This window comes from Corylus avellana, chromosome 8 (assembly GCF_965113065.1).
Source record: "Corylus avellana chromosome 8, dhCorAvel1.hap1.2, whole genome shotgun sequence".
NCBI lineage: Eukaryota > Viridiplantae > Streptophyta > Magnoliopsida > Fagales > Betulaceae > Corylus > Corylus avellana.
In genome coordinates, this window is record NC_142497.1 from 8,035,315 (window position 1) to 8,144,459 (window position 109,145).

Below are 109,145 nucleotides of genomic sequence, written 5' to 3' on the forward strand. Positions count from 1 at the left end.
CAGATTTACTTGGGTTCATCTGTTACAAAATAAGTCCCAAACTAGAACTGTTCTTCAATCTTTCTTCCAATTGGTCCAAACTCAATATAATTCCAAAATCAAATGTGTAAGATCTGACAATAGTTCTGAATTCAAACTGAATAATTCTTTTTCTAAACAAGGAACCATACATCAGTTGTGTTGAGACGTCTCAACAAAATTCTATTGTTGAAAGAAAACATCAACACCTCTTAAATGTACCTAGGTCTCTAAGGTTTAAAGCTCACCTTCCATTATCTTTTTGGGGAGACTGTATTCTTACTACCACACACCTTATAAACCGAATTCCTACTCCTCATTTAGCAAATAAGTCTCCTTATGAACTTCTTTTTTCACAACCCCCATCATATTCTCATCTTAGAGTTTTTGGTTGCTTAGCATATGCTTCTACCTTAACCAGAAACAAAACTAAGTTTGACCCTACAGTTACTCCATCCATCTTCATTGGTTATCCATATACAATGAAAGGTTATAAACTTTATAGCTTTTCTACACATACTGTTTTTGTCTCTAGAAATGTAGTTTTTCATGAAACCATTTTTCCATATGCTTCCAATCTTACTAATCCAAATGCAGATGGTTGTTTTAGTCATAGGTCCATTCCAACCATTAATACTGATTTGGTTAACTTTGATCATTCTGTTTTAACCAATGACATCCAATCTCCAAATTCAAGTTTTCTTGATAATATACAATCTCCAAATTCAAGTTCTTCTGATTCAGTAAATGTTTCTGCATTTTGATTCCAATACTTCCCATTCCAATCCTACCATTAATGACAACCAATCTCCTCAAACTACACTTCAACCTAGAAGATCTTCCAGGATGAAACAAAGTCCTTGTTATCTGCAAGATTATCATTGTCACTTGGCTTCTTCTCCATCCCTCTCTAATTCAATGGCTCATGATTCTTCTACCATTTCAGGTATTCCTCATTCATTGTCATCTTTTATTCCTTATGATTGTTTATCCTTGAATCATAAACATTTTTGCTTGTCTATTTCATCACATGTTGAACCACAATTTTATCACCAAGCTGTTTCTAGTCCAGAATGGAGAGACGCCATGAAAAAGGAGATCGAAGCTTTTGAGGAGAACGAGACATGGATTGTTACTGATTTGCCTCCCAATAAACATCCCATTGGTTGTAAATGGGTATACAAAATCAAACATAATGCTGATAGCAGTATTGAAAGGTATAAGGCAAGGTTGGTTGCCAAGGGTTATACTCAAAGTGAGGAATTGGATTATCATAAGCGTTTTCTTCTATGGCAAAGATGACCACTGTCAGAACCCTATTAGCCATTGCAACTGCAAAAGGTTGGGTTCTCCATCAGTTGGATGTGAACAATGCCTTTCTTCATGGGGATCTTGATGAAGAGGTCTACATGACCATGCCACCTGGTTTCAACATTAAGGGGGAGTCTAAGGTGTGTAAATTAACCAAGTCTTTATATGGCCTTAAACAAGCCTCAAGACAGTAGTTTGCCAAACTTTCTACCATAATCCTTAGTCTTGGTTTCACTCAAGCAAAGTCAGATTACTCCCTTTTTACTAGGGTTCAAGGGTCTTCTTATATTGCTCTATTGGTGTATGTTGATGACATTTTAATTGCAAGCAATGATGCTGCAGTAGTCAAGGTTCTGACTAATCTTCTCAATGAAAAATTTCGTCTCAAAGATTTGGGCACTTTAAATTTTTTCTTAGGTCTAGAAATTGCTAGATCAAATAAGGGAATTTCTGTTTCTCAAAGGAAATATGCCCTAGAAGTGTTACAAGATTCTTGTTTATTAGCTTCTAAACCAACTAAATTTCAAACGGAGCAAAATGTGAAGTTGTTTAAAGATAGTGGTCCTTTATTAGATGATCCCAGAAGCTATAGGCGCCTTATTGAAGATTGCTTTACTTGACAGTGACTAGACCACACTTGTCTTACTCAGTTCAAAGATTGAGTCAATTTATGGATAAACCCTGCCAACCTCATTTAGATGCAGCACATAGGGTTTTAAGATACATCAAGTCTGCTCTAGCTGGTTGCCCTGACACTAGAAGGTCCATCACCGGTTTCTGTGTATTCATTGGTGACTCTATGATATCCTGGAGATCCAAAAAGCAACAAACTGTTTCCAGATCATCAGTTGAAGCTGAGTATAGATCTATGGCTGCTGTATCTTTTGAGCTAACATGGTTGTTTTCCCTTTTGGATGATTTGCAAGCTCCTTATCAGAAACCAGCATTGCTTTTCTGTGATAGCCAGGCAACTCTCCATATTGCAGCAAACCCTGTTTTCCATGAACGAACCAAACACATAGAGATTGGCTATCATTTGGTTCGTGAGAAAATTCAGTTGGGGCTACTCAAGACTTTGCATGTTCCCTCTAATCATCAATTGGCAGATATCTTCACCAACCCTCTTGGTTTTGCTTTGTTTACTAATTTATTGTCCAAGATGTCTATACTAGATCTTCACCATCCATCTTGAGGGGGAGTATCAGGAACTCAAAGTATTTTGAGTTTCTGTAATTGCGATTGAGCGCAATCGAGCACTATTAATAAGTGCGATCGATTGTAGTAACAGAGAAGAAACAATAACTCTCTGGTAGTGTGATCGATCATACTCGCGAGAGTTTGAAAACACTGAACTGCGATGAGCTGCTACTAATAGGGTGGTTAAAGCTGTTATACTTTTTGTTAAGATTAGTTTGTAAATAACAACTTATTGTTATGTAGTTAACCGTTAGTATTTGCTATATATACTATAAATGTACAAGAATCATTTCATTGAATGAAGTTCATAAGAGAATTTTTCTCTTAATTCTTTGTGAGTTCTATTTTTTGATAATTTCGTACCCTTCCCTTTCTCTTCTTCAATGAATGAGAGAGATTGAGAAAAAATGAGTGAGATCCAGAGGAATCAGTGGGTCCGGGCAGATGAACTGATTAGGTTTTTCAAACATAAAATTCATACCCTTTGCAGTTGATTCTTGAATTAAGTTGGGTATTTGATTTTGGGTGTTCTTAATTGAATGGGTAATGCTATGTTCTTTGTGAATTTGGTGTTGATGTCAGTTCAGCTGTGTGTGTATGTGAGTTTGGTTTGTAGTGCTTTCGGGAATGGTTTGGCCGAATGGGTTTGCGATGGATTTTAATGGGTTGATTGTTGATATTTTCTCTGGGTATTGCGATTTAGGTTCTTTGGGAGGGTTGAATTTTGAGTAAACTATGTTGTAAAGTCGGTCTCTTTCTTCAATATCAGAAGTCTTCGTCGATTTTCCAAACTCAGCAAACATAATTGGCATATGAATGACATTCTGCGCATCTTCTATATGATCCATATTTGCAGATAGAGACCAAGAGTTTTGCCTGTAAAAAACGAAAATGGGTTTTGCATGCCATATTCTACCCTATAAAAACTGAAAGAAATAGAGGGTTTTGCATGCTTGAGAAAAGATAGAAAGAGAGAGATTAAAAGAAAGAGAGAGACTGGATGGAAGAAAGAAGATGGGTTCAGCGTGGCTATGGAGTTTCCGGCAATGAAGAAGAAAGTGCTGCAAAATAATCTTGTGTTTTCAATCCAATTCTATAAAATAAGCTTAGCTGAGTTTAGCTTACATGTCATAAATGTATTGGGTGCTACAAAATGGGCTTTTTATGCCTGGTCCAGATGATAAGGGCTCTCCGTAAGTATTCATTAAATAAAATAAGGGTTAAATACTCTTTTATCCTTAAGGTTTAAATACCTTTTTTTTTTTTTTTTTTAGAGTTTCATTTTTATACCATGAGGTCTAATCGTACCTCCATTAAAATTATGTCTAAATCTTAACGGAACGTCACATTAGCACCAATAAAAAATCATCACTAGGCATATAATTAAGTTTTTTTAAAAATTAAAAAAAAAAAAAAAAAAAAAGATTAAAAGGAATATATTTAAAAAAAAATAAAAAAAAATTGAGGGCGACTGTAGCCACCCTTGGCCAGTTGGGGATGGCCATCTGGCCAGTTTGGGAGTGGCAAGCAAAAACCGTGGATTTTGGGGGTGGCCCTGCTTTTAGGCTGCTCTGAAGGGTTGGAGGAGATAAGGAAGAATAGAGTTCTGGTGCCGCTTCTTATATTGATCTTCTCAGATTTGGGCCTCCAAAAGGTAAGGAGAATTCTATCGCTCTTCTACTGGGGTTGTGCAAAGATGGAGGAGAGGACGTGGCAAGACGTCTGCTGTTAAACCCAGGAAGCATTCCTTCTCTTCAGAGTTTGGCTGTTGATGGGTCTCTTAGAGCTGGAAGGAAGGCCCGAGGAGCCCAACCTTGGGCTCCTTGGGGGTGGCTGGCCATCCTCATGACCAAAGGATGGCCAAGGATTTTATATATATATAATATTTTCATCTTTTTAATTTTTTTTTAATTTTTAAAAAAATTAATTATATGACACGTAGGAATTTTTTTATTGGTGCTGATATTGCGTTCCATTAAATTTTGGACGGAATTTTAACGGAAGTACCATCTTCTATCATTATGAAAACCACGATAAAAATAAAATTCTAAGAAGAAAAAAATAAAGTGTTTGAGGCAAAAGAGTATTTAAACAATGAAATAAATACATGCATGTGGAAGAAAATCTATCATTTTACTTGTTCATATTTCAGTGCTTAATTTTTTAGATGAAGAAAATCCTAATTTTCCTCCACTTTTTCTATTTCTTTAGAGCATTCTCAATGGAAGAGTCAAATGCTACTTTTATCTAAAATTGCTCTTCAAATATTTAAAAAAATCTCATACATTGGATTAGCTAAAAGAAAATATAAAATAGATATTTGGTTGGAAGAGAGCAGCACTTTTTAAGGGAGCTATTTTATTTTTCATTATTTCTTTCACATGTTTTCTCTTTTTTCTCAAATATTTTCATACTTTTTTTCTGCATGTTCTCTTTTTCCCAAAATTTTTCCCATTTTTTCTCACATGTTCTCTTTTTTTCAAAACTTTTCTTACTTTTAATAATATTTTAATAGAATAGATAGAAATATAGCTAATCTAATGTAGAGACATTTAAAAATGATTTAACTAAATTAAATAAAAATAAATTTTTAGAAGCTATTTTACATAAAAATATGATTTCTCTATTGAAAATGCTATTACCCTCTTAAAGTATGTCTGCTGTACAAGCAAGCAAGAAAGCAACCCATTGATGTGGATGTTAATGGGTTGATGCTTCTTAGAGAAGATCGATGTGGACGAAGATGAAGGCTGAATAACTTTTTGGTCTAGTCTCTACACATTTGGCTTGTTGGAGAAGCCACAAGTACTCAACACATTGACGTGTTGCTGCCATAATGGGGTCCAGTATAAGGCAAAACCTAGAGAAAGGAATATTTTCTTTTTAGGTGTACAATTTTTTTTTTTTTTTTGGTATTATTTTTAACTATTTCTTACTGTATTTAAGATTGTAAATATTGAGAGAAAAAAAAAAATTTTAAATTATGTTTGGATAGTTTGAAAGTATATGAAACAAAATTAGAAAAAGATGTTTGGGAAGGTAAATTAAATTAAATATATTTGATAAAAAAACTAAAAAATAAATAAATACAAATTATCTAAATTTAAAAAATCAAAAACTTAAAAATAAAAATAAGGGTTAAATATCTTATTCACCCCTTTGGTTTAACTTTGTTATTTTTTTATCCTTAGGGTTTACTTTTTATCACAGGAGGTCCCGTTTATTTGCCTAAAGATGAAGATAGTCATTCCATCAAAATTTCATTCAAAATTTGATGGAACGTCATGTCATAGCCAAAGGCCATCCCCAAATGGCCAAAGGGGGTGGCACCCAATTTTTAATTTAAAAAAAATGTTGTCGATGTCTAGTTATGGTCGAAGAAGGTTCGTTTAAAGATAAGTAGTTCACCTATAAAAAATTGAGAAATGATAGGAGTTAATAAGTTCATCATATTTGGCTCATATTCTCTTACAATTAATCATTGGATTTGTGAGGTCCACCATTGACTTATGTAAGATCTACATAAGTCTACAAATCCAATGGTTAATTGTAAAAAAATATGGATCAAATATGGTAAACTTATTAACCCCTAACATTTCTCTAAAAGATTCCACCTGGTCATTTAATTCTCTCTTGCTACTTCTTTATGCTACAAATAAGGAAAGGGGAGATACATTTTTAATTAAAAAAAATGTTGTCAATGTCTAGTTATGGTCAAAAAAGGTTGTGTTTTCGTTTGAAGATAAGTAGTTATAGTTGAACAATGTTGCTATCCTCTTGCAGGATCCCTAAAATGAGTACTAAAGTGAAAAAATTGAGATTTTATTGAAGATAGACATGATGATGATGAAATGGTTGAAGATCAAAATGATTTGAAGCAACCAATTGTCAATTTTTCTTCATATAATGGTCCCAAAGAACCATGTCTTAGTATGTAATTTAATGAATTAGAAAATTCTCAGATGCTTATGCAAGGCGAAATGGTTTTAATATTCGAAAAGGTCATTGTCGACTATTGAAGGGCAAGTCAATAATTGGGATAGAATATGTTTGTGTTCAATAGAAGGATTCTATCATAAACGTTATCAAAAGAAAACATATAAAAAATTCAGAGCCTGCAGAAATACGAATAGAATGTAAAGCAATTATGAGTTTAAAGAAATCGAGGTTAAGATGAATTGTATATAAGTTTAAGACTGAACATAACCATGAGCTCCTTAGTCCTAGAAGTACAAGTTTGCTTCGTAGACATAGAGTGGTAACACGTGCCCAAAAGAATCTTATAGATACACTCAATGAGTCCGGTGTACTTCCAAAAAGATAATGTCGATGTTGAGTAAAGAATCTGGTGTTGACCATAATGTTAATTGTATTGATAAAGATGTTCAAAATTATTTGGGCAATAGAAGAAGATTTCTTTGGGAGAAGGAGATGCACAAAACTTGTACAATTATTCACTCGATAGACAAAACAAAAGTTCATGTTTTGTTTATGCAATCTAAGCAGATGAAAACATTACTCAATACTAAACTCATAATCTCAATTATTAAATACAATCCTTTATATAGGCTACAAATCCATTAATTCTAAAGTTACTAAAAATCTTTCAAAGAAAAAGAAATAAAATAAAATTCCATAAATTCAAAGAAAACCCCAAAACACAGAAGTCCTAAAGTTATTTAAAAAATAAAAAAAAATCTTAACATTATTAAGAAATCCTAAAAAAGAAAAACAAAAGAAAATAAAACCCAACCCTCTATTGAAATTAATGGACAACTATTTCTCCCTTAGATTGACAGCTACAAATTTAATGTGTATATGTAAGCTGTGCAACCTATATATATAAAATTATATATAAATTTTTTTACTATCAGTGATGGTTCATTAGTCTCAAATAATTCCACACTAACCTAGTATTAACCGTCTTAAGTTTTATTAATGTTTTGGTGATGTTCAGTCAGACTATGACTCAACGGGATTAGAGTGAGAGCCTACAATTTTTTACCGTTTAGGCTCTCCTGTCATTACTTTCTAGCGGGTGCTTGACTAAAATAGCCACAATTGATCGGGCCTCCGCTCCTTTTTAATAATAAAAAATAAAAAAAAAATCACAAGGGAAGTCTCTTTCACAATTGGGATGGTGAGAATGTTGCTTTGTCTGCTTGCGTGTCAATTTTCTGGCGCATATCCATGAAGACAGACTCCTCACAGTGACACCTAATCCTCCAGACGCCATTGCATTCCCCCTTGATCGTTAAAAACTACAGAGAGTCTCCATCTTCCACTTCGTCTTCTGCCCAAACATTCGTTGCAAAAGGGAAGAAAAGAGAAATCCCAGAAAGCAATCCATGGAGGCAGTGGCTCAGTTGAAGCTAACCCTTGTGCTTTTCTTTGCTGCTGTGTGTTTGGTTCTTGTGCCTTCCACTCATGCCAAGGATGTCAAATACTGCGGTCAGTTTTCTCACTTTCTTGGCTACCATCTTATCGATCATGAGGATCGGAAATTACTTTTTGGTTTTTTGATGAATGAATTTACTTTCTTTTGCAATCATGCATTAGCCCAGCAACCAAAATTGAAATCTTTGATTCTTATTTCGTAAAGGGTTTGGTGCTGTGTGACTGTGCCCCTAAATTTGTTAGCTTTATTTTATTTATTTATTTTTTTTTGTAAGGGATTTTGTGAAATGATGCAGATAAGAAAGGTGACTATGTTGTGAAGGTGCGGGGTGTTGAGATATCACCCAGCCCGGTGGTGTCAGGCAAGCCAGCCACCTTTAAAATCTCGGCTTCAGCCGGTAATTTCTTTGATTCTTGGTGTTTTTCTGCCTTATTTTGTTCAATATGTGTTTAAGCTTAATCTGCACCAAGCAGTGAGAGTTGTGTGCCCACTTGATATAGAATGTCTACTTAATTGATTATGTCAAACTTAAACATTGTTTATACACCCAAAACAGTGGGGCAAATGGTGCCTTATGTGTATTTTTTGAAAAAATGCCAGGCCGGCAAACAAATTTTACAAAAAAAGGCACAATATTGGGTTTCTCAAAAGTTGAATTTATCTCCTTTCCATGTTGTGCCACATCATATTGTAAAAGTTTTTTTTGTAAAATATGTTTGTAAACTTAACATTCTTCATATTTTTTAGCAAATCCTGTGTTCATGTAATTTAATTTGTTCATTTATCTTTCCATTGTTTATGTTTTGTTAGTATAGGGAAGTCTTTTACTTACGTCAACATCGATATAAGTGAGCTTGGACAGTGTTACTTTATGATGCCTCTTCTTATAGGGCTTGGGTTGAGTATCCATAGACTTACAATTGTACGTGGAGATGACTGGTTCGAATCTACCTCTCCCCTTCCTATTGGGACAATCACTCATAAAAAAAAAAAAAATTGTCTAATTTTTCTCATTCTGAATTGGCCAACTAGTTCATCAAGTAGTTTTTCTACAATCAATGTCCCACGGGCTCGTGTTGTACAATGAGTTGTTGGAGGCTTTACTTGGCGAGTAAACCTTAGTCATATGTGAATTGTTTGCAACATACCTTAGTTGCATGTGGATCATTTGCAACATTCGTCAGGAGGTGATTGGTCCTAGTAACTATAGTGAAAGTGATGCTTCCAGTGCATGTCCCAGCAAGTATTGTTGGCAAAATTTCTGCAGCCTTTAATAATTATGGTAATCTGTTATGCCAATAGAAGCCCAGCGTTATTTATTTTGTTTTTTGGAGCTCTGAAAAGGAATATATGACTAATTTAGTCATAATGTGATTGAATGAATTGCTATTTGCAAATATCATGGGATTTAACTTGAGTGAGTGCAATGAAGGGATGATGTGGTAAGGTGGATACTCTCACTTATATTGCGTCAAATAAGGGTATCGACCAATTTTTTAGATGGATCTAAAGTACAGTACATCATTACTAGTTCCAATTGCATTCTTAGGTCCAACTGAGCTTTTAAAATATTTTGATAAATCAAAGAAGATTGGATATCTGTGTTCCAAATCCAGATTATAACATCTGATGCCAGAAATTTCTGTTTGATCACTTTTGGGATATTCCAAATATATGTCCACAGGATTCCTTTGTACCTTTTTGTCCATTACATGTTTACTCTTCCTATACGTTAGCTAATATATGTTGCACTTTAGCTAATATATGTGCCCCTGGAGGTTATTTTTTTCTTGGCATTTTCGGTGAGCTTACCCTGTATCTTTCATATGCAGATCAAGACATTGATGGTGGGAAAGTGATCATTGATGTTTCTTACTTTGGGTTGCACGTCCATACAGAAAAGATTGAGCTTTCAGAGGAGACGCCCTGCCCTATTGAAGCAGGCAACTTTGTCCTCTCTCACACCCAAACTTTACCTGGATACACCCCACCTGTACGTCTCACTTTGCTAGATTTAGACTTTTTTCCTTATGCATTGACGTTTAAGTTGAACATAAAAAATTCTTACTGTGTGCACCAAAATGTACAGTAACTTAAACATGGTGGTGTTCTTTGCTGATTCTCATAGGAACAACGAATTGTGAATGTAGGTCTACCAGCTCACTGTGTAGGCATTTAGCTATTATGCTGAAAGTGGTTAATGAGAATAATGAACATAATCATTTTTTCCTGAAAGAAATTGGAAAGTGTGATAAACATAATTAGCATTTATTTCTTGGGGCTTTGTCAAATTGGATATATTTAAAACCTTACATTTGCCTTGTTTTGACTATGGTGTTTTTTCTGTTCTGTCATTATGTGGACTTAAAGTTCTTGGTATTTCTTTTCACATCATCCCTTACCTTCAGGATATATTTCCATGGATGATGCATCAATGGATAACAACTTCCATGGATTGTCCATTGCTATTCATGCATCATGTTTTTCTGTGCTGCTCTTAATTTTTCGTTTATTGAGGTGGGAATAGGCAACATTCAGGAGTCAACTTGTTGCCTGTTTTAGATAATGGTGTACAGGCACGTCTTTGTCTAACTACGGTCACTTTTCGTTACTGATGGAATTTATTTTGTTAACTATTCATGCATCATGTTTTTCTGTGCTGCTCTTAATTTTTCGTTTATTGAGGTGGGAATAGGCAACATTGAGGAGTCAACTTGTTGCCTGTTTTAGATAATGGTGTACAGGCACGTCTTTGTCTAACTACGGTCTCTTTTCGTTACTTATGGAATTTATTTTGTTAACCATCATGGTCAATGTTACTTTGCAGATCTTTCTGCAATGAGATAAGATATAACTGCTATTCTATTGCTGTCATGATTAGTTAGAAGCATCATTGCAGCTGTAGTAACGAAATGTACATAATATTAAAAACAAAATAGCTCTCTCTCTCTCTCTCTCTCCCTCTCTTATTGGATTGGCAGGCAAAAGCATGGTCTTCCAAGCTTCTATAGCTTGTTGTATTCATTTCACAGCTTCTACGGTGAGGAGCTCAGTGTGGCCAACCTTCTTCCTCAGACTTTTCACCAACTTTGGAGCATCAACTCCATCCCCAATCACCTCCACTCTATCTTTCTGCGCCCCTAACCCCACAAAGCTCACCCCTGCATTGCAAATTAATCCAAGATATTATATATACCCACAAAAGTATTAAACCAAAAACATGCTACAATCAATTCCATGTAATTTAATGGGATCTGGGATATTTATATATAAAATACTAACCATTTGCTTCAGCTACAACCTGGAGTGCCTTGCTCTGACATTTTAGGCAATTCATCTGTACCTTCATCACAATCTTTTGCTGCAATATTTAAAATAGACCACAGAAGAGGTTATGGCATGCATTATATATAAATGGTATGCATATGTTATGAACCCAAAAGAACAAACATTCTCGGATTGCAAATGATCATCATACCTTCATATTGGCCAAGAAAATAGAGATCCCACGAGTCTTCTCGGGGAACAAGCAAGACCAAGACCTCACTTATATAGAGCCCCAAACTTCTCCAGTAAGGAAACTATTGATTTCCCATGGCATGCAGAAAAGTCATGCCACAAAACCACTATTTCTTGAAGAATAAGTCATGCTAATTTTGAATTGACTAAACTGATTAATTTGTTTTGTTTACTAAGGTTGTTTGTTCTAAAACTTTTGTGGTCATTACTCCTTAGTCTTTTGCCAATTGCGAAGCCTGTCCCACAGCATGTGATTCATGAGAACCATCAGAAGGACAATTCAAACCTACTTTTTTTGCTCCTTAATTTGATTTGATGGACTTATCAACTTTTCCCATGGCTGTCTATCCACATTGCACATGAATAATTAAACCATTTCAGTTTGTTTAGCAATTGCTCTGTTTGGTGAATATCTTATTCACCTTTGCTGTCTTCTCTTTTCTTTCTTTCTTGTTCGTTCTAACAGTTCGAGGTGTCCCACTTTACTCGTCCCCTCGTAGTGTTATAGAAATAGAAAACTTCTGCAACACGTTCCTCCGTTGCTTGTTCTAACGCACAACGGCTTTCTAAATTGTATTGTTTAGCTTATTAGAACAATCAAATTCAACCGATTTTTCAGTGTACATAGCTGATAGTTTGCGGCATTCGCAGGGCTCTTACACTCTTAAGATGACAATGGAGGATGATGACAATCAAGTGTTGGCTTGCATTAGCTTCGGTTTCAAAATCAGCTTTGGATCTCTGCTGTCTGCCGTACTTGAATGAATAGCACATGGGTGCTTTGATGTTTCCTTGGTGTGTTCCATTTAGAATTGGATACCCAGTCTTGTGAGTATTTTATGTTTATTCTCAGACAAAAAGAAATTAGAAATGTAATTGCTACTTCCAAACATCCTAGTGTCTGCCTAATTGTGTATCTCAATCATCAAATACTGCCTTCTATTTACTTGAGCTAAAAAGTCAATGGTCAACATCAGGAATTTTGCTGACCAAGATTAACTACCATCATATTTATGCCGACTTTTCCTTAATATCCATCCACTTTGTAAAGGAAAATAAGAATTAAGGATTGAGAGAAAGGAGAGAAGAAAAGAGTTAAGCATTGGTAATCAATCAAAAGGGATCTAGGGTAAGAAATAATTATTTATTGGTAATGAATCCTAAGCGGAAAATAATTATTTAACGGTATATCAGTAGGCAGTTTACAGCTACCATTTTTTTTTTTGGGTAATAAATGATCCAAACTCTTCGAAAAGGAAGAGTAAATGAAAAAAAATCCAAAGTTTATCTCCTGCTTCCACAGTAGCTTAAGGAACTTAATAAAACTATGATCCAACGTACTAGTTCAATGGCATTAATATCTACGGTCCTGATCGTCTGCTTGTGCCAAGGTTTTCTTGTTCCCAAGGCTCTGGGAAATTCAGTTCCTTTAACTGGGTACTCACACATCGCCAGTGCTAATTTCTGATCCAATAATAATCACAAACCCTGAGGATTGAGTAATGGAAGACTACTCATCTTTTATTCAACATTAGCAAGTTTATCAGTACAAAGGGGTGAGACGAAAACTACTATTAAGTAGAGTACAGAATGTCCTGAGTTGGAAAAATACGTATAACAAAAGATCTAATGCAATCGACCGCAATGACGATGCTGCAGAAACAGCAAATCGACACCACTGGGATTGCTGTATGGGTCCCTAATGTTAATTGCAGCAGAAATATCATTAGTAAAATACACTAACTGATAAAACAAAGACATGATTGATAGAGTACAATTAAGCCCAGCAGGCAGACTTTCAACAGTTAACTTGAGACGCCTTGGGCCCGTGCGATGTCTTCTCGCAACTCACAGAATGGTTAACGTCGTCGTTATTAGTTTTGGTTTCTGTCGTACTGATCAAATTCTTAGTAGATGCCTCTTTCCCCTCTTTGACGGCCTCAGATTCATTTTCAACCTTCCCATCTGCTTCAGAAGGCACTGGTTGCAAGGTTTGTGCTTCAGGCTCTAAGGGCAGCTTACTGGCTTCCTCTTTATTCTCCTTGGTAGCTGGTGTCAGCAGCAAGTCACTCTTAATCTCTTCTTCCTTTGCATCATCAGTAGTCTTGTTAGCAGCTTCCTGATTATTATCCGATTTACCGGAAATTTCAGGCTCTTTCTGCTGTTTCACAGCTTCCTCCTTATTTTCCTCTAACCCTGGAGTTGGCAGTGAGTTATTCAAGACTTCTTCCTTTGCATCAGAAGTTGTCTTAACAGCAGCCTCCTGATTCTCTATTTTATCAAAATCCATTTCATCAACCTTTTCCTTGGTTGTAGGTTCGGTGTCCTTTTCCCCTACATCCTCTTTATCTTTTACCTCCACTTGCTCACTTGCTTTGGTTTCTTCGCCAACTGCAGCATCTTCTTTTTCTTCAGCACGCTCACCTTCTCCATCAATATCATCATCCTCCTCTTTTTCTCCCTTCTTTGAGCTTGTTTGATTTTGCTTTTTCTTAGGAGGTTCACTTTCTGGCACTTCTGTTGCTTTTGATTTCTGACTTATTCTTGTAGAACGCCTTGGAGTTTCACCTGCTTGTACAGAAATTGCAGAGGTTTGTACTTTGTTAGAAGAAGCCTTTGTTCAACAGAACACACGTGCACCCATGCATGCCACACATAAAAACACACACACACACACAAACAGAGGAACCTGTGCTCCAGTCAAATTCAGAAGTAGAAGGGCCTCCAGGGTGAGACTTGAGATACTGCTCTAGTTGTCTTTTGGTCTTTATCTCTTCACCAGTAGGCGAAACAAAAACTATCTCATTCCTCCTTGGTGTCCCGCTTTTCCTTGGATTGAACTGCAAGTGCAAGAAAAGGTAGATAGAATCAAAAGAATGCCTAAATGATCCACAGTATCAAAGTCAATTTTGCATTCAAGCAAATAATTTATCAGAATCAGACTAGTCAAATGCTACATCCATCTAATACTCCGACGGATTTTTCCACCCTTATTGAGAGGAAACATAAAAGCCATGTCATTCATCACCCTCCCAAAATAAGTAGGGCCAACAAAGCCATATAGGCAACAAACACTGCCGTAAGTTAAAAGAGTGACCCACCGACAATATGCATAAAAATGACAACTGAACTAAAACTAATTTTGTCCAAATTTCAAGGAAGCTTGGGACTGCGATTGCAACTTCCAAATTGACCTAAACATTTGCAAGAGGAGCAATCACCAAAACTTTTAACAAAATTTACCTAAGGTGCCATGGAGGAGTGCATAAATAATATTAAATAACCTCCCAACATGAAAAAAGCAATTATACAAAAATGCACCAATAGCAAAAGAATAATTTGCACATCAAGCATCTTCCTATGATTATACTTCCAACCAAGGAGATGTGATAGGTCCCAAAGACTAATGAAGCCCAGAAATCTGGAGGTCAATGGGAGAATGTGGCCTCTGTTATGCACTGTTTAAAGAGAAATAAAGTATACGAACCATCACGGGAGGGAGTTTTAGCAATGAAGACGTGCCATTGCATGGGATGGGGGTGTCAGCGTGTATGGTTAATGAAAGGTAATTTTGTAGTGGGTGTCTTTAATGTCTATGTGTCAATGTTAGTGGTGTTAGTGTTATTCCGTAACTGCTCAATGACATGCATAAAATAAGAAGTTTTCACTAAGCACGAGAGGTTTTGACTCCCACCGAAAGTGGAGTTTGTGTTAATCATTATGTCTTTCAATTAGTTTAGATAATTTTTTTTTTATACGTAATCGAAATATCATTAAAAGCGAATGGCTACATTCAAGGTACACAAAGAGTATATAAAAGAAACATATAGGTAGAAGGAGAAAAAAGAGCAAGAAAATCAAGAAAACTAAGGACCAAAGAAGCTACAAATGCAATTGTCGAAGATAAAAAAGACTCGAGCTCTGCCAACGTTCTCCCGTGGTCCTCGAAACTTCTTTCGTTTTGTTTCCTTTTCTTTCCTCCAAAGACACCAAAAGAGGCAAGAAGACACCATCTTTCACACAATAGAACTCCTAGTGCTACCACCAGTCCACCAACAAGCAAATAAGTCATTTACTCTACTAGGCATCACCCAAGACAGCCCAAACCGATTGAAAAAGATATTCCATAAGGCGCTAGCAACCTCACAATGGAGGAGAAGATGGTCCACGAACTCCCCACTGTTCTTGCACATACAACATCTATGGACCACAATGATATATTGCATCCTAAGTTTATCCATAGTAAGGATCTTCCCATGGACCGCCAACCAAGTAAAGAAGACCACTTTCAAAGGAACCTTAGTCTGCCAAATACTCTTCCAAGGGAAAGGAGTGCCATCATTACAAACAAGGACACTATAGAAGAAGCTAACAATGAACAACCCTTTTCTGGTGGGGGACCACCAAAGCTTGTCTTCACCATCCCGCCTCACTCCAACTGAATACAAAATTTTGAAGAACAAGGCAAAGACATTCACCTCCCAATCATGAGTTGCTCTAGCAAAGCTTACATTCCACTGATTGAAGCCACTAGAAAACTTCAATGAGCCGCTACTGAAGCACCCTTTGCACAAGCAATACCATAGTTTAAATAGTATAATAAGAAAAGAGAGAAATGTGAGAAAGAGAAAAGAAGAGAAAGGCAGTTTGTATGAAAAGAGAACACAAAAAATTAGGGTTCTCTAGTTCATATATTATTTATAATAAACTCACATAATACAAGTACCTAAATGCCCACCAATAGTATTAATAATGTAACCATAAAATAATACATGAACACTCCCCCTCAAGCCAAGGCAAAGATATCCTGCATGCCCAACTTGCTTAAGATTGTATGAAAAGCTCCACTTGACACTCCTTTTCTCAGGATATTTGCGAGCTGTTCGCCTGTCTTCACAACTGGCGTGCTGGTCGGCGTACAGATCAGACCAGCACGTAGTTTTTCTTTAATCAAATGCTTGTCAATCTTAATCTCATGGAATCTTTAGAATCATACCCAAGTTCTTTCAGCAATATCTTCAACCATAACATTTCACACACTCCATTGGTTATGCCTTAGAATTCTGCCTATGTATTGGATCCAGCAACCACTGACTATTTTTTACTACACAAAGTAACCAAATTACCTCCCACAAATGTGCAATATCCTTAAGTGGATCATCTATCCATAATCAACCCAGCCCAATCTACATCGATGTAAGCTTCTATATTCAAGTGATCATGTCACGAAAACAACAAACCTTTACTAGGGGAGGATTTTTAGTAGCAAAGAATCTGGTAGACGGCTCCATGTGAGACTCACATAGAAAATGCATAAACCGGCTTACCACACTAACAACATAAACAATGCTTGGATGGGTGTGAGACAAATAAATCAATCTGCCAACCAATTGTTGATATCTACATTTTTCCACTAAAGGATTCGCTACTTTCACCCAACTTAAAATTCATTTTCACTAAATTATCAATGGCTTTACATGTTTCCTTGAGAAGATCAAGGACATATTTTTGCCGGGAAATATATATACCATGTCTCAACTTCGGGACCCCAATGCCTAGAAAATACTTCAAACTGCCCAAGTCATTTATTTCAAACTCATTAGCAAAAAAAGTCGTTTACCTTCATATCTCCTCATCATTGTTTCCTGTCAATAAAATATCATCTACATACACAATCAGAGTCGTCTTTCCATGAGAAGAATGCTTGATAAAAAGTGTAAGATCAATTCAACTTTGCTTATAATCAAATCTCTGCATAACTCAGGAAAACCTTTCAAACCAAGGTCTAGGAGATTGTTTCAGACCATACAATGCCTTTGTGCAATTTACTATTAGAAGAGGGAAATTCAAGTCCAGGAGGTAGTTCCATTTATACTTCTTCCAAGTCTCCATGAAGGAACGCATTGTTCAAATCAAATTGGTGAAGTAGCCAATCCAAATATGCTGCCAACGAGAATAGGACTTGGATTGAGTTCTTTGCTATCAGAGCAAATGTCCCCTCATAGTCTATTCCATAGATTTTTGTAAAACCTTTTGGAAGCAATATGGTCTTGTATCTTTCTATAGAAACATCAGTCTTAAGCTTTACAGTAAACACTCACTTTCTTCCAACCGCCTTTTTCCATTAGGCAAATTAAAAAGATCCCAAGTATATGGACATTAAATCTTATTGGAGTAAAGGGCAACTCATCTCAATCTGTGGGTGGAGTATTCACCCCTTCAAAAGGCAGCAGGGTGAACTCCAAATCCTCGACACCCCCTATGGGGATGTACACCAGAGGTGAGGAGGGAAGACCCACTTCTTGTGAATGGGTGGCCTCCAACCGATGGTGGACCTCCACATCTGAATAGGTATGTATTTTCCAAACATTCTTAAATGAAGGTAACAAATCCTCCCATCTTTCTAGTAATATAGACTGTAGATGAAGGTAACAAATCCTCCCATCTTTCTAGTAATATAGACTGTAGAGAACCCTCTAGACTACTAGTTCTCTATCATCAATTTGTTCACAGAAGTTACAGAGAGCGCCTTCTTTCTCAACAAAGTCCCAAGATAAAACAATTATCTTCTATGCTTTTCATAGAAGGTAGTAACTTAAATAAAAAGAAAATTTCTTGGTAACCTCCTCCCTACTTTCAGCACTCTCCCCCGATACAACATACTCTCTCCTTCCTATTAAGTGATTGTGTAAGTGCTTGATATAGGGTCTCTAAGATGACGACTTGACAAAACTTATCAACGTACTAACACGAATCACTAGTTTTGATTTCTATTATGACAACGTGCCTCTGGCCCATGTGGTATGATACCTAAGCTATGCACAACACCAATAGAAAAGCCAAACAGATGCATTGCTGATATAGTCAAAAAAGATTTGAAAACATATAACTCAGTGAAAGATGCAACCCAAATCTAGTGCGCATGTGCACCTGCACACACACAAAAAAACATTTAAAAGCAAAGGAATTTACTTTAGAGTTTCATCAAAGACATATGAACCAAGGTATCGCCTTCAAAACATTCCAACTACACGGTATAACCACATGTTGCAAACTTCCAACATTTCCTTAACATGGCCCATGTCATGTCAAAAGGGAACTCACAAAGTACTCCACAGATGCTTAGTTTGTTCTTCCAACTCCTCTGTCATGGGATCCAGTACAATATACAAACCAACAAGGTATACATGGGCAATGCCAGCATGCACACAATTTCTGTTTTGGTCATCATACACTACCTCCCTCCATAACGAATGTGGCGGAAGGTGAGGTAATGGGTCTAAGACACATTGAATGTGTCTGTCAAGGCACCAAAAAAAAAAAAAAAAAAACAGAACCTCAAAATCTGGGCGAAAAAACCTGCGGAAAAATCTCCAGTTTCTCAACTAGCGAAATAATTAAGCACAAGAGAAGAAGACAGAAATATGAATTGATAGTCCATGTGCAAGTAGGGTTTTGCTGAAAGGAAAAAAACAAATATAAAGAACCATACAAAAGAAATAGAAAGGACCAACCAAAAAAAGAGAATTATGTCCATGCAACACATTTCTTCCAACTCCAACCCACACTAAATCCCTTCCAAAACTCATCGAATGCACCAGAATTATGTCCATGCAACAGATTCAAAAACACTTCGTCATCCAACTTTGCAAAGATTGTCATACAGAATGCATTATGTACGTTGCATCAACATTGAACAAGTAGACCAAAAAAGAATAGAAGACACAACTTCCATGATAAAACAGGAATAGACTAGGAATTGAGCTTCTGAATAGAAAAGGAAATTAAAGGCAAAGGACAAATTCGAAAAGAATTATGACAAGACAGAGTAGTGGTAGAAGTTAGGTAATTTATACCTCACCAGAATCAAGATTCATTTCTTATGTTGTGCAAGGTTTTAAATTGGTGATGATAAGACTTGGAATTATGTAAATGAAAGGAAAGGAATGCAGTGGAATGATTGAATCATTAAAATTCAGAATATTGAACACAACACAATAATCTACCCAAAAAAGTAAAAAATAAACATACTCGCAAATCAAAATCGTTGCTATATCATGGTACATCAAATTTTTTTTCCACCAAATGCCACAACAAGAGCACATCATAAGATCCAATACACAATTAATTATCACTTGACAAAGAAAATGCAATAGGTCAAAGTCACCCAATCAAGGGAGAGCTACATATATTCATGGCACCCCCTTAATCTAATAACTAATATGGTTCCTGCATCCAGATTCTGGATGCACCGCTGCACCCAATAGTGATTAAATATACACAATGGTATCATAGGTTTAACCAAATTTTTACTAGGTCCTAAATACCAAACAACAGCCCCATGTGTCTGCTCATGGTACTTCAAATGGAAGAACATGATTGCAGCTCCAACTGCAAGCACTCCCAATAATACATGAGTTTCCTTGTATTTTCAAGTTATCAAACACACTTTGATAGCAATTAAAAATTAATATCTGAGGCAAATTGTATTCAGTCTAAAGCAAAACCTTAACTTTGCAATATGCATCACCTACATGAATATACATCAGCTGATAGAAACTAATTCTTAAAGTGATAAATAACTCATAGCAAGGTACACATTCTACAATAATATCCAATAGTACGAGCTCTTCTTATCCAGTAGTACAATTCTAATAATTGAAACCATGATCTCTCAAGTTGGAGCAAATTCTGGTTGGGCCCAACACCACTGAACATAAAAGCAGTGTGATTAAAGGGAAAAAATACAAAACTGGTGCTTGTCGTTGCACCCATTTGCAATAGGCTCCTTAAGGTCTAAAAAATGGTTTAATACTCCCCGTGGTAAGCATAAGTGGCAAATAACTCCTCACCCCCAATGGAAACCATCAATGTGTCACATTAGCACTAATAATAATATGACAAGTAAACTGTATGGCAAAAAATATAAAAAGAAAAAGAAAAAATATACAAATATAAGTTAAAAAAAAAAAAAATTAAAAGCTTGAACTTTTATGAGGGAGGACATATCACCCTCAAGCCGGCCAGAGGGAACGATCGAACAACCCTCAAAGCCATGGGGGTGGTTTGGCCACCCTAGATTTGGCCAAAGGGGGTGGCTGAACCACTCCCAAAAGCTTGAGGTGGTTCAACCACCCCTAGATTCGGCCAGTGGGGGTGCCCAAGCCACCCCCATAAAATTTGAAGTTTTTTTTTTTTCTTTTTTTTTTTAATATATTTTTTTATCAAAACACGTGTCAATATTTTATTAATGATGCTGATATAGCACATTGACAGTTTTCGTCAAAATTACAAACAAAAGTTAGGGGTGAGAAGTTATTTGCCACTTATGCTAACTACAGGGAGTTTTAAGCCATTTCTTAGACCCTAGGGAGTTTATTGCAAATGGGTGCAATTATAGTGACCGGTTTTGTAATTTTCCCATGATTAAAATTCTTTGGTGTTAGATCCTAACGGTGCATGTCAACATTACAACTACACCTGGTTGTATGGTTTGTTCTTCACCCTAACTTAAACCATTAAATGAAGTTACAGATAACCCTTGTATAACTGCTAATCATGGTGGACAGAAAATTATTAATTATCAGAGTTAATGACTAACTAGATTTCTCTACAACTTTCATACAAGAAAAAAAAATCCAAATCTAGAAGACTTTCAGTAAAAAACTAAGTAAACATTTTTCTAGCTCTGCATGTAAAACTTCGTACCATTGAATGAATCTGTTCAGTTTTGCTATGGTTACATCTCCAAATAGAATAATTCAAACAGTAATCAATTATAGAGGGCTACATCTAACTTTGAAGAGTAGAATGTAAAAGGAAGGGAGAGCGAAAACCCAAGGGAGGGTTAGAGAAAGGGGCCCCCATAGCAGGGGGCCAGGGGAGAGAGGTTTAAATGTATTGAAAGAGGAAGCTTAGCTGAAACTTTTAATCATTTGAACTGAGGTCTTTCTTAAGGAATAAAATGTTCTTGGAAAAAAAATCTTTTGTTCTAAGTTTTAGAAATAAAGTTGATTAAATTTAGGGTTAATTACACTTTGCCCCCCAAACTACCAACCCATTTGCATTTACACCCGTAAACTACAACTCCTTGCAACTCGCTTGCCTGAACTACTAATTTTTTACGAGTTTGCCCTACAGTCAGCTCGAGGCGTTAAATGTAACAGAAACTGTCAAATGTGCCTGTCACATGATGCCTCAGTTTTCTTGTGATGGTTTTACCCCTGCTTTGAAATTAAACGCAGTTTTGGAGATTGATATGAGGCAAACTCATAACAAACTGGTAGTTTGGGGAGCGAGTTTTAGTAAGTCGTAGTTTAGGAGTACAAGCACAAATGGGGTAGTAGCTCAGGGGGCAAAGTGTAATTAACCCTTAAATTTATTAGTTCGCAATTTATCAAAAACAAGTATAATTTTTGATTCTTATAATTAATAGTCTTAAGAAAATTTTACGAAACACTATTAATTACGAAGTGTTAGAACTATCAATTATACGGCGTAAAAGCAAGTTTATTTCTTTAAAAGTCATTAATTACAAGAATTATCAGATAACAAGTATTAACTACAAGAGAGTCAACTCTAATTCAATAGTCCAGGGGACCAAATTCTTCTGCCTAACCAGAAGTTCTCATAGAACAAAGTTCAAGTTACACATGGAAAAGTTACCAAAGACCCAGTTCCAGGCCTCAGTTTTAAATAAGTAACAGAAAATTTAACAGCGTATCATTTCATGAATACTTCCATTTAAAAGGAAAAATTAATCAATTTAAGAGGTATTAAAGCAGCACTGCATGAAGACAATGAGGGTGCTCTACCCACATCAAAATTTCTACAACCTATTGCTCAAGTACAGTCATAAAAGCACAAAGGTTATTCAAGGAAACAACTAGGAAAAACATAATGATGACCCGCAGAGAGACTCATCTTTCTAAAACAATTACGGCACATAAGTGAGACATATACTAAATAGTATCAATACACACTATTCCCTATAAAATTCCACAACTTTCAAACAAGACAAATCCACATTAATCTGTCCCCAAATCGAAACGGAATCCGAACTACCATCTCTTTCTTTCACTTAAATAATTGAGAAGAGAAGAAAAAAAATAAATAAATCATGTGACTAACCCTTCTCTTGGCAAGCTATGAGCTAATGCAGCTCAAAATAAGCTCAGCCAGCCCAGATCGAGAATGCGGCTCAAGCACACAATTTGGACCGGATTGATCAAGTCCTAACAACGAACCCCAATCTGATCACAAAAGCTAATGTGCCAGTGCAACAATTGCTAAAAGAACGCTAGGAGTGACGCACAGACAATAGCTACCCCGGTTTCGTCCTAACTGCTAGTGAGCATAGAATCCAACGCAACATCGAATTACAGCCATAACTTACCAATGAGCCGCAATTCAACATCACACCTAGTTAGGGCCATAATTTGGCATTTCGCCTGGTCAGGGCCATACCCCATCAGCGAACGACAACCTTTGCCAAATCGTACCCCGTTAGTGGACGCCCCACATAATGAGAGGACATGTTATCATTTTAGGTACGTTCACATTTCCATTTTTTCTACGAACACTCTACCTCTCATCCTCAAAGCAATCCATCTTTTACCTTTGTCAACTTAAGCATCAGAGATTTCTTCCACCGGTAACTCCTAACAAGTCTCCGACTACTTTTACTCCTTGCAGACGTATGTTGGCTGAATTTGGCAGTGCGTTCGACCGCATCATCAATCGGTGCCATATGTGGGAACGTTCTTTTAACTTTCTTAAACAAAAGATCGCATAGTGCAAACTAAATCAATGGATGCCAGGAGTCACCTCGGACATCATGGCATGTGAACCCACCACCACGGCCTAGGAAACTCATAAGAATCTGGCTCAAAATTTCCAGGGCCAACAGATTTCTACATTGGAGACCTAAGTGCAAATCTTGCTTAGAACAAGAACCAACTCCTGCACCAAAACCAATTACTGATGCAAAAAATCTTTGCCCAAAGACCCTCCCATCGGCATAGACTAGAGCCCCCACAACATCAAGATGGCAAGGAAGTTGGTCATGAGGCAGAAAGCTAGATGGGGGACCGCACGGTGAGAAACCAGCATAGTCCCTAGAGAGAAGCTCAAGAGTGAGGCACATGGAGGAGTCAAAAGTGACTAGCCACGTAGATGAATAGCTTAAGAAAATGTGGCCAAGCTAGACGAACTGATGGAGCCCCTGAAAGGAAAAACCTTGACAGTGGTGGGCAAGCTTGTCCAGATGACAAACCTACCTTTCTCCCTTAGGATAATGGGATTTCCCCTTACCCAAAAGTTCAAGATGCCACACTAGGCGATATTTTATGGCAACAAAGACCCCTTGGACCATCTCAAAACCTACAAGGCCCTCGTGCACTTGTAAGTCGTGCCTAATGAGATTACATGTAGGGCATTCCGATCACACCAAAGGGATCATCCCAAAGGTGGTCCAGCAAGCTGAAACCAAGGTCGATTAGCTCTTTCACTGAGCTAAGCAAGCAATTTGTGGTGTACTTTACAAGGGGACAGAGATACAGGAGCGGTTGTTGGTAGACAACACAGATGAGAAAGTGGTCTTGACGGCCTTTATGGGAGGTTTGCATTCATCCATATTCATGTTCTCCCTTGCCAAAAATCCACTGACCAACATAACAGAGTTCATGTCCAAAGCTCAAAAGCACATGAATGCAGAAGACACCATGAGCACCGGAAGGGGCCAAGACCTAGGGGAGAGTAGCCAACTAAGCACAAAGAAGAAAGAGTTTGAATTCGCGAGGCTCACCCCAACTCAGGATGTAAGTCCAGGAGAGCCGATGAGGGGCCCAAACCTTGGCAGAGGAGGCCAACAACACTTGGTGGCAAGTTCACTCATTACACGCCTCTCAACACTCCTATCAAGCATGTGCTTATCTAGATCAAGACCGAACCTGTGCTAAAATGGGGAAGCTAAAAAACCAGCGAAGAGGTCATGAACCCAGTATTGCCAGTTCCCCCACGAGCACGATATGAATGTGTATTTTGATCTCAAGCGGCAGATCGAGACATTGATAAAGCACGATAGACTATTGAGGCTTGTGGCCGACTAGGAACAGGCATGACCCAAAAGGTACTGGAGGAACCCCCAACCCCAATTCAGGCACGAATAGGAGCCACTAGGAGAAATTAGGACAATAGTTGGAGGCTTCGCAGGGGGTAGTGAGTCCAGCTCTTCATGGAGGGCTTATGCAAGGAGAGCCCGAATAGGGTAGGTTTGCTTGGTAGAACCACCTTTAGAAACCCCAGAGTCGAAGCGCAACCCATCATGTTTACTAAAGAGAATGCTAAGGGAGTATAGCATCCCCATGACAATGCGCTAGCATGAGGGTGGTCGACAACTACCAAACCTAGAGGATCTTGGTGGCCAACAGGCGCTAAGCCAACATACTCTATATGCCGACTTTCAAGCAAATGAAGATTGAAGGGGAAAGGCTGCAACAGTCAACTCGCCACTGGTCAAGTTATGAATGGTAAAGTTTATCTCGTAGGCTTGATCACCCTGCCAATCACTGCAAGAACCAACCCCAAGTAAGTCACCACAATTGTCAACTTCCTTGTGGTAGGCTGCCCCTCGACTACAATGCAATCATAGGTCGAGCAACTTGAAAATGAAGTTCACAACCAAACAAGGCGCAAGAGAAACAAGAGGAGATCAGGTACGCGCTTTAAAATGCCGCATGGCCTCTTTGAAAGGTCGTGAGTCAAAAGAAACCCTCACGGTGGAAGGGATCGAGGTGAGAGACAAAATAGCACTCTAGTAGGGAGAACCATCTTAAAGCTTGATCAAGGATGCCATAGAAGAAGGCAAGTCAAACAAAACAATTTGGGTAGATTCCCCCCTCCCAGAGAACCCAAAGGAACAATTGCTGAACTTTTTACGAAAGAACAGGGATGTGTTCGCCTAGACACATGAACACGTGCCCAGCATACCTAAGAGGAATGGAAAGATGGTACAGGAGGTCGAAAAGCTATTGCAAACACAATTTATAAGGGAAGTGCACTATCCCAACTAGCTGACAATGTAGTCATGATCAAGGCAAACGACAAATGGAGGATGTGTGTGGACTAGACCAACATTAACAAAGTCTGCCAAAGGGCAGCTTTCCCCTACTAAGAGCATCTCTAGCAGCGATGGCTATTTTAGCCACTCAAAATACAACTTTTTCTATTTTATCTACTACATTTTCACAATAAACTCCAGCAAACTATCTATTTTACTCTCTACTTTATTTAAATATTGTTTTTCAATCTGTTTTTTATTATTTTTTCCCACTTCTCTCTCTCTCTCTCTCTCACCACCACGCACAACAACTCCCTCCCCCTGATTCATTTTCCAGCCCAAATCCCCTTTCCCCTCTCTCTCTCGCTCACCACCATAGAACCAGGATTGCAAATATTATCCATTAACAACAAATCCATTTATGCTCCACAAACATCTCTCACTGGGGGACGATTTGGTTTGATAAGTGTCAATTTTGGGTGTGATTTTCTGATGGGTGTCGATTTGGTTGGATGGGTATCGATTTGGTTTGATGGGTAAGGATTTTGGGGTGTGCTTTTCAGATGTTTGGATGGGTGTCGATTTGGTTTGATGGGTAAGGATTTTGGGGTGCGATTTTTAGATGGGTGTCGATTTGGTTGGATGGGTGTCAAATTGGTTTGATGGGTAAGGATTTTGGGGTGTGATTTTCTGATTTAATTGAAGGAGAGTGAACCAATGATTTCATGTGTGGTGGAGGAAGATGAGTGAACCGGTGATGGAGAAGCAGAGAACCAGAGAAGAAGAGAGAGGCGGCAAAGAAGGGAGAGAGAAAGGAGAAAGAAAACAATAAAAATAAAAAATAAAAAAATCATACAAGTTGCTACAGTAGACTTTCATATATGAAAGTTTACTGTAGCAAATTGTTGAAAAAAATTATTTTGAAAGGTCTACCGGAGCACGAAAATGGCACATATTAACTAAATTTAACTTAAAAGTCAATTTAAAAGTCCTATTGGAGATGTTCTAAGAATCAACCTACTTGTAGATACGACAGTCAGACATGAATTACTAAACTTCATGGAATTACTGAGCTTCATGGAAGCTTTCTCAGGCTACAATCAAATTAGAATGAATGAGCCCAAAAGAAGACATCCTTCATCGCTAATGCGTCTATACTATTATAAGGTTATGCCCTTCGAATTGAAGAATGCGGGGGCCACATAGCAAAGGTTGTTGCGCGCCATTTCTAAACAACAGATAAGGAGAAACATGAAAGTGTACGTGAATAACATACTAGTCAAAAGCATGAAGGGGAAAGAACACTTTTCCGACCTCAAGGAGGCATTATGGGTCCTAAGGAGGTAGCGATTGAAGTTGAACCTCGCCAAGTGTTCCTTCAGGGTGTCATTCGAAAAGTTTATGGGCTTCAGGGTTTCTCAAAGAGGAATCAAGGCCAACCCCGAGAAGATACCGGCTACCATGGAGAAGCAATCCCCATACAACACCAAGGAATTACAACAGCTAATGGGCAGAGTGGCCACCCTTAACCACTTTGTCTCTCAATCCACAAATAAATGCTTGCCATTCTTCAAAGTACTGAGGAAGGTGTTTGAGTGGTCCACCGATTGTGAAGGGGGCCTTCCAAGAATTGAGGGATTATCTCAGCAACCCTCCCCTACTCAGACACATGGAAATATGGGAGTGCTTATCGTTTCACCCACAACGGTCAGCTTGGCCAAATTTGTAGCCAGTGGAACGGAGGCAAGCAAGAAGTTAATTATGTGTTGAGAGAAATTCATGAAGGATATGTGAAAACCACTAAAAAATCAGAGAATGGCTTACAAGGTCCTCTGGGTGGGATTTTTTTTGGCTAAGTATGCAAAAGGATGCACAAGACTTGGTCAAAAGATGCGACAAATGCCAAAGGTTCTTGAATATCCTAAGGCACCCACTCGAGGAGATGACTTTGATTGTGGGATAATGGCCATTCACACAATGGGGGACCAACATCGTGGGGCCTCTTCCTCATTGTAAAGGTCAAGTAAAATTTGAGGTGGTAACCATCGACTACTTTTCCAAATGGGTAAAGGCCAAAGTATTGGCAAACATTATACAGAAGAACATCTAGAATTTTTTATGGAAGTTCATAGTCTACCAATTCGGCATTAACCAAGCATTAGTCACTGACAATGAGAAGCAGTTCAACAATCAAGTGTTCAAAGACTTTTGCTCGCAGCTCACATCCTGAACCATTTCTCCTCCCTGGGTCATCCACAAGCCAACAGGCAAGTCAAGGTAATGAATCAAACTCTGCTCAAGACGATCAATACTTGACTGAAGAGGTCAAAAGGCCCATGGGAAAAAGAGCTCCCCAGCATCCTCTATAGGTGTATAGGACAACTACTCAAACCCCAAAGAGAGAGACTCCCTTTTCTCGGGACTTTCGCAACAAAGCAGTCATGCCGATGGAGTTTGGGCTTGTAAGTATTCACACAAGCCATCGCGACCTAGACAAGAACCCCGAAGAACTGAGGATGAGTCTGAATCTAGTTGAGGAAAGAATGGAGCAGACAAGCATGAGGATGGCAGTGTACCAACATAGAGTGAACAAATACCACAACACCAAAGTGAAATCGAGGAGATTCAATATGGGAGACTTAATCTTGCGGGATGTCACTTTTACTACTCGAGACCCAACATAGGGCAAGTTGGGATCAAATTGGAAAATATCCTACAAGGTAATCGGCTCCAACTGCCCAAGGACAAACTGCCTTGAGACCTTAGATGGAAAGTCGTTGCCTCATCCATGGAATGCCGACCACCTCAAGAAGTACAATTAGTAAATGCCATGTATTATATCTTTAAAGAGTTAATAAAAGTGTATTCAATTCACCATTTGTTTGTCTACTTTAAAGTTCCTACAGGGAATGACCAACACCTCTACTCGACTACCAAACTGAAGCGACGATCAGGATGCTAGAAGACATGACCCCCATAAAGGGAGGAGGCTACGGCTAAAGTGATAGACAAGTTGTTGGACGACCCAAGCCCTAGAGGTTCCCATGGAGGTAAGCATCCCCTCCTGCCACAAGCAAACCAATTATCAATGATTGAAGTAGTGTCAGCAGGTAAAGCCTCTCCTCGCCCGACTTGACTCGCTTCAAACAATAACTTCTACTCATACGAACGTCCAAGTAAGATACAACACTTGGAGACATCCCACTCTTAGGAATAGCAGAATAGGGTGTGAAGGCTCAGGTAAACCTACTCGAACCCCCGATCTGGCCCCAAAGGTACGCATCATGACTACTTGTGCATGTCACCCTACTCGGGAAATACCCAACTAGGGCACACTTTATAATGTTGCTTGCACTCACATGCCACCCTACTCGGGTAGTACCCGGCCAAGGCACACCTGAACCTTAGAAAATTTTGCGAACAGTACTAACAATAGACCACTCAAACAACCAAACGAGAATACTTAAGAAATTACTCCAAAGGGAGGCACATAATTACAATTGGGGGGCCCACCCTAAGCTTCAATAGCCTTTCAAGAGACAAGGTCCGCATTGGCTTCAACCTTTGCATGATACTCCACAGTATCCTCAACGCACCAATGTGAGACATTGATCTCAAGAAAATCCCCCTAAATCCTCTCCTTGAAGGCATCGAACCCAGCCATGTAGCACTTAGCAATTTCCTCTTGACTAATTGCCTTGACCCTTTGGAGTTGGCCCTCCAAAGTTGATGTCCTATCCCTCTCCACCTCGAGCTCACCCCAAAGAGCCTCTAGACTGGCAAACTTGGCCCTCTCTGCATCCAGCTCAGTTTGAACCGCCCTGACCCCTACAAACTGGTTCTTCTCGACCTCTAGCTTCACATGAACAACCCTGAGCTCAGCCTTCTCAACCTCAAATTCCTCAACTGTTTTCTACTCCTGATAGAGAGCTACAATACCCGACACCATCTGCACAATTGTAGAACTAAGTCAGAGAAGCACTGTAGGAGAGAGAAAATTATAGGGCAAAGGGGCTTTACCTGAGCGAGATCATGAAAGATCTTACAGAGGTCTCAAAGGGCATCTTGCATAGCTCCTCAAAAGAATTTCTAGGGAAGAGATTCCCAAATAGCGCCAGGGCCACCAATGGGTCCCTGAATGCCTGCACCCTCTTGCCCAATGAGGGATTAGACAGCGCATGCGAGAGGCAAGATATCAAATTGGTCGATGGTCAACTAGTTTGGTAGGGGGGGAGGGGGGTACCACTTGAAACACTAAACAAAAATGCAGGCACGAGAACTAATAAGGCGGTGGGGCCGCCTTAGTGGACTTCGCTTGTAGAGGACCCATTCTTCCTCAGTCGCCCTTGGATTTGGAAGAGACAAGAAGCCTTCATTCTTTGGCTCGCCGGTAGCCTTGCTAATCCCAAACTCAAGTTCTCCTTTTTGGGGCCATCTCTACTAGAGCAAAGAAAAGAAGTTAAAAAAAAAAAAAAAAAAGAACATGTTGACCAACACATACAAGCAAGTTCATAATATCAATCATACCTCTTCCAATAGCGGGAATCTTCCGATCAGACTCCCAAGACAAAGAGCTACTCAGTCAGGTTATCAAAGTTCATTGCGTAAGCAAATTTCTTCATGGGATGTTTGCACACCCTAAGTACCTATTGGATCTTGTGCTCTTCCAATGGAGCTCGGACAAAGCTATAAAAATAAAAATAACAGGACGAGTTGACAGAAAATCACAAGCAGTAATCATTATACAAAGAAGCAATGATGGACTCACCCTCCTGAGATGGCTCCCCCCAAACCCTGCTAACCCCAACTGAGTCTTGAACATCTTTGTACCAAGGGCAGAACTTTCATTCATCCCAAAAGATGAAGAAGAATCAGTTTATCCATCCCTTGTTGGACGTAAGGTCAGTACCAAGGGTCTGATCGGGATTAGGGCTACAAAAGAACTAGGCCCCAAGATGTTATGTTGCTTGATAGCAATAGATGGACTCCAGAGCAGCCAAGTGATGTTGACTCCTAAGACAAGAAGGCTAGAGGATCATACATGCGACTAGGATCCTATAGCCGTTTGGCATAAGTTGTGAAGGGGAGAGGTTCAAATGGGCTAAAATTTCCCAGACTTGACTAGGGAAGGGAAGCCGCGGGCCAGCCTATAAGGAAGCCTCGAACAAGCATATCTTGCTCTCACTCATAAAAGAGCAAGCTCACTCGTGAGGCTTGGGAGCCCTAAGCCTTACCATCACCAGGATTTGGTACAATGTCCAAAATCATCCAGGTGGTGGGATTTTGGGAAGGCTCCCACCTCTAGACTCGGTAAGGCCTTGGCTCGACAACCTCAAGCATTGGAATCATGACAAGGGCAAATTGTTCCTCCACGGAGTCCAAATACTCTAAGCGGGCATGGTCATTCTCACTGGCCATCCAAGGGTAAGTGAAGATAACAGACGCCTAATTGTGGGGATAACGACTTTTACTAGAGGAAGGAGCTCGAACGACACTATCAACAAAGGGGAACTGACGCCAACAACAAACTCGAGGTCTAGGAGGCAACCCAAGCATGTAACACAAAAGAAAGAAAAGGGATCTAAAAGCTCCAGTGGGAATGAAGGTGGGAGAAAAACAAGTATCGGAGGAGAAGAGGACAAGCAGGAAGATGGAAGGCATATCAATTGAAAGAGTGAGAAATAGCATAAGAGCAATCCCCTTATTGTTCGTGTTTGGAAACCTTAGAGCTCAACCATCAAGATTTGAATCAAGGGACAATTCAAATCTGCCCAAGTGGCTAGACAAACAAGCGACAAAGACACTGCAAGACTCAAAAAAATTGCCAACCATCACTCACAATAAATTTGCCTCTACAACTTTGAACCAAAAACCGCCATAATTCAAAAAGGCCAAGTGGTCAAGAAAACTCCCAACACCCGACCAAGTGGACAGGTCAAACATGAAAATGGAGGGGCAACTGATATACCAAATATTCACAAGCCAACCCTAGTTGAGAATGCGGGCTCAGGAGCCCACAATTTGGGCCGAATTGATCAAGTCCAAACCAAGAGCCCCAATCAAACCACAGAAGTTAACGTGTCGGCGCCACAAATGCTTAATAAGCTAGGAGCGAGGTATAAAAAATAGCTACCCCTGGTTTCATCCTAATTGCTAGCAAGCATAGAATCCTATGCAACATCGTATTACAGCCATAACCGACCTAGTGAGCTATAATTCATGACCATACCTGGTCATGGCTGTAATTCGGCACCATACTTGATCAAGGCTATACGCCATTAGCGAACAACACCTGGCCAAGGTTGCAACTCATTAGTGGATGCCCCACATAAAGAGAGGACATGCGATCGTTTTAGGTACGATCACATAACCATTCTTTCTACAAACACTCAAGCTCTCATCATTTTTTTTTTTTTTTTATGTCAGGGAACCTCTCCAAGGCAGGGCCCTTCGGACCCACCCCTACAGAGTAAACCCCAATCCCGTGCACCGCACCCTCGAAAGTTTTCCTACATGGAACTGGTTAAATCGCTGGCTATTCACCAATGAGTGTGGCCCCAAGAGATTGTTTGCACCCATGAGGTGTTGAACCTTGGACCTTGAAATGAGCAAACCTTAAAACCAAGGTCTCTACCACTTGGGCCAACCCCTTGGGGGGGGGAAATAAAAAATTAGTCACTATAGTTGGCTCTCATCATCAAAACAACATCTTTTACATTTGCTAACTTAAGCATTGGAAACAATTTCCAGCAAGTCCTGAGTGTTTTTACTCCTAGCAAGCGCCTGCTGGCTGAGTATGGCCGTGCAATCAATTGCATTATCAAAGTGAAAAGCACCAAAATACCAACAAATCCTAAAATAGAATTTTTGGGGAAACCCATTATAAGGACGCCGTATAAGAAATGGTTCTTAACCGTTACTCAAAAGGCAAATGCAGAGCATATGACAACAGAACAGAGAACAATAGAAAAGTAAATAAGTAAACTAGAAAACAGGAAAAAAAAGATTGTGGAGCACAAAAAAGAAATAATTAGCTAACATTGCATACATCAAGCTAGTACAAAGCCACTTAATTTCAAAATACTTATGCTAACCACAAAATCTTATTAAAAACAAAAACAATTCCAAACAAAATTCAATGAGCCCCGAGAATCAAAAGGATAACACGCAAACTACAATTCCGAACGAACAGCAGGAAGCATAAAAACCTACTGTATAACGCACAATTTCGCTTCGAAACTTCAAAAAAACAACTCCAGCAAAACAAATCCTAAACGCAACAGAGAAAGCAGCGCAAGCACAAGGACACAAAAAACACACGCAAATTCGAGTATAAGAGCCAGAGAAAGCGAATTAGGTCACGGAAACGAGCCAAGAACAAGAATTCAAAACGAAAACCAAAGAGAAAGAGAGATAGCACAGGGACCGAACCATCTTCTTCCAGCCCTGAGGTGCCGGTAGCTCGACCGCAACGGCGTCGTCGTGATTCTCCACCACGTTCGCTTCGCCACTCGCCATTGTCTCTCTGACTCTGTCACTCTCTCGCTTCGAGCTCTCTTTCCCTCCTCTGCTTCCCGCTCTCTGCCACAAAATCAATCTCTCACTCACTCTCTTTCTCTCTCTCTCTCTCTCCGACCCAAAACTAAAAAAGGCACGCGAAAATGGTAAAATTTCGTGGCGAGATGGGATTATATAGTGGAGGGTGCTACCGCTCGCTTTCTCGTTCAACTTTCACTTTCTGTCTCCCTCCAGATTTGGTGCGTGACCACGCGCTTATGGTCGGTACCCGGACGTGACGAAATCTATCAACTAGATTGGGATTTTAGGTTGCGTCCAGTTTATTACCGGTTTGGATAAACGAGCGTGTTCGGGTCCCCCCAACCCCCACTAATCTAGGATGTTGCTTGTTTGGTAATCTTTTATTTAATGTTTTTTTTTTGTTGGTCTGTGCGTTTTTATTTTTAACCCTTGGATTCATATGAGGGTGCCATGTCGGCTGTTGATGGACATGTCAAAGACTATGGGACCAAGGATTGTGTTTGTTTCATTTTATGAAGAAAAAATAATTCCTGGAAAACATTTAATAGTAAAGTATTTTGTATCTAATTTGTTTGAAATTAACTTGAGTTTAAACTTCTTTGCTTTCAAGGAATTGGGAAAAACTATATTTATCCCTCAAACTAGCATCTATATTGTAATGTCTCACAATTTTTTCAAAGTTATAATTGATCCCCTCAAAGTATCTAACCATTTTATTAAACTTAATCTTTTAGTTAAGATTTTTTGTTAAATCCAATGAAAAAATTGATAAATAATTTGGTTAAGAATGTTATAATTATAACTTATGATGTTTGGAGTACGGAGAAGTGTCTTCTTTTTTATTTTTGTGGAATTGTGTCTTACTGAATGTTTGGTGAGGACACCAAATTTAATACCCCGAATGCTTATTAAGGTTGTTTCGGCTTTAGAATGACTAATGGATTTTCTTAATTCATTAGGGTACATATTGGTAGCAAACGCTCAACTATAGACCACCGAATGTTCAACCTGAAACCTTAGAACCCTTGATTAATAGTACACCGATAGTTCGAGCATAGTACATCGAACGTTCAACTATACATAAACGTGCTTTTCTCTTTCTTATCCTCAGCTTTTCCTTACCTATGATGCCCAAAACTTTAAAACTCAATCATAGCCATTAAGGAAAAACAAATATTTTTATAAAACAACCATTCCTTGCAATTGTTTTAAAGATCATTTTATTTTTTTAAAAAAACAACCAAAAAAACCTATTTTTGACTCTGGCCGAACGTTCAGTGGGGGACCGCCGATCGTTCAGTGGGGGACCACCGAACTGAGGTTAACCTTAGTGCGCACATTCAACTAGGAACCACACCGAACGTTCAACAACCAAATCTAAAACTACTAGGTATTGACCAAACGTTTGATCTAAAATCCTAAAATCACTGTGCAATAATACATCGAACGTTCGATAACAGTCTGAAAAAAATAATTTTAACCCATTATCAACATTGTCTAGCTTGCAGGCCACCCCCACCCTTATAAATATCCCCTGTTTCCGCCCTTCAGCCCTGGCATACGGATTTTCTTCTCTCACTTTATGCCCTCGCACATTCCTCCACGCACCGGCATGTTCTCTTGCGGATAATTTCACATGCTTCCCTTTAGCCGCCATCTGTTGCCTTCAACCGATTTTGCTCATATTTCCTTCCAACTTCATTTTTTCATCATGAATTTGAGGGAATATGTTAAACTAATAAATTTATATTTTCCTTATTAGGTTGTCTCGTTTAACCCAACTCATCTTACCATATCTAGCACATCTTACCTTGTTTTAAACACCTAGTTTGCCACATCTTAGCTTCATTGTGAATACAACATGATGTTATACAATAGTAGGTAATTCAATATAAACACAACGTTATCCTATTGGGCATTAACAACAGTAGACGTAAGCCTCTAAGGCTAAATCACCTCAAATATTTAACTTTCCCTTTGCTTCTTATCATTTTCTTATTTCATATTTTAAATTTTTATTTGAACACTACACAGTCCAATTATTATCTTACTCGACCAGGTCTTTGGAAAGTGGTACCAAGTTATCCTGCAAAATACATTTATAAACCATATTCTAGGGTACAAATACCATCAATATTGTGATTTTGTTACATACCGTTTATATTCTTCCATCATAAATAAGTATTATAAATTTTTGAGTTCATAATAAATTAATATAAGGGAAAAATACATTTTATCCTCTTGAAGTATCCACGCATTTGCGTTTTGACACGCAATGTTTAAAAATCGACAAAAGACTCCTACAATATATCTGACGTTGGCAAAAAATACTATATGTCCATCAAATCCATCTATTTGGGCGAAACCAAGTCACATGCGTGACACGTGAACTTTTTAACCAAAACTTTCGAAAATGCTCTCAGGAGGTAAAGTATAAACATAAATGACTTCGGGGGTAAAGTGTAAACATAAACATTAAAAAATATATATATTAAAAGAAAAAACCAAAATTTTTTTTAAAAAAATGGCCTATCAAATTAACAGTCGTTTTTTATAGAACCTCATAATGTTCAAAAGGTACTAAAATAGCCCATCAAACTACTAAAGTGTGTCAAAAATGCTACGTCATTTTTTATATTCTTATAATACCCCTAGTCTTTTAAAAACTAAATAAAAAAATAAACTAAACTATTTTTTAAACAGAAAAAGAAAGAAAAAAAAAGGGGGCGAATAAAAAATTAGTCACTATAATTGACTTAAATTACAAATCGCTCATGCGGTATAAAAAATATGAATAAATGTGTAAAATCAAACTTTGTGGTTGGCTCACGTCCTTTTTTTTCTTTTTTCTTTTTTTCTTGAAAAATTAATTTTTTAGTTTTTTTATTTTATTAATTTATTAATTTTTATTTTAGTTTTTAAAAGAATACTAGTATTATCGGAAAATAAAAAAAGATGTTGCAATTTTGACACACTTTGGTAGTTTAATGGACTATTTTAGCACATTTTGAACATCGTAGGGCTTTCTAAAAAATGACTATTAGTTTAGGGGATTTGTTTCTATATCTTTCCCAAATATTTAAAAAATAATAATAATAATAAATAAATAAATAAATAAAATAAAAATAAAAACTAAACTAAACTAAACTAAACTTAAAACTTACACACACAAAAGTGGGGGTTGGCTAAGCCATTTGGGGGTGGCTTGGCCCCCGGATTTGGCCAGGGGTGGCTTGGCAACTCCCATTCGGTCGATATAGGGTACCGAACCACCTATGTGTCCCATGAGGATAGTCTGACAACCCCTATATGTCCAAATGTGGTTGAGCGAAATCACCCCAAGTGGGTTTGGGAGTGGTCGAGCCACCCTCATTCGGCCGGTCTCGGGGTGGTTTGGCCAAAGGGGATGGCTCGGCCACCCCCCACTTTTCTTTTCTTTTCTTTTTTTTTTTTAAGTTTTCGGTTGAGTTTTTGTTTTTTTAATAGTTTTTGGTTTTTTCTTTTTTATTTTGTACATAAAATTTTTGTTTTAAGTTTAGGCTTAGGTTTTTTTTTTTTAGTTTTTAGTTTTTTTTTTTTAGTTTTTAGTTTTTTGTTTACACTTTACCCCCCAAAGTCGTTTATGTATACTCTTTACCCCCCCAATGGCATTTTTGAAATTTTTGGTTGAAAAATGTCATGTGGCACGCACGTGACCTAGTTTCCATCCAAATAGACGGATTTGATGGACGGATGGTATTTTTTGCCAACGTCAGATACATTATGGGGGTCTTCTATCAATTTTTAAACATTGAGCGTCAAAACGCAAATGCGTGGATACTTCAAGGGGTAAAGTGTATTTTCTCCTTAATATAATTATGAATGGATGTCAAGAAAAAAAAAAAAAACACAGAGGAGGGAAGAACGGCTTTGCCGGTTTTCCCTCCCCCCCTTCCCTGGCCCTCTCCCTCTTCCTCCCCCTTGTAGCAATGCTCGGTATCTTCTTTGTAGTCTCTTCTGGTCTTCGTTTTGGTGGTTTTGTTTTAGATCTAGATCTAGTTCTTCATACTCAAATATACTTGTCCTGGCCAGCTTCTCCGCTTTGCATTACTTTTGCACCAATCAACCAACGGAGTCTCGCATGCCAGAGCGTGTTTCTCAGGCACCAAGTCAAGTCTTCCCAGGAATGTCTACGATGCCGTGCTCCTCCGTTGCTGATTTTGGTGGGGTTTTGTTGTTTTGTTGTTTTTTGCTTTTATTTATTTTTTATTCTTCTTTTCCTTGCTTTTGGATCGAGGAAGTGAAATCATGACTCCTGACCTTTGGGCCGAGGAGGATTAAATCGGTGTGGAGGATTATCTCTCACAGCCAAAAAATAAGTTTTGGAAATTTTGGCTACCCATATCTTAGATCTAGTCTAGCCAGAGCATATCTGTTTCATAATTGAAGTTGCACATGGGTTAGTGGAAGTTGATGTCATAGATAAGATTTGATGTAATAATTTTCTGATTGTATTTATGAAATTTCATAGCATTTGGCCATGTCTTATCAGAGTTTTTATGCTCTATAATGTAAAAGTTGTTATACTCTTGATCTTTTATCAATAAATTTTGAAAGATTTTCGTTTAAAAACAAATATATATATATATGTGTGTGTGTGTGTGTGCGCGCGTGTGGAACCTATGGAGTACAAAATCTTACAAAACTCACATTAAATAAGTATCTTGTGCTAATTGATCGGATAATTGGAGCTTGAGTATAGCAGGTTTTATTGCATTCTCATTTTAGAAGATGATATTATACTAAGTTCTATTTACATTTGTATGCACCTCCAAAAGATTAACCAAGTTACTACACTCTAGCCAAAAAAAAAAAAAAAAAAGAACAAGTAGTCAATAGAAAAACAAACAAAAAGTTTAAGGAGAAATGGTGATAATGTAACAATAGATATAAAAGTTTTTTGGTATAGTATAAGAAAAAGTTCATGGAGAATTCCATGTAACAAATTTGAATGATTAAACACTTTAAAAAAAAAAAAAAAAAAATTATATCAAGGATAAATTTTGCATGAAGTTTAGATTTTTGGTGTTTGATATTAAGAAGTGGCAATTAGGTTCTTAAATTACTTTAAATATTGCAATCAAGTCTTTCTTTTTGTCTTACTATTATTATTATTTTTTTTTTAATGACTTCTATTTGTCTTACTAATGATAATGTTTATCAAATGTCATCTTAAATAGTTTTACCATTTAGTTGACATGTGATATTATTTACAGGAGTTAATGGGACAAATAAAAATGATTTAATTCCATAGAGAATCTAAAGGCGTGATTGTAACTTTTTAAATATTGAAAACAAAAAAGTAAAACCTCTAATGAACTTCAGGGACAGTTTACAAGGATCAAACTAGATGTACATCCTATTTTTTCTATAAAAATATTTATTAGAAACAAAACATGTATAATTCATTAATGCAAATAAAATATTATCTTAATATCAAGTTATGTTTTCACGTATATTGATAACATGAATGTGTCGCAATCATATGTGAAGTGAAAACAATTGTAAGAAGTTTACTCTAGGATAATATTCATTACAATAAATATAATATCAATAGTATCAGTTTTGAAATTCAATCTCACTTGTCCTTTTTTTCTTGTACAATAACCAGTGGGTGATACTTGGTGATTTTAGAGAAACGTTGGTAATATATGTTGAAAATTTAATATTAAATGTGGCCTTCATAACCATGCAAACTATCACATATTAAATAAACTTACCATGTGATTGAAAATGCTAATGTATGTATTGGAGGGAAAAGATGACCAAAACCATCTCTGTTAAGGCATTTATGATACAATTCATCAATTCTAGAAAATAGATTGCTACAACTTTGAAAATGTAAACCTAGTACACATATCGATGAAACTAAGGTCAAATCTACATGGATTAGGGAATTCAAGAACCTGTGTTAAAATTACTAAATAAAGTAAAGCATAAAATCAAAATTGTTTGTTTCTAGTGGAATGTGGAGTAAACAATTTTTTATTATTTTTTTTTAACAATGAATAAAGCAAATGCACTAGTTTGCATCTTGTGATTAGGATGAGCTAGCTCTTGTTGAGGGCAATTTTTTTTTTTCTTCTCTCAGATTGTGTAGCACGATCTAAGAGACCAACTCGAACTTAACCATAAGTATAGACCAAAGTTTCATTAAAAATAACCCACAAAATGTCCATATGCAATCCTCGTTTTTTAGGGTTATTCATCTTATCATATGTTATTGGGCTTATGGCCTACAAAAAGAATGTGACTCAAAGTAACTCCAACCCATGAATCATCTTTTCTACACGGGTTAGTTTAACAACCTCTAGAGGCGTAAGCTTGTACAACTATCTAGTAGTGGGCTAACACTTATGATAAATGACCCATTAAGACCCAGATACAAAGAGGAGCTTACATGACTAACATATATGGGTTTGATGTCCAGCAAGTCCACATCAACATATTTTAAAGCTTTTTATTCCATTTGGCATAAATGAAGCTCCATACAAAAAGGTCCAACCAAAATGCAAGATTACAGCCCAATCTAGCTAAGGGAGACCAAGTCATGCTCTTCCTTGAAGAAGTCAAAGCAAATGTGCCACGCACAGGTTTACATAGGTTGCATCAAAACAAAGATTTCTAGCAAGAGAATTCACCTACCCGTGGCTTATTTTAGCTTTTAACTAACATTTCTTCAGCCATGAACCAAACCCATGAGGTGTTTGATGAGAAAGGAAGCAAAATTGTGGTTCATTCATCAGCTTTGTCGTTAGACCATGACCATGTATTATGTGGCTTGGCTTGGCTTGGCACAATCAATAGGTCATAGGAAATTTGGAGACAAAGGTGGTCTTAAACCTTAATTAGTTTCTTGAGCCTTGACTTATCTCTCTTAGGTATTTTCAACTATTAATGCACCTTGGGAGTCTAAGTCTTTTTCTCCCGAACTTGCATATTTGGAGAATTAAGACCAAAAGTGAGAATCACAAACAAGCTTTCATTTTTTTTAATAAAATGTCTTATTTCTTACATAACCACATGAGTGTGCACTATCCAAGATAAACAAATGGTATCACATTACTTTTTTCTCTAGATGGAAAAGAGGTTCACTCTCCTATATAAAGGGAATCAATCCAAGCCTTAAGAGGAGACCACACATTGATACCATAATGCAAAATAATGAAATAATCACAAACAAAGAGCATCATTCTTCTTCATATTATTCCCAATAACTTTATTTCATTATTATTATTTTTTAGTGTTGACTTATTTCGGTGATCAAAACATAGATTGTAAGTTTTGGAAAATTTAGTTGTTTTGGTGGTTGAGTTTAAAAGTTGAAATTATAAGTTATTAAAATGGTGTCAACACCTGCCTTAACGAGGTTGATCTAGCAAAACCACTGAGAGATTCATCAACAATGATGTCAACATCAAGTTTTGATGTGATGCATTCTAGAAACATTCCCGAGAGTGTCGTTAACAAGGCATCCTGAAGCCTTTGTTATTTGGTTGAAGATACTACTAAAACCCTAGAGACAGAACCATTTATATGTGTTGAAGCCACTCGAGGACCTCCATGCGTTGGAAGGGCTTTCACATGCATAAATTAGAGTTTTCATCATTTTTTTCTATGTAAGGATATCTTTGGTCAATTGAAGATGAAACATGAGCATTCAAAGTAGTCTATATTCATAACCTAGCTTCATTCCATTGTGTGCCAAGAGTTTATATTGGTTTTTGCTTCTGTGTTCTTAAACCTTTTAGAGTGTTTCATCAAACCACAACCTTTCATTCAACAAACCATTTAAAGATTACCATGAGTCGGTAAGAAAACCAAGGAGGAAGATTTCAGACTAAGGAGATGGAGTTGTTGCAGTAGGATGCAAGAGAAGACGTTTGTATGCGTACATAAGTCTTAAGTATTTACAAAGGGTTTTAAGTTTACTTTGTTTGTACTTGAATCTTCCTTAGTGAATTGGTTTTATGGATTTGGCTGCATAATATCGAGTGGTTGGAGTTGATGGCACCTAATTTGAAATATTGGCTACTCTTGAACTTGAACTTTGGCGACTACGGCAAGGATTTGAACATCTGCAACTTTTTTGCTGGCATCGATTACTTTAACCGTAATTTTGACATCAGCAACTTTTGGCCACAATTTTGACATCGGCTACTGTGGTTGGAATGAGTCAACTATGGGCTTGAAATGGGCCACAAAGGACAAAACATCTGCTCAGAGAGAAAACAATTAGAGGAGAAAAATGAAGTAAAGAATTGGCGTTAGCCTGTTTGCATTGATACCATATAGAATCATATAATGAGATAAAGATAAAACAGAATAATATGAAATAAAGGAAAGAGAGAATGACACAAAGATTAAGGTGGTTCGGTCAGTGGCTTACATCCACACATTAAAGCCATTATAGGTTACATCTTTCTTTCATGTATGATCTAAGTACACAACTCTATTTATAGAGCTTTAAATGTGATTTGAAATATTTCAAATACAAACATATCTCTTAAATCAGGGTTAACAAGTATTATCTACATCTTTTAATTTAGAGAATACAAAAATAACATTTATTCCAAAGGATTTATATCCTTAACAATAGTGGTTTTATCTTTTATTTGCTATTCAAAATATTTCAATTTCGTCAATAAATTGGCTATGTTGATTGTGTGACGAGTTTTCTTTTTGGTTTGGATTTATTTAACTATTGCAAAATTTTGTTTTGAAATTACTTAATAATTGTGTTTTGTGCATTGGGGTCAGAACCCGCGACTTTCAATTAGTATCAGAGCAAGGTTCAGTCTATTTGGATTAATTTACTGAGTGAGATCCTTGACCCATTCATAAATTTCTTAATATCAATCTCAATCTCTTAACATCATTCCGTACTTTTATGAAAACAGTTATGCTTATTAGAAGGTTCACACGAGAACCTTTTTGAAATCTTTAGATGAATGTGTCTATAACACTATTAAAAAAGGTTGGAAACAACCAACTATTTTGGTTGGAACATGGCCTAAAGATGAAATCGATGAATGTAATTGGAATAACAAGGGATTGAATGCCAACTTCATGCCAATTACTCACAAATTTGTTGTTAAATGATATTAACATGTTTATCTTTTATTAGCATTGTTTTGTGGTTTAGATGTCCTTAGCTTGTAGATTTAGGTTTTGGTGTTTGATATTATAAAGTTGTATTAAGGTTTGAGATGCGATTAATGTTGGATTAGCCCCTTAACGAACATGGATGTACCTTGTTGTGCATGGAAGTGTTATTGGTTTATAATCATATTAAGTATCTTAAAAGAGCCTTAGGTTGTGTTAAATTAGGAAAAACTAGGACTTTTATTATAAATGGAGGTTCTGCCAGACTACTTAACATTCGTTAGGGTTATTGAATGATTGAGGTTGAACATTCTACTTGATAAACGAATATTCGGTGGTTAGACAAAATGACCATTTTGCCCACAGTTTAGATTTAAGGATATTTTTGTATAGATCAAAGACTAACATTAGATCCTTTCACATATTTGAAAGTTGGAGACTATCCAAGTGATTATTCAGTGGAAAAAATACCAATGTGAGTAAAACTCACACGGATACTTGTTATTTAAATCTATTCATAACATGATTATTTTATGTATTAAACATGCATGCTTACAACACACATGAAATGTATTTTAAAATAGTGTGAACTCTATTTTGAGGAAAGATTGATGAATAATGAAACGATGAAGTATGAGTTTTCTAAATACATGCATGTAAAAGGATTATAAACAATTGTATCATATGACATAGTACACTGTATTGTGTGAGATAATGGCTATAGAATTACTACTATAGGAGTTAACCATATGGTCAAATATATTTATTTTTATTGCTTGGCCTTGGATTCAATGGTTTTATAGGTGATCAGCACATCAAGAACAAATGGAGTCACAACTATGATTTCATTAGTGGTGTAAATCATTCGCGGTTTAAATTGTTTGAGCTACTAAAGAAAATGGTATACAGCAATATCCGGAGCACTAGTATTGCATTACAATTTACAGGCATCTCGAGACAGCGTCAACCCTACCATGAAATAGTTGATGGCTTTGGATAGACTATATGGAGTTGAACTATGACATGATTCTCTTAATTATAGGGGAAATGTACTTTACCTCCCTAAAGTTCCACCCCCATTTACAATTTGATCTCTAATGTTTAAAACTTTGCAATGTACCCCAACAAATTAAGTATTAAAAATTCGCAATATGAACAATCCGTCAATAATTTATGTTTTTTCTAACGGAAATGATTCAAAATACCTAATTGCCCTTATATTAAATTTTTCTTTTAAAAAAAAGGCAAAAACAATTGGGGGTGGCTGGCCACCCCTTTTAGCCATGGTCATCTTGCCGGATCTCACCACCCCCAATCTGGCCATTTGGGGTGGCTCGGCCACCCCCATTTTGCTCCTTAGGGGTGGCCTAACCACCCCCATGGGCTATTTTTTCCTTTTTAATTTTTTTTTTATTGGGGGTATTTTTGGAATTTTGCCAAAAAATATAGGGCAATTTTGGAAAGTAAAGACAAAAAAATGCACGTGCGACGCATGTGTGAAATTTTCAGTCAAATTAGATGGAAATGGATAATGGATGTGTCACATTGCAAATTTTTGATACTTTGTTGAGGTACATTGCTAATTTTTAAATATTGGAGGCTAAATTGCAAATAGGGTGAAACTTCATTTTTTTGAACTTCCATTACTTTCGCATGTCCTCCCTAAATTTAAAAAAACCTCAATTTAATGTATCAAACTTTCAATTTTTTTACAATCTCACCCCTCTCGACAGGATTTGGAGTCAAACATTGTGCCTGGATCAATGTGCGTTAGGAGACATAGCTGTTTAAAGAGCTCAAGAATTTATCAATTCTTAATCTTCGTGAATTTAATATTTCAAAATTGTCAAAAGAAATAGGGTTGTTGTGTCGTTTGCGGCTGTTGGATTTGAGCCATTGTTTCAAACTTAAAGTAGTTTCACCTAATGTCCTATCAAGCTTTGTCACGTTAAAAGAGTTGTATATGGAGTTACATTGAATGGGAGGCTGAATGACTCCATAATGAAAGAGATAATGCTATTCTTGGTAAGGTAAAGCATTTGTCACATTTGATTATTTTAGAGATACATATTCGAGATGCTTGCAATTTGCCAAAAGATTTGACATTTGAGAAGTTAGAAAGATACGTAATATTTGTAGGAGATGCATGAGACTGGTATAATGGGCAAGGAGAAGCCTCAAGAACATTAAAACTCAAGCTAAATACAAGCTTTCAATCATAGGTTGGGTTTAAAATACTATTAAAGGGAACAAAAAGTCTTTATTTAGATGAGTTAAAAGGTATTGAAAGTGTTCTAAATGAATCAGACAGAGAAGGTTTTCAAGAACTGAAGCATCTTCATATCTAAAATATGCTGAGATTAAGTATATTATGAACTCAAGGATGCATTGCATTTCCTAACTTAGAGACTTTTATTCTCAAAAATATGACGGGCTTGGAAGAAATATGTCATGGCCAACTTCTCTTGATACCCTTTGATAACTTGAGACTTCTAAAAGAGGTAGAGTGTGATAAATTAAAATTTGTCTTCTCATCTGCCATGGCTAGGGGCCTTTCTCAACTGGAAGGATTGGTGATAATAAAATCTAGAATCATGGGTACAATAGTCATGAAAGACGAAGGTGAAATAGAAGAATAACATACATTCTTATTCCCTCAACTGCGTTACTTAACACTAGAGCATCTTCCAAAGCTCATGAGCATTTAAAATTCACTCGTAACTGATGCTAGAAAAATTATCTCGTAGGCCAAGCCTGATTTTCACATGCCAATTCTAGGTGAATAGGTATATAAAACTTTATTTGATCAAATAATTTGATTCCACACACGTCACAGGCCAACATAAATGTATGGAGCACACCATTTCAATAATAACTATTTTAGTAGTGTATTGAACAACAGGTTTTCACATCCATGAAAATCAACCAAAATTAATTTTTAGAATCATTACAACATCAACTCTTGTTCAAATAAAATTTGGAATAATACGAATGCTATAGCTTTCAAACTTATGAGCAAAATACTACAGGGGAGCCAACATGAGAACTCTATTAGACAACCCCTTAAGTTAGCATTTTATAAGATGTCCACATTGAGGTCAAAGTGATAGAACGTTTATGGCCTCTAAATGGAATGAATGTAATTTTCATTGCGATATCTAGAATTTTACGTCAAAGAGAAAAAAAAAAAAACATACTAATAATAACAAAGGAAAAAGAAATTTGTCTCTGTCTCTCAAATTTTTGATTGTGATTCTAATTTTTTTCTAGAGCAAAGGGTTTCAATTTTGAATTAGTATTGAAATGACCATGATCATCAATTTTTAAGAATTTTTGTAATTTCACAAGAAGTTTCTGGAATTGCTGTCTTTACGAAGAATGCGAACTTCTAACAAAGAATACATTTGTAGGATTATTAAGAAATTCTGATTCACAAATATTGAGTAATTTAATTCTTTATTCTTCATTTTGAGTATCAAGTAAAAGTTTGACTGCTGTAATCAAATAAGAGTAGTGGAGATCATGGTTGTGAAATATTTGAATAGTCTTTGAAAATATTGTTAGTTACTAACCAGTTTATGATTAATTTTTAGCCATTACTCGTCTTTAAACCACATAAAATTAGCTACCAAGTACTACTATCACATCATTTGTGTAGACTAATTATGTCATTTGAAAATGTCGTGTAATAGATCATGATCACAATAAAATAGCACAAAACAATCAAGAGTAGAAGAGTTTATGTGGTTTCCTCCTATGAGGTATATCCACGAACAAAGACAATTAGAAATTGAAATAAAAAAAAAAAAAATCAATAATGAAGAACAAAATGGTGATGAAGGAAAACAATTCAAACTCAAAATCCAATATACCCAAAAGTCTTATAGTTTTTTATTTTTATTTTTAAAACGAACTTTTTACTACATATATATTTTTTTTATCTGTGAATATGAGCCCATACTCTATGAAATTTAAGTATGACAATGTATATTTGCAATGTGATTACATGACTATTTTAAGAAAGGTTTTCAAAGAAGTTTTAGAGGATAAATAATTAACCATTGTTGCAGGTTATGTTCCCCAACTTAAAAAGCTTGTGTCTCACCTCAATAGGCTTGGAAGACGTACATTACAACCAATGTTGGCAACAAGGCCCTCTTGCAGTTTAGGAAACATGCAAGGTTTCAAAATTTGTCAACCTTGGTGGTGGAGTGCTCCGGCAATATAAAAAATCTTTTGTCATTCTCTACAAGCAGACATTTGGTGCAACTTAAAGAACTTAGCACATTGGATTGCAATGTTATGAAAAAAAATACTAGTCACTGAAGATTTAGAAGTAGTTGAAGAAATAATTCCTAAGGAGTTGTTCCCTCGACTAGATTCCCTAATCCTAAAAGAACTTCCAGTGCTAAAAAGATTATTTGAAGGAAATAATATCAAGTTTTCATCATTGATGTGATTAGCGATAGACCATTGCCCTCAATTGAAGACATTCATATCTAAACCTATTAGTTTGGGCATGGTGACCTGCAAATAACTCAAGGCAATGAATGCAGAGAAGAACCCTCATACTGCTGTGCAACCTCTCTTTAATAAAGAAGTACATCTTTTTTACTTGTTCCCCTATTTTAGCCTCATTTTTTTGTTCTAAACTTCTTTTTTTTCTTCAAAAAACCGTTTCGTAAATTATTACGAATAGGTATGTAATTAGCACATGGTATGCACCTTGCAGATTGCCTTCCTTAATATATTTGGGAATCTTCCATATGGATGACTTGAAAATCATTTGGGGAAACCAATTTGCCGTGGATTCCTTTTAAAGCCCCAGTGTATAGATGTTGATTCTTGTGAAAGTCTTGTGAACATCTTTCAATTTAATATGCTGACAAGATTTCAGAGTCTAGAGATACTTTGGGTTAGGGATTGTGGCTCACTGCAAACAGTATATGAACTAGGGCCAAATGTTATAGAAACAGATGTTGTAACAACCATTCAATTGAAATATTGTATTTGAGTTGGCTACCCAATATGAGGCATGTAAGGAGTAAAGACCCCAAGCCAATTTTTAGGTTTCACAATCTACAAAGAGTACTTGTTGTAGGATGTATGAGTTTGAAAAGTTTATTTTCGATATCTATGGCTAGATACCTCACGCAATTAGAGCAACTTGTGATAGTTGATAGTAAGGTATTGGAGGAAATTGTTGAAGTGGAAGAAGCGGTGCAAAAAATAGCTAGGTTCACCTTCCCGTAAGTAATTGTCCTGCATCTTGTAGTGATACCAAGACTCAAGTGGATTTCATAGTGTCCACCACGAAATTCACTAGACATTTGGGGTGGGCACCACATGGATGTTGAATGTTCATGTTGTTCCCCTGTTTTAACCTCCTTTTTTGGTTCTAAACTTTTTCTTCTTCCAAAAACCGTTATGTAAGTTATTACGAATAGGTGTATAATTAGCACTTGGTATAAACCTTGCAGGTTGCCTTCCCTAATTTGAAATATTTGAAAATCTTCCACATGGATGACTTGAAAATCATTTGAAGAAACCAATTTGCTGTGAATTCCTTTTACAAGCTCTAGTGTATAGATGTTGATTCTTGTGAAAGTTTTGTGAACATCTTTCAATTTGATATGTTGACAAGATTTCAGAGTCTAGAGATGCTTTGGGTTAGTGATCGTGGCTCATTGCAAGAAGTATATGAACTGCAAGGGCCAAATATTACAGAAACAAATGTTGTAACAACCATTCAGTTGATAATATTGTATTTGAGTTGGTTGCCTAATGTGAGGCATATATGGAGTAAAGACCCCAAACCAATTTTCAGCTTTCACAATCTACAAAGAGTACGTGTTGCAAGATGTACGAGTTTGAAAAGTTTATTTTCGACCTTTGTGGCTAGATGTCTCACGCAGTTGGAGCAACTTGTAATAGTTGATTGTAAGGTATGGGAGGAAATTGTTGAAGTGGAAGAAGCGGTGCAACAAATAGCTAGGTCCGCTTTCTTGCAAGTAATTGTCCTAGATCTTGCAGTGCTACTAAGACTCGAGTGGTTTTGCCCAGGAGTTCATACTTTAAAATGGCCAATGCTAAAAGATATGTTGGTGGCTTGGTATCCAAAAGTTGTAATATTTGCTTCTGAACTTTTAAGCTTTCAAGAGAGCCAACTTGAGATTAAATAAACCCTTTTCTTGGTTGATAAGGTACGTAAGAGCCTTAAATAATCTCATTAAATGTTCACACATTTAGGTATCGTAGAGGAGGTGAGTTGGAGGTAGAAATTAAGGGTGTTGTGGTTAAAAGAGGTGATAAATGCACAATTCTTTCATTGAGTTGCCAATTTGAGTAAAAAAAATTCTTCATTAAAATTTTGTCGAGTTAATGGTATAGTGATGTCAGATCATTTCGAGATCATAGCACATATAGTGCAATTATATAATAGTTTGTTTACCAAATAGTTCAATCAACGACCTAAATTGGGTGATTTTTCTTTTGACTCCAAGTAGATGCCATTTGGTTGGAGAGAGCATTTGGAAAAGAGGTCTTGCAAGTGGTAAAAGTTATGAATAGTGATAAGGTCTTGATGGTTTAACAATTCTCATGGCCTGAGACATAGAGACCCTTCGTCTCCTTTGTGTTTGTCATTGTTATGAAGGTTTTAAGTAAAAAGATTATTACTACAGAGAACAAGGGCCTTTTATCAAGATTTTCTATGGGGACTAGGATGTTGATGCTCTTAGCATCTCACATCTATTGTTTGCAAACGACACTTTGATATTTTGTAGGGCACACCCTAATCATCTTTGCTAATTGTGTCGGAATTATGTTCATACTTTATCTTGTTAAGAGTAGGCTTTGATTATATTTTCATATAGTTAGATTTAATTTGTAATCACGTAACTTAGTTTGTTGATTGGTCTTTAACCGTAACATTTGAAGACTAATCTATATTATGATGGTTTAGATTTACTCTGGTTATTTGATGATTGTGAATTTAAATTATAGCTATCTCTGTTTTTAAGTAAAAAGTTTTCCACTGCAGATTTTCTTTGGAGATGATGAGATTTCTAAGTTTTGTTCCTTATAGAATAAGACTGGGAGGCGAATCATGAGGTCAATTACTAGTTAATTAATTTCACTGGAGCTTTGCAATGTTGAATGTTTGGTGCTGGGTAGAAAACCCATTTCGAACAAAAAATCAACCAAACCACTTCTAGGCAAGTCCTAAAATCTTAACAAGATCTCTAACAAAGTCCTAAGTCAAAATAACACATCCATTTAAAAAAGAATTACAATCAACATCATTAACATGCTAACTCATCATTAAACTAGTATTAACACTAATAACACAACCACAAGCTTAAAACCTTCAAGTTAAGCTATGAAAAACACCTAGATAGCACAACAACTTAAATAACAAATAAACATAAGAAAGTTATCTCATTGAAAACAAAAAAGCTTTCTCACACACTTACACAAGGGTAACATTGAGCAAAATGGGTAAAAATAGGCTAAAGAGGCGTAAGAAAGGGGTATTTATACGTGAGAAAAAGCATTGGATAAGAATGAGTTGATTTACATAGTATTGCCACATGTCGAACGTTTGAATGTACCATTGAACCTTCAATGTACTGTTGGGCCAACGGTCTTGGGGTTTCAGATTGAGCGTTTTGTATCGTAGAGTCGAAGTTTCAGGACTAGGATTAAGGTTGAATGTTTGAGAATTCAACATAGAACGTTCTTCACTAGGATTTTGGCTCAAATGTTTGGTCATCCTACATCAAATGTTACTTTAAAAGCAAAATTAAAATTATCACTTCCAATGAATTTTAATGATCTTTGCAAACCCATTAGCCCTTGCAAAGCTGTATACAACCTTAATAAACATTCGAGGGGTACTACATATACAATCTTCTTTTCAACAAATCTTACCCCACCATGTATTGTGGAAGAATGTTTGAAAAGATAGTATAATGATACAAATAAAAGGGCTTACTTACAAGAGTTTCTAACCTTTCATCCAGTGAGCTTACATGTATCAATTTATATGATTACTAAATCTTACTAAAAGAGGAAAAACTTGAAGGAGAAATTTCTATCATTAAGAATTTTATTAGGGATGAATGCATTTTTAGTCCCTCTGGTTTGGGGTTTTGACAAATAGCTCAATGAGTTTTAAAAAGTAATTAATTACTCTTTTGGGTTAGAAAAAAGAACAAATTAGTCCATGTCTTTAGAAAATTTGACAGCATCCGAACCACCCCAAATGGTAGAAAAAGGAAAAAAAAAAAATTAAGGTCATGGGGTGGTTTGACCACCCTCTCACTAGCCTAATTCGTGATAATGTGGCACATTAACATATCTTGTCAACTTTTTTAATGATATGGACTAATTTGTTTTTTTTTTTGCTTACCCCATAGGATGATTATTAACTTTATAAAAGTCATAGAGCTATTTGTCAAAATCGAAAATTACATAGACCGAAAATGCATTTATCACATTTTATTATTCTTATTATTATTGTTACTGTAGTCTTATTGTTATAATAGGTTTAATGAAAAAACCCTAGCCGTCTCTTTTCTCTCTAGCCACTAGAGAGAAAAGAGAAACCCTTTAGCCATATAGGGGAGGAGGGTTGGCCATTTGGTTGCCTCCCTCCTCCCCTCATCCTCCTCGCTCCGGTGCTAGTTATTTACCTGATGCGCTAGCCCCGGTGCCTCCTCTCTTCCCTTTCCTTGCCGCTCCTTTCCCCCTCTTTTTTCTCCGTTTTTTCCCCTTTCTTGTCGCTTTTCTTTAGGGCCGGCAATTTTGACACGACCCGCGATCCCGACACGAACACGACACGAAAAAACAAGTATTGGGTTTGGGCTAATCGGGTTCGGGTCTTAATCGGGTAGACCCGATTAAGACCCGAAAATTTCGTGTCTTAATCGGGTAGACCCGATTAAGACCCGAAAATTTCGTGTCTGGTGGGTCGACCCGCCAGACCCGGATTTTTTATTTTATTTTATTTTTCTCTTTTTTATTTTTTTTTATTTTTTTTTTCTGCCTTGCGACCCGCCGGACCCAGATTTTTTTTTTTTTTTTTCTCTTTCTCTTTTTTTTTTCTACCTTGCGGTCCTGCGGACTCCTCACCTCACGTTTACACTAACTTACAGACTTTAAGACTTTTCTTTTTTTTTTTTTGCCTTGCAGACTCCTCATGTTTACTAACTTAGTAACTTACAGACTCTAAGACTTTTTTTTTTTTTTTGCCTTGCGGACTCCTCACGTTTACTAACTTACAGACTTACAGACTTTTTTTTTTTTTTTTTTTTTTTTTTTTTTTTTTTTTTTTAAGTACAAACTTTAAGAAATTAAGACTTACTTTACCATTTTCAGCCTTTGGGGACAAGGAAGCCTGCTTCAAGAAATAAGTTAATACATAATTACCAACAAAAGAGAAAGCCAACAACCAAACTGTGATTTTCATTGTTTAAATTAATTTTTTTAACACTTTTGTTACATGTGGGACTAAATAATAAGTGGACCATTTTAATAAATGAACTTATAATAAATGAGCTTACTTGTTTTAACTTTTAACTTTTAAGTTTATGTGAAATTATGAGTTTAGTATTTTCTTTTGGAATACAATTTGTCAATTACAGTCACTTTCCGATATATATATATTTTTCTTATCCTTTATTAAAGCCTTTAATCTCTTGGAACTCAATTTTTTGCATTGACTATATTGATGTATTATTGTATTAGTATTATTATTACAATTTTGATTTTGATTTTGATTTTGATTTTTTTTTTTTTTTAAATTTTATAGTTTAGGGTAATCGGGTCGTGTCGGGTAGTATCTACCCGATTAGACCCGATTATTTTAAACGGGTAAAACGGGTCGTGTCGGGTTACCCGGCTATTTTCGTGTCATAATCGTGTCATACCCGATTACCCGTTTAGCTAAACGGGTCGTGTCTGGGTATAGGCTAATCGTGTAACAGGTACTCGCTCGTCGTAATCGGGTCGTGTCAGGTACCCATTTTGCCACCCCTACTTTTCTTCCCCCCGCCTTCATTTTCTGCAGCGGGCTCCTTGGCCTTGTTTTGGCTCTTTGTGGATTCGGATTTTGTCTGTGGTCGCCGCCGACCTGTGTTGCCGCTTTGTTGCCCGCTAGTAGGGTTTTCTTTCATGCGTACCCCACTACGCGGCGGTTTCCGGCCTGCACGGATCCGGCTCCCTTCCGACTATCGTCTTCCCACTTTGTGCTAATTTTCCTTGTTTTTTTTTTCTTCATGTTTTGGTGGTTCCTTGTTGTTTTTTTTCTTGTTTGTGGTTGTTTCCATGTCCTGCTTTGCCGATCTTCTCTGCGCTTGTTTGCCGCCCATCGTCCACTGTTGGGCCTTTCGACGAGTCCCCGTCGCAATGAGCTTCCAACGCCCCTTCGATTTTCAGTTCCCGGAGTGTGCTTGATCGGAGTGTGCTGTTTTTTTTTCTAGTTTTATTTTCCTGTTCTGTTGCTTCTTTAAGATGTATTTGTGTTTTGGCGTATGTTTTTTCCCTGTATGGTTTAATTTCCCTATTTTGTTAGGCTTGTAATAAGGATCTTTCCTCTCTCACTCGATCTATGTCACCTTCGGGTTAATTAGTTTTGGTCCAGACCTTTGGGTTGTGGATGTGATCATTATCCTGTCCTTCGGGTCGAGGAGGAAGAGTTTCGGCATGAGAGTCTTTCTGCTTTCAGGGTCGAGGAATAATTGCTATCTGTGCATTTAGTTGAGTCTGTTTGTCACAGATCTAGTACTAAATCTGATTTTAGTCATGGGTTAGCGGATTGGTCTCGAATCTTGTACTAAACCTGGTAATCTTGTAGCTTTATGCTATGGTTGCTTCAGAGCTTTACTCTGTGATGTAAGAGTGTTATGCTCGTGGTATTATTGAATGAAATGTTATGTTTTTCTCAAAAAAAAAAAAAAAAAAGTCTTATTGTTACAAGTTTTAAGGAAAGTACACATATCTCCTTAAAACTATCATCTCATTGTTAATGTCTCCAAAATTATTAATTTTGTCAATGTTTTCTCTAAATTACCAAAAAATGTCATTGTCCCCCTAATGACAAAAATACCCTTATTAAAAATAAAATCTCTTAAAAAAAATGAAATTAAATTAAAAAAAGAAAAAGAAAAACACAGTGAACATGAAAAAAGAAACACCTAAGGGTGGTTGAGTGTGGAGGTGAACGGCCACCCCCGAAACTAATGGGTGGCTCGGCCTCCCCTTATAAGTTTCAGGGGTGGTTTTGAACCTCCCCTTTATTTTATTTTTCAGTTTTTGGTTTTTACTTATTTATTTTTTTTGAATTATAGGGGTATTTTTGTCTTAATAAAAAAATTAGGGTCATTTTTATCTTTTTGTTAGCCTTTAGAGAATATTGACAATTTTTTAGTAATTAAAAAAAAAAAAAGAATATAAATAACAATTTTGAGAAGACATTAACAATGAAATATTGATTTTAGGGAATATACTAATATACTTCCTTATATATTGTTATTCCATTCTTTTGTACATGTCTTTAGCATGAAGCAAAACTCACGGTGACGGCCCAATCAGAAAAAGAAAAAAAAGAAAACAGTTTAGACCTCTATTTAAGACAGGGAAACAGGTTTTTTAAAACCGTTTTTTTTTTTTTTCGCATATGTTTCTCTCAGGCTGCCTTAAAAATTTTCAAACTTTCACACAAATTGAAACACACACACACACACATTTTAATGTTATTTATAATTTATATATACATTTTTTTTTTTTTTTCCCTCCTTGAATCCTCTTCACAGAAAAGCTCCACCAGTTTCTCTCTGCAAATCTGCCATTCTGTCTCTCTCTGAAATGATCTGCATTTTCCAAATCCATTTCTGAACCTCTATTTCTCTCTCTACAATGGACGGTCTCCCCGAAGATCTCTCCGATTCCACTCAGCGACCCGACTCGGACAATGACCAGCGACTCTACTTCGTCCCGTACAGGTCTCGACGCTTCCTCCCCAGATTCGCTTTCGGCCCCTTTCAATTCTGTACTTTCTTCACTACCATTCACGAATCTAAACCGAAACTCCAAATGGGTCATTTTGATTCCTCAATACGGTGGGTTTGGTTGCCGGGAAACGCAGTAAGAGAAAAGAAAACGAACGGAATTGTGACTCTGAATGTTGGGAACTAGTTGGTTCTGAATTCGGCTGTGTTTTATTCCAGTTCTGTGTTCTCTTTCCTCCTAAGTTTCTCGGCAACCAAACAGTGTTTTTTATTTTTATGCATTGTTTTCAAATTCTTGTGATCTGGGTTCGCTTGCATTGGTAGAAAGTAATTGAATCTTAGAAGAGTGCGTGTTCGAGTGTCTGAATTGGGTTTTTGATACGTGAATTGGGGTTTTTCAGGTGGTGGAAGGATGCGCAAGATTCAATGTCGGGGGATTCGGGTTCGAAGAAAGCGGTCGTGTACTCGGCTTCGCCGGGTTCCTCATATGCGGGTCCTATGAAACTCATCAACAACATATTCAGCTTGGATCTTGTTTTCAATCTGAGAAGAGAGGAGGATTCAGAGCAGAGGGAAAATGGTGAAGTAGGTGTCTCTGGACGGGACTATGCCTTGGTCCCTGGCGAAATGTGGGTGCAGGCACTCAGATGGTGAGTGGTCTAGATTGGTTTTAACAATTTTTGTGATATAAATTTTTTTATAATTGATAATTGAAAGATATGTCTAAAGTGAAATGAGGTTATGATAAGAATGCGTTGGAATGCTAGTGTGTTTGATGCTACTTGTGGTGTAGATGCACTGAATTTGAATAATTTAATTATTCTGAATAATTCTCCTTGGAGAGCTAATTGAACAAGAGTTATATCTTGAGGAAATCTAGCACCTCACAGGCTACAAAAGCTTCAAAAAAAGAGGGACCAGGACTGATTAAAGTGTGAATAGGTTAATCTCTCTGTCCTTCTGCAACAGCTGACATCTCGAAGTTTTGCAAGTCCTGATAATACTGCCATGTTATTTAATCTTACACCAGTCATGCTCCAATGATTGCATGTTTTTTCTGATACCTGTTTCAGAATGGAAAAAATTCTTGAGTAGGATTCACCCATCTCATCTATCTGTATCTATATCTAATTACATATGACCTCACCCTATGCTTTCAAAAGGTCATGGGGTTTTACTTGACAAAGAGACCCCCACCTTGCTGCTCCTGATTTTTTTAACCAATCAGAAACATTCAGCATTTGACTAACATGTGATTTCAGCTGCCAAGGATGTAATATTTCGGCTTTCCTTGCAAATTCTTAGTTGGAAACACTTATCAAAAAAAAAAATTTCTTAGTTGGAAACTCATTTTTACAGGTCTTTTTCATTTTTGTCTTGAAAGTTGCTACTTTTTTCCATCCTTTATTTGTGGTACTTGATCATAATGATAGTGGAAGGTACAGTTCAAATTTTCATTTGATTGATTAAACAAATTGTTTGTGGAGCCTCAGATTTTGCGGTTTTGGTTAATGATTCAATAGGATTCTAAAGTTCTCCTACAATTATGTGATATGTATCCCTTCTGATGCGACTCAAGGAACATCATTGTATCTCTGGTAACTAAAGTTGCTTAGCATCTTAATGCTGGTTTGTTGTGCTTACTCTGTAGGCATAGTGATTCTAAAGTTGCAACAAAAAATGGTAACAGCTTTTCAGCGGCAGAAGATATTTCGGATGTCTATCCTCTAAAACTACGACTTTCAGTTCTGCGGGAAATGAATTCATTAGGAGTAAGAATATGTAAAAAGGTTAGTTTGCTCAATTAGCCCACTCTTTCCATGTTTGATTTCTAAGGTATGGAACATCAATACCTATTGCATTGTAGTGTCTTGACTAAGCAGTCAATTCCATGTAACTCTTTATGGATTCTTGAGCTTGCTTACTATAACTGTCTTTTTTAGTGTGTGCATAAATCTGTTGCAATAAACATTTAAGATTGGAGCATTCAAGCCTATTAATAGTTTTGCAGCAAGAAGTTTTGAGGGAGAAGAGGAGGCTGATTGTATTATTCAGCTTGTCCTTAACCTAATACAAACATCCTAATATATAGGATTAGGGAAATATCTCAATGACCAAACTACCCTCAAACCCTAATGACTGACTAACCCTAATAACTCTTCTAACACTCTCCCTCAAGTTGGATCATATAAATCATATAATTCTAGCTTAAAAGAAACAAGCAAATGAAAAACACATATAAAAACATAGCAAACGAAAAGCACATATAAAAACATACTCTAACACTCCCCCTCAAGCTGGAACACCTTGGAGCACACAAATCAAAGACCCATAAAAATAACAAAAAAATTTGCTAAAACTTCAACATTGGTCGAAAACTCGTCGGAAACTGCAAAGGTGGTCGGATCTCGCCGAAAAACAACAAGGATCGGTCGGAACCCATCGCAAAACACCAAGGCCGGTCGGATCTCGCCGCAAAACACCAAAGGTAGATTGGATCTCACCGCAAAACGCTAAGGCCGGTTGGATCTCACCGCAAAACGCTAAGGCCGGTTGGATCTCACCGCAAAACACCAAAGCCGGTAGAATCTCGTCGGACAACAACAATCAGTTGGAAACCACCGCAAAACACCAAGGCCGGTCGGATCTCGACAACTAACAACGATCACATTTCACGTGATCAACCAACGAGTTTCGCCGGAACTTGCAGGATACAAGCAGAACACACTGGAGACATCAAAACCAAGTCGAAATACTGCTGAAAAATCAAACAGGAGCCTTCGTTGGAGCTCGCCGGAGACAGACAGAACACGTCGATGACTCCAAACACAGCAGCCATAGAATCAATCGACGACTGCAGAGCAACTGTTCAACAACATAGACCACGCCGACTATAACAATTTTTTTTTTCTTTTCAAACTCAACAACGGACAACATCTTTCAAGGCACTGCCTGTGTGAGCTCTAAGCCCACATGGGCGGTGCTGCCACCAGAAGAACACTCACCAAAACAAAACAAAAAACAGTGGAAAACTAAGACTACAAACAAAGAAACAAGGATCTAAACCCTAAGACTCTGATACCATGTTAATAGTTTTGCAGCAAGAAGTTTAGAAGGAGAAGAGGAGGCTGATTGTATTATTCAGCTTGTCCTTAACCTAATACAAACATCCTAATATATAGGATTAGGGAAATATCACAATGACCAAACTACCCTCAGACCCTAATGACTTACTAACCCTAATAACTCTTCTAACAAAGTCAATGGATTTATTAGGCTTAAAAAGCATTAAATGATACATGGGATATGTTATTATTTTCTGAAGAAATGTATTATTCAAGTGAGGTTCATATTATTAGTTATAATATCACAAAGATTCTTGAATTTGCATTTTCTTATAAAAAAAATATCACTAAGATTCTTTTATGAACAAAGACCTGTAGCTTTGCATTTTGCTCAATAATGCTTTTGAAATATTTCCTTTGGTGGTGGACCTTGATATCTCTGGAGATCTCTTCAAACTTTTTCATCGCCCTTCATTTTATAATTCTCTTTCTCTCTCTGTCTCAAACAAGTTCAGTCATTTCCTGGAACCAAAACATATATTAGTTTTGATTTGAGAATGAAAAACTATGTTTGAGTGCATCAGACATTATTGATTCATTATCATCTTTGGAGTGTTACAGCTCTATGCGTTCCAGTGCTTGGCGCAGATTGTAAATGGTGGGTGGCCTTGGGGTTGGTTATATGTATTTATCTACCTGGGGAAGAATTGGAGATCCAGCTCTATGCAGCCTGAAATTTGTGATAAGTTAAGACTTAAGAGTGGGCTTCTGTTGTAACGTTTTAGACATTCAAATAGTTTTGGAAATATTTTTAGGATGTTATAATTCGGGCCAGCACTGGGTAATGACCCTTTATAATTTTCTGTAATCCATCTTTTTTGGTACCATGGCCGATGTCTATATTCTAATTTCGAAGTATGATGCTGCCATGTTTCTGAATCATTAGGCTATCTTGCCTGTTGAGGGCTTTCAATATTTTTCATATCTTAATATGCTGTTCTTTTGTCTTAGGAGAATGCAGGTGAGCTCTTCAAAAGAGCCTGCAAAATCTTCAGCATAGAGTCTGAACTGGTAATCAATTATTTTATTTGGAGCTATACTGTTTAAAGAAGAAGTGAATAGCTTTCTCACTTCTTTTATTGTACAGTTACGCATCTGGGACTTCTCTGGGCAGACAACCCTGTTTTTTACGAATGAAAAAAATAAGTTTCTCAAAGATTGTCAACGGCATTCAGATCATGATGTAAGTTGTACTTCTGTTTGATAACATTTTTGTTTAGTTTATTATGCACAGAAAAGTTTTTGTATCTTTGACACTATGTATTTATACAGCACTCTGTTGTATCTTTGAAAGTGCACATTAGCTGTGTTATATTCTCTGCATTTTGGTCATTTCTTTTATATGTAGAATGTTCATAATTAAGTTTTGTTTTTTTTTTTTTCAATTATTTTTATTGTGATTTCTGAATAAATAGAACATGTTCTTTAAGTACTTTGTTTGTCATTATTATCTCTGATGCTTTGGATCCCCATCCAATTGTGTCATCCTTTGGCTGTAAGTTAAATAATACATTATCTTTACTTACCAACAAAAAAATGTACATTATCTTCTCTCTCTCTCTCTCTTCAATTTTATAGTTTAAGAGTTTTTCTGAAAAGGGTGATTGACAAATCTAATGTCAGAGAGTAAGATTTCTAGACTCGCTATTATTGGTAGATTTCTAGACTACCTCTCCATTGTAATCTCCCATCTGAACTTTAAATTTGGACAATTGACCTCCCAATTTGAAGAGTAGAGTTTGTTGCAATGACCCCCCATCTGTCAAATCAAGGGGGTTGATTTAGACACAAAATACAAAACTTGAGCTGCATGTTCTTACTAGCCATGTGAAATTACCAAAATTATCCCTAAAGAGGTCTTAGTTCTGAATGACCAAAACACTCTAAGAACTAACCAAATAGAAAACGGTAATATCTTGTGGAGCCTTTGTAAAACCTCCACTCTTTTGTGGCCTATGGAACTAACTTCGATCAACGGAGTTCAACTACCTCTCAGAATCTAGTTGTTCTCTTCCTTTTCTGAATAGAATCTTGTTGTTCTCTTTGATTGCTAAGATTTTGTCCTTGAATAGATTCGCTAAGTGGGCAATATAACTCACTTGGATTTTTTGATTATGACTAGGGTCGTGATTTTTGCTTTCTTGTTTGCACTGTGCATTAGTGATCAAGTTCAGGCCAAGTGTTTCTGAGCCCCCTCTAATGCCAGTGCTTATTGGTCCATACTTCATTCCCAATAGGGAGCTCTTAGGAAATAGTCCTTCAGTAAGGCACCATTTTCCTTCAAAACACTTCTGTTTGTACCCTTTTTGGTCCTCGTCATTATCTTTTGAAGCATCATCACAAAATAATGAAGTTTGGAGGATTACTAGCGTATCACCATTGATGAATCAATGTTATTGCAAAGGGTTTTGCACAAAACCTAACAGCTTTTTCATTCCCTAGTTGCCTTGTCATGGACCAATTAGCTTCACCAGTAGACATTCTTGGTTAGCTCATCATGTCACAATGTGGAAATCCAATGTCAATTGGCTTGAGCAACCGTATGATCCTCTCAATGTCACGTTGATCTACGACTCAAAAAATGCAAGCTTAGGCACAATGAGACAATTATCAGGGGCGCGCTCTATCACTGAGCTAATAGCCCATCGCAGGGGCCTCTTGCCAGGGCCCGTTATGCCAAAAGCAAGAGAAACCCCATCCCTCTCTTTGTTTTTTTACATTGGCGGAAAAAGGGGATCCTATCAACTTGTTCCGACCTAGGAAAATAAGCTCATGAGCTTAGTCTTATTTCATGTTTAGCTGTAAGAACCTGATCTGAAGCACCCTGAGTAATATAAGATCGACACCAGCTCCCAACCTAGTAAAGGGAAGCAAGTTGAGTCCCCTTGGATCTCACATCAGCAACTGCTCTCTCAATGTAAATCTCCCCTCCCATGAACACCTCCTGAAGCTTGATTTCATTAAACTAGAAAAAGTGGAGGGCAGGGTGAGGGTCACACCCACTAGAGAGGTGACAGCTAAGGGTTGTTGGGAATGGAATAGCACCTTGGTTGGATATTTTTTGGGGTCGAAATTACATTATGCTGCTGTGAATACTATTGCCCATGAGATATGGGGGAAAATTGGGTTGTCTGATGTTTTATCTTTGGATCTTATCAAGGCAAAAAACCTTTGGGAAATGAAAATTTCAGGGGACTGCTCCTGGGCATGGAGATGATGAAATTGAGGAATCTCGCTATAGATAATAATTCCTTCTAGCTGATGCTTGGGCGCGAACATGTAGTCCCTCTGATCGACTCTAGAGTCCTTGTGGCATCTAATTGGAAGAAGGTTTGAACGTACTTGGTGGTGAACTTGAAATCCACAATCTCGAGGGCCTTCTTGAAGTCGTTGATGTAGTTTTGAGTGCGCATGATGATGTCAATTCAGAGGAGGGTGGAGTTGATGTGGGACTGAGCAAGGTCGAGCTCGAGAACCTTGTGGCTTACCAAGCAAGTGAGGTCACAAGTGACACATTGGATAACATGTGGGAGTTGGTGGCCATGATATCGAGGATTACAGACTTTTGCAGGTGGAGAAGTTGCTTGTCAAGGTTGGAGCACTATGAGAGGTTGTCAGGGTCTAGGTCCAAGGCTTTCTAGTATACTGTGCCCTCATGGAGGAGCATGGTCACTCACCCCTTAGGGTTTGCGTGTGCTTCATTGCCTTTGCAGTGGCAAACTTGATGGATGCCATTGGATTCTATTGTTCTGATCGATCTGTTTGGTGTGGACCCCATTTCATTGAGATCTTTGATCTCTTTAGAATTCAGCTTTGGAATGAGGAAAGAAAAATTTCTGGCTAGTCTTTTCTTTATATTCGACCCGTTTGGATTTTTGAGCCAGGACTCAATTAATTTGGTCATTTTATTTTGCAGGAAGCACTATGCAACACTGTATTTTTTGTCCATATTAATCCCTGATTTTGACAGAGGGAGGACATTACAACAAATTCTTTGAATTGAAGGTTTGATTTCTGAAAGTTAAAAGTTCCGATTACAAATAGGGTGATATTCTGGAGGAGTGAGCAGTATAATTTGACCAAAAATTAGACAACTGAATGACATATAGATTGTCATCTTTTAGAAGTTGCTAGAGCCTTTTTACCTTGCATGCATGCATGTATAGAGTGATTATTAGGATAACTTCTTACTCAAATTCATCTAGTTTTATGTAATATAGTAGGCTCACTTGAATGGGTCCATTCTACTCTCACGGAAAAGCTAATTATTGTTGCATCCACAAGACTGGGAGCGTGATTCTAGCATGTTGAAAGCTGTCCCTTTCACTAGGCCATATATATACCTTAGTAACTAAAACTTCCTAGGAAGTAACAATATAATACGTTTATGTGTATGTGTGTTTTCATGTGACTGGCCCTGTGCAAGTATCTTGCCCCCTGTTCATACATTGCCACCTAAAATTTTAATCAGTGACTTGTCCCCTTTATTAGGTTGGTGTTTGGTTTGGTATTGGGTAAAATTTGTTCAAATTTCTTTGTGGCTAAAGTCCAGAAATTTTTTTTGGTCTTTGCGAACTTCTTTTGGTTTCTTAATCTGTCATACAAAACTTGTCATGAATGAGGGAGATACATTTGCGCTATCACTTTAAAATGATTAGTCAAGTTACAATTGGAGCTTTTTAGAATCGTCTACAAAACCCAGTCTCATCGAGTAAGAAACTAATATGAAACTTAACACTCATAAGCACCTTTATGATCCACTCACTCATTGTGGGCAATTTACCCACCCAATGTGAGACTAATTTTCTAGGGTGTCACAATCTCCCCTACTTAAATCCCTGATGTCCTTGTTACTACCCACATCATGCTGCATTGTCCAAGTGTCATATGGAGTAAGGAATTAATATGAGACTTAACACTCATAAGCACCTTTATGATCCACTCACTCATTGTGGGCAATTTACCCACCCAATGTGAGACTAACTTTCTAGGGTGTCACAATCTCCCCCACTTAAATTCCTGATGTCCTTGTTAGTGCCCACATCATGCTGCATTGTCCAAGTGTCATATGGTGTTATTACGTTGCTCTAATACTATATGTCACAATTTAGGAAAAATGCCAGCCACATCTACTCTATTACTCTAAAAGAATTAGTCAAGTTACAATTGAAATTCTCTAGAATTAGTTATAAGTTTAGTTTCACTTTGTAAAGAACTAATTTGAGACTTAACACTTTTGAGTACCTTTATAATCTATCCACTTAATGTGAGCAATTTACCCACCTAATGTGAGACTAACTTTCAAGAGTGTCACATAACTTGTTTTGGTTAATCAATTGGCAATGCTTAGTTTGTCTTGTTTCTCAATAGGAACGTTCAGTTGGCGGGTGGTTATACTTAGTCCAGAATACTAAATCAATTCTTGCTTTTAGGTTGTTAATGCAATATTCCTGGGCATCTTCATATTGGTCCAGTGTGGATAATTTGATTGCAACAACAGATCCTTTGAGTTATTGGCCTTTATTGTATGTTATTTGTCTTATAGATCAATGGGCTCTAATGTTTTGCTTCTATACAGATTGTACTGGAATTGCAAGTTTATGGGTTGTCAGATTCTGTGAAGTACAAGGATGTGAAAAAAGATGAGAGTTCACAGAATCCTGGTCTGGCAAATTCATCTTCCAGCCCTTCAGTGAATGGTAGCATGGGCAATATGAACTGTAATTTCAGTCGTACAAATTCTGCCGAAGCTGGTTCTTTGGGATTGACTGGATTGCAAAATCTTGGAAATACTTGTTTCATGAATAGTGCTCTCCAGTGCTTAGCCCACACGCCAAAGCTTGTTGATTATTTTCTTGGAGATTATGGTAGAGAAATAAATCACAAAAACCCATTGGGCATGGATGTATGTTATCCTTTGCTACAGTAAAATATTCATATTTTTCTGATATTAACATGATTTATGTAAGCATGTTTCTATGAGAAGTTCCTCACTTTTCTTAACAGTGTCTGCTGTAATGTTTGAATCTATTAATAAGTATGCACTTCTTCACTAGGGGGAGATTGCTTTAGCTTTTGGAGATCTGCTAAGGAAGTTGTGGGCTCCTGGAGCATCTCCAGTGGCACCAAGATTGTTTAAGTCAAAGCTAGCTCGATTTGCTCCTCAATTTAGCGGCTATAATCAGCACGATTCCCAAGTTAGTGAAGTTAATATGTCAGAAATAGCTTTTCGTTTTCCCTTTTTATCTTCTGGTAGAGGTTTTACTATGTTGTAATGTTCAGCTTATCTTCTAATGAAATAATTGTTCCTGTTTTGGTCATAGGAACTCCTTGCTTTTTTGTTGGATGGGCTCCATGAAGATCTCAATCGTGTAAAATGCAAGCCTTATGTAGAAGCCAAGGATGGGGATGGTCGACCCGATGGTGAAGTTGCTGATGAATATTGGCAGAATCATTTGGCTCGCAATGACTCTATAATTGTTGATGTGTGCCAAGTAGTCTCTTCCTCTCTTTCGTTTATAAATTTCTCGTCCCTCTCTCTACTGTCACTTTTTGTTGGCCTGTAATCTTCATTTAATATGCATGATACACATAATGATGAACCTTAGGTTCTTGGGTGGTAATCAAGCTATTTTTTAGTAACTTTGAAACCTATGCTTGGAGTTTTTTTATAGTTTAGAAGTTTTATTGGTAGGGAATTATGAAAGTCACTCGCCCAGTGGTTTGAGTAGTATTCTACTAGCATCGCAGGTCCTGGTATTAAATCCTGGGGTATGAATGATTTTGGGCGAACTGAGATGTGGTGAGACTAGCAAATGAAAAATGAAAAGAAAATAAGGAGTATAAGAAATTTATTTATCTCATAGAAAAAGTTTAAAATATTGCACAGAATGTGGCATTAAATTTGTTGGTACTGTATACTGAAAACTTGAATTCAAAAAACATTTGGTTAGTGGATTTCTTTGGCATTTTGTGTATGGACAATTATCCAATTACACAAATCTGGTGACCCTGATCCTCATAGGACTTGAATTAATGGAAGGCATTGAAGTCAGACCATGGTTATGTACCCATTATCTAGTGATTCGACCCAAGTAGGTTTTCTGTGTAATTAAATCAATAATTTCACAAAGTGATTCTGGTTTGTTATTTGTTTTATTTATTTATTTTATTTTATTATTATTATTTTTTAAATCAACTATCAGAATATGGGGTTGGATTTGTTTTGAAATATTTGTTGTAAGAACAGATCTTTATATCTCCTTAAATTGATCTCATTTCAATCCTTTGGAAGACCAGAATCAATGGTAGTCTTATGTTTTCTCATTTGAGGGTTGAAATTATGTGGCTTGCACATTTTATAGGTAATAATATTGTTGGTATTGTTAGCCTCATTTTTTTTTTTTCCTTTTGGTTTCAGGGTCAATATAAATCAACATTAGTTTGTCCCGTTTGCAAAAAGGTCTCTAAAACATTTGATCCATTCATGTACCTATCCTTACCTTTACCTTCAACAACAATGCGGACGATGACGTTAACAGTTTTGAATACCAGTGGGAATACTGAGCCATCTCCTTATACCATTACTGTGCCAAAATATGGGAAATGTGATGATCTTCTCCAGGCTCTAGGAATTGCATGCTCTTTAGGGGCTGATGAGACTTTATTGGTGGCTGAGGTATGTTTTAGTGTCTTAATATTCCGGAAGGAAACTCTTGCTTGTGTTGATGTCAGATTGGTTACTACTGTATATGTTGGTGACTACATACTTTATTGATTTATTTTTATCTCTAACGTCTATAGTTCTGTACAGATATACAACAGCCGGATTATCCGTTATCTTGAGGAACGAGCTGATTCATTATCCTTAATTAGAGATGATGACCGACTAGTAGCCTACCGGTTAGCAAAAGATACAGAGAAAGTCCCTTTGGTTGAATTCATGCATCAGCGGATGGAGGAGTAAGTCCGATTTGTTTCTAGCTTTTGATGTTGCATTATGCAATTTCCTTTCTAATTTGGTATTCTTTTTTTTTTTTTTTTTGATAAGTCTTTCTAATTTGATATTCTTATGCGTGCTACATAAGTGATCACTTTTAGTTGGGCGTGATTTGTAAGTAATAGGCATGAAAAATAGTGTGTAGGAGATTTTTGCTTATAGGATTCTATTGCTTTAGGAAAGGTGATATAATTAGGCTTAAAAATGTTACTTTCAGAAATTTTGGTAATTAGTGTATCTCTTTAAATAGAAAGTTATGTTTTATTGTGTTACGACATCCCACCCCCCACAAAAAAAAAAAAAACTGTAGCACGTGTATATGCACATGTATGATTGCATATTGATGAAGAAGACGCGATATACAGGTTCACGATGCAATCAGTGCTGAAACTCATATTTTCACTGTATTTCTTCACATGATAGTCACCTTTTGTTGTCCAATTATAATATTTATTGATAGAATTACAACCTTCATACAATATTGTAAGATTTAAGATGCTGGACCAGCTCTGTGACTTTTGTCAATGGTGTGTTCTTTCTTCCATTATGTGTTAGAAAGAAAGGTACAAGTGTCCCTATTCTAGAAGGTGATGAAGTGTCTGTATGAGTTGTCCTATGCTGAGGTGTCCATATTCCAGATTATTGTATTTGTTTCTATATATATCAATGGATTGTGAGGGCTAGAAATATAGATCTTGAGCCTCTCTTTTGTGAAATATACTAATCTTAAAATGGTATCAAAGCATTGGAATTAAAACAAGAGAGAGAGATCTTGTGTCCCTTGTTTGCCATTTTCTTTTGTTTTCTTTCTCCCTTTTGCTACAGTGTGGAGGTCAATGGTGGCATCATTCTGCTGCCATTGACCTCATCAGTATGCCGGAAATCTGGCTGGCGTTTGTGGTGCTAGCCTGTGGTTTCTTGTGGTTGTGGTGCAGTGCGGATTTTTTTTGGTCGTTTCTGTTGTCTGTGGTAGTCGGCTACATCTCAAGAAGTGGCCGGTGGTTGGTTATGGTTGTTGTCTTTGTTGTGGAGGTCTATTAAAGTAGTCGTGATTACCGATTGTCTCTAATCTCTTTTTTGTGGTGGTTGATGACAAATCTCTGGTGTGTTTCAAAGAAGAAAAGGAGTGTTTGGATGTGTATGTAATTCCTATTCAGGATAAAAATACTTCTTTCTTTGGGTAATCTCTTCTCCTATAAAGAATTAGTCAAGTTCATTCTTGGGCTAAGATCAGCCCAACACGAATAATGCTCAAAAACAAGCCCAATCCACTACTTATATTGAAGCCCAAGTCTTATTGAGCCCATGTTTAAACCCATGACTAGTCCAAGCTCACACCAAAGCTCAAGCCAAAGACCAAGCCCTATTATTATCAAATTGACTTGAATCTGAGTCAACTTGGCTCATACCCAAATCTTCTTCACCAAGATCAAGCCTAGACCCAATCAGCAAAAAAAAAAAAAAAAAGAAAAGAAAAAAAATCTAGACACATAGGACTATAATCAAGCCTATTGTTGAATGTTCAAGCTTATTTCGTTTAATTTTGTTTCGAATACGAGCCGACTTCGAGCTTATCCCCAAGCAAGATAATCTGCTCAAACTTGGTTTATTCATTTTTCAAACAAATTCGAGCTTATTTATTTATTTATTTTGATAAATAAGTGATTCATTAAAAAGCGCAGAGGAGCGTAACCCTAGTACACAGAAAGTATGCATAGACACACACCCCTTTAAAGATAAAAATGAAGAACACAAGTCCACAAATTGATGCATGGTAGAAACTTGAGGAATGTTCAAGGCTCCCGCCCAAAGGAAGGTATCATCTTCCATGGTATTGGTATGAAGGCACTTGTGTTTATTTAAGCTAACAAATTAATTTAGTAAAAATAAAACTTTTACTATGGTGCTAGCTCACAAGTGTCTTCAAACCGTGAGTAGCTTATTTACGAGCTACTCAATTAACTTATTCGTTTTTTTGTTTATATATATATATACCGTGAGTAGCTTATTTACGAGCTACTCAATTAACTTATTCGTTTTTTTGTTTATATATATATATAAATATATAGCTACTCAATTAACTTATTCGTTTTTTTGTTTATATATATATATATATATATAAATATATATATATATATATATAAACAAAAAAACGAATAAGTTAATTGAGTAGCTCGTAAATAAGCTACTCACGGTTATATATATATATATATATATATTGTAAATCCATACTAATCACTATTATTTAATTAATTTTAGGTTTTTATCATTCAATTTAGTTAGATAAATTAATTTTTATTTTTAAACTTTTTTTTTTTTATAAGTAACCATAGATTTATTAAAAAGTGTAAAGAAGTAACCTAAGTACACAAGAAACATACAAGAGATAGATACACCTAACTAGAAGGGGAAAAAAATCAAGAAAAACATGAAAACTAGAAATATTAATATCAAAGGCAACAACCCAATGGTAAAGAGTCTTAAATAAAAACACCTTTAGTTTCACTACCGTCTGCTCACGGTTTTCAAAACAATGATTTTTCTTTCCCTCCCAATACACCACATAAGGCAGGTACCATCTTCCATACTGCAACAAATTGAAGCCTACTAAATTTCCCTCTCTAGCAAGCGTAAAGGTCTACTGCTCTTCTAGGCATGACCCAAGCTAGATCTACACTACTGAATATAGTATTCCAAAGAGCAGTAGTAATCTCACAATGGAATAGAAGGTGATATACTGACTCCCTACTCTTTGGTGACTTTTTTTTTTTTTTGATAAGTAATAATGCATAAAAGAGCGCAGAGGGGCGCAACCCAAGTACACAGGGAGTATACAAGAGAGCGACTAAGCAGGGGAGAGAGAAGAAGAGAACATAGAGAGGAAATCAGGAAAATTAATCACAATAGGAGCAAGCCAGCCTGCAGTCCAAGAGAAAAGAGTGTACAAAAAGAAATGAACAAGGTCCTCAAGAGTCCTCGACAAATCCTCGAAGCATCTCGCATTTCTCTCCATCCACAGGCACCATAAAAGACAAAGGGGAGCCATCTTCCACACCACGGCACAACTAGATCTCCCACCCGACCACCAACTGGCAAACAAATCCTTGACACTTCTAGGCATAACCCAACACAAATTGAAGCGGGAGAAAATAACCTCCCACAGCTTGCGCGCTACCCCACAATGAAGAAAAAGATGATCCACAGACTCCCCATCCGTTTTACACATACAGCAACGATTAATCACCACAATACCTCTCTTCCGAACATTATCCAAGGTGAGAGATTTTCCAAGGGCGGCCGATCAAGCAAAAAAGGCCACTCTCGAAGGAGCCTTTGTGCGCCAAATACTTTTCCAAGGAAAATGATTGGACTCTTTTGAGACAAGCATCCTATAAAAAGAGCGAACCTCAAACTTTCCTTTTCTAGAAGGGGTCCACCACATCCGATCCTCCCCTTCCCCACGAATCGAGGTCGAATACAAGAGCGAGAAGAGGGAAGCTAAGACCGTCTCCTCCCAATCATGAATTCTACGGGTAAAAGTGACATTCCAGTGAACCCTACCATTTGAGCACTCCCGAATATCCGCTATGGAAGCATCCTTATTGCTAGCAATATTGAAAAGACCGGGAAAAGCTTCCTTGAGGGACATCTCACCACACCAAGTATCCTCCCAAAACTTGACTTTCACCCCCAATCCAGGATCCAATCTAAAGAGGCTCTGAAACAGCCCCCAACCCTTGCAAATGTATTTCCATAACCCCACCCCATGCGTTCCTCGAGGAACTTTAGAACACCATCCACCCCAATCCACCCCATACTTAGCCACCAAAATACTTCTCCACCAAGCTTCTTCCTCATTTGCAAATCTCCATAACCATTTCCCCAAAAGAGCTTGATTAAAAAGACGCAAACTCCGAATCCCTAGACCACCCTCATCAAGCGGAGAACAAATCTCTTTCCAACTGACCAAGTGAAACTTATGCTCGTCATTGAAGCCCCCCCATAAAAAATCTCGTTGGATCTTCTCAATGCGATTCGCCACAGAAGCCGGAATGGGGAAAAGAGACATAAAATAGGTGGGGAGATTGGATAAGGTGCTCTTAATGAGAGTGAGTCTCGCCCCCTTGGACAGATACGAGCGCTTCCAAGGGGCCAACCTTCTAGCAATCTTCTCCAACAAATCATCCCAAATAGCCAAAAGCTTAAACGAAGCCCCTAGAGGAAGACCCAGATACCTCAAGGGCAAAGAACCAGTGCCACAACCCAGGATACCAGCCAGCTCCCCTGTCACCACCGAGCCTCCAACTGGGACCAAGACAGATTTGGCCCGGTTAACTTTTAACCCTGAGACCGCCTCGAAGCCTATAAGGAGGGCTTTAATAAATCTAACTTGGTCAGGAGTAGCCCCACAAAAAACCAGCGTATCATCAGCAAAGAGAAGGTGAGAAACAATTACCTGCTCAGGCTCTCTAGCACCCACATAAAAGCCATTGATGAAACCCCTACTGATGGAAGCGTTTATCAACCTACTGAACGCCTCCATGACCAAGATGAACAAAAAAGGCGAAAGAGGATCACCTTGTCTCACCCCACGCGAACTCCCAAAGAACCCAGAGGAAGAGCCATTAATCAACACCGAAAACCGCACCGACGAGATACAATGCTTGATCCATGAACACCATTTCTCACCAAAACCACACCTCCTCAACAAATAGATTAAGAACTTCCAATTTATGTGATCATAAGCCTTCTCCATATCCAACTTACACAAGAGGCCGGGATCCCCAGATCTGATACGGCTGTCCAGGCATTCATTGGCTATAAGCACCGAATCCAAAATATGTCTTCCTTTGACGAAAGCGTTCTGAGGGTTGGAGATCACCTGATTCATGACTCTCCTCATTCTATTGGCTAGGACCTTCGCAATCAGTATTGGTATTGTGTTCTCTGCCAAATCTCAATCAGTATTGGTGTTTTCCGGTGAGTTTTCAACTAGTGTTAGTGTTTTTTGGTGAGTTTTCAACTGGAGTTGGTGCTTTCTGGCGATTTTCGATTGGTATTGGTATTTTCCTATGAGTTTTCAACTAGTGATTGTGTTTTCCGACAAGTTTTTGACCGGTGTTGGTATTTTTATGCAACTTTCGACCGACATTGGTATTTTCAGGCATGCTTTAGCCGGATGTGTTGTTTGTCAACGAGTTTCCAGCCGGTTTTGATGTTTAGTGACGAGTTCTAATCACTTTCGGCTGGTTCATCTTTGTTTTTGGCTGGTTTGGTGATGTTTTGGCCGGTTCATCGTTGTTTTTCGCCCAATTTGGTGATATTTTGGCCTGTCCTCCATTGTTGTTGCAACTAGTTCCGATAGTTTTTTGGCTGGTTCAACTTGTGTTTGACCGATTCAGTGGTTTTATGGCTGGTTTTTGTTTTTCAACCAATTTGATGTTATTTTAGTCTGCAGACAAGTGTTTACAAAATCTTTGTGCGAATAAAATTTCATTTGTTCCAAGTTGAGCTTATATAATATGCAAGTTCGAAGGCGAGTGTTAGAAAGAAAAGAACTAGTGTCCCTATTCGAGGAGGTGATGGAGTGTCCCTATGAGTTGTCTTGTGGTTTCTGCCCCTAGCTATGTGTTTTCTTTTGTATACTTCTGTGTACTTGGGGCGCTTTATGCTTTTAAAGATATTTTGATTACTTCTAAAAAAAAAAATAGCTGTCCTATGGTGCGGTCCATATTCCAGAGTATTGTGTTTGTTCCTATATATATCAATGGATTATGAAAGCCAAAAGTATAGATCCTGAGCCTCTCATTTGGGAAATACACTAATCTTAACAATATGATTAATGGATTATATGTTGGAAGATACCTATCAAAAAAAAAAAAAAAAAATGATTATATGTTGTAAGTCAAATTTAAGAGTTGGTGTTCTTCACCATTCTTGGCCAGCAAAATGTGGCTTTTGTGTCTTCTTCATAATGTTTGATTTGTGTTCTAGAACTGGAAACATAGTGACTCTCAACTCTGTGAAGCAGTGTGTACTTATACTTGAAATGGTGCTCGTGGCAGTTTAATTTCATTATTTATAATTTACTTAAGATATAGATTTTTTTAAGAATTGGATATAAATCAACTCAAATAAGCTTTAATCCCAACTAAATTGGTGTTGGCTCTATGGATCCTTGTCAACTGATTATGGTCAATCACATGTATTCTTAAATTAGAATGGGATGAATTATTGAAATCTCTGTTTCACTTTTTGAAGACAACTGAGACTTTTCATGCACTCTGAAATTATGTCATTTGAGGTTCTAGAACAATCGATGGCCTCTTTGCCTTTGATGTTTTGTACTGGCATGCTTTTCATCTTGGGAAAAAAAGAAAAAATAGAAAAATAAATTAAAAATACAAATAAAGGAAAGAAAAAGTGCTCCCTGGGAAATTTCGGGAGACTTGAATCTAGGGTTTAGTACACACCACCTCTGAGCCCTGTCCTAGCTTCATTCTTTCATGTCTTATCATATATACAGAGACACGCACAATATTAGTCATGTTGTGCTTCTGTACTCGGTTAATCTTTTTTAAGGAGGAGCAATACAGTTGTTGACTGTTGAATTTATTTATTTTTTTTCAGAAAAAAAAAAATCAGCATGGGAGGGGAGTAAAGTAACAAGATTCCACATTTCTAATTTACTTATTTATTTATTAGTTATTTGTTCTTTTGGTCCGCAAGTTAAGTTAATAGAAGAAATACATTCCTTAGAAAATATCAAGTCTCTTTAGAGAACAAATTTTAGACTTGCATCTGCCCTTTGGTCAACTTGAATATGTGGCATATTGGAATATGTCCTGTCCACTATATGTAATGCTTGTAGATTTTTTAAAGTGTGCTAAGTGTACGTAGTGGGTGAATTTAACTGCTGAAGTGGAGCATCACCACCCTTCTTTAAATTTGGGATTAGAATGTCCAATGTTCTCATTTCACATCGGTCTCTGAGGAAAGTGGGTAGATTCATCTGATACACCTAGCATTTCCTTTATAAACTATAAAACTACTTAAGGTTGAAAATTCAAGGCAAACAAACATGTTGTCTCCTTGCATCCTCAGTATCACCTTTTCAAGTCATTCTTTGATAAGGATAATGATATATTTGAATGGTTCCCCATTAATCCAAACTCCTGTTTAATTTCATATTGTCAGGCAGAACATCCATGGGAAACTGATTTCAAGTTGGAAGGCGTTTGGAGTTCCACTTGTAGCAAGGCTTTGTGAATCTGTTAATGGATCTGATATCTACAATCTGTATCTAAAATTGCTTAATCCATTTCGAATACCTGCTGAAGATGCCACAGAAGATTATCATATCTCGGAGGGCACTACAACTGAAGAAGTTACAGGAATAGAGGGTGCAAAAAGTCCTTTTGTAGTTGGAGATGTGGACCCCTCTAAAGCGATTGGGATTGTCTCAGCCTCAGATGCCGAACTGCAGTTTTATTTAACAGATGAGAAGGGAATCATCAAGCACTCCAAGCTAGTAATGAATGAGCCGGTGGCAGTGATGGGAGTGTCCAGGCGGTTGCATGTGCTTGTATGTTGGCCAGAAACACAGATTGAACATTACAATACACACCTTCTTAGCTCATTACCTGAGGTTTTCAAGTCTGGGTTCTATGCAAAAAGACCCCAAGAGTCTGTTTCTCTTTACAAGTGCCTAGAAGCATTCTTGCAGGAGGAGCCTCTTGGACCAGAAGACATGTGGTCAGTGTGTACATCATTAATCTTTGGAAATACTTTTACGTTTTATATAGCTTGTCTGACACTTGTGGGAGGGTGGACATATTCTGGGTTGTTGCTAGTTTACTTGTAATATTCCATGGTATGTTGACTTGCTTTCTGGTAGAGTATCAAGGGCATTCAGGCATGTCCTGTCTAAAAATCTGGACCTAGTGGTTATTAATTTTAATCTGTTCATTGTCATACTGACATCACTTTTGACAGTAGGGATCTCATCATTGTCATCATTATCAAGAGCTTCGCGTTGAGATTGTGTATGACTCTTCTAATTGAATGAAACATTCTCTACCAGCTGCCTGTGCTTGGCCGTTATTAATTTTAATCTGTTCATTGTCATACTGACATCACTTTTGACAGTAGGGATCTCATCATCGTCATCATTATCAAGAGCTTTGCGTTGAGATTGTGTATGACTCTTCTAATTGAATGAAACATTCTCTACCAGCTGCCTGTGCTTGGCCATTTCTAGTTGCTACTTTGTTAAAACTGTGTGTCATTGGTCTCCTTACTTTTGATACTTTGACTTGTACTCTTGCTACCTTTGTTTGCAAATGAACAAATTAGATAATATAAGGTTTTCAATATACATTTAAGAAACCCGTTGTTTCTTCATGCAATTGCATTTCAAGTTGTGACACTAATTGTTGCCAAAATATTGTCCAGCAATTTTTACTTGTCTTATTTCGTAATCGTTGAAATAGATGGGACTAAAATACTCCAGAGTTGATCTCTTCCCGCGTATACTTTATGTTTTCCTGCTAGGTTGCATATATGAATTTTCCTATCCAACTTTAAGCATTTCTTACCTTGTGTGAACTGCAGCTTGTTATTGCACTCTTTTTTATGTCAATTTCTCTTCTATGTAATGTTAGGTACTGTCCTGGCTGCAAAAAGCATTGTCAAGCCGTTAAAAAGTTAGATCTCTGGAGACTGCCAGAGATTTTGGTTATTCATTTGAAGAGGTTCTCATATAGCCGGTTCTTGAAGAACAAGCTAGAGACATATGTCGACTTTCCCATAGATAATTTTGAGCTGTCACCTTATATTGCCCTGAGAAATGGTCAGTCATGCAATAGTTACATGCTTTATGCAGTTAGTAATCACTATGGAAGCATGGGAGGTGGTCATTATACTGCATTTGTCCATGTAAGTAGTTTTTTTCTTGTCAATAGTAGATCTTTTGCATAAGAAACTTGCCATTATACCATACAGAGATCATAACTTGTAGAAAAGGGTTTACATCCTATCTGGACTAACATTATTGGTGTTCTATATATATGGGCCCTTGGTTTATGTTCTATATATACTGGGCTTGTCATGATCTCTTGAGATATTTAGAATCCTTCTTCTATAAAAACTTAATGATGGGATGATGTGACTGCTGGGGATAAATTACCTCACTCAGTACTCAGTTCACTCCTTTTTGATGAGCACCTGTTCTTTTAGGATGAGATAGGCTACTTGTATATTTAATATGTCACTGTTTAACTTATCGAATAATTTTTAAATCTAGTATTACTGTGTCTATTCACACTAGGAATGACTTTTTAGTTTAATTACTATGGATATTGAGGATGCCTATAAATGCTTTTCCCTTTTTAGAATGTTACTTAGGGTATGCCTTGAAATGCTTTTTATTTTTCTAACATTTTTGATCTTTGGACAGCTGCTTATAGTTCTCCTTTGGTGATTAGTTATCATGATTTTCTTGTTCTTTTTGCCCTTACTAGCTAGGTGGCTACTTTTGTATTCTTCCTTTGTACATGGAGGCACCTTACGCTTTTAATGATACCTCAATTACTTTTTTTTTTTGATAAATAAGTGATTCATTGAAAAACGCAGATGGACGCAACCCTAATACACAAGAAGTATACAAAAAAGGCCCCACTAAATGCAAAAAGATGAACATAAAGATAAATTGAGACATGGTGGAAATCTTAGGCACACTACAAGTTTTGGTCCAATGGAACAATGTTTGAATAAGCAACTTTTTGAGCTCTTCCATTGACCTTTCTTGATCTTCAAAACATTTTGCATTCCGCTCTTGCCAAATGATCCACATAAGACACAATAGTGCTATTTGCCACACCTCCTAGCTGAAATATTACCACGCTGACCACGCCAACACATTAATAAATAAAAAATAAATGTTATTTAGGGTATTAAACTCATTTTTAGAGCATCCAATAGTTGGGTGGCTTAGATACTTTAAATTTTCTTTAATTTGAAAAGAGAAATATCTTATGTCGTTAGTATTAGAGTTAGAGGCTTAAGTCCTTGCAGATCTGCTGCATAATCTGATAATTTGGAAGAAGGATGATCAGCATCACTCTTTAACTGTATGATTGATAACTCTATCTATTTAGTCACTGTTGACTATATTACTTCTATGACTAGCTTACTCAATAGGATATATACTACATAGGCAAAAGGGCTTTCTGGGGCTGGATTTAGCCATATTCCATTGCTGGCACTAGTTGGACTCACTGGCCTTGAGCTGCTGACTTAACTATATAATAGCAGATTCTTTGTCAAATAAAATTGCAAGGCTGACTTTTTATTTCATATAATTTGTTGCAAAATGATTTCATCTATGCTTAAGCTTCTTCACTTTAGTGAGTATTTTAACTGTTTTTGTTCTGATGTAGCAAGGGGGTGACCAGTGGTACGAATTAGATGATAGCCATGTTTATCCCATCAGCCAGGAGAAGATAAAGTCTTCTGCGGCTTATGTTCTTTTCTACAGAAGAGTTGTAGAAGTATAACATGAGAGTTATAAATCATTGAAACCCTATTGGAGCAAGATTTCTTTCAACATTTTTGCCATCATATCTTACAAGTATCACTAGAGTAGCATTCTTTTGTCTTTGCATTGATTAGTTTCATTGATAGAGTTTCCAGCATGCATGGAACAAAATTGAGATATTAGCTTAGGGGAGGTGCTGAGGATAAGTGTAACATAGCCAACTGCAGAAATGGGAGACATGCTCAGGAGGATATTATTAACCTCTGCAACATCTCTTTAGCTTCAAGTGTAGAAAGTTTTTCCAAAGGGGATTTACATCCAACCCCTGTGAAAGTGTATTTGTTGATATATTTTTATATAGTTGATGATAGAGGATATGGAATTTTTGGTTCTTGATTTTTCTCTTACAAAGTGAAGTCCTAAGTTCAAAACCCACTAAATTTGTGTACCTTATGGAGAGAAAAAACACATCTTTTATTTTTTATTTTTTATTATTTATTTATTTATTATTATTATTATTATTATTATTTTTGCAGAAGACAAAAAATAAAAATAAAAATATGGTTGCACTTTAACATTAAATCTTTAGGCAAGGCCTGAAAGATGGATTCCTTCCTGTATTCACGTTTAAGTGAGGGGCACCATAGTATTTGCAATTTACTTTAAAGAATTTGACATTAAATTGTCATGAGAAACACAAATTAAGCAGCTTAAATTTTTTGCATTTTAGGAGATATAGCAAAAAGAAATTGTTGAGGTTCTCCTTTTAGTGAGGCACATTCCTTCTTACTGGTTTCTGATTGGCCTGGAAAAGAGAGAGGACCTATAATGATAAGGAGTAATGTTATTTTTCACGATCATTTTAGGCTGGTTTGACGTATTTTAAGTGGCTTTTTATGTCAGTCACTTAAAAAAAGGAAGTCACTTAAAAAATGTCATATCACTGGTGTGAAATGGGCGTGATGAGTAGCATTACTCAACTATCAATGACACTCATCACCACTCAACTATCAATGACACTAGTGCCTTCACAAATAATAGTAATCATTTGGAAAAATTACTAAATTAGTTGATGGGGTACCAAATTGATTTATGGAGGTATTAAAAGTATCTTAAAGATTCTAGGGTAAACTATTTGTTCAAAAGAGTCCATTATCTTAGCCGATTAATCACATAACCCATTATATATATACACGTGGATTCACGTCACAACCAATCGTCGATTGACACGTGACATAATTGATGACTTGACTCGTTAAAAAAATTAAAAGTTTACCCCAAATAAAAAACCATAAAAATAAAATAATTCCTCTTTGGAAAAATGATTGGCTGCCCCTCGGTTGAGTATACAAGGGAGAACTTACATAAAACGAAAGTCATTTGGTTTAGAAGAATGCTACATGCACTATCAAATTTACATTTCTAAGTTCACTTTTTTCACATGATAATAAAATCATAATTTAATTTAAAATTTTCATGATAATCCATTCAAACGTAATGATGATTTTTAGTGTCGTGTCAGAAAATATGTACTTTCAGTGCACCTAATATTTCTCTTTTCTTTAATCTCTCTCTTTCCCTCCCATTGGGACTTATTGGAGAGAGAGTGTTGTCAGCTTAAATCGTCCAGTTTCCCATGGATGCTGGTTTTTATTAGGTTGGACCACATATCTTCACTTACCTTTATTGTGTGAGATGTGACGATACCCTCTTGATTGCTTGCTGTACTGCCATGGTACTCACCCCCTGGACCACTACCACTTCCCTTCAACTCTTATCTTCATCTCAATTTAACAAATATCACTCAAACTATACAATGGATTCTTCTAATAATTGAACCCGACAAAGAAATATCCTCTCCATTTTAAATTGAACGAATAATACGTATTCTATGATAGTCGATATATCTAAAAGACGTGCTAATATTAACTACACATATATATAGATACACCAACTTTAAATTCTGATCATGACAGGAAAATGAAACGGAGAGAATCCCATTCCTTGTTATATGAGTATGGTGCACACATTAGGTGAAACCAATTTATCTAATATATATACACCAACTTTAAATTCTGATCGTGACATGAAAATGAAACGGAGAGAATCCCGTTTCTTGTTATGAGTATGGTGGACACATTAGGTGAAGCCAATTTATGTAATTAGTGTGAAGTATAATTTAAGAAAGTGAAGTTACTATTTGACCCCAAAAAAGAAAAAGAAAAAGAAAACACAAAATGCCATATAATTAAATAAAATTTGGATTTGTTATTTTATTTCATTCCACTAATCTCTCCTATATACAAAAACATTTGAGTTAAAGAAAATGTCGTTGGATAAAGTAGAGGAAAAAAGAAACTGTTGCAGCCAAAAATAGAAAGTTTCTAGTTTCCCCTCAAATTTTGGTCAAATATGAGCTCCTATTGTCAGCTTCACGATGATTAACCTATTTACCTAACGATGATGTACAATGGGATGTGTCTTTTACATCAAGAGTGTGATGTCCATAGCAGCAAAAGCACTAAACTCGACAAAAAAAAAAAAAAAAACAGAGAATTCTAACTCTTTGGGTGGTTACACAAATAATATTTTAAGTGCCCAATACGCCGAGGACTCATTTGGACCTTATTGAAGGTTCCCATGCATGGGATCTCACCATCCAAAGGCTATCTCGTTGGAATCTGCTCAGTCACGGAGGCTCAAGAGAAAGCCTACACCTTAGACCCAGTTCTATATTGAGAAGATGGGGTAACTCATATAAAATGGATGGTTTATAAATATAATTATGAGTGCTAAGTTTTACATTAATTATTTAGTTATAAGGTGAAGTTAGGCTTTATAAAGAATTTATGGAAGCTCTAAATTGACTAGTCTTTTTGGGTGATAACGCAGATATAGCTAATGCTATTTTTGGGTTGTTACAATTTAAGATCATAAGAAACCTATAAATGTAGGGGAGATAGCTTCCTCAGCTATGCACATATTTATTCTCTTTGCCTATAAGGCAACTTCCTCAGCTATACTATGCCAATTCATCTCATCCTTCACCTATTAACTAAAGCAGCACCTCTATTTCTGGCAAACCACTCTGACCTTTTTCTATCTTTTTTTGAAGGTTTCCTCGGCTGGACATTTGGTGTGCCGTCATTGTTTTAACAATACACAACTCCATCTACACCCATGTTTCTTAGTGCAACTCTCTTTCCTACAATATTTTACCTTGTGAATTGTGTTTTTATTGCAAATTCAAAAATTGACTTGTTTCTATTTCTAATTAAGAAAGATATATAGAGATCCACTAGTGTTGTGACTAACAATTCTTTCCTTGAATATGAAAGAAAAAGACACTTTTTCTATTATTTTGAGCCAACGTAATTCACTCAACTTTGCTCAGTTTTGCAGCATTCTCTACGTAACTAGGTGGACTCATCAGTCTACAAATTAATGAATGAATACTTTTATTTAAAGATGGTAAAATGTTGTTGAGCAATCATTGTCGGAACGGCATTGTTACCTAAATTACTTGTTCTTTTTCCATGTGAAAAACCCATTTTCACTTGTAAAAAGAAAGATTGATTCATGCATATATATGTATATGACATTCATTCACGTAAAAACTAAAAAGTACTTTGAGGTTGTTTACATATCAGATTATATGCATTGCTGACAATGATTTAACGATGATAAGGTCTACCACTGGTCTTGACATAGCGCCTGCTATTATAATCTTACATAGTTGTACTGACAGGAAGTCTTGCATTTGCTTAAAAGAAACGCTTATTTCACGTTGAGTTGTCATGCTTTATTTACCATTATTATTATTATTATTATTATAAATATTAATGGTGAATAGAGCATGTCAACTCAACAAAAATGTACGTAAAATGGACACTAAAATATACAGAAGCATTTCTCTTTGCTTAAACTGATCATTTCAATCAGGATTTATGTGATTGATTATTTGGTTACATTGACACTGATATGAAATTTCGTGATATATGAATGAAATAATAGTAGCTTTACAAGATTCCATATTTTGTCGAGTTGCTCATTTAGATATATGGTTCAATAATATGTCTTGTTTTTTTTTTTTTTTTTTTTTAGAAATGACCCTCTACAAATAAAATTAGCCTATATGCTGCACTATATACGTACAGATTTTTTTTTTTTTTTTTTTTAAAATTTTTTTTTTTTATATATATTACTACAAATTATCTTAGTAAATCAGTCGATTCCATTCACAAAATTTAAAAGTTTTTCAAATTTATACGATCACTAAGAAACAAAGTGAAGGATAAAAGTTTACAGAAAATAAAATTGAGCCTGTAAATTCAAATATATGAATACATAATATTAATCGATGCATTTGATAAAGGACTTACAAAAAAAGAAAAGAAAAAAAAAGACATGATTTGTCAACCCTAAACTCTCTAATTAGAAAAAGCTTGAGCGAATAGTCGAAACTCAGAAAAGAAAATTAACAAAAAAATCTTTTGGTGCAATTTCATCTTAGTCCCAAACTTGTAAAACCCATTTTTTTTTTTTTTTTTTGTAAAGAAAATAAATATCAAATAAATTTGAGGGGGAACTACCTTCTGCCCCCATGAACTACAACGTATTTTCATTTTGCTCCCATAAACTACCAACTGTGACACCCAACCCCCATGAACTACCATTTTGTGCCCCAAACCCTAATTCTGTCAGTCAAAGGCCCCTCCCATCAGTCAAAGGCGTTAACTCAAACGGTCATAGTGATAATGCATTGTAGTTTATTGGGGCAAAGTGACGGGTAGACCATCTGATTAATGCCTTTGACTGATGGAATGGGCAAAGTGACAATGCGTTGTAGTTTATGGGGCAAAGTGATGGGTAGACCATCTGATTAACACCTTTGACTGGCGGAATTGGCCTTTGATTAAGGAAGGGGGGTTTTTGGCACAAAATGGTAGTTTATGGGGGTCGGGTGTCACAATTGGTAGTTCATGAGAGGAAAGTGCCAAAGTGTTGTAGTTTATGGAGGCAAAAGATAGTTTCCCCTAAATTTGATGTAGGAAAAATGTTTGTAGTGTAATAATTTTCTAAAGAATACAATATCAACTGTTAACTATAATAGAATTTGAAGTGGTTTGATCTCATTGTACTGAAATTAGTGAAACCAACTCAGTCCTATATATTGCAAAGTCGTGAACAGATTTTTACCAACATAATTATTTAAATACGTATCTTTATAAGAGAGAAAAGAGATGTCAGATAAATAAATTTATTTCCCTAGTTGTGACATCCCATATTGTCTGGATGTGGAAAAGATTATGTGTTTATATGGAATATGCTCTTTTTAAATGGTATGAGGCATTTTGGAAATAAACTCAATAATAAAATCGTGCGGGCTTGGCCAAAGTGGACAATATCTTATCATTTAGGGCGGGGTGTTACATAGGGTATCAGAGCCATAGCCCAATGCGTACACAAGCCCATGAGGGTCGCCAATGAGGACACTAGGTCCCAAGAGGGAGTGATTTTGATGTCCCATATTGTCTGAGTGTAAAAAAGATGACGTGTTTATATGTAATATGCTCTCTTTAAATGGTATGAGGCATTTTTGGAAGTAAATCATGCGGGCTTGGCCCAAAGCGGATAATATCATATCATTTTAGGCACCAATACCAGTCGATCCGAATTGTATGTGGAACTACTCTTTCTGTAAGTTGATCGATTTAGGTGTCGAGATCGACGATGACTGGTACAGTGTAGGCAACATCGAGTATCATGCTCTAGACGACTTATGAAGTGACTTTTCGCAGCTGTTTGAGGACAAAGTAGTGCCAATTGGTGAGTGGGAGGAGATAGCCCAGGAACCTACTGGGCACGATACCGACGATACTACAAACCAAAGGTAACATTCTACTCCTTTTTAAGTGCTGTTCTTTTGGTATTTTATCTTGAAATTTTGAGGACGAAATTTTTATAAGAATGAGAGAATGTAGTGACCCAAATAATTAACTGAGCTTAAGTAGCTTAGTTAGGAGCTTAATTTGGGTTTTGGGTCACTAGGAATAGCTGGGAGGGCATTTTGAGAATTTTGGACTTTCTAACCATACGTATGCATGGGGGACCATGCGGATGTACGCTTGCAAATAGTACACAAACATACGCATGGGGGACCACCCAGACGTACATTGACTTTGGGTTGATCACTGGTTAATGCCCGTACGTACGATGCATCCTTTGGTCCGTTGGGTAAACAGTACGCGGACTTACGCCTCAATAGTACCGTACGTACACTACTTTTCAGAGTTTGTGAGTTCTTGGAGAAGGAGAGGTGATTCTTGGAGGTTTTGCTTCTATAAGGTAATCTTCTAAGCTAGCTTGTTCCTTAGTTGTTATGCTGTACTTTTCATAGTTAGCTTAGTTAGTAGATTTGAGCTTCTAGTTATGTTGCTTCTCTTTATTCTTTATTTAAGTTGGTTTAGCATTTCACCTTTTGTTGAACGGATTTTCTTATGCATGGAGGTATCATTTTGAGATAGGTCTTAGAGATGCTTTTTGATAGCTTTAGAACCAGTTTGGGAGGATAGGAGGACGTTTGGAACAAATGAGGCTCTTATTGAACCTTATGGGTGGACGTACGGCCAAGAGCCCAGACGTATGGCCAGAAGCGTTACAGGGAACACCATTTTGACCTGTCGTCTGATAGCCTCTATTTCCATGTTCTAGGTTCGTTTTAGTTAGACTTAGGACTAATAGAAGGTTTTCTCAGATTTGGAGAACCCGGACCATTTGAAGGAATACTCAGAGAATTTATACGACCCAGGTGAGTTTTAACTCACATAATGCTTGCCATTTATTTTTCCACATCGTACGACTATTTTGTGTACCAAAATATGCATATTTATAACTCTCACGATATACAATTTGTTGCACATGAACTATATCATTTGTGAAAATGTGTTACTTAACAAGATAATGACATTGAGATTTGTAAAATCATGCATGTAAAATACGAACAAACTAATTGCATCGTATGATATGGTACACCGGTACGTGTGAGATAACTGCCATGTGCTTACTATACATGTAAATTTATGGTCAAATGTGTTTGTTAATATATGGTCCTTGGATCCAATGGTTGTTTCATGACCGACACACCTTTAACGGGTGGTCACTATAGGACGTATATCATTAGTAGTGTGGGTCACCCGAGGTCGGACTTGGTCAGGCTGCTAGTGTTATGGACGGAAGCGTACAATGGTTGGGCATCAGCATTGTATTATAGGTCCCTCTGGACCGTGCCAACCCTGCTGAGAAGGGATAATATCTCAGGTAGACCATATTGTTGAATTGTCACTACTACTCATGATTATAGCATGTATTATATGTATATTGCATCCATGGACCGTCATACCTAAAATGTTGCATTCTTTATTAAATGGAGTTCATTACTAAGATGACATGGATATTACGTGCATTAACCCTCACAAAGTCTTTAGACTTACCCCATTTTATTTTTCTCCCTTCATTATATATAAATTGTGCGGTTTAGCTAGCATAGAGGAGGATGCCTATGGACCGGACTTTGAAGATTGCTTTGGACTTAATTATAGTCCTTTTTGAAGATATGGACCTGGTGTGGCTAAAGTCCACGTGGGATGATGAAGGAACCACACAGGCGGATATGGTAGAGATTGTTATCTCATTGGCGTTATTCAATATTAGGCGTTAATCTTATGACCTTATTTCTAGAGATTATTATTTTAGGTATGCAATATTTTGGTGATCGGTCTTTGACCAGTGCATTTGATGATCTATTTATGACATGATGCTTTATCTTTACTCTGGTAATTATTATGTATGGAATTTAGTTGTTGCTTTCTATTCATGTAGTTAAAGTCTTCCGCTGTACCTCTTGTTTAGGAGAAGTTGAGATCCCTGAGTCTTGTCCTGTGAGGGATAGGGCTAGGAGACGAACTATGGAGTTAATTACCAGTCAATTGATTTCTAATGTAGCTTCCTCAGCTATACACATATTTATTCTCTTTTCCTATAAGGCAACTTCCTCAGCTATACTATGCCAATTCATCTCATCTTTCACCTATTAACTAAAGGAGCATAGGTGGTTACACCTCTATTTCTGGCGAATCACTCTGACATTTTTCTGTCTATTTTGAAGGTTTCCTCCACTGGACATTTGGTGTGCTGTCATTGTTTTAACAATACACAACTCCATCTACACCCATGTTTCTTAGTGCAACTCTCTGTCCTACAATATTTTACCTTGTGAATTGTGGTTTTTATTGCAAATTCAAAAATTGACTTGTTTCTATTTCTAATTAAGAAAGATATATAGAGATCCACTAGTGTTGTGATTAACAATTCTTTCCTTGAATATGAAAGAAAAAGACACTTTTTCTATTATTTTGAGCCAACGTAATTCACTCAACTTTGCTCAGTTTTGCAGCATTCTCTACGTAACTAGGTGGACTCATCAGTCTACAAATTAATGAATGAATACTTTTATTTATAGATGGTAAAATGTTGTTGAGCAATCATTGTCGGAACGACATTGTTACCTAAATTACTTGTTCTTTTTCCATGCGAAAAACCCATTTTCACTTGTAAAAAGAAAGATTGATTCATGCATATATATATATATATATATATATATATATATATATATATGACATTCATTCACGTAAAAACTAAAAAGTACTTTGAGGTTGTTTACATATCAGATTATATGCATTGCTGACAATGATAACCTCTACCACTGGTCTTGACATAGCGCCTGCTGTTATAATCTTATACAGTTGTACTAACAGGAAGTCTTGCATTTGCTTAAAAGAAACGCTTATTTGACGTTGAGTTGTCATGCTTCATCTATCATTATTTTTTTTTCTTTTTAAATATTAATGGTGAATAGAGCATGTCAACTCAACGAAAATGTACGCAAAATATACAGAAGCATTTCTCTTTGCTTAAACTAATCATTTCAAGCCGTTTATATATATATACACACATCTTCTCAAGATTTATGTGATTGATTATTCGGTTAAATTGACATTGGTATGAAATTTCGTGATATATGAATGAAATAATAGTAGCTTTACAAGATTCCATATTTTGCCGAGTTGCCCATTTAGATGTATGGTTCAATAATATGTCTTTTTTATCTTTCTTTTTTACTTTTAGAAATGATCCTCTACGAATAAAATTAGCCTATATCTTGCACTATGTACAGATTTTTTTTTTAAAATTATAATTTCTTTATATATATATATATATTATAGTTTAATCTTTTATATATTACTACAAATTATCTTAGTAAATCAGTCGTTTCCTTTCACAAAATTTAAAAGTTGTTCTAATATTATATGATCACTAAGAAACAATGTGAAGGATAAAAGTTTACAGAAAATAAAAGCAAAGGATTAAGAAAATAAAATTGAGCCTGATAAATTAAAATATCCAAAGAGGTATGTAAGTATTAAGTAAAGTAAACTCAAATATATGAATAAATAATATTAATCGATGCATTTGATAAAGGACTTACAAAAAATCTATAAAAAAAAACATGATTTGTCAACTCTAACTTCTCTAATTAGAAAAAGCTTGAACGAATAGTCGAATAATCACTCAGAAAAGAAAATTAACAAAAAATTCTTTTGGTGCAATTTCATCTCAGTCCCAAACTTGTAATTTTTTTTTTTGGTAAAAAACTAGATATCAAATAAATTTGATGTAGGAAAAATGTTTGTAGTGTAATAATTTTCTGAAGAATACAATATCAACTGTTAACTATAATAGAATTTGAAGTAGTTTGATCTCATTGTATTGAAATTAGTGAAACCAACTCAGTCCTATATATTGCAAAGTCGGAAACAGATTTTTACCAACACAATTATTTAAATACGTATCTTTATACATAAGAGAGAAAAGAGATGTTAGATAAATAGATTTATTGTCCTTATTGTCATGTCTCATATTGTCTGGGTGTATAAAATATGATGTGTTTATATGGAATATATTCTTTTAAAATGGTATAAGGCATTTTGGGAATAAACACAACAATAAAACCATGCAGGCTTGGCCAAAATTGGATAATATCTTATTATTTAGGGCAGGGTGTTACATATGGTATCAGAGCCATAGCTCAATGCGTACGCAAGCCCTTGAGGGTTGCCAATGAGAACACTGGGTCCCAAAAGGGGGTGATTGTGATGTCCCACATTGTCTAGGTGTAAAAAAGATGATGTATTTATATGTAATAAGCTCTTTCTAAATGGTATGAGACTTTTTGGGTGTAAACGGTGCGGGCTTGATCCAAAGCAGATAATATCATATCATTTTAGGGCGGAGTGTTACACTTGTTATGAATAAAATAATCCCAGCTTTTTAGGAATATTTTAATGCAAATAAAGGGACAATTGCTAAGGAAGTTGTTACTATTACGACAAACTATATAAAAGGAACAAAAAAATTACCTTGTCATATCTTCTCTTACTAATTATTATTGTTAGATCATCTCCAGCAGCTTAGTTAAAAGATCAATATTAGCTATATTTAGCTATTATTGTTCGTGTTTTAGCTCCAACAGAGTAGCTTGCTATTAGCTAGAATAGCTACATTGTTACAGTGAATAACAATTTGGAGATATTCACTATAGCACTATAGATGAATAAAATATTGTTTATTTTATTTTTGTTTATTATTTATTTATTTCACCTCTTTTCACCCAACATATTTTATTTCTTCTGAATACTTCTTCACATCTGCTATGTCTCTCTCTCAAACACAAAATTTCTTCACACAAAACTTATCTCTCTCACTCACAAAATTTCTTCATACAATTGGATGAAAAAATTGAATGCAGAAAAAATTTATTTCACGGAAACACACGGATGGAAACAAATCAATTGCAGTTGAATGAAATTTAATGCAAAAAAAAAAAATTTATTGCATAGAAACACACGAATGGAAACAAATCAATTGCAGTTGGATGAAAAAATTTATTTATGTTATTAATTTTAAGAATTAGTACCTGCATGTGAGATGAATGTTTCTCATGTGTGTTTATTTTTGTTTTTATGAATGATTTCTATATATGTGTTTGTTTTCCCCTTTAATTAAGTGTTGGCAATAATATAATAAAAGAAGAATGAGAAATAATATTTTAAAGCAAGTAGAAAATAAAATAGAGAATCTGTTGGAGTATGTAGTGAAAAAACAATAACTAAAGTAAAGAATTGTACTTTTTCATTAGGTAAAATACCTAATGCTGTTTGACATGCTCTAAAGGAAAGTATTTTGCCACGTTTTTTTAAGCGGCACATACCTAAAAAGCGAATGCATATGCAATCTCAAATTGCTAGTTGGTAGAGAGACGTGTTCAAAATTTCTCTTAACTATGCACGCTACCATTGTGGTGTTTCAAAGAAAGTTAGATTATGTTTGAGATTGTGTTGAAAAATAGAGCTTTAAAAGTCAAAAAGAGCTTTTTAAAGTAAAAAATAGCGTTTTGGCAATTTTTAGAGTGAAAATGTCAGAAGTGATTTTGAAATACTTTTTAAACTTTTTAGGTACTTTTTGTTTGTTACAACTTTTTAGGTACTAAAAGTACTTTTTAAACTTTTTAATGCAATCTCAAACATGCTCTTAGTGTTAGCTGCTGACTTTGGTTGGAGATGGAGAAAACAATATGGGACTTCTCTTGGGTTTGTGATGCAGCGTGACTTAGTGGGCTACAAAGAAGAACACAACAATAAAGAACGGGTAGTGGGCAGCAAAGAAGAACAACAATAAAGAACGGATAGGTATTTCTAGATCTTAATATGATCAAAGGATCTATGAAATCTTCTCTAAATGCTAGATACTTTTTAGGGTTTGAAGAAACTCAACTCTGAGACTTCTTATTGAACAAAACTCACATATAAACCAAACTTGCGTTCTAGGGTTTATAAAGTATGTATTTATAGGCTTCCAAACCCTAAACCTAATAAAAACACGAAATTAAGTCGAACTATAATTCTACGATGCCCGTCTGGACGGACCATAATGTTGTCCGGATGGTTGCGGACGAACTTACAGACGAGGCTCTTTGATTTACATCATTCTCCCCAGGTTGGAGAGAATTCGTCCTCAAATTCAGACGGTTCTTTTCCCGATCCTTTGGGTGCCCTGTCAACTCGTTGCATTCCCCATTCCTCAAGATCAAGACAAGGAAACAGCCACAACAAACGTGATGCTCTTAATCATCGGTAGATTATGATGATTATTTTGAAGGCCCCACATGCCACCTTGCACTATGTTAGGCTTGTTGCGCTTCCCTCGTACCTTTTCCCTTCCACATGCCAAGAAAATACTCAAGAATAGGTCATTCGTTGTCTCTCTTTTGAACATGTAATTCTCCTCATCTGTATAAAACTCATCACAATCATTGTTATGAGAATTTGATAAAATATCGTCTATACGAAGGAAATCAACATAACCTACTTCTTCATCATTAAAATTAGGCACTCCACCTGGAAGGTCTTCATCATCCTCATAATAACTTGTCATACCATCCATGGGTTCTTCCTCTTCCAATGGGTCATCTTTTTCGGGGTAGAGGCCACCAAACATGGGAGGAAACCCATCTGCTACGTACTCTCCCTCTAGGTCGAATGGCAAGGGTCTTTCCTTAGGATCTTTATTGCTGACATCGTCATTATAAGTTGGTGGAAAATCCCAATCCATGAATCCTTGTGAAAGATCTTCAACATCTTCATGCTTGAACTCCTCATTAATAAACTCAGATTCCTAGAACTCCTCATTAAGAGATTTACCTTCCTCCTCCACATAATATGGATTTGGTAGATGGGGTTGAGGATTACGAATAACGGACAAGTTGGCATGTCGCGGAATCTCTGCTTCAATCTATGCATTCCTCCGTTGAGATCGCGCCCTACTAAGGATAACCACGTCGTCTCTATCCATAAAACATGGAGTTGGTTGTTGACGACGAATGTTAGGGCCACCCATATTGTCCAATTGGTTAGTGAGGGTCTCTCTCTGTCCACTCAGGGCCTCTATCTACTCCTCCATGCGTTGCCAACGAATCGCCGATTGATTCCAATTATCTACCACCTCTCTAGGCACCTTCTTTTTGTCGGACTTTTCTATCTTTTCTTTAACAATGGACTTTTTGGGTTGCAAGCAACCTGGGAAGTCCGGGGTGTCGAGCTTGATGCCTGCTTCCTATGGAATAACATGAGCTTGTGCCATAGGAAATTTCCTCTTCACTCTGCGCCCTGCAAAAGGATTGACAACTTCATTCTCAACGATAAATTTGCCTTTCGCCTCTGCGTACTACGGTCTTGATTGGCGACAACGACTGTTTGGACCATCATCCATGTGCTGTAAACAAATCGCCGGTTGCTCTTTATGTATTGCCTCTATGTGCACGTACACTTCGTTCATGTCTTCACAAGGGTTGCCCCTCCTCATCTATGGAAAGTAACCTGAGCTCTGATACGAAATGATGCAGCATGACTTAGTGGGTTGCAAAGAAGAACAACAATAAAGAACAGATAGGTATTTCTAGATTTTGTTATGATAAAAAGATCTACGAAATCTTCTCCAAATGCTAGATACTCTCTAGGGTTTGAAGGAAAATCATGAAGAAACTCAACTATGAGACTTCCTATTGAACAAAACTCATATATAAACCAAATTTGTGTTATAGGGTCAAGTATGTATTTACAGGCCCACAAACCCTAAACCTAATAAAAGAACAAAATTAAGTCGAACTATAATTCTACGATGCCCGTCCGGACGGAACATAACGCCGTCTGGATAGTCACTAAAATTAAAGACAAAAACTGTAAATAACCATACGTGTCTGGACGGTCTTTGGATGAAGACTTCAGACGAGGATCTCAGGTTTAGGCTCGTCCGGACGATTGTAGATGAGGCTCTTCGATCTACATTAGTTTGCTTTGTTTCTTGGATCTTTTATTGGCATACGTAAGTGAACTTCTCTGTCCCTAGTGAGGATCTAGCAAATCCAAACCCAAAGCGGAATGAAAATATTTCGCCCAATTCTTTCCCAAAGATTGATGTTTCAATGAAAATATTTTGAAATTTAATTATAATGAAAATATTCAGAGTTTTTTTTAATTTTTTTTTTTCCAAATGATGGTATGAAATCTAAGACCTTATGCACTACAAAAATTTCATAATTTGGAAACGTGTGAACAGTGCGTCATTAAAGAAAATGACATTATGTAATGTCATTTTTGGCCAAAAACGACACCTCTAGAAGATGTGTCGTTTAAATAGTGAATGACACCAAACGACGTGGCCTAAATGGGACACGTTGTTTGAACAGTGACGCACGTCACTACTGGGGCTAGGGGTATACCCCCTTTTGATTTCTCTCATCTCTCATCGACCTCTGTCAATCCCTGCTCTCTTAGTTCTCTCATCTACTCTAACATCTTACATTATTCGTTTTTCATACGTAAGTGTTCGTTTCTCATACATAAGACAAAACTAGGATTTGATAAGGGGCTAGGGGTATACCCCCTTTTGATTTCTCTCATCTCTCATCGACCTCTATCAATCCCTGCTCTCTTAGTTCTCTCATCTACTCTAACATCTTACATTATTCGTTTTTCATACATAAGTGTTCGTTTCTCATACATAAGACAAAACTAGGATTTGATAAAAAAATATCATTTTTATGCTTCGTTTTCATTTTAAAAACATTTCGACAGCATAACGATGTGTTTACGTATGTAAACAAATTGCATCAGAACCACTTTTACATAACTTTATGGTAATAGCCGTAAAAACTTCTATTAATAGAACTACCCAATATAACAATACCACTTATATTATTATAATAATTTGAGTAGCATCTTTATAGTATAATCATAACTACTCATCTCATAATATTATACAAGCATCATAACATGTTAGGAACTGTAGTGTAGCCAAATATAAAATCCTGTGGACATTACTATGGCATTTTAACTAATCTAACTATTGTGCATAGTATAATTTGGGCATCACAACTGTGCTATAAATAAGTTGATAAGCCGCATATACTTCATATGTGCATTACGTGTTGCGATTTTGTACATATACACAACAAAATTATACCAAGTATCACTTCATTAGAACATATATAAATATATCATGCATTAAAACTAAATCACAAAGAAGGACTTACAAGGGTATCACAGCTAGAACTAGAAAACAAGGTTGATTTTTGTTTTTTCCTTCTTCTCTCTGGAACACAACTGCCTTGGGAATTTTAGATTATTTGGATCTTCTTCTTAATGATTGAATAAGATCTAGAGAGTGGGCTCTCAATTTAGAGTGTGTGAGTGCATCTCAATTTGGCAAATTCAAGCTAATTAATAAGGTGATGGTGAAAATAAGATGAATGAAGATATTCACTCAATAAGTAAGATGTGGTTAACCCACACTGATCTAATACTAAATAAACATTTATTAACGTGCATGGTTCAAACCTAGAGGATATATAACATTTTCCTCATTCATTTGGAATCTCATTAAAATAATTAAATCAACATTATTCATATTGAAGTAAGCTTGATATATACTTCTATATATATAGGAAAATATCAAATTCTCACCGTGCCCGTATTATATATAACTGTTTGTTGTACACTAAAACAGCTTTATAAAATGGTCCGATTGATTGACAAGAAAAGAAGAAGAAGAAGAAGACGAGGAAGAAAGAAGAAGAAAATCTAGTACATGCAACGACAATTTCATTTCGTGTTTCTTTGTTTTATTTGCAAATAAATAGTGTTTTTGCGTGAACAAAAATAAAAAAGAAATAGAGCAGAAAACATAAATCCTTCCTAATAAAAAACAAAAATTAGATGAAATATATATAATATAAATAAACTTGATATATAAAAAGAAAAAAAATTATATATATATTGACGTGTCAAAGTGACACGTCAATATTTCTTGACATGTCAAAATGCCACATCAAGAAATTTTGACGTGTCTAATTTTACCACGTCAATAAATATTTAAATATTAAGTTATTTAAATAAATTTTTTAAAAATTAAATTGAATTTAAATTTACTGACGTGTTAAATATTGATACGCCAGTAAATCCTGACGTGTTGAATGTAACACATCAATAAATATTGACGTGGCACATTCAACACGTCAAAAAAAAATTTGTTGACGTGCCACTTTTGGCACGTTAATAATTACTAACGCGGCAAAATTTGGTTACTGTTTGCCACGTCAGAAACCATCATGTTTTTTGTTGTGACGTCTCTATTTATAGGCACATGTAGGCATGTGGAAGATGCTAGAAACTTAACCTCCACATAAAAAACGGCCATTATGGTCTCACAAATGCTAGTCTCCTCTCCAATCATACATAGCCAAGGAGTATACTAGAAGACTTGTGTCATTAGGTCAATTTACATCAACATTAAAAGGGATCTGGTAATGCCCCGAAAATTAATTAACTGGTAATTAATTCCACGGTTTGTCTCCCAGCCTTATCCCTTGCGGAACAAGACTCAAGGACCTCTACTCTTTGAAAAGAGAGGATACTAAGCAGTGGAAAGTATCAAAATTCTATAAACATAATCATTACAACCAGAGCGTCTACCAAGGAACATCAAAGTAGCTGAAATATTATACATATCATCATCTTTACAAGGGATTCATACTATACCTTAATATGCAAGCATACATCAAAGCTCTAAACTCTACAACATAACTTAAAATACTAGTTACCATGAGTACTTGCCTATGCTTGTAATAAGTCCTCAAACATCTCCCGGATCGAATCCTCCAAGATAATCGGATGTTTCGCGATATCCATCTTCTGCTAAACTATCTATAACAACATAGTTGTACATATGGAGAAAAAAAGGAAATAATACAAAGATAGGTCCGACGACTTAGTGAGTATAAATGCACATAACGTACCCACCATTAAATGGTGAACTCAGTTGTTTATAAAGTACATGCAACATTATGAGATAACGTCCTATAGTGACCATACATTAGGGAATGGCTGGGCCTGGTCATAAAACCACTGAATCCAACATTTGACTATAAAGTTAACCTGTATAGTAAGCCCATGGCCGTTATCCCGCACGTACCGGTGTACCATGTCATACGATACAATTAATCTTATCAGTATTTTACATGCATAGTTTTACAAGTCTTATCATTATATTGTTAATCAACACACGTTTTTACAAAAGAGAGTTCACAGTAGTTCAAAAATGTAGTTCATGAGAGTTGCAAAATATGCATGTTTGATATATATATATATATAATAGACGTGCAATGCGGAAAAAGTAACAACAAGCATCTATGTGAGTTTGTACTTACGTGGGTCGTAAGGCTCCTCCATAAAATTCCCTTGAGGCTCTATAACCTTGAACACTGAGAAAAAGGCTTATCATTAGTTCTAAATCTAACTAAAACGAACCTAGAACATGAAAGCAGAGGTTATTGGACGACTGGCCAAAGTGGCGTTCCCTGGAACACTTCTGACTGTACGTCCGCCTAGAAGGCTCGTACGTTCGGTCTTGTGGCCGTACGTCTGCTTAGAAGGTTTAGGTAGAACCTCATTTGGTTCAACTGTCCTCCTATCCTCCCAAACGGGTTCTAAAGCTACCAAAAGGATTCCTAGGACCTCTTATCTCAAAACAACCTCTCCATACAAAAGGAAAAATGCCCAACAAGAATTAAACGCTAACCCATGCTTAAACCAAGATTAAGGGCAACAACATAACTAGAAGCTACAAACTACCAACTAAGCTAACTATGAAAAACACTTAAACAACATAATGACTAAGGAACAAACTAAGCTTAGAAGATTACCTCCTTGAAGCAAAACCTCCAAGAAATCTTTCATTCTCCTCCAAGAACTCTCACAACTCACAAAATCACTCAAGCATAGTTTCTATAGGGCAACAAGGGCAGAATAAGGCTTAAGGGTCGAGTGGGGAGGGGTATTTATAAGGCTGGAAAGCTTGGGGGCGCTACTGGAAAACTCCTAAAAAGTAAAGTACATCACCTACTGTAGAGAGTACGTCCGCGTATTGTTTACCTAGCAGACCAAAGGCTACATCGTACGTATGGGCATTGACCAGAGGTCAACCAAAAAGTAGAGTACGTCCAGACCTATTGGGGCGTACATCCGGTATTATTTGCAGAGTACGGCGTACTATTGATAGAGTACGTGCGGTGGTCCCTAGGCTTACGTCCGCATACTATTTGTACTATTTTCAGAGTACGTTTGGTGGTCCCCCTGCGTACGTCCATACTAAAAACAAGAGCATATATACAGCAGTCCCCAGGCGTACGTTCAGTCTGAAAGTCCAAAATTTTTAAAATGCCCTTCTAGACGTTCCTAGTGACCCAAAGTCCAAATTAACCCTCTAACTAAGCTATCAAATCTTAGTTAATTATTTGGGTCACTACAGATCTAAAAAAAAAAAAAAAAAAAACTAGCCCTTATGACTTGCCATAAAATACTATTAATTATAACTGATTCCACTAAACAATTATAATTGAGTTCTAGTTGTTTATTTTTTACATTTAATTATTCTCGTATTTGTGAAATCTTATTTCACCATGTACATAATTATCTTAGTAACTTTTACTAAAATGTTCCGGCCAGAAATTAGTAATAATTGATTCCACTAAATATATCTCAAGGGGATATTTTTTTATCACTTTAAATACTTTTTGCTGCGTTACTTATTAATTCATACGAAGTGTGAGCTTCTTTTCTTTTAGACTTACATTTGAATTTCTCATAAAAATATATAACGGAATTCAGGATCTCATCAAAATCTTAAATTGACTATCCAACCCAGCATCAAGTAGACCAAGCTTTTTCAGTTTGACTATTTGACTATCAATTGAAATTGCCTCAGTCATTTCGATATCAAAATCCTATTCGGGAATAGGATAGTTCTTCTCAAACTTCGCTTCCAGATATTCTAGCGTATCTGAAGCGTACTCGAAGTTTTCCAACTTCTCATAAAACTCAGACATTAATGATGTCAAGATAAATTCTTTTGATGCATCATTAACATGCTCCCATTGATCATATGTCATTACAACATCATCAGTGGAGTTAAGAGTAGGTTTTTCTGGTCGTGTTTGCACAAGATTGTTTCCCTCAAATGTCATAGACAATTTATATTCTTGTGTCCAATCTTCATATGATAGCTCAGTTATGACAAATATAGGACCAACATGTAATGTAGGCAATGTATAAGGATCATATGATGGATAAATTGAAAATATTAAAGAACAAATATTAGGACATATATCTATTTAGCAAATCAATATATATGAAACCCAAAATAAAACATATAATCTGATAATGCAACAACAACCCAATCTATGTAATTAAAAACACCTTCAATTACGGAGCATGGCCTAAGGCCAAGGTGATGCACTTTTAGTTACTATGATCTAGGTGAGACTACCATCTCATAATTAACACCCCAAAATGTTAACATCTTGCCGTTTTGCTGCAGTCTCTAACTTTAAGATAACATTGCTCCTTTATGAAGGTTAATATCTTAAGTCAGTCAAGTGTATTGTCAAGTAACTCCACGGTAGCATGGTTGTCATTGATACATAGCCACATCTCCTCTATCCCTTTAAAAAATCTTTTTGTAATTCATGAAGTAAAAAACACCCCCCTTTAGGGAGCATGACTTAGTGCCAATGTGAGGTGCCTTGATGGAGACTGCAAGAATCAAAATTATTAATTCTCTTCCCACTAGATATTTTTAAAATATGGGTTTTGACAACTTGCCTTTATAATTGGATTATCTAACCCAATCCTATATGTGATCCTAATCGCGTTAGGTTCCTTATCTTTTTAAGTTATAGGCATCTTATTGATTAAAATAATTAATCTAATTACTTTCGTAAAATGGGAGTCCTAATTAATATGACATGGTCAACCCAACAACATTAAGATGCCATCATTTATCAAGGGACTTTGTTATGTATTAGGTTTTAGGAGTTAAACTCCCACTCCCTATTTAAGGAAAAATACCAATCCAAAACTTTCCATAAAAGGAAACCTTCCATCCAAAACAGACATTGTTGACCCTAACAGAATTAGGCCACTTAACTCCCATTGAAATCATGTATAGGTTTATGGAGTTCCCACACTCAAACCAATCCTTATTTATAACTTTTCTAAATTATGAATCTTAAACATCTCATTCCAACTTGATTGGAATTTGTTTGAGCAATCATAATCTCTTTAGGAAATTATCATTAACCATAATATTCTTAGGAAAAAGATATCCCAAAATATTAGGCTAAGGGTTTTTGGATCTACACTATTAGGGTTTATGGATTAGGGTTAGGGTTTTGGAAAACCCGAAATAATTTAGGGCATAGCCGCCCGTAGGTGTGAGAAGACCTAGGTATTGCACTCCATGAGCAGCGACTGGCCATCACTTCAAGTGATGCCATAACTATGGGTTGGACCCAAGGCTAATACCCATTAAGGTGCAATCAAGGGTTAAACCCATGGTTCACTTCTTTGCTTAGTCATGAGTTAAACTCATGTCTTGTCATGCATTGTGATTAAATCACCATGCTACCAAACATCAAAACAATGAATACAAACATGTTTCATTTGTTCAAATTTCTTTTGTAATCAATGACAACATTAAGACCATGCACTCAAAAATCAAGAATAATTGATTTCAATCTTTTGTGTTTTGATTCTCAAGAACTTGAATAAAATTCAAAATTTTTCTTAAACACATACAAACGATTTCTAACTTATTTCATTTTGATCACAAACATGTTATATGACAAATATAACATATTTCACAACCAAATAAATTTCTTTTCTTGATTATGCATCAAAATAAATCTTTTACAAATCAATGCATGTGCCAAGAATTTTAAATTCCAGACTTGGTACGTATTGGAAAGCTTACTGAAATGTGTTCAAAAAACATTCAAAACACTGTTTTGACTTTTTCAATGTGTCAAACAACATCTCAACATGCAAAATCAATTGTTACTTTAATTTTTAAGCACTTACAAGTCATGTTAAAAAATAGAGTCAAAATAGTCGTTGCAGGAATGCAGAAAATTCCATATTCGTTGACCAATGAAGAACGAACCATAACTCTTTTGATATAAATCGAAATGCAAATTTGTTCAAACCATTGTGTCAACCACAGATTTTACATGTGAAAACAAGTTCCCAAATATTTTTAGGACTTGTCTTAACATCCTAGAAAATTTCGTAATACTAGCAGCCCTTGCTGTAAGAACAACAATATTGTTTTAAAAGGTAAATTAAAATTAAAATACCAAGCGTGCTCCTATTGACTTGAAATGTTTCAAATCAGAATCTTACATGTTAATACACATGTTTTAGGTTTTGGAATGATCAATCAAAATCCTTGGACCTTTTGAAAAAAAAATCAAAAGTTGAAAACAATCTAAACCATGTTTTCTTGAAGAAGGCTCTGATACCAGTTGTTGGGATCGATTGCATAAATATAATAAATTTTACTTTTACGCAGCATAATGAAAAACAATCCCCAAGACCTTAAGGCTTCAAGACAGACATGGCAAGATTCAGGAAAAAAAAAAGGGTTAAATACTCCATACCCCCGAGGGTTTCCCAACTTTATTTTCCCCCCCTGTGGTTTCATTTTTATCACAGGAGGTCCCTGTAGTTTTGATAAGTGGCCAAATTAGTCCATCCGTTAGTTGACCGTTAGGACTGACACGTGGACCAATCAAACGTCGACACGTGGCACATATTTAATTTTTTTAAAAAAAATTTAAAAAAAAAGGGAAAAAATTGGGGGTGGCCAAGCCACCCCCTTGGAGCCCAAGGGGGTGGCCGAAACCACCCCCAGTACCCACTGGGGGTGGCCGAAACCACCCCCTGGTGCCTAGGGGGTGGCTCGGCCACCCCCATCCGGCCAGATAGGGGTGGCCAGGCCACCCCCATGGCCAAAGGGGCCACCCCCAATTTTTTTTCCATTTTTTATTTTTTTTTTTAATTAAAAAAAATTCATTTTTAAAAAAAAAAATTAAAAAATTAAATATGTGCCACGTGTCGACGTCTGATTGGTCCACGTGTCAGTCCTAACGGTCAACTAACGGTCAATTAACGGATGGACTAATTTGATCACTTATCAAAACTACAGGGACCTCCTGTCATAAAAATGAAACCGCAGGGGAGAAAAAATAAAGTTGGGAAACCCTAGGGGGGCATGGAGTATTTAACCAAAAAAAAAAAAAGCGTACTTGTGAACTCATAGTATGAGTCAATACTCATTCCTTCTTGTTCTTCATCTTCTTCGTGTTATTCGTGTTCTTAATGAACTTGAATAACATCTTGATGATTTTCATAGTGTTCATGAAGAGAACATGTTGGTAATCTTGAAATTATTTAAGGACTTTAAGATCTTCAAAAAATTGAGGACACAATTCCTTCATTAGATCTTCACTTTGATGATGGAATATGACTGTGAGTGTGAGCTGACAGATTTTTTCTTAAGGGACTAAAAAAAAATTAAAAGCAAAAACTTTAGAGAGAAAAATCTCCCACAGACTGTGTTTTCTTCTTTGTAGGAAGAGGAGTGTGTTTTGCTTTCATAAAATCACAAGTTATGTTTTTGCTTCACTATTGGACCTCTATTTATAATACTGGGATCCTTGGAGAGGTAAAAATTTTAAACAATGTGGGACTGGGATTAGTAATGTAAGCCCAAAAAACTAGATTGAACCATTCTTTTAGGGTTACTGACAATTCCTCCAGTTCTGTTAACTGGTAACTGACTAAAGAGATCGTTCGTTTAACATACTCAGAATGTATATAAGTGGAAGGTGAAAATGATAGATCCGAGATATTTAAAAGTTGTAAGACATGCAAGTATTATCATCAATTATAGACTAAGAGCTACTAATCAAAACAATTATTCTAATCGAACATGTTACTACAAACTCGACTCCAGGCTTCTTCCCTTTAAAATGCTCTTTTTAGATAGATAACCTGACAAGCCACAAATACTACGTAAGTTTAAGACTTAGTAAGTAAATTTCATAGTTGAGTATGAAATGAACTCTCATTTATGCGTGCAAAAGTAAACGTCTGTTTTCACAGTATGTTGGCTGTTGCCTCTGTTATTAAACTATGAAAGTATAGTTATGTTTGTTTAAAGAAGTGTTAGGTGTAATCTCAGTGACAATCGCCTATAAGTTTTAATGCTGACAACTAATGTCATAATTAGGTCATAATTATCATATATGGTCTACCTGAAATATTACCCATTCTCAGTAGGGTTGGTGCTGTCCCGAGGGACTTGTAATACAATATCGGTGCCTTGAATATTGCATGCTACCATCCCTAAGACTAGCAGCCCGACCGAGTCCAACCTTGGTTGGCCCACGCTACTAATGATGTACGTCTTGTAGTGACCTGTCAATCAAACATGGCTACGCTAGTCACGAACAACCATTGGATTCAAAGCCCATATAACATACACACATTTGATCATAAAATCAAGTTTATATAGTAAGAACATGGCCATGATACCGCACGTATCAATGTACCATATCATATGATACATCTTATTAATTAATTATTAAAGCAGTTACCTAGTTGCATGAAAATAATTATGCTCATAACATAGGTGTGTTTAGTCAACTGACGTATCGTACATTTATATATATGGTAATCAAATCTCTAATGAAAAATGCTTTAGTATCAACCTAATTTGAAAAGTATATATTCTAACATGGTTCGGTGTCTAATACATTCACCGTTGTGAATTGCCCAAAGGGTTACATTATATGTGCTCTCACTAACTTGAATTCTATTTACAATGCAAAGGTCTATATTTATATGAAAATTGTGGTAGGTGTGAGAATACAAATATGGTAATCAAATCTCTATTATAATCAAACCTAATGGAGAATATTTTAGCATCAACCTAACATATAAAATATATATTTTAACATGGTTTGATTTCTAATACCTACTTTGACCACTATAAGTTGCTCCAATGGCTATACTATGTTCTTATTAACTTAAAATTATGTTTACAATAATTTTGTATTTATTTATAGAAAAATTGTGGTAGGTGGGGAGAATATAAATATTGTAATCAAACCTAAATGGAGAATATTTTAGTATCAACGTAATATGAAAAATATATATTGTAACACAACCCTTGCCTTTTTTTTGTTTTTTTTAAAAAATGGCTGATTTAAAGGTCGGTTGAGAATGAAATAAAACGAAAAGAAGGTTTTTTCTCTCTAGAGCTCTCGTCCAAAAAACCCTAGAGAAGAAGTAGCTCTGCTTCAGATCTTGCTAAAGGATTGTGAAGGGGTGATGACCGGTTTGGAGGCTTTATTGATTGTTTGATAGAAAGTTCATCGACCTAGTGGAGGACTTGGAGAGGATGTGGGGGAAATTTTCTCTGTCAGGAGCGAAGAGTATCGAGGTGGAGTTTCCGGTAGAGGAGGTTTCGAAGATAGAGACCAAAGGGAAATCCTGTTTGGTGGGCACACTCATGTCGGAAAGGGTGATAGGAAAGGATACAATACGATCAACCCTAATAAGGGGTGGAAACCAACTGAAACCCTAGTTTTTGGGAATTGGGGAGGAACAATTTTCTTCTGAATTTTGAGCACATATAGGATAAGTCCCAGGTATTGGAAGGAAGACCATGGATTTTTGAAGGGAGCCTTTTTTTTGTGGTGGAGTTTGATGGGATGACGCCAATATTGCAACTGAATTTCCATGATGTGCCTTTCTCTCTAGAGCTCTCGTCCAAAAAACCCTAGAGGAGAAGTAGCTCTGCTTCAGATCTTGCTAAAGGATTGTGAAGGGGTAATGACCGGTTTGGAGGCTTTATTGATTGTTTGATTGAAAGTTCATCGACATAGCGGAGGGCTTGGAGAGGATGTGGGGGAAATTTTCTCTGTCAAGAGCGAAGAGTATCGAGGTGGAGTTTCTGGTAAAGGAGTTTTCGGAGATAGAGACCAAAGGGAAATCCTGCTTGGTGGGCACACTCATGTCAGAAAGGGTGATAGGAAAGGATACAATACGATCAACCCTAATAAGGGGGTGCAAACCAACTGAAACCCTAGTTTTCAGGTATTGGGGAGGAATATTTTTCTTCTGAATTTTGAGCACGTATGGGATAAGTCCCGGGTATTGGAAGGAAGACCATGGATTTTTGAAGGGAGCCTTTTTTCTATGGTGGAGTTTGATGGGATGACGCCAATATCGCAACTGAATTTCCATGATGTGCCTTTCTCTCTAGAGCTCTCGTCCAAAAAACCCTAGAGGAGAAGTAGCTCTGCTTCAGATCTTGCTAAAGGATTGTGAAGGGGTAATGACCGGTTTGGAGGCTTTATTGATTGTTTGATTGAAAGTTCATCGACATGACGGAGGACTTGGAGAGGATGTGGGGGAAATTTTCTCTGTTAGGAACAAAGAGTATCAAGGTGGAGTTTCCGGTAGAGGAGGTTTCGGAGATAGAGACCAAAGGGAAATCCTGTTTGGTGGGCACACTCATGTCGGAAAGGGTGATAGGAAAGGATACAATACGATCAACCCTAATAAGGGGGTGGAAACCAATTGAAACCCTAGTTTTCGGGTATTGGGGGGGAACATTTTTCTTTTAAATTTTGAGCACGTATGGGATAAGTCCCGGGTATTGGAAGGAAGACCATAGATTTTTGAAGAGAGCCTTTTTCTGTGGTGGAGTTTGATGGGATGACGCCAATATCCCAACTGAATTTCCATGATGTGCCTTTCTAGATTCGGATGTACAATTTACCTTTTGCGTGTATGGGCAGAGAGATTGGGACTAAATTGGGTGCTCTAGTGTGGGAGGTAGAAGAAGTAGATACAAACGAAGACGGAGTGGATGGGGTGAATACCTTAGGGTACGGATAAAGGTGAATGTTCATAAACCTCTCATCCAAGGTAGGTTGTTAAAACTGAAGGGTGGTTTGATCTAGATTGCTTTCCAGTGCAAAAAGATTCCTAAGTTCTGCTTCCAATGTGGAATAATTTCCCATGGAGAGACATGATGCTTGCGAAGGGGTCAGAGAAGGGATGGTGAAGAAGATGAATACGGGCCCTGGCTACGTGCAACGTTCCTAAAGCGATGGATGGAGAAGCGCAGGGGATTGACTGATGATGATACTAGGCTAAGGGGCTCTTGGTCCGGTACAGGAATAGGAGGTTTCCGGTAGGCGGAACAGCACCACACAGACCATAATGGTGATCATTCAAGGGAAGATACGTTTAGCGCAAATCATGGAACTTTCAAAACTTCCATGAATATCCGTAATAAAGGGGCGCCAGACTTTCCTTCTAGGAAAGAGGATACATTATTGAGCGAAGTTATGATGGAGAATGTGGCGGCTGAAGTTAGGTAGATTCCTAGTGAGGAGGTGCATTCGGGGCAACAAGAAAGGCAAGTTGACAATAAGAAGCAGCTCGGTTTGGAAACTAATAAAGTGGACGTCCGCATGGGCGTGATTGTAGGAGTAAGGAGAAGCCAGCTGGAAGAGGATATAAGGGACGTATCTACTAATTGTGAGGCGATTTATTCTCAAGTTGGGACCCATGGGCTTAATCAGAACCATGGGCTACCACATGTGGACCAGGCTGAGCTGCCAACCGATCAAGATCTCCTAGTGTCAGTTTGAGAAGTTGAAAGAAACAAGCCTGGACTAATATGAGAGGAGTACCTACTGGTCATCTGAGGCCATCGTTTCCTGGGAAACGTCAGCTAATAGAAAGGGAAGGAGGTGCCCATACAACAATAGAAAGGAAAAAAAGAGAAAGGGGGTGTACTATTGAAGGACCCACGTAGCAAACTCTTGGCAGAGGCTGTTCTACAGTCCCGCCAATCACCATGAGTCTCCTTTGTTAGAACTGCCGAGGGCTTGGGAACCCTCGAACAGTTCGAGACCTTTGCCGAATGGTAAAGAAAAAGAGACCCAATGTGTTTTTCTTAATGGAAACCAAGCTTTAAGCACCACAGATTGAGCTTATTAAATCAAGAATGGGGTTTGGAAGTGTTTTCGTAGTTGATAGTGTGGGACATAGTGGAGGATTGGCGTTGTTTCGGGATGATGGTTTTGAGGTGGCGATACAAAATTATAGTAGACACTATATTAATGTTGTGATTAACAATAGAGAAAGATCATGCCCTTGGAAGTTCACAGGGTTCTATGGGCACCCGAAAGTAAACAAACGCAAGGAGGGGTGGAGTCTCTTAAGGCATCTTAGGCACTAGGGCTGGCAATTTTGACACGACCCAACAACCCGACAAAACATGACACGAAATTATCGGGTTTGGGTTTACCCTAAACGGGTTTGGGTCATAAACTAGTCGACCCGTTTATTTTGCTCTTGACGAGTCGTGTCGCGAGTCACCCCCAGGCATGATTAAATTTTTTTTTTTTTTTTGGTTTACCCTTAACGGGTTTGGGTCATTGACCCATTTATGACCCGTTTACTTTGATAAATGGGTCAATTGGCCCATTTTGTGACTCGACTAAACGGATTAAGCAGGTCACCCGCGAACTTATCGTGTCGTGTTTGGGTTTGGTGGGGCTGACCCGTTAACTAAACGGGTCGTGTTTGAGTTTACCTTAAACCAGTTGCAGGTCATTACGGGTAGTAAACAGGTCGACCCGCCGACCCGTTTTGGCACCTCTATTAGGCACTACTCACCATCAGCTTGGTTGTGTGCGGGAGACTTCAACGAAATATTGGATGGGGCAGAGAAATCGGGGATGGTAAGGAGACCAAGGTGGCAAATGGAAGACTTCCAAGCAACGATGGAGACCTGCCAATTGGCTTATTTGGGCCAAAGTTTACTTGGACTAGCCGGTGGGATGAACCCTTCTTCATTTAGGAAAGACTTGATAGAGCCATGGCAAACATTTTTTGCATGGCATGAGCTTTTCCCAGGGAGACATGTAGAGGTTTTGGAATCTAGAAGTTCAAATAATGCTCCACTACTCATCCTGTTACAAACCCATACTACTTGGCCACGGTATAATAAGAAACCCTTTAGGTATATGACGGGGTGGGGAAAGGTGAAGGAACATAGAGACATTATCAAGCAAGTGTGGAGGCCGAAGGAGCTGAGAGCAAATGCATGGTGACTGTGAAGGGCAAACTGGATTGAAGCAAGAAGGCAATAACGCGATGGTGTAGTGCTAATAAGGAATCTGTAGCCACAAATATCGCCAAGAAGACATCGGAGTTGAAGAGCCTGCAGGAGGATGATGGGCTGTCCAAGGTGACAGAAATTCGATAGGTCCAAGAGGAAGTCAACGATCTCATCAAAAAGGAGGAATTGTCTATGAGGCAAATGGCGAAGGAGCATTGATTGAGATATGGTGATAAGAAATACAAGTTTTTTCACGCGTGTGTCAACCAAAGAAGGAGAGCAAAAGAGATTTCTTTGATTATGGATGAAGAAGGACAGACCTGGTCCACTACAGAGGCGGTTGAACAACCCTTTATTAATTATTTTGGCAACTTGTTCACGTCTTCATCACCGGGGGGAATTGAGAAATGCCTGGAAGGAATGCATGAAAAAATTACACCAGAGATGAATGAGAAGATGCTTCAAGCTGTCATTGTGGATGAAATCAGCACTGCATTATCCCAAATGGCACCCTTCACGTCTCTTGAGCTGAATGAGCCACCGGCTTGTTTCTACCATGAGAATTGGCCCACAGTAGGGCCTTAGGTATGTCAAGCAGTGATTAATTTTTTTCATTCAAACCAGCTTGATAGAGAGGTAAATACTACTTATATTGCTTTGATTCCCAAAATAAAAAACCTTGTTAAGGTTTCTGATTATCACCGCATCACCCTATGTAACGTTACTTATAGGATTATTTCTAAGACTCTGGCAAATAGGCTTAAGGTGATTTTACATGCTATTATTTCATCCCTTCAGAGTGCTTTTGTCCTTAGTAGGCTTATTTCTGATAATGTACTAGTGGCATATAAAACCCTACAATCCATGAACTCCCGCATGTGAGGTAAGGTGGGGTATATGGCTCTTAAGCTAGACATGAGCAAAGCATATGAAAGAGTGGAGTGGGCCTTCCTTGAGGCAGTAATGTGGAGGTTGGGTTTTGCGGAGCTTTGGATAGGGCTAATCAATCAATGTATCAACTATCTCTTACTCTATTCTTATCAAATGGAATTCCTACAAAATTTATATGCCCATCAAGAGGGATAAGACAAGGGGATCCTACTTCCCCTATCTTTTCCTTCTTTGTGCAGAAGTTATGAGCTCACAACTACAACAGGCAGACCACAATGGCACTTCAAGGGGAGTGCCTACCTCTCTTAAGAGCCCACAGATTAATCACTTATTTTTTGTAGATGACAGTCTCATTTTCTACAAGGTCACCTGACAGAATTGGAAGAACCTTTCAACATTGTTGGAGGACCATGAAAGGGCTTCTGGTCAAAGGCTGAACTGATAAGTGCCAAATATTGCATATTTGGACCCCTTTATTTACATTAGTTAATCCTTCAACTGTGTCGTTATTTAATATTTTGTGTTAGTTTTGTGTTTTTAGTGTTTTGTAGGTTATTAAAGAAAAACTACAGCTTTAAAGAGAAAAATGCAAAGTTTGGAAGAAAGCATACTTTGAGAAGACCTAGATGAGGTGGTTAAGTTTAACCAAATCCAAGAAAAGGTTAAATCGGATTAAAGATCAGATTGGATTAAAGTTTAGATTGGATAAAATTTTGGATTTGATTCAAATTCAGATTCTGCACACGTCTTAGTATTTTGACTATAACTTTCCGTTAAAATGTCGGATTGAAGTGATTCAAGCAGCATTGGAAACTAACTCAAAATACTACAATTCATTGTGAAATAGGATTTTCCTAATTCGGACGGTTACTATGCCAAAATCTCCCCGCAATAAAAGTACACAAATCTAGACGAATACTATTCCGATTTCAGACTTCTATTTTGATTGGGAGACAGACCTCCGAATTATCTAGGTTTAATAGGGCTTCTAGGACTTCCCTAAGCCTATAAATAGACTTCATTGCATTCAAGAAAATATATAGAATTTTAGAGAGCAAAATTCTACAGTTTTTCTTTTTTTAGTTTAGGTTTTCTTTAGATTTAGGTTTTATTTTTATGTGAAGCTAAATTCCCAACTGAGGTTGGGGATGAAGCCTCACTGATGAAGAACATCAATATTTTCATGTAAGTCTTTATTTATTTGATTTTATTGGGTTTAATATTTCAATTGTTTTACTTCTTTTCAATGTGTGAAGTGATTCTTAGATATTTTTTATGATTTAAGGATACACTTGATGATTTAAGATAATTTCACATAATTGATTGCTTGATTTCATTTGCCTAAATAATTGGATATCCCTAGTGATTTATTCTACGGATACATTTGGTGTTTCAATTAAGATTGGATATCTTTTGTGATTTACAGATACATTTGATGATTTAATTGATATTGGATTCCTCTTGTGATTTGTGCAATGAATGGATACATGTGATGATTTTGATTAATTGTTTGAAGCATAGAAAAACATATCTAAGATTTTAATTGTGAGAACTTCAGATTAATATTGATAAACATGAAAGTATGTTGTTATGATTCGGTGAGTGTGAATTCTCAAACCTTAGTATTTTATCTCTTAGTTTATTTTAATTAGTTTATGCTTGTCTTTTAATTTTTAAAACCAAAATTCAAAACCCTTTTGGAATTAGGTTAGGCTTTAATTAGTTTAGATTTAAATTGATCTTTCAAAAATACAATTCTCTGTGGGTTCGACCTCGCACTTGCAAAACATTATATTGCAAACGATTCGTGCACTTGCGAGTATATTAAAATTTGCACAACAAGTTTTAGGCGCCGTTGCCGGAGAATTGTTTATTTTTTTAAACCAATTTATTTCTAGATTAGTTTTATTCTTCTACTAGTTATAATTAGGATTTTTTTTTCTACAATTTGTTTTGTTTTATTCCTATTACTAATAAAATTTAAAAAAGAAAAAAAAAATTCTTGTTGTTTTTTATTTTTTTGTTTTTTGTTTTGGCTTGTTTTACAGTTCAGCTGCAGCATCGTCCGCACACCCCTACTAGTGTGATCGATCGTTGCCCTGCTACGATCGAGCGCACTCGGGGCTAAGACAGCTAGCTCAAGCACACCTGTGCTCTTTAATTGCCACATCTTCACTCAAGTGCGATCAAGCGCACTCACAGCAAAGGCAGCAATTGCAGCAGTTCCGTAGATCTTTGCCAAAAATTTATTTTTGTCATTTTTGTGAGTTTTTAAATTTTAGTTTTATTTGTTTAGGTAGTTAGTCAGTTTTTTTTTTTTTTTTTAATTTTATTTTATTTAAAAATAAATAAATAAATAAATAAAAAGGTTAATGTTTTTTGTGGGATATTTGCATGCTAAAAAGTGAGGGGTGTGTGGACGGTGCTGCGGCATGAATTTTCATTTGCATGAATTTGCATGTTTTATGTGGGAAGCATGAATTTTCATTTTAATGATTGTAATGTCTCTCCTAGTTATAGGACACCAGCTCCTACCAACTACCATCAAAATTTTTACCCACATAAACCATGTTCATATTGTTTCAATCCTTATTATGAGGAAAACAATTGTCTAGATCTGCGAGCTGAGCTCAACGGCTTGTGGGACAAATTAGACCAAATCAGAGCAGCTAGATCTAACTTTTCATATGAACAAATGAACAGAAACGTCTCCAGTCCAGGGTTTGATTTAAATTCCAATTATTACAAACCCGGACTGGAGCAACCAATCTAGTTTCTCATGGTCAGCTCAAGCTACAGGAAATTATGCTCACCAATTTGATGAATTGCACCATTCAGAATATCCGCAGTTCAATCATCAAGCTTAACCTCTTGTTTATCAGTCTACCACTCAAGTGCCACAGCCTGCACCATAACCATCACTGGAAGACATGATCAAAACATTAATAGAAAAAGTTGACCAGTCCAACTCTCGAGCTAATTCCAACTCCCAAGCTATACAAGGGCTCAAGAATTCCAACTCCCAAGCTATACAAGAGCTAAAAGGTTTTACCAATGAAGCTGTACAGGAGCTGAGGAATTCCAACATGGCTAATGACAGAGACATAAAAGAACTTAAGCAGGCCATGACCAAGATAGAAGGACAGATCGGTCATCTAGTTGCTGACTTCAACAGAATAGAGGAAGAAGAGCTTCAAAGTCAGTTGATGGCTGAAAGGCACTACATGATTGATGAGGATGATTCCGAAAATTCTTATCATGAGCATGCCCAAGTCACCATCACACTTGAGAGTGAGAAAATTGTGGATAACAAAGCGGAGGAAGAGAAAGAGGAGCAAGTTGAGCACCCTGAGCAAGTTGAGCATCATGAGAATAGTGAGCCCCCAACGGATCCTAATCTGCCTAGTGACATGGAAGTGAGTACTGAAGCTCCTGCCTGCATCACTGTCCCTCTTGAGACACATCAAGAGCCCAATGCTTCATCACCTGAATGTCTCAAAGAGCCATCTTATGTGAAGATACTCAATGACTTGTGCACAAAAGCACACAAATCTAGGAATCACTTTTCTAAGAATATCTTTCAAAGCAAGCAATTCTACACAAGATGGCGAAATATCCTTCCAGAGGGGTATGAAGTTTTGAAGAAGAAGGGTTAGAAGGGATTGGTTGGACATCCGCATGATCGGGGAAGGCGCTGTAAAGTTTTCTCCTCCAGTTTATTTTTTGCACTTCACTCCATAAATTCTTTCTGTCCTTTTTCACTATATGTTACTTTTATTTGTTTTTGTTTCTAACAACAATCAATCTTTTGATATTTGTTTTTATGAAAATATTGCTGTTAGTTTTGTTGTTTAAGTTTGGGGGACGCCCTAGCCTTGTTCACACTCAGATTTCTTTACTTTCGGTAATGTATTTCTATACTACACATTGAGGGCAATGTGTAATTTAAGTTTGGGGGTATGAAAAAATACTTTGTCTGTTTATTTTTGTTCTTATTGTTTATTTATGTTCTTATTTGTTTATTTTTATTTGTCATTTTGTGTTAAAAAATTTTGAAAAAAAAAATAAAATAAAAAAATTTGTGCTATGTTTTTGTCAAGATTGAGTTAAACTATGACTATAGTTTGCATTTAATTGGATTGTTTAAAGGGTTGAACACATTATTATGTCATTAGGAGT

At 36.7% G+C, this 109,145-nt stretch overlaps 4 protein-coding genes and 1 pseudogene across 5 annotated transcripts; 3 read left to right on the plus strand and 2 right to left on the minus strand.

Moving 5' to 3' along the window:
* The first annotated feature begins 7,668 nt into the window (after positions 1-7,668).
* Positions 7,669-12,335, plus strand: LOC132163936 (uncharacterized). Its single transcript, XM_059574318.2, has 4 exons — positions 7,669-7,977; positions 8,220-8,321; positions 9,757-9,917; positions 12,095-12,335. Exons 1-4 carry the CDS (start codon positions 7,875-7,877, stop codon positions 12,206-12,208), a joined length of 480 nt encoding a protein of 159 aa, XP_059430301.1. The 5' UTR covers positions 7,669-7,874; the 3' UTR covers positions 12,209-12,335.
* Positions 9,924-11,712, minus strand: LOC132163937 (heavy metal-associated isoprenylated plant protein 47-like). The gene is made up of 3 exons (XM_059574319.2): positions 11,403-11,712; positions 11,207-11,285; positions 9,924-11,085 (listed from the first exon to the last, which is right to left on the minus strand). Exons 1-3 carry the CDS (start codon positions 11,406-11,408, stop codon positions 10,946-10,948), a joined length of 225 nt encoding a protein of 74 aa, XP_059430302.1. The 5' UTR covers positions 11,409-11,712; the 3' UTR covers positions 9,924-10,945.
* A 608-nt stretch (positions 12,336-12,943) lies between the features above and the next one.
* LOC132163657 (uncharacterized) lies at positions 12,944-33,244 on the minus strand. The gene is made up of 3 exons (XM_059574026.2): positions 32,934-33,244; positions 14,133-14,283; positions 12,944-14,011 (listed from the first exon to the last, which is right to left on the minus strand). Exons 1-3 carry the CDS (start codon positions 33,018-33,020, stop codon positions 13,242-13,244), a joined length of 1,008 nt encoding a protein of 335 aa, XP_059430009.1. The 5' UTR covers positions 33,021-33,244; the 3' UTR covers positions 12,944-13,241.
* Positions 33,245-42,811: 9,567 nt separating this feature from the next.
* On the plus strand, positions 42,812-48,367 carry LOC148584070 (uncharacterized; annotated as a pseudogene).
* Positions 48,368-53,923: 5,556 nt separating this feature from the next.
* Positions 53,924-76,250, plus strand: UBP8 (ubiquitin-specific protease 8). 2 transcript variants are annotated; one of them, XM_059573740.2, is made up of 13 exons: positions 53,924-54,190; positions 54,598-54,846; positions 55,848-55,986; positions 58,273-58,332; positions 58,409-58,504; positions 62,900-63,226; positions 63,378-63,518; positions 63,645-63,806; positions 64,742-64,999; positions 65,135-65,283; positions 72,518-73,075; positions 73,984-74,257; positions 75,760-76,250. In XM_059573740.2, the coding sequence occupies exons 1-13, from the start codon at positions 54,105-54,107 to the stop codon at positions 75,874-75,876; spliced, it is 2,616 nt and encodes an 871-aa protein (XP_059429723.2). In that variant the 5' UTR covers positions 53,924-54,104; the 3' UTR covers positions 75,877-76,250. The 2 variants fall into 2 exon arrangements, with proteins under 2 accessions (XP_059429723.2, XP_059429721.2); XM_059573738.2 differs by having other exon boundaries at positions 53,925-54,190; positions 63,645-63,815.
* Positions 76,251-109,145: the final 32,895 nt, after the last annotated feature.

Coding starts and splice junctions, on each gene's coding strand:
- LOC132163657 (XM_059574026.2), bottom strand. CDS start 33,020: ATGGCGAGTGGCGAAGCGAACGTGGTGGAGAATCACGACGACGCCGTT. Junction 14,284..32,933: donor CTCAGGGCTGGAAGAAGATG/GTTCGGTCCCTG, acceptor TTGCACTTGCAG/TTCAATCCAAGGAAAAGCGG. Junction 14,012..14,132: donor TGAATTTGACTGGAGCACAG/GTTCCTCTGTTT, acceptor CTGTACAAGCAG/GTGAAACTCCAAGGCGTTCT.
- LOC132163937 (XM_059574319.2), bottom strand. Junction 11,086..11,206: donor GGTTGTAGCTGAAGCAAATG/GTTAGTATTTTA, acceptor TTTGCAATGCAG/GGGTGAGCTTTGTGGGGTTA.
- LOC132163936 (XM_059574318.2), top strand. CDS start 7,875: ATGGAGGCAGTGGCTCAGTTGAAGCTAACCCTTGTGCTTTTCTTTGCT. Junction 7,978..8,219: donor CAAGGATGTCAAATACTGCG/GTCAGTTTTCTC, acceptor GAAATGATGCAG/ATAAGAAAGGTGACTATGTT. Junction 9,918..12,094: donor TACCTGGATACACCCCACCT/GTACGTCTCACT, acceptor CGGCATTCGCAG/GGCTCTTACACTCTTAAGAT.
- UBP8 (XM_059573738.2), top strand. CDS start 54,105: ATGGACGGTCTCCCCGAAGATCTCTCCGATTCCACTCAGCGACCCGAC. Junction 65,000..65,134: donor AGACTTTATTGGTGGCTGAG/GTATGTTTTAGT, acceptor AGTTCTGTACAG/ATATACAACAGCCGGATTAT. Junction 73,076..73,983: donor CTTGGACCAGAAGACATGTG/GTCAGTGTGTAC, acceptor ATGTAATGTTAG/GTACTGTCCTGGCTGCAAAA.